Source organism: Rhinolophus ferrumequinum, chromosome 9 (assembly GCF_004115265.2).
Source record: "Rhinolophus ferrumequinum isolate MPI-CBG mRhiFer1 chromosome 9, mRhiFer1_v1.p, whole genome shotgun sequence".
In the NCBI taxonomy this organism is placed as follows: domain Eukaryota; kingdom Metazoa; phylum Chordata; class Mammalia; order Chiroptera; family Rhinolophidae; genus Rhinolophus; species Rhinolophus ferrumequinum.
Genome location: NC_046292.1, coordinates 70,685,606 through 70,829,784, shown reverse-complemented (window position 1 = coordinate 70,829,784; position 144,179 = coordinate 70,685,606). Strand labels below are relative to the sequence as shown.

Sequence of the window (144,179 nt, the reverse complement as noted above, 5' to 3'; positions counted from 1 at the left end):
TGCCTGCTTTTATAGAGGATGCTTCCTGTGTGCAGTCAAGGAGGGATTCTCAGGGGAGGGGATATTCAAGTTCGATCTTAAAGAATGTTGGGATTCTTCCAGGTAGACAAAGTGGAGATGGACTTTCTAGACAGAGGGAAGAGCCTGGGCAAAGCCCTGCTCTATTCCACCAAGCTGAGATGTTGTTCCTGAAGATTCTGAGCCGCAGGCCCTGGGCTCCAATTTGCAGGATGCGGCAGGAACTGAGTAACCATCCGCCTTCCCCTCACTGCTGGTCCCCACTGTGCTGACTTCGGAGGAGTCTTCCCTCCCCTTCCTTCCTGCCCCACCTACATGTCTATGAAATTTTTCTAGCCTGAGGCATCCATGAACTTCTAAGACATCCAGAGGTGCCAACCCAGCCACTGCCAGTGGCTGCTATCTGCCCACTGCTACCAGGGGCCAGCATCAGCTCAGCCAGCAACACCCATGCAGTTGGCTCGGGCTCATTGCAGCTGCCCAATACCCTGATGCCCCCTCGCCCCCACCGGCTGGCACATGGCAGGGCAGGCGGCACCTCGAGAGCACAGGGAAAGGCACAGAGCACGGGGGTTCCAGCGCACTTCTTCATTCTCTTCTCCTAAGGGAGAAAACAATCAAAGACAAACAAAAGGACAGACTCCCAGAACTAGTGTGTGTGGTACTGAGTGGGCTGAGTTCCTTTTGCTCCTTAGAATATCCTCTTCTACCTTTCGTTGTTGTTGTTCATGTGTTTGAATGAAAGTGGCTCTGAATCCCTCTCATTGGAAACAAACAAAAAAAAAAAACAAAAAACAAAGGAAGGTAGGAATTTTATGTTCTTTGCTCAGCCCTTGCGTGAAGCAGACAGAAGGGCAGAGGAGTTGACGCTCTCAGGTCGCCCTGCAACCAAAGAGGAAGGGAGCTGATGGACAAATCCCCCAGCTTCCTTGCCCTTGGTCGGATAATTTTAAGGTGTGTTCTACACACTCTCTGAGAGAGGCCCTGGGAGACTTTCCTACAGTGGTCACCAGCTCACGATGCACCCTTTATTGGCATGTCTCTCCTCCCTTCTCTCATGTCCCTATTGCCTTACGGTCCTCTGGGGATCACCCCCTAGAGCTATGTTGCACTGCTTGCACCCAAATCTTTATCTGTTTGGTTGTCTGTTTCTGGGGAAACCTACACTAAGGTCGGCAGGAGTCAGATCACCCATGATCTCATAAGGCCAAGCTAACATGTTTGAATTTATTCTGTAGGTGATTGAACTTCTGAGGGTTTTAAGCAGGAGAAATGTGTGTTTTAGAAACAAAATTAGTGGCAGCGTAGGAAGTAATACCCAGTTCCATGGACTTCCAGGCCAGTGCTCATAAGTCAACTCTATACTGTTTCAGGCTTTGGATGTCAGAATATGCACATTTTTTTTTATTATTTATTGTTCAATAAGTAACAAATACACATGGTACAAAATTGGAAGAACACAAAAGGTCAAATCTATTTTTATAACCGTTTTCACCACTAAAGGAGCACTTAAATAGCCATTGTTTCTAGATTGTTTTAAACCACAGCAGAGCTAGCCCTTGACTGCTAAGGCCGCTCCTGCTTCTTGCCCTTCCCACTCCTGCAGCCTGCCCTGGGATCTTACAGCCTTCACTGTCTGCAGGCCTCTCTGCTGGAGGTAAAACAATTGTCCTCTCACTGGAGAAAGATGCTGACATTCTTGGTCCAAAGGAAACTTGGCAGTGTTGGCAGATGTCAACATCCTTGGAGGATGCCATTTTCATCCCGCCACTATATGTAATTGCAAATTGGCTGAGTGCTACCCAAATGCATTAAGGTGTGCGGCTTTTTCTGACTGAAATCTAAGTAGTGAATAGTTAAGGCCAAGCCTGCAACTTTTATCTGTTAGTTGGCAAGAGGAGGAGATAATGATTCATAACACCCCAAGTCTTTAAATTTTTCCCGAAGAGCAGCCATCTGTCTATAATGTGAGAGAAGAAGTGCTGCCAGGTTAATTGCCCTGGATCAGCCAAACAAATTGCATTTATTTAAGTCAAGTCCATAAATAGTTTTTGGTTGTCTGCTATGGGCCAGCTCTGAGTTCAGCTCTCTGGGGTATTCAGGTAATAGTGAGCCACCAGCTCGGGCACTCAAAGAGGCAGACTGGTGAGGTGACAGGTCCGGCGGCTTTTGAACCAGGCAGGTTCAAAAGAGAATCCCAGCCCCATCGGCCAACTAAGAAATCTTGGGGAACTTAGTTATTTCTCCAGAGCCTGTTTCTTCACCTTTAAAATGGTCCTGCCTATTGCACAGGAGTAGGTGAAAATACCAAAGACAGTGCTTTATTTTCTTCATTTTTCCCTTGAAGAACTTACAACCTAGCCAAGGAAAGAAGACACACACATGAAAAGTAAAAAAAAATTAAAATAAAATCTGTAAGAAATCATCAACAGTTCAAAACAAAACAAAAGAAAAAGGAAAGAGAAAAAGATATACACAGCAGTGATGAATTGCCAACGGCAGCTTGGGGCCGACATAACAAAGTACTTCACATTGAGTGGCTTAAATAACAGCAATTTACTTTCCTCACAGTTCTAGAGGCTGGAAGTCCAACATCAAAGTATCAGCAAGGTTGATTTCTTCTGAGGTCTGTCCCCTTGGTTTGTACATGGCTGTCTTCCCCCTGTGTCTTTCCATGGTCTTTCCTCTGTGCCTATGTCCCGATCTCCTCTTCTTATAAGGACACCAGTCATAGTGGATTAGGACCCACCCCGATGACTTCATTTTACCTTAATTATATCTTTAAAGGCCTATCTCCAAATATAGTCACATTCTGAGGTACAGGGGGTTAGGGCTTCAACATCTGAATTTTGGGGAGACCCAGCTGAGCCCATAGCACCCAGCATAATGTTTGCTCTAGAAGTTCAACAGGGGAGGCTAGCAGGGAGGGCAGAACAAGAAGGCACTTCTGGTTTGTCATTTCATTTCGTCTTCACCCAGTACAGAATTGCAGTGCCTGGCACATAGTGGACATGCAATAAATATTTGTTGAATGAATGTTCAAAGAAATGATTGTTCTATACCGTTTTGTCACTGGACCTAGTATACAGAGATAGCAAACAGGCAGAATGGATGGCTTTCATATTCGAAAGACGTTTTTCCTTTAAGAAAACATTCTGATCTGTAAAGGTACAAGTCAAAAATGGATGTGATAGAAGTTTATAAAACTGTGAAAGTCATAAGTAAGACTATTATCATCTTTAAATCTTCACCAAATATTGCGTTACCACAAGTAGAGAACAACTGTTGGACTTGATGAGGTTTTAGAACCTATGCACAAAAAGAAGGAGAAATGAAAAAGAAATGAACTCCTATTTGTGATCAGTTCACTTAGAGAATTTCTTATCCCTTAAAACACTAGAGGCTGAAAATACAACCAAGACAGGGAGGGAGGGATTCATTGAGTTCATAGGAGGCTGATCTCAGCACAAGTTGACTCTGATTCCTTTGGGATTTTGACGCCCATGTTGGAGACAGACTAGTGGTTGGGTAGATCATGGCTCTAACCACATATCACATTTCTGTGGTTTTATGTTCCTTCAGGGAGCGTTTAACATGTACCCGCTCTGTACCAGGCAGTGTTCTAAGCAGCGAGGACACTGCAGCTGATATGATGTCCTAGGCCTCAATGACCCCCACTGTAGAGACAGAAGCAGATGTGGGCAGAGATAAGTTGCAGTTTATTGAGGTAAGTTCTGGAGCAAAAATATGATTAGAGTGCTTTATAACTTCAAAATTCTTGTGACGATAACTAAATGGACAGTCTGTGCATTGAAGGGACTTGACAATATTCGATAAATAAATAAATGGATAAAAGATAAATGGATGAAACCTACCTATTTACTTTTGAAATTAAGAGAAAGTTAAATCTATAACAGTTATTTGTCTTTCTCGTTTTTTAATCTTCCCTTTCCCCCACCTGTATTTCAGAACTTCCTATGAATTCAGAAAATGTTCGTGGGTGGATGGGTGGGTGGATGGATGGATAGTTGATGAAAAAAGAGTAAACGAATGAACGTTTTGCGTCTAGAACTGGGCAGATTTTCCAATAGAAATGTGTTAATCTTTGAAGGCTCACGATAATCAAATTCACCAAGTAACCATTTCTGAGATCTCCTGGTTCGGAAGTCCTGGAAGCTGTCTTGACTCAATAACAAAAAAAAAAGCAAACGTATTTCAGTTTCTAGAACCATTGCTTGTGAGTTTTTTAATCTGTATTTCTAGAAATTCTGTAGAATAGGAAGTACTATAGAATTGCAAACTGTAAGCCAAAGGTCATATTGACTAAATATTGATTTCAGCAGCATATACTAAAGAAGGAAATCCTACTCCGGTGACTTCTCACTCTCCATATACTGGAATAAGTACCTTTCAAGCTGCGTGTTGGTCAGGAGGGCTACCCTGCTGGAGAGCCTCAACATAATTCCTAGGGCCTGCCATTCTTGATGACTTCACCAGGAATTTCGTTATTGGAAGGCAGAGGTCCAGTAAGGAATCTTGGACCAGGAATCTGGACATCATTAAATGAATTTTCCTTATGAGAAGCTTCGTCTTAGGTTAGTGTTCACCAGAAAATAGTTCTGGGGCTCCCTCAAGTTGCCTCTCTCCCTGTCTCCCTCTTCCCATCCTGACTCCCCATTCTCCCTGCAGTAACAAACTTCCCAAAGATGAAAGCCTCGTGTCGCCTTGTCCAATAGCCCCATGTGGCATTTTATTTGTAAGTTCCTTAAAATATGATACAATTTGAAATGCAGTTTTTCAGTCATACTAACAAACTATCAAAAGTGCTCAAAAGCCACAAGGGTCTAGTATAATAGCCTCCGTAATAGACAGCACAGAGAACGTTCCTGTCATTACAGAAAGTTCTGTGGAGCTGTGCTGTCCTAGGGGAACACAAAAGTGAAGAGCCGAGGGAGAAAATGAAGGGCTGAGTGATTTTGAAAAAACACCAGTAACATCTAGACCAGCCTTATAGAGAAGAGAAAGAACATTCCAGCAGGAAGTTGCCACAAGACGGACAACTAGCTAACAAGAGGAAATGAGTTTTAAAATGGGGGAGAGGATACAAGCTTTGGGACTAGAACCCAGATTTCATCTTGGTTCTACCTTCCACCAAGTGTGCAGCCATGAGTGGGTTATGTGAACTCTCTGAGCCTGTCTTTTCATCAGGGAAATGGTGGTAGTAATAGAAGAGATGTAAGAATTAACGAGATAATTAGTGTAAAGTATTTAGCGTGCTGCCTAACATATGGAAAAGGGGCAAAAATAGTAAGATAGATTGGGGTGTGTGAGGAAGGGAGAAGGAGGTGTAAAAAAGAAAAGGGGAAGACGCAGAGATGGGACAGCTGACCTGGGAAGAACTGTCTAGAGGATTAAAAGCTGGGCCTGAGCAGTGAGTATTTTATGGTGGCTGGAGGGCAGCCAGGACAGAGCAACAGAAGGCAACTGGACCTTCAGAAAACTGAAGGGAACAAGAGGAAGATCCTCTGGCCTCAGGATTAAAGACGCTTGGCCTGGTGGTGGCAAAAACCACCTGTGATGGACAGTCTTCCTGTGGCAACAGGAATTGTACTGCTAATAGAAGCTTGGCTGTACTCACGTTTATGCCAATGGCTGTGTTCAAGAGACCCCGAGAGATGTGAGACAGATGTGGCTTTCCTGGGATGGGCAGGTGAGCCAGGGCTGGGGCTGGAAGGCCCAGATGTCGAGGTGATGCCAGGTCTTAGGGCAAAGGGAAGGGGAGGATTTCATTTAGTATCTGCCACTGTGCTCAGCACCACTGCACTGGAAGCCTACAACAGTGCTGAGGGGTAGGCACCCCCATTTTGCAGAAAAAGAAACTGGGGCTCAGCTGGGCAAAGGAACTTGCCCAAGGTTACACAGCTGGTGAACAACAGATTCAGGATCTCAACCCTGGTCTGTCGGATTGCAAAGCCTACACACATCTGCTGTGGAAACCTTTAAGCTCTGAGGAGGGCCAAGAGATAAAGAGAGCGAGTCTGAAGAGAGTTGGCGTTACATGTGTTCATTACTACTGGAGTCCAATGCCATGTCGATGTGGTGGAGTCACACACGTGAATAAGACAGGTTTCCTGTCCTCAGGGTGCTCGCATAGCAGTGAGGGAGACAAGCCCTGAGCAAAGTAAGGACCTCTAAATGTAAAACGTTCGAACTCATTCATTCAAAAAATACTCTTTTTATGGAGTGTCTGCTGTGTACCAGGCACTGTGCTAGATGCTAGGGATGCTATGGGGTGCTGTAGTAAATTGTCTACAAAAATAGCTGCAACTTGCCATTCCCATTATCCACACCCCTTTGCAGCGTGACTTTGCAGCTTTTCCCATTAAGAGGTGGTATCATCTATTTCTCTACCCTTTGAATCTAGGCTGCCTATGAAACTTGTCTTGGCCAACAGAAAGAGATGGAAGTGATGTTGTATCTCTTCCAAATCTTTCAAGAGGCCTTGCACCTTTCCAGTCATAGTCCTGAAACCCGACAGCTGCTATGCAAACACACTGTGCCTCACCTCCTGAATGATGAGAGACACATGGTCCGTTCACTTTCATTATTCAGCCAATGGCCAGCAACCTGCCAGCCAGATGAATGAGGCCATTTGAGACCCATCCCCAGCTAACCCAATAGCTGATGCCAGACACATGAGAGAACCCAGGTCAGCAGAACTCCAGCTGACTCATAGACACATGGAAAACAAATAAATGAATACTTTTTTCAGCCACTAAGTTTTCACAGCTAACACTAATTGATACATGAGCGAACAGACACTTGTTCTCAAGAAGTTTGCAGTCCAATGGAGGAGACAAACTTTAATTACAAAATCTTTCCAATATATATTCAGGAAAAGGAAGTGGTAATTAAGCCAGCCTCGCACGCTGGTCCCCAGTGACCCCCACTTCCTGCTATTCACACCATGTGTAGCCTCCTTCCTCACTATACCAGGGTTGGTCTGCCTGACCGATAGCACATGGCAGAAGGGATGTTGTGTCGCTTCTGAGATTAGGGTACAAGAGACTTGCAGCTTCTGTTTTGAGCTTCTCTCTGTCTTTCTGACCATTCAATCTGGGAGAAGCCAGCTGCCATGTCCTAAGGATGCTCAGGCAGCCCATGGGGAAACCATGTGGCAAGGAACTCAGGTCTCCACCAACAGCCCAAGAGGCATTAAGTTCTACTAGCCACCAAGTGAGTGAGCTGGGAAGGGGATCCTCAGGCTCCAGGTGACAGAAGCACAGGCTGACAGCTTGAGTGTAACCTCTTGAGAGATTCTGACCTAGAACAATTCAGCTAAGCTGCTTCCAAATTCTTGGTCCAAAGAAACTGTGAGATAACAAATTTTGTTGGTTTAAGCTGGTAGCTTTGGTGATAAGTTTTTACATAGCAGCAGATAACTAACAAAAGGATTTAATTAGATAAAGCAGGCAGAGGAGGTGGAATGTTCCAGAGAGAGGGAATAGCATGACCAAAGGTCCCAAGGTAGAAGGAAACACAGCATATTTGAGAACGGAAGGAAGAGCAATGGGCCGGAGTTCAGAGAGCAAGCCTGGAAACATGTACGGCTGAAAGGTCAGTGGGGACCAGCCCATTGGATATGCCTTGTGGGTCTTATTAAGAAATGTGCCTTTAGGAGCAACAAGAAACCACATTGTTAGGGGACCAGCACTGAGGGTCCAAGAAAGCCCAGATTCTTTGACTAGTAAGTGGATGAGGACAGCAACACAATTCTAAGGTATGTTGTCCTTTGGCCTTACTCACGAATTGTAACTGTTAGACTTGGGAAAACACTCTTAGAAACCAAGTTGGCTGTCTTCAGTGGGGTTTGCTTCTCATCTCCCTGGGACCCCCATCCAGATACCCTGGGGATCAGTAGTGTGGTGGGGATGATGGGTGAGCATCAGAGGAGGAAGAGAGTATAGAAAATGTGGAAAAGAGAAAAGCGGCAGGAAGGAAAAGGGGACAGCAGAGAAAAAGGAAGGTGGCTGGAGAGAGAGAAGTGCAGTGTCTGGGAGGCGAGGGAGGGCAAAAGGTGAAGAAGAAAGAAAGAGGGTGCAGACGCCACAGAGAAGTCTAGGGAGTTTGCAAAATGTTTGCTTACAGAAAGTTAGATGTGTAAAGAGGGGGTTTGAGGCTCTTAGAGACACTGGTGTTCAGAAAGCCTGAAAACTTTGGTCATGAAAGAGGATATGTGAAGGGTTCAAGAAATGGAATAGTGACTTCACTGGAAAATACAGATTGAGAGTAGAAGGAGCTAAGTGATTTAGGAGAGCAGCTGACCCTGGGCTAGAAAGCCATCATGGCTCGGGGATTTGAACTGACCTCCAGGTGCTGGGCTGTGGATCACAAGCCCTCATTCAGGGTTGCCCGTGGCTTCTGGAAGGGCTGCCAGCTTCAGGGAATTCTTCCCATCATAATAGCCATCCTTTAGGAAAGAGTAGTGAGATTCGCAGCTGGAATGCAGGTGATGTGTTTACCCAGGGGCCAGAGCTCAGTGGGCAAATCAGCCTCTGCACCAGCCCTGCTAGAATAAGGTCTCTCCAAACGAGTGGCTTTGGGGCTCACAAGTACACTTCCAGAGGCATAGAAAGAGGTGGCAAACATCTGGCCCACAGGGGGAAGGCTTCTCAAGCCCCAGCTGTGCCAAGCAGAGCAGAGCTATGCTTGCCCGGCTTCTAGGACTGGTCCCCCCATTGGGTGCACAGGCAGAAAAAAGGGGCACAGTGCAGGGAAGGGGGCCACCTCTTGACCAGCTTCTGGTGGTTCTCTACCTCTCACCCTTTCACCCCGTCCCACCAGGAAAGGATTTAGACTGTTTCAGAAATACTGAGACACCTGGACTCTTATTTCATTCCTTTGTGCATTTGGTCAAACTGGCCTAACCTTTTTTGTCCAGCAAAAAGAGAATTTTTAAAAAACACAACTTTCCCTCTAAATTGGCCTTCTTTTTTCTCTTTCTATCTCTAGTCCAGGGGCTATTCCGCTCCTTCCTTCTTGCTGTTCTAAGGGAGAATTAAGAGGAGGGCTGCCTGATAAGCATTCACCACTGTCAGTGCTAATCTGATGCCAACAGTTGAAGACATCTTGACACAGGGTCTCCCACACTGAGAAAGGAGGCTCTGTGTTCTGGGAGCCACTGCAAACACCTGCAGAGACGACAGCCCTGCTCCACTGAAGCGCAAGAGACCCATTTTAAGACAAAGCGTGTGACAGAATATCAGTGCCTGCTCAAAACCACTTCTCAGAGAGGCAGATTCATTGGCCTCTCTTTCCCTTAAGTGTGCTTTGAACAGACCGCAGACTGGGACGGTCAGAAGGAAGGGAAAAGAAATGTGGCTGTCACTCTTGGGGTCAGAGAGCCCGTCTTACTGAAAGGATGATGGAGACATGCCCTCCTGGGAAGGCCTGGGGCTATCGCATGTACCTGAGCACTTAGGAGTACTCCACTCCCGAAGCCCAGACACCCCTGGTTCCTTTCTCCACTGTGGCTTTGAACCAGATGCTCTTGGAAGGGAAAAAGCTCTAACTTCATCTGGGCTCCCTTCTCTAACCACAACGAGGACTATTTTCACGTCATTATGGCACTTCTTCTAGTAATTCTTTTCATTGCCTTCCAACGTGCAATCAGTTCTCCTCCTGGTACTAAATTTGCGACCCCTGTTTTTACAAGGCTGAAACTTAAAAGCTGATGCCCCACAAGCTCCAACAGAAAGCATCTGGGTGTTCTAATCACTGCCAGCTCTTGCTGAAAAGCAAAACAGCCTGCCAACCTCCTCCTGAACACTGGGCACAGCCCTGGGAGGGGCGAGGGAGCCCCATGACCCCATGGTTGTTTTTTTTAAAAGATAGAAGCATGGAAGGAGAACTGACTCTGGGTGGTAAACACACAATGTGATATATAGACGATGTATTACAGAATTGTACACCTGAAATCTATGTAACTTTACTAAACATTGTCACCCCAATAAACTTTAATAATAATAAAAAAAAAAATAGAAGCAATTCTAGCCAGTTCAGGTATGTAAGAAATTATTACAATGATTGTTACTACGTAAATATTAATGCAGTTTGTGAATAGGGTAAGTTATAAATGGTGACACTTAAAAAGATTAAAGGGGGAACTGAAACCAGTTTCTGTCAGTCAAAAGTTTCATTCAGCCAGTACAATGTCAGAATTTGCAAGTAGTATTTTGTTTTTTTCTTTCAAAGCTCTTCACACCTTCTGAGGGTAACAGGATGCTGGAGAGAGAATTTATGAATTAAAAACATGGAGATGAACAAGATCCTCACAGATTGCGAAGGACCCACTGTTGGTGGAGTTTAGGAAAGTGGTATGTGAAACTATGAGTGCTAGCAGCAAAACCGGGCAAAGCCAGGTGAGGCATCTCGGAAGTAAAGATGGTTTTTGGATTCATCATGCTGCTTGTCTTTGACACACAGAGGGTTTAATTTAACATTAGTCATATCCATCAGAGCACAGACGGGGTTTAAAAGACCCCGGAGCAGGGGAGAAGTGGCTTGGTGACAGAGTAGAGAAGTTTGTCCATTACCGAAGGCCATAGTACGGGGATAACTCTTGACTTATTCTTTTCTCCATTCACGTTCTACACAAGTGAGCAGTTTTAAAAAAGATGCTTATCTCCTTCCTTTATTTGAGCAGCCCCTGAAGTTCCGTTTCCTCCTTGAAACCTCTGACTCAATGGCTGGAGGAATGCTCCCCCCACCGCACCCCATCCTGTCTATGCATGCAGCTTTCGTGACTCCCCGTCACTCACCACCTCACAAAGCACACACACACATTGCTTTAACACACTGTCATTTGCTTCTTTGTTTATTTTACATATGTGGGTCACCTTTGGCTTAGGTAAAATTTAAATCTGGCTGAGTTGGTATGGCTAGTTTTTTCAGTATTCCCAGAAGGACAATAGTATGTTATATCCATATAAACATGTAATGTATTTTTTTCTTTTTGATAATAACATCTGGCTAATCATTAAAGTATGTGGTGTGGTCACCTCCCAGCCTCAGGTCTGAATGATCTAGGCTTGGGGACTGTCAGAACTACCACCATCATCGTCGTTTTAAAGCATGATCATTTATTCTGGATTATGCAGACCTACTGTATTTGAATGATTGTTATTGCTTCTTATTGTGAATAATTTTTATTGTTTTCTTATTATTTTTATTACTAAAGTAACACACAGAACACAGAAATTATGGAAGATAGAAAAACACCGTCTTGGTGTATATACTTTTAGCATATTTTTCAATGTATATAGATTTATTTTCTTTCAACAATAGTGGTATGTTGTAATTTGTTTTAGAGCCTATTGTTTCACTTAGTAATTGTCATGAATATCTTTCTATATTACTAGTCTTCTGTAATAGCGATTTTAATGGCTGAGTAGTATTCCATTACATAGATTTTATATAACCAATTCCCTGTTATTGAACATTTATCTATCAAACACTTATATAAGCACTTAATATGTGCCAGGCATAGCTATAAATTCTATATGGATATTAATAAACTTAACCTTTGTAATAACCCTATGAAGTAAGTACTATTATTATCCCCATTTTGCAGATGAGGCAAGGAGAGGTTAAAGAACTTGTCCAAGTTGAAAGTGATGGCGCCAGATTCAAATTTAGACAATTTGCCTCCAAGTCTGTGCTCCTAATCACCCACACTTTGCTTGCCTCCCTCTACCTCTACTGGAAAGTAAAGACCTTCCTTTACCTGGGAGAAAGGCTCCATCTACATAAGGCTGCTCTGGCCAAAAAGGGAACTGCTATCCTGTGAGTCATTGTTATTGAGAATTAAGTTGAGACAACTGGCGAAGAAGCATCTGGGTGGGATGGGCAGGGCTAACTCCACAGCCTCAGGAAGGCAATCCCAGGAGAGGCCACAGAGCCGAGTCGAACCAGGCTGAGGACCAGATTACTCACCCTCTGGCAGAACCATGGAAAGCTGCCCAAGCCTTGCCAGAGCTACTTTAACTTCCTCACACCATACTGAGAAGGCCTTTCTTTGCTGCATCTGAGCAAAGCCAGCCTCAGGAGGCTGGGGACAGGCAAGGTAGGAAGCCCCTGGCCCACAGCTGCAATGCTGAGCCCATGGAAACTGCAGCCAGGGCTGTGGGGTGATACTGATCCAGCCTATGAAGAGACTTTTGGGACTCTGGAGCTTAGGAGAATCCCCTGACTAACCTGCAGAGGCTCCAGGGTTGTTGTTTCCTGGGTGAGTCTGGATCCTTACTCATTGTAGCCTAGAGACTGGGTTTTCGATTTGGCCAAGTCCTTTCCTATTCTATCCCTCCCAGTAATAATCATGTGATGTCCTACCTACCGATGATTGCCGTTCTCTTTTAATTATTTAATTCTCATGACAGCACTGAGGTATGATGATAGTTAACAATATTTATCCTCATTCTAGTGATGAAGAAAGGGAGCCATGGAGAGGGTAGGTAACGTGACATAGGGGAAAGGGTGTCTGGTGTGGGCAACACCACAGGGCTGTGACCTTGACTTGAAACTGTACCTTAGCACAAGCTACCACACTCTGGCCCTGAGAAGGTAGCTGTGGCTGGAACGGAAACACTAGTTGAGCCATCTTGCTCCCCTTATCCCATCACTTCTGAGAAGAGAAGTTCTGAAGAAACAATAGGAATTTGATGAGGGAGAGTGTTAAGGAATTTGATGACGGAAGCGGTAACAAGTTGTATTTTATATAAGCACCTTAGGCAACTGTTTGCAGGAGCTCAGAGGAGATTTATATGAAATAACATTCATGCTTCCCTCCCTGGGAGGTCTGTCAGTTTGCCTTTATTCTGTCTTTTACAAAAAAACCCCAGAACGCACAGACACCACAACCAAAGTCAAGGTCACAGCATAAACGGCCCTGGGGAGCCATGATTATCACTACAGCCCTAATACCTGCCCCTCTAAATGCTCATAATCACAACGCTTAGATACTGTACAGTTCAGGAAGTTCTCTCCACACGTAAACCCCACACCGTGACTTGCCACCCAAGTCAAGACCCTTCTCCTAGCTGGAAACAACCCTGGGTGGAGCCGGAGCCAACTTCCCAGTCTAGGAAGATTAATTTGATAACAGTCTGAAGAATACAGAAAAGATGCTTTAACTAAAAAGACGGGCAAAAACTGGCTTTCCTATCACTAAATGGCTCTTGGAGTGTGTCTATGGAGTTTGGGTTTTTTTTGTTTTGTTTTTAGAAATGATGCATTGTTTTATCTGCTAAAGTCCTTAAAGATTGATTAAGTGAGTCATGAAATATAAAAGTGCAACGTCCAATACGCTTTAAAAAATGAAAACAAAGAGTTGCTGCTATCCTAGTCTGAGCAACCGTAATGTTACTGCCTGGATTAATGCGGTAGCTTCCTCTCCAATCTATTTTCCCCATTATGAGTCACTTAGAAGTGCACTAGATCAGGTCACGCTCCTGCCTAAAGACTTGCGATGACTTCCTATCACACCCAGAGAGTGTCCCAGCTCCTCACAGGGCGTTCACGACGCAGCTCCTGTCTCTGAGAGGCAGTGCAGCACAAAGGCTGAGCGCTCCACAGGCACACCACCCAGCTGAAACCCCGGCTCCTCCCCTCAGCAGCTGTGTGCTTTTGGCTAAGTGTGCCTACCTCTCTGTGCCTCAGTGTTCTCGGCTGCGAAAGGTGGATGGATAACAGTATCCACCTCATCGATGTCTGGCACTTAGGAAGCGCTCAGTAGCCACCAGCTGTTTTTATTACGACTTTTGACCTCACCATTCTCCATTTCCCACACCCTCCAGCTCGTTACACTCCCGTCACACCAACCTCTTCTCAACTTTGCCCATCTCATGCCTACATTGGGACCTTTGCTCTAGAGAGCCTGGAACTCTCTGCCTCCTTCCCCCCAACCCCACCCAAGCCTGTGAGCTGTTGGTTTCTTCTCATTTGGGGGTTTCAACTCAAGGTGCCTCCTCAGAGAGGCCTTGCCTGACCACCCAATCTAAATTAGCCCCAAGTCACTCTCCAGCTCATTGAAGAGTCTATATCTGTAGCATTAGCCGCAGGTGACTCTTCGGCACTTGAAATGTGTCTGGGATGAACGGGAGAATGGAATGTTTAATTTTATGTAATTTGAAAATTAATTTAGACTTAACTTTATATCACTATGTGTGGCTCATGGCTGCCATCGTGGACAGCGTACCTCTCACCCCTCACCTGACTTTATCAACTTCAAAGCACTATTGCTCCCTGAACTTATCTTACTGATTCATTGGCTGCTATTTTTGGTCTGTCTTCCCGGCCAGAGTGTGAACTTAATGGAAAGAGGGGGATCTTACCTGCCTTATTCACCACTGTCTCCGCGTGCCTAGGAAAGTGTCTGGATCTTTGCAGGGGCTCATGAGGATTTGTTGAATGAATGAATGAGCATGTGAAAGTACTTTGTAAACCATAATGCGTTTATATAAATGTAATATATATTATCACTATGGACATACATAATTAGAAAGCCTGCTTGGGTGTTTCCCTTTTTACAAATCCCGACAGCACACACACATGCGCGTGCGTGAACACACACACACACACACACACACACACACATACAGCTGATCTCTAAAAACGAATAGTTTTAAAAAGCACTTTTCCAGGTGGCCGGTTAGCTCAGTTGATTGGAGTGTGGTGCTAATGACACCAAGGTCGCTGGTTCAGTCCCCGCATGGGCCACTGTGAGCTGCACCCTCCTTAAAAAAATTTTTTAAAAAGTAGTTTTCCTATTTTATAAATGTATTCTTCATTTCTCCAAATAAGATCCCTCATCACACAGACTGTATGTATAATCAGCGTCCACTCTGGCCACTAAAGGAGGGCTTGGCCTGACCAAAATCCCATTTCCTGTAACTTCTGAGCAGCTCTGTCTCCTCTATGGCACACCTGGGAGCGCTTCTGTCTGGCGCCAGCCTCCGCAGCCAGCCCTGGACCACAGGGAACAGGATCCCTGCACAGGTCTCCAGCTCTGCTCGTCTGCTTCCCAGAGATCACAGCTCTGAGCTTAACAGGGATCAGGTCTAAAGCCTCTGAAGTGCGTGGGTAGCCGCCACTCTGACTGTCATGAAAACATGAGTATTCCTAAGGGGAATTGCAGTATTCTTGAAATTAAAAACAAGGTGGGAGCAAGCCCTCTCCTTCCTGTGGGAGTAGCTGAAGCAGAAGTGTGCTGAAATCTGATGCCCAGGGCTCCTGGGAGGGCTGCGACCTGGTGGGTTCAGTGCCACTGGCCGGTGTCCGGTTTCCAAAGAGGGCTGGGGCTGTTATCTGACCTCCAGTCTTAATGAAGTGTTTTGGCTTCCAATCTGCCTCCGAGAGAGCTCTGTGATTGGAGCCACAGAGTCAAATCAGGGACAGGGCACATTGTTGTCCCCACCGTGCCTAAGCCCAGGGACTCCAGGGGCATGGTGGCCAATGCCAGGTGCTTGGTCTGGGAACCAGGTCAGCTCACTGTACAAAGCTGGCCACGGTCCTCTCCTGACCCTGAGCCCAAGCTGATAAATTGGGTGCACAGGGAGGAGACAGTTGGTCTGCAATTGTTTTTTGAAGACTTCTTTCTGGTCCATGTGCTTGGATTGCTTGTCAATATCCTCCCTCCTTACATGCATACCTACACATCTACACCTAGACACGCATTTTCTTCCTGGAACCTCAGACAGAATTCTTGGGCCAAGTAAAGGAAGTGTTAGCAGGGGCTGCGGCTTCAGGAAGGGATCCATTGCAGTGTGTGGCTGGGCATGGTGGGTTTCACGTGTCTTGGCCCCAAAACTTTCCACCATGAGAATTTCTCTCCTAAATTACAGGTGGGACGGGCCGTACCTTTAGGAAGGGTTAAAGCAGTGTGTCTCCTTTGTGGATAAAGCAGTGTGTCTACTCCTCACCCTACCCCAAACCACAGGTTCGTGTATGGCCTAGGTTCTTTAGCAACATTCACCAGCCTCTTCTCTGGGCCAGGACCCCCCTGTCCCTGAGGACGACTCAAGTGCTCTCGGTGGGGAAGGCATCTATCAGTTGGATGACTGGTGGCTCTGGGACACAGGAAGTGGCTCTTCTGAGTAAGGTACCCACTACCTGACTGGTGAGTTACCAGGAGAGTATTGGGCCCCAGAGTAATCCTCTGTGTCCTGTGGGCCTGTAGACACTGAAAATAGAAACAATTCTTCTGAAAGAGGCCCTGGGGTGGTGGGGGGCGGGACCAGGAAGTGGGCAAAGAAGGCCACCATGCCAAACAGGCTGCCAGCCACACTCCACTCTGTACTGCTCTGTCTGTACCACGTCTCTGTTGTCCTGATGGCTTAATATTGTTTCGCTTTTTGTAAACATTCGCTAATTTTGATTTATCTTTTTCAAAATATTATGCCTTTGCGAAGAAATGCCCCAGGCGAGGAATCTGTGGAGCTTTTCTCACTGCCCAGCCAACCCGACACTTGTGGGGAAATGGGTGTCCTTGGGGATGGCCCGTTGACTTCCATTCCAGCACTGGGAGTTTGTAACCATGGGGCATCCCATCACTTAGGGCTCTCCCTCCTCTCCCAAAGTCGCATTTTGCATCAGGTGAAGGGCCTTGGACCCCCTAAGAGAAGTTTAATAAAGGAGACAAATGACAGTGGAGAATGCACCTCATGAGTTCATTTCAAGGAGAGCGAAGGATCTCACAATGATAATTGTGTCTATGGTTTTTGAGCACCTGCATGGGCCAGGCCCCGTGCTCAGTGCTTCCCTGCCACTATTGTGTTTAAGTCTCAAAGGCCAGTCCAAGAGGTGACTACTCTTTTTATCCCTGTTTTACAGTGGGGAAGCTGAGGACCAGAGAGAGGTGAAGGAATTTGCCCAAGGTCACACAGCCTCAAGCGGCAGAGCCAGTCCTCAAGCCCATGTTTGGCTGACTCAGAAGGCTGTGCTTTTCCCCAGCACCCCATCTATCTCCCACTGAGGGCTCCTCACAGCCCTGCTCCACGCCCGCCCGGGGCCAGGGACACAGCAGACATCTAGGCAGCCCCTGCTTCAAGATCTGCTTTCCTTCCCAAAAGGTCTGAGAATCAAAATCCTCTCCACCAATGTAATGTTTCTTCCTGTGGAATCTGCTGGAAGATCACTCTTGTGTCCATTTGTTCTCTACAGGAGACTTCTGTAAGGCAAAGATTATGAAAATATTTGCCGACCTAGGAGGGAGTACTTAGAGTCGTGCCACGCACTGCTGGATGTGTGAGGTGCCATGTTCTTCTGGCTTCCGTTTGGATCTGTCTCCTGAGTAGGGGAAAGATGAAGAATGTAACGGAAGTCATAGTTAGCTTTCCATGAGCCCATCAGGGATGCTCAAGCACAGTAGAGTCAGACAGATAAATAGATATTTCAGAATTTCGTAGTTCAGAGCATTAAGTGGGATCTGGAGTCTGAGTCAAGTGCCACTAGCACGTCCTGGAGTCTCGGGTGTACTCAGCCCCTGGGGTGGAGCAAGGGCTCCAGGTGCCAGTGAGAAAACCTGACATGGGGCCCGGCTCTGCCCTTGGCAGGCAGGCAGGCAGGTCCCCTGTCCCCCTGGGCTTGTTTCCTTCCCTGTAAAATGGGCCGGGGCAGCAAGGCGAGACGATCTTCGAGAAGCAGGGCAGCATCCAGGAGCCAGGCTGTGTGAGTTTGATTCCAAGTCCCCTTCCTAAGAGAGAGAAGACTTGGGCAAGTTCTGTCACGTCACCTTCCTGGGTCTCGGTTTCCTCGTTTGTACTTTGTGTGTGTGTGTGTGAGAGGATTAACCGGGTCTCTACATAACGTCCCTGGAGCAGTGCGTGGCTATTACGTAACAAGCACTCAATAAACATGGCTGTTATTGTTTACAGCCCCTTACTGCTCTCACATTTTATTAGTTCAACTGTGAGTCTTGGCAATTTTCCCTGAGAGATGATGCTTTGGTGGAGCAGTGGGTTGAGAAGCTGGCTGGAGGGAAAGAAGGTTCTTCCTGGCTGGCTCATATACAATCACCTCAAGAGTTCCACTACCCACCTCTCCCCGCCCCTCCCAGCATAGCCCCGGCCCCCCTATCATAAGGTGCAGCTTTAATGCAATGATTCCACCTGTTTAAAAATCCCTGGGAGAGACAGGGGGTGTAATTTTCCCAAGAATGTCCTGGAAGTCTGAACAAGAAGGGAGAAGATTGTATGGAGATTTGCTTCAGTTGCTAAAGCAAAACTCCTCAAGCTTTTTCTGTTCCTTTTCACTATTTTAAGTTTCTCTCCCCCTGAGGGAGATGCTTTGCAGGTGACACATTTGGGTTAAAAATCCCCATGTGTCAGAGCCAGAGATAGATGGGGAAATTCAATTCAGAGCCCTAGCTTACCAGCTGGCCAGGGTTATTTCTTGTCTCTGAGGTTCAGTTTCTTCATCTGTAAAATGGAAATAATGATATTTACCATCAAGTATCAAGGGTTGTTGGAGAACTAAATATGATCATGTACATACAGCACAAAATAGGGGCTCGGAAGAGCTAGTTCCCCCTGCCCTGGCCTCCGTCCGTATCTATGCCTAAGAGAGTCCTCCACTTGCCTGCCCACCTTCTGTCTCCAGCCGAAAGGGCAGGAGGCGATCCCCAGGTTCCCTTAGATTGGGTGTGATTAGCTTTCAGAACAAGGCTATAATCGTCCTAGAAGTTCCCTTGCAGGTTAGAACCTGTGGGCTGTCACAGGAGTGGATGCTGTTTAGGTGAAGCTATAAATAGGAAAGGAACAAAGAGGGAAAACTCAACACACAGCTCCTTTTCACCTGGCATTCAGCCACGGACTGGTGGCCTGGCTCTCCAGCCAAGGTCTGTGCTACCAGTTGAGCACAGTAGTGGTCACAGGCGGGCTTGGGAGACTTCCTCTCTTTATCAGGGGTCCTCCACTCTATTCAGGAATGGGTCAGTAGGGATTAGGTGGCGGGGGCCACAATCCTAAGTATACTAGCCTTCTTTTCTCTGGCGATGGAGGCCTTGGATGGCTAGGGGAGACAGGGAGGAGTAGGACACAATTGTGAACCTGGGCAGTCACTCTAGAGGCTGAAATGCTGAGCCCAAACTTAGTAGGTGCCCTGGGGCTCCCAAAACACTTGTCATCCTCTGTCAGACCCTGGGTTTCTTTTGCATTCTCCTGAGCCTTGTCATTGCTGCTGCCACCTTCTCTAGCAGGGTCACGACAATCCCAACTGGTGCCTTTTTGCAGATTAGAAACAGTCACTTTTTTCCCCAGCAAATACAGTTCTGCGCCAGGACATATAGCTTAGCAAGTAGATGCACAGGCTGGATTTCAGCCCCCATTCTCTCCTTCAGCTGAGCAACCTTGTGTAGTGAACAACCTGTACAACGGTATGCGGTGGCCCTCTTTTCCATTCTCTGCTTTAATGATCTGGATTGGCCACGCTGCTCTTGTGGCTGTGTCCTCTGAACTTGCTGTTCCTGCCTCCACTATAGCCTTTCCCATAGCAAAGCTGGCTTTTAATAGGTTACAAAAGATAGCCTGGCACTATCAGTGTTTCCAGCCCTCCTTTGAAGGAGTCTGTAACCCATTCCCACCAGGGCTGGGTCCGAGGACATTTGAAGGGCTGCACAGAGTCCAATTCAACAGTATTCTTTCTGATGTTATTCAGCACTCCAGGCCTAGTCTCATCACCTATAATAGTACGAATCCCCTGCAGATCTAAGGAGCTCCTACAGAGACCGAGGGCAGTGTCCCCTCTATTAGCTATTCAAGAGGGTACACCTAGAGTCCTGGGGGTTCTGGCAGTAGTCTGGGCCTCTTCACTTTTCCTCCCAGAAGGGCTGGCCTGTTGGCTTGTAAACAGCCCTCCTGAAGGCCTGCTCCGGTCCCTCAGGATTCCTGAGGGGTGCAGGAATGTGGATTTGTGGCCTCCCTCTCACCTGGACACCCATAAGTACAGTATTCCCTCACCAGTGACCTGGCCTTTCGGGGTCAGGGTGGTCCGAAAACATGACATTTTATGATTCTAGCTCTCTCCCTCTCTAAACCCACGGTCTCTGCCAGAATAGCTGGACCACCTGTTAGACGTGAATGGTTTGAAGCCAAGTTTCTGGTAGCTTTGCCAATTACCAGGAGAGGCCACTCCTTCTGAGATAGAGACGGAGGTGGGCTGATCCCTGGGTGGTCCTCATGCTTCACCCTGAGAGGCAGAGGGAGGGGAAAGCGGGCTTCCGACAGAGTCATAGGTGCAAGGAAGAGCCAACTCTTGGTCACTGTGGTAACAACTAGGAGTGGAGAGAAGCTGTAAACCAGTAAAATAATCCTCAGGCTTTCTCTCTTTCCACAGTTAATAGCTGAATTTGCCACTGTAATCTGGTAAGTGTAGGGTGTCATAAAAACACTTTTAAGATCAGTGAAAGGGTGTTACAGGAGCACTTTTGAGGGGCAGTAACCCATCTGTATAGAGCCAAGAAAAAAGTTGTGGGGGCATGATACCTAGGCTAAGGGAGGAGAGAGGGGTGGGCGTTGTTTAGAGAAAAGTGGGAAGAAACTGGGAGCAGTGACATGGAAGCATGGAATAAAGTGATGAGTTTCGCGGAGCCATCCTGAGGAGTTTGGATTTCAACTTGTGGGTGGTAAGAAGCTCTTGAAGGGCTTTAAGTGATAGAAAGATGGGATGAAGCTTACATTTTAGAAGGATCACTCAGGTGGCTGCGTGGAAAACTGACTGGAGAAAGGCAGACTAGGAGATGGGAGACCAGCTGGGAGGCTAAGGAGGCCACGTGATGGGAGACCACGCAAGAGAGGAGGAGGACCTCTACTGGAGTGGTGGTGGGCAGACGGAGAGCAGCACGTGAATCTTGAGACTATTTAGGCATAAGGTCCCCAGGATTGGTGGATGGCTGGCTGTGTGTATAACTGTATGGGGGCAGTGAAGGAGAAACTGGGATCCAGGATGGCTCCCAGGCAACTAGCTGGATGGAGGTGCTGTCTGATATATAATACAAGAGAAGGGGGAGCTGGTGTTGGGGTGAGTTAGGTTTGGGATGTGCTAATTTGAACTGTCTGCACCAAAATTAACATTTAGCAGACCATTTGGATAGAAAAAGTAAAGCTCGGAATGCAGAGTGCATTAAAACTATGGAAACATGTATGGTGATCAGGGACAGTGAATCCAAGGACCTGGATCCATCCACTTTCAAGACGGTTGGAGAAAGAGGACCCACAGGGAAGACATACTGGAAGCTTTTGGAGAGGTAAGAGGAGAGTCAGGGGAAAATGGTGGCTCAGAGGTCAAGAGAGTAGGAAGATTCACAAAGGAGGAAGTGGTCACCTATGTCAAATATAACAGAAAAGTAATAACACGGGGTCTGAATTGTGTCCACTGGGCCAGGCGCTATGCAAGTCACAATGAACCTCAAGGAGAGCCGTATCAGTGGAGGGGCTGAGGCGGAGGCATCTGCAGAGACCTGCAGAGCTTTTGGAGACAGAAAGAAGAGAGATCAGATGGTAGAGGGTAGAGGAGAGACGGAAGTCAAGCGAGGTGTTTCAGATGAGGGACACTCAAGCAGCTTAATAGGCTGAGCTGGAACCGGCAGCTGGAGGGAGAGGTTACAGACAGAGAGAAGAGAAAGAGGGCCAGTGATAGAGTGAGTCACCCCGTCAGTGGGGAGTCCCCCTGTCAGATGCAGCCAAGAACATACCATGCGCGTTTATAGGGAGCAACAGAACTGAGACCTGATCCTCTGCGGCTGGAGGGACAGGTGGGGAGGATGATTGTGACGTCGATTCTATTGCAGAGAAAGAGGGTGGGGAGCTGAAGTCTGATGGCCTCACGGTCTCAACTTTTAGTTGAAGTTGAGCTCAGCCGAAATGGAGATTGTGGATTTGTGGTGGGGTGAGCCTGCAGGGTTGTGGGAGTTTCTCTGAAGATCTCGGATTCTAGCTCCCTGGGCGTAGCAAAGGAGAAGGTGGGTGAATCAATCTAAGGGCTGCTGAGTAAGTACAGCAGAAGGATGTGAGTTCAGACCGGCAACAAACTAGCTCATATGGTCAACCATGGTTGCAAATGGGCAGGGAAGGAAGGAAGCTCCGGAGGAGCTGATAGACCAGAAGATGAAGATGTGGGTGCATGAAAGAGCTGTGGGTGCAGGGGCCAGGAGCCATGAAACAAGAGTGTGGGAAGGTGAGGGGATGTAGGCAGAAAGGGGCTACTGCCATGTACTGTGTCAGGGGAAGCTCCATTCCCTGTGGGGCCAGAGATTAGGCAGGTGACGTGGAGCACAGATGCAGGTTTCTGGAGTTGGGAGGTCCGTGTGCTTTGAGGCTGGGACATTGGAGGTGTTGTCACAGGATAGGGGTGGGTGGCTTTGAGGATTGTGACAAGCTCCAGGGTGAATTAGGAGTGTCTGACAACAGGGGAGTACAGTCCAGGGTTTCTCAAATGTGTTTTATCAGAAGGACACATGGGATCTTGTTAAACACTGGGTTTCTGGATCTCCGGCTGGGTCTCTGCAATCCAGACATATAGGAGAGGAGCCTGGGAATCTTCATGGTCAAGTTTCTCAGGTGATTCTTATGATCAAACAAGTTTGAGAACACGGATATCAGGAAGGGGTAAGCCTCCAAGGGTGAACAAGGGGCTTTAGAAGAATGGATAAAGGAAAGTGTTGGAAGACACCCTGAGAAGGAAGCAGGGAGAGTTGTGCCAGGTAAGAAGAGAGCTATGGAGAGGAGTAAAGGGGAGAATCTATGCCCACAGGGCTAATATTTTGGATGGTGAGTAAAGATTTTACCCAGAGAGTTCTACTATGAAAGAATTGTAGCGGACTCTATCTCTGGTGTCCTCAGGGAAGACTGAATAGCACGCCCTGGAACAACTGAGCGTTGAACTAGTAGTTGTGGGTCCGGGTTTGGATCCTCTCTTCTCTGAGGAGAGTCTCACCTATAAATAGTAGGGTGGTTGAAACTTGGATCAGCTCCTCGGCCTCTCTTTCCTCTAACTGGCTTTCCTTTTCCTGTCCATCTTTCTATGCCCTCATTGTCTGGTTCTCATCCTGGCGGGGCCCAAGAGCAAATGGCGAGTACTTGTCTCAGTTTCAAACGCAGAGGTGCTTTATCAAGTTACCTCATCTCTGTTTCCAAACAGAGCCAGTAGAACTCTAACAGGTAGCAGTTGACACCATTCCCCAAACTGTATGGGCTTAGATAATCCTCCCAGGACTGCGAGGTCTCTTTTCGCCTCTTGGTGATTCGTGCAGACCATCTCCGGATCCTGGAGCTCGCACCAGGCGGACACGTAAGGAGTTGACAGCCCGCAGTGTGGTGTGACTTAGAGGCACCAAGGACACCCTGCCAACCCCTTCCCCAATCACCTGAGTACGTCCCTTACCTGAAATTCCACAAGGAGCCAGGTAAGGTTGAAACACCCAGGTGTGGAGGGAAAAACCCAGACTTTAGAATCCCTGTCAGGTCTGTATTCCAGTCCTCTGACACTTTTTAGACACGTGACCTTGGACAACTTAACGTCACAGAGCCACACCTTCTTCATCTGTATAGTAGGGAAAATAATACTTATTACCTCAAGGCCCTGCTGTGAGGATTAAACAAGCAAAGCACACAGAGTGTCAATAATAGGTGCTCAAGGGACAGGCAAGGCCAATCACTATGGGCTGCACATGGCACTGAGAGCCCAGAGCAAATGGGTGATGGACAGTAAGGAACAGGGAGGAAGAGTCCCTGGAGCTATTGTTGACTAATTTCTGTCCCCAGTAGTTAACCAATTATCAGAGTCCATGTTCGCAGAAACGTCTTACCTGTCCTGTATGTCCCCTTTGTTACCAAAGGTGGTACGTAAGTGTTTATTAACAGTGCGCTCTGAATTAAGAAACAAAAACCACAAGTCTAATCATCTGGAACATAGTCTCCAACAAAGGCCAGTATGACTCATCTCAGAATATGTGAGAATTATTCACTGATTTCCTTCCACATGGTACATTTGTCACTGCCTGGTCACACCGTGAGGAAGCACTCCTCTAATGCACACAAGTTCATAAGAGGTCACATGGGGAGCACACGGGGGTGCAAACTTCCTGGAAATGCTGACAACTGAACAGTCTGCCTCCGACTCTCCCATTAGGGTGGTCCTTCAAGTGAAGGTTAGAGCACCACATGGTTTTAGACTCCCTCAGCCTAGAAGAGGAAAAAGGAATTTCTTTGCCCCAGGCTGGCCGGGGATGATGAGGATGAGACTGGCACATTTCCCTGCGGGAGGCTTGCTGAGCCAGGGCAGGGCCTTTCCGACGAGTCACCTGGGAGGCGAGGTAGAATGTGGGTTAAAGTCAGTCGGTCTGGGGTAGAAGAGAGGAGGAGTGGCAAGCTCGCAGGGATGACAAGCCTGCCATTCCCAGACCACTCTTGGGTAGGAAGAACTCAAGGATAGGGACTTTGGGCTTCGAGGCTCCCCTCTGTGAACCTGTCTGTGTGGTTTCTGGCCATGAGGGAAATGCAAATGTATGTGGAAGCCCCGACTGTAGTCCCCAACCCACTGGAAACTCCCACCCGCCCCCACCCTGTGTCTGAAACTCCGTTCCAAAGTCCAGTTCACAAGTACCTATTGAATACCTGGCCCTGAGTTAACCCAGCTAGCTTGCTGCTTTTAAGTCATGTTGCTATTCCATGCCATGCTCAAGCAGTTTGGCCCAAACTCTCCTGCTCACTCTGAGGAACAGAGTTCATGCTGGGTCGTGACAGAGGTAGTAGAGTCAGGGAGTTCTGTCCAAGGGACTGTACATCTTAGCTATGTGAATTTGGCTGGTTACTCTGCCTCTGTTTTTTCATCTGTAAAATGGGCTTAATAACCTTCGTCTCTCTGGGTTGCTGAAAAAATGAAATGAGAGGCTATGTATAAAGCTCTTGATCCAGTGCTAGTAAACATAACTGTTATTCAAATTTACATTGTGTTTCTTCCTCTAGAATCCTTGGTGCTCTGTCCCTCATTGCATATACCTGTACCAATGCTAAGGGTGTTTGACTCTGCTCTTACTACTTGGTAACCTCGGTACTGTCAACTAGGCCATTCGAAGGAGTTCCAAATGGTTACCACCCAAAAGGAATGCCCCACACCAACCGAGTGTGTGTATGTGTGTGTGTGTGTGTGTTGGGGAAGGAGGAAAGGACCAAACTGATGGCCTCGTCTAACCCTCCTACTTGCTGTCCCAGCTGCTCTTGCACTGGGGTTTAAGGTTGTGTGTCAAGCACTTCATTACTGATAATGCAGTATCAGATTGTAAATAATTTATTTTTAACATAAACTGGCAGGCACAGACTGTCTATCATAATACCACTTTCACGCATTCCAAATGGCTGTTTAAAATTTTATTTTGACTTTTCATTATGGCATTTTTCAAGCCTATACCAAAGTAGAGATAATAGTGTAACAAATCCCAGCTTTAATAATTATCCACATTTTAGCAACCAAAGGGTGTCTGACTGAAAGGAAGTTGTGGGATCGTCCCTCCTGCCCTGGGATCACTCACCCCTGGCACTCACATGGGAGTGAGTTGTACAACGTTCATGTCTTGTTAGAAAAAAGGCTGAGAACTCTAGGTCATTCCGATCCATTTCTGGTTGTCATCTCCTCTCTCTGGAGAATAGTAATGACCCCTACCTGGCAGGGATTGACTGAGCCTGAAAAGTGGGTGGTATAGTTGGAGCCGGCCAAGTGGACAGTCCTTCCTTGGCTCCGGCCTGACCCCCAGGGCTCTTGAGTGGAAAATGAGGAAGGACCAGGCAGAGGCCGGAGGCTGCTGAGCTGGGGCCAGTGAGCAAGGCTCTGCTCTGGACCCTCCCACCACCTGCCTGCAGCCACCTGCCTGTCACCTGTCTCCTCCAGGATGGCTGTGTTCTGGTTTGCAGAATGATGACTGTTGTAAAGATAAGTACCACAAACAACTGGAGAGAAAGGGACAGGACTATGTGAATCCCACAGAGAGGGGGTCTGTCCCATTTGTCTGTGAATTAGTTTAGCTCTAAAGTATGGAGGAGGCCATTTTCCTCACTCAGAAACAGCAGTGTGTGAATTGATGGAACATTTCTCCACTGGCACTACTACTACCAGCCCCTTATCATTTCTATAGCACGTTCCTTCTGAGAGCTGCGGTCACCACTTCCCTACCACAACACCCGACCCCAACTCAGGCAGGGGAAAGAGGGTGAGATGTGGAATGAGGAGATCCAAATTTCAGTCTCTGTTATTTAATTAGCTCAGCGATCTTGGGCAAATCCCTGAACCTCAATACCCTGATTCTAAAAAAACAGGATGATGATTTTACCCTAGAATTATTTTAAAACTCATACAAATACAATTAGTTTTTTCTTAGTTGGACTGGCTTTAGGCAAAACTGTGAAAAAGGTGAAGTGTTAGTTCAGCATTTTCTATTTTCTCCGTCTAAACCAGTCCCCCTTCTCCACTAACTCTTACAGATGCTGGTACTTCACCAACCAAGAAAATAGCCAATTAAATTAATATACATTAAAGGGCTGAGCATTTCATCTCAATAGAGGAGCTAGTCCATACTTATCAAGTGCTCACTAAGTGGCTGGCACCAAACCTCGTTTGTGTAGTTCTCACAACAGCCTCGTGAGGCCTGTGGCTGTCATCCCCCGTTTTACAGATGGGGAAACTGACGTGCAAGTAAGACACTGGTTAAAAGTCACACAGCTAATCAGCAAAAACTGGGATTCAAACGCAGATGTGTCTAATTCTAAAAGTAGTGCTCTTTGTTTATTTATATGATCTTTTTGAGGCATTATAAACCTAATGATTAAGAAGAACCCTGCTGTTGAGGTGAATGAGTATTTTACACATTTTGGATATTAAACCCTTCTCAGATGTATCGTTGACAAAATCTTCTTCCATTCAGGAGGATGCCTTTTTGTTTTATGGATGGTTTCCTTTGCTGTGAAAACACTTTTTAGTTTGATGCAATCCCATATGTTTATTTTTCCTTTTACTTCCCTTGCCCGGGGGGATATATCAGTAAATATATTACTAAGGGTAATGTCTGCAAATTTGCTTCCTATTTTTTCTTCTAGGAGTTTTATGGTTTGGGATGTTACATTTAAGTCTTTAATCCATTTTGGATCTATTCTTGTATTTGGCGAAAGGTGGTGGTGAAATAAGTCAGACAGAGAAAGACAAATACCATATGATCTCAGTTACATGTGGAACCTAAAGAACAGAATAAATGAGCAAACTAAACAGAAATAGTCTTAGAGATACAGAGGAAAGACTGATGTTGCTAGATGGGAGGGGGTGGGGATGAGGGAAAAGGTGAGGGGATTAGAAAGCATAAATTGGTAGCCACAATATTGCCACGGGATATGAAAGAGAGTTTGGGGAATATAATCAATAATGTTGTAAAGATTTTGTAGAGTGTCAGATGGCTACTTGTCTTATTAGGGAGCCCACTTCATGGATGGTGTAGATGCCTGACTACTGCAGTGTACACCTGAAGCTGAAGTTGAATAATAATGAATATCACCTATAATTTTATATATATATATATATATATATATATATATATATATATATATATACACATATAGGGAATAGAGTCAATGGAATTGTAACAGCTATATACAATGTCAGAGGGGTTATTACTTTGTGAGGGGTGTAAATGTCTATTACATTGTTTTGTACACACAAATCTGTGAAGTTTTTTAGCAGCTGGATATCCTATGGACTCAGAAATAAATTGCTTTTTAAAAATAAATTTTTTTTTTATTACATCAAGTCTGAGACAGATGGCCTGGGTTCAAAGCTCAGCACCTTTACATATCACTGTGTGCCCTGGGCAGGGACCATGACCTCATCTATGACAGGGGATAAGAACAGTGCCACCTCATAGGATTATTGCTGGAATTCAATGAGTTAACATACATAAAGCTCATAGTAAGCGCTATGTAAATTATCTTTAATTACAAAAGCAATCAGTGCTCAGTGGAAAAAATTCGAACAGTTTAAAATAACATGAAAGAAAAAGCAAAATCCCCTCTTGCTCACCTGTCAATTTCACCTCTCAAACAGTTTGATGGGAGGAAATTCTTTCAGACATTTTGACATGTAGACACATAATCTCACACAAATATATAAGTTTGTTATTTTTACATTAATGGGGCAACTTGCTTTTTTCACTTAACAATATTTCACAGATGTCTTTCTGTGTCAGTACCTAGAGAATTACCTCATTCTTATCAGTTACATAGCATGTGCCATGGTATAAATGTGCTCTAATTTAGCCATCCCTCTGCTGATCAACACTTTTTCTTTAATGCAAGCAATGATACCACAACTATCTTAGTGTGTACAGGTGAGTGAACATTTTTGTAAGACAGATTCCTAGAAGCAGAGTTGCTGGGCAAAGAGCACATTCAGAGCTAGTGTTCTATGAGGTCATCCATTAAGGATTAACAAGGTTTTAGAAAAGAAGAGGACTACAGAGAGAGATCAATGCCTAGCACAAAGAAATGAGCAGCTAATGATGGAGGTTTAAGTGACAATGTTGCTAGGAAGATTTTAAGATGGTGGGTGAGTCCCACCCACATCTCACAAGCCATTCTCTAAGGCTGAGGCCTACTTGTCCGGAAGACCAACAATCTCAAAGATTGAATGAGCACATCCAAGCAAGTTAGGTTTTCCTGTCAGTCTGGCTCCTTCTGTGTAAGGGAGCTGGTAGGCTTCATGTTCCCATCATTTATTCCAACTATCCAGGTTCCTTCTTCTATACTAGCACAGTGCTAGCCTGGCTCAACTCCACCTGCCACTGGGGCGGCCTGCAGCATCTAAACGGAGCCCTTCCTGGCATCACTCAAAATGGCAGCCAGGTGACCATTGCACTAGTTTTACATACATTTGTTTCCTCTCTCTTCATTTCCATAGGAAAGCATTTTTTTTTTCTTCAAAACTCTTCTGCTCCTTTATTTTCACCAGCATTAACAGTCTGTCCCACAATACTTTTACTCTCTGCCTTTGCATTCCCATGGCACGGGACCTCTGCTGCAGCCAGTCCTCTCCCTCCTTATCTGGTATGTTCTCCACAAGGATGATGAACTTACCTTCATAGCTCCTCAGACTCGTGATGCTTTCCAGGGTAGGGCCTCAATGAATTTGTTTTTTAAGTGACATTTTTAATAATAAAAATAAGACACGCTTACTGAAAAAAGTAAATAAAAAGAACTGTGTAAATACGGAAATTAAAGTCATTTGGAATTCCATAATTATCCAGAAATATTTTGAAGTATTTTCCTCCAATTGTTGAATAAAGAAGTTACTCAATGCATAGCTGGTCATCAAATTAAGGAAGTAACCGGGGAATGAGGGTCTAGAGTTTGGTCCTGAAACGGGTGGTTCAAATGTAGACCATCAGATTGAGGTGTGCTTGGAGTAGGAAGTGAGCCTGTGGTGTCAAGAACTCCATGTCTTTGTTAGTTACTTGTTCATTCATTTGGTAAGTATTTATTGAGGATCCGTCCAGCTGTAGTCCTCCTATAATGACTTCTCTAGCTGACATGACTGAGTTTGCTGCCATCATATAGACATTTTGCAAGTTAAGTTGACTTCCCTGCATGGTAGATTGGGGATTCCCATGCCCAAGTCCATGGCTAGCTATTCACAGGCTCCCAAAAATGCTGCAAGATTTGCTGCTGTGGTCCATGTAAGAGCTGCCAGCTCTTTGTATCAGTGGCTTGTCACATATGAATTTCAGGGACTTCTCAGTCTGCAATTGTTCAAGTTCAGATTTTCTGTTTGGTCTTTTTCAATTATAACTTAAATATCTATTGTTCCTTGTTACCATTTAGGTCTGGGAACAGCTGGAATTTTTTTTTTTAAACTTTTCTTTCTTTCTTTTTTAAATGTGTTTTTCCAGGACCCATCAGCTCCAAGTCAAGTAGTTGTTTCAATCTAGTTGGGGGGCGGGGGGCAGCTCAGACTGGCCCATAAGGGGATCGAACCAGCAACCCTGGTGTTATGAGCATCGCACTCTAACCAACTGAGCTAACCGGCCACCCCGAAAGCTGGAATTTTTAAAGTTATTCTTCCTTCAAGTGCATTTTACCGTGCCCCGGCTGCCTGTTAACTAGCGATGGGGTGGGACTCAACAAATTACTTTGCATCAGGAGGGGATCGACGTGAGGTTGAATGGTCCCTGACAAAGCTTCTCGCCCTGCCCTATAGTCATCCACTCCATCTATCACTGGTTATACTGTCTTTTCATATGTTCCTTTGGCTGAAGCGGCCCAGGGTTTTGCTGTTTAAACATTAATGGGGAAGCTGACTACTGTAGACTTGAAGAAATTTGAATCCTAAAATTATTTATATCACTGCCCACATCCATGGCATTATATTTATTTAGCTGATAGGGAGCTCTATGATATAATAGAAAGATGAAAGGATGAATGATCTAAAATCCTGGAGTTTATTCATTCATTCATTCATTCATTCAATAAATGTATATTGACTACCAATGAGTGCCAGGCCTCAAACTAAGAACAAAACAAAAGCAAAACCAGACATGGATCTTAGAGTCTATAGAACAACACAAATAACAGAAATAAATGTGTAATTACGAACTGTGACAAATTTCAGGAAGAAAAAGAGGCTGTAAGGCACATACAACTCAGGTCTGTGATCTGCTCTGGGTTTCAGGGAAGGTTTCCCAGAGAACAGGACTTCTGAGCTGGGATTGGTTATTTAGTTTGGTGCCTCAGTCTTCTCATTGGTAAAATGGGGATCATACCACCCCCATAACTCACAGAGACATTGTGGGAAGAGTGATCATGAACATGAAAGGTTTAGAAAAATACTCAGTATACCTAAAAGTGAGTGTGTCGCTCTCCAGCCAGAGGCAGCTGTTCCCTACCTTCTTCATCTGTCATCAAGCCAGGCATTACTCAGGCATTTACACTGTAGACCTTTGATCATTTTCCTTTACCCTGCCAGGCAGCTGGGGTTGGATAGACCGGGGGTTAACCTTGCTTCTGCCATTTACATCTAGTGTGAATTTCGGCAAGTTCCTTAACTGCTAAAACTCACTGTTCTCATTTGTGAAGTGGGGTGCAATAATAGTGCCAGCTCATGGCTTAAAGCTTGTAAAGCACTTAGCAGATTGTGTGTGGCTGGTCGTTATTCCTAAACCAATTGTAGCTACTGTTATTATCATTGTTATCATTGCTAATTATTAACTCTTGCCAATTAGTCCTTGGTAATAACTTCGGTCATTTTAGTCCTTCCATTCCCACTGTCACCAGCTAGTCAAAGCCCTTGTCATGTGACAATTGCTAGTCTTGTAATCAGTGTCCTTCCTGCCTTGGCTCTCACATCTCTAGTTCATTCTACAAAGCTTCTAGAATGAGCTTCCTAAAATAACAGTCCTTTGCATACATCACCTCTTTTCTATGATGTTATCATTGAAAAAAATATTTACAGCTCATATCACAAAGAGCTGAGCTTCCTAATATGGAAGGAGGTCCTAGAAAATTGATACTAAAACAACTTACAAATGGATAGAAAAATGGAAGTACAAATTCCAAAAAGAAAAACACAAATGGCTATTAAACATGAAAAGATGAGCAGCCTCAGTTATTATAAGAGAAATGCAAATTTAAATTGCACTAAAATTCATATTTTACCCATTAGGTTGACAAAAACTCAAAAGTTTAATGACACATTCTTGCCAGCATGGGGAAATAGGCATTTTCTTACATTGTTGGGGAATCGAAATTGGTGCAATCCCTATAAAAGGCAATTTGGTGTTACTTAAACAAAATTACAAAAGCATGTACCCTTGACTCAGCAATTTTACCTCTGGAAATTTATCTTACAGGTATACTTGCACATATCAATGATATATGTACATGATTATTCCCTGTAATGTTGTTTGTAGTAGGAAATGATTGGAAATAATCTAAATGTCCATCAATAGGTCACTGATTGAATAAATTGTGATACATCTCTTCAAAGGAATACCATGCACCAATATGGAAAAATCTCCAGGGCATAGTAAGTGGGGAAAAAAGTAAAGTGTAGAACTGTAGGTATAGTATGTTACTTTTTGTGTAGGCATGGGGGATAACACACACACTGAAAGAAACTCTGGCAGCATATACAATATTAATAGCCGTAGATATCTATGGTGGGAGGGGCACTGGGCAAATGGGGGACAGAGTTAAGAAGAAGACTTTTCACTGTATACTATTATATTTATATTTTAATTTGTGAACCATGCAAATATTCCCTAATCAAAAGATTGTATTAAAATATTCCTATTATCCATCCATTAATGTATTGAGCACCTACTATGTGCTAGGCTCTGGGGATAAAGGTAGTTGTGGTTTGGTGGAAGTCCACTGAACTTTGGTTAAAATACCTGATTCTGCTTTGGCTAAATTTCTGACTCGGCTTCTCACTAGCTACGGATCTTGGCCCATGGTACACATGCAACGAATATTTGTTGAATGAATTTATGGTTGAAGTTACTTAACCTTTCTGAGTCTGTTTCTTCCCATATAAATGGACATAAAGATGCTTCTTATCTCCCAGATAACATTGTGATGTGATGACAAGATTGTATTGTGATGACAAGTGATAGAATAGGTCATCAATTCTAGTAATAGTTAACGATAACTACTATATGCTAGGCACTTTCACATCCCTTACTTCCTTGACTCCTCAGAATAAATCCTCAGATTTATTCACTCACTCACTTATGAGGACATGAAGGGACTAAGAGGAACAGTGACTTGCCCAAGCCCTCTCTGGGTGTTGTGTTCTGGTCTTTCTTTATTGTTACCTCCCCATGATGCACTACGCCATAGAAACTTTACATAGAGTAGGTGCTCAGGGAATTTTGAAAATCAAGAAAAACCAAAATAAGTTTTACCACTGTTCTCAGTGACACTCCAGAGCAGCAGAAAGTCGGTAAATGCATTTATGATAATTCAGTTTGGAACTATACCAGCTAGTCTGTTTGGCATTCAAAGCAGTAAACACTTTGGGAAAATCCAACAAAAATAAAAAGTTTGTGCTTCTAATTAGGTAGGGAAGATAAAAACCACCCGACAAAACACCCATAAGTAAAATGTAGAAACTCATTCTTAAGTGTGCTGCACTTAGAATCTTGCAGACTTGCCAATAGCTCTTTCTTAGGGGGATGAAAATGATATAAAATATACCCAACATGGCACAATTTTAAAACATTTTTACTGGAGTAAAATATACACACAGAGCAGTGCACAAACCAATTAATTTTTATAAGGTGAGGGACAGTTAATGTTTATAAAATAGGACATATCTATATAACCAGCACCCAAGTCAAGAAAAAGAACAGAAGCATACATTGTTTTATTGCATTTTGTTTTACAAATCGAAGACAAGAGCCTCTATCCGCAAAAAGACTGTGACTCGCTTTATTGTGATACTCACTTTATTGCGGTGGTCTGGAACTGAACTTACAATATCTCCAAAGTACACCAATAGTACCAGCACCAACAGCCCACCCCCTGTGAGCTCCCTTTCCATCACTACCCACTCCTCCACATATCACTATCTTCACCTTTAACATCAGATACTGTCTGTATCCTTTGTGTCCATCTTCTTCCCTCAACATCATATTTGTGAGAGTTATGCAACTTGTTGAGTGTAGATGTATTAATAGTTCATTCATTCTTATTACTGTATAGTTTTCCACAGTTTATTTCTCTTCCATTGATGGACGTTTGGGTTGTTTCTTTGGGGGCAGTTATAAAGAGAGGTGCTATAAATATTTTTGAACATGTCTTTGGTGAATCTGTGACACATCTCTGTTAGGCATATACCTCGGGATGGCATTGCTGGGTCCCAGGCTACCTGTTAATTTAGTAGATAATGCCAAACAAGTTTCAAAAGTTCTCTAATTTTAGCCATTCTGGTGTGTGTGAAGAGAGATCGCAACTTCAATTTGCATTTCTGGGATGATTAATAATTGAGAACTTTTTCATGTTTGTTGGCTTTTTTTGAGAAATACCTATTGAAATAATCGGCCAATTTTCCATCGGATTTTCTGCTTTTTTTCTTGCCTATTTATAAGTGTTCTTTATACAGTCTGTGTACAAGTCCTTTTTTTTTGATATATGCGTTGCAGTTATCTTTTCTCACTCTGTGGCTTGCCACATTGCTAATGGTGTCTTTTGATGAACAGGAGCTCTTAATCTTACTGTTGTCCAATGATCACTTCTTCCATTATAGTTAGTACTGTATGTGTTTAAGAAGTCTTTACGTACCTCAGGGTCATGAAGATTGTTTTCCTTTAATGTTTACTTTGGATAGTTTTATTGTTTCACCTTTTACGTGTATTCATAGATTTGAAATCCATCTGGAATTGATTTTTTGGTATGGTACGAGGTAGGGGTCAAGGTCCTTTTTTCTCCATGTTGATCCAGCATCTTTTACTGACAAGACAGACGGTCGTTGCCCAGGGGGTCACAGCCGCATCTTCGACATAAATCAAGAACCATATAACATAGATCTCCTTCTGCACTCTCTATTCTATTGGTCAGTTTGTCTGTCCTTGCTGCCAGTTACTATTTGTGCAGTTTTATAATAGGTGCTGATATCTGATAGTGTAAGTCCTCCAGTTGGCTCCCATTTTTCATCCCACCAAGCCTTCTAGTTACTGAAGTGCTACTTTTACCTCCCACTTTGCTTTCCATATGTCCAGGCAGGTGTGATGGATTTGCCTGTTTTCATGGCTTGGTTATTTGTGGTTACCTGGATCTTTGTCCCATCAAAGCCGTTTAAACTGAAAGCCAGCCAAGTGTCTGCAGTTGAGCAAAGCCGATCTGCTGGGTAATTAAATAACGCGGGGGAGGGGGAGGAACGGATTAGGTGGGGTCGTCTCTCGAGAGGAGTATAGTGAGGAAGGGGTCGATCTTTGTTTGAGGATAGTCTTTTCGGGGAGATAAGAGGAGAGCCAAACTAAAATCTGAGCAGAGAAGTGCAAAGCGAGGTCACCGCATGTAAATGTCGCGGGGGGTTCCGCCAGGCGGTGCGAATCGGCTCGCCGGGGTGGGGCCGCGAAGCCTCAAATCACCAGTTGAGGGCCAGAGTGCGCGCCTCTGGCTCAGAGCCGCGCTTGCCTCTGCCAGGGCCGGAGCCGACCGGCGCACCGGAGAGCCGCGCGCGGGCATCTCGGCGGGCGCACCCTGCAGACCATGAGCGGCCCCAGCTCCGGGAGCAGCCGCGGCGCGGGGCCCTCCGTGCGGAGCCTCTGAGCCCCAGCCGCAGAACCGAGCGCCGCGCGTGGAGGTGAGTTTCCACCCGGCGCCGCGCGTCCCGCGGGGTTGCTGAGCCTCCCGGGGCGCCTCGGCTTCTCCCTCCCCATGGAGGACGGGCTGGGAAAGTTTCTGGAGAAAGTTAGGCTACAGGAAAAGTAGAGCCGGCGCCCTCCTCCAGCCCCCGCAGCAGAGTTGCCGTTTGGGGACCGCAGTGGCTGATGTGGCTACACGGGACTTGCGCCCTTGGGGGCCTCTGAGCGGGCTGGGATTTCCCCAGACATGGCCTGCGGCGAGCATCTCTGCTCTTTGCTCTTGAGCGGCATCTTCCCTGGCCTCTGCCCGTCCAGGTTGCTCGGCCAGCCGCCCCTCTCTGTCCCGTCCCTCTCTGTCCCGAAGCCGGCGGGGTCAGGGGACGCGAGGGCCAAAGGGCTCCGCTGGAAGCCCTGGGCTTGGAGGAGGAGAGTTTCTCCACTAATCTCTTGGAAAGTTTGCAAAGAGAGCGAAGGAGCCTGCCGTGTAACTGTTGACAACATCTCCCTCCCTCTCTCCCTTTGTTGAGAAAGAATGAATAGTTGGTTGTGTCGCTCGCTCGGCTTCGGAAAGGGGAGGAAAGGGGAGGTGAAGGCAGAGAAAGGGGGGCGGTGGGGGGAGAGACAAACGGACGAACGGACGGACGGTGGGCGCGACAGGAAGGAGGTAGATCTCAGACCATCTGTCCTTACCGGCTGAGGCTGCCACCCCTTTAAAGGTTGATCAGGTGTAGACCTTCCTCCGGGAAAGATCTAGTGGGCTCCGAAGTAGTTGGCGAGGCGGTGTGTTCCGTGGGGAACACGGTGGCTCGTGGCTGGGGTTTGGGGAGCGTGGGGGTGGAAAACTCTGTTTTTGGTGTTAACTCGCTTGAAGCAGGGCGCGAAAGGGAAAGACCGATTGCCTAACTTCGTCTCTGCTTTCGCCTAAAGCCATTAGCTGAGATAGAAAATAGAGCCAGGCATTCAGAGATTCTTTTAAACCTGGACTCTTATCTCCCAAGGCTACGCACAGCTCTCCAAGGAAAATACGTTGGCGGAGGAAGGTCAGTGTGAGAGCGGATAATCTCCCTGCGTGTTGCCAAGGACTGGGGCGAGATCCGGGAAGCGGAGGGGGGCCTCGGCGCGGGGGGCGGGGCTCGGCGGAGTGGGGTCCGCAGTGGCAGGGGCTGCCGAGTTCGTAATGCGGAGGCCACAGGCCGAGCGGTTGTACGCGGGTGTGCAAGGGGACGGGCAATGCAGTATGACGTAAACAACGTGCCATGCCAGGGGCTCCCTCACTCCCACCCCACGCTAACTTTCTCTAAACCGCTGCTGACATTTCTAGGATGACTAACCAAGATCTCAATCTCCCTTATTCATATAGAAAGGACTGCTTGTCAAATGGACGCTAATCTTAAGAACCTTATCGTGTAAATCCTGTTCTGTGTTGCTTGAAATACAATCCATGGAAGAATTATTCATACTTCGATCATTTGGCTAGACTTCATAAATTTACTTCAAAAATAAAGGGATACCCTTAATTTTTAGACCCAAGTAAAACTTCATTCTAAGTTAATAAGCCAATTTGATGTGTGCCGTCTCCTCTCCCTGTCTGACGCTGCAGAGAAGATATAAAAGTACTTAACCTAAATTGCCAGTTCTCTGCTCTGGTCTTAATGGGGCAGTAGAAGCAGTTACATTTCCAGAGTTTAAAATATTATGGAAAGTTCTGAAAGCCCACAGCACATGACCATCTGAGTTTGACTTCAAAATATCTCATTTCAGCAATAAAATAGACAAAGCCAAGCCAGTGGGCTGCTTATTTCTGCCTTGACTTCCATGCGATCATCAGTTTTTTTGAGACATCCTAGTAAAGCCAGCGAGTGTACTGCTACTCACAAGCGTTTCCAAGCACAGCCACTGACCAGAGTCGAGAAGGCCGCACGTAAGTCAGGAATTTGTCAGGCTTGCTCTTGACCCTATTGAGATTTCAGCTTTTTGAATGCTCACATCGGTTTTATATTCATATCAAGATATAGAGTCTTTGACCTTTGTGCAGTCATGCACCAGTTTACCAACAGTGAGGCGTTCTGGGAAATGCATCGTTAGGTGGTTTCATCATTATGCGAACATCATAGAGGCACTTACACAAACCTGGATGGAATAGCCTAGTGCACACCTAGGCTCCATGGTACATAGCCTATTGCTCCTAGGGTACAGGCCTGTACAGCATGTTACTGTACCGAATACTGTAGGCAATTCAAATAGTAAGTATTTGTGTAGCTAAACATATCTAAACACAGAAAAGGTACAGTGAAAAATACAGTGTAAAAGATAAAAAATGGCACGCCTGTACAGAGTGCTTGCCATGAATGGAGCTTGCAGGACAGGAAGTTGCTCTAGCTGAGTCAGTGAGTGAGTGGGGAGTGAATGTGAAGGCCTAGGACATGACTGCACACTGCTGTAGACTTTATAAACACTGTATACTTAGGCTACAATAAATTTATAAAACAACTCGAGATTAAATCAAACACAAGAGAAAAATCATGCAATTAAGAGATGGGGTAAACACGAGATGTAGGAGGCTGCGGCTGATGTAAGTGGCATACGGTTTTACAGCAAATTGGTTTTGTTACAAGTAGAAAGAGTACACTCCTAGAGTAAGGATAAAAAGTATAGTAACTATACAAACCAGTGGCATAGTCGTTTATTGTCATTATTAAGTACTATGTACTGTACCTAACTGTATGCACTATACTTTTATACGACTGGCAGCACAGTGGGTTTGTTTACACCTGCATCACCACAGACACATAACACAGTGTGTTACAATGGTGATGACATCACGAGGTGATAAAATTTTTCAACTCCATTATAATCGTATGGTATCACTGTCATATATGCAGTCCATCATTGACCGAAATGTCATTATGCAGCGCATAACTATATATTTCAAGATCTGGCATGAGACTGAGTCAGGACACTATGCCTGTTTACCTGCACAGTAGAGAGAGATGAAGTCTGAAGGCCAAAGTCTCACCTGAGTTTTTTCTTTTAAAGACTGCATACGTGCTCACTTGGTGTGCCTGTGTGTGTATATCTGTGTCTACATCCTACTTGGTTTGGTGCATTTACATCTATTGCTGTAGGTTAAAACATTTCCCTTCTCCTCCTTCCTGGCTGCAGTCTTCCCCAGAAGCAGTGATTTCATTTGGGAACTCTTGTAATCGAGGTACAATGACAAGCAAGACAGACATTGTCCCTACCCTGCTATTTATTGAGTGCGTGCTATGTGTCAAGGGCTTTCCATACAATCGGATTTACTTTTCAGAACAACCTCAGGCCATAGGTATTGTCAATTCATTTTTACAAATGAGAAACTGACAGCCAGAGAGGTTGAATAACTTGTCCCAAGCCATACAGCTAGTAAGTCAATGACAGAGTAGGGATTTGAACTTCTAAGTGTTTGACTCCAAAGCCTAGGCCCTGAGGCCACGTCTAATTTTAAAACATTAAATAATACATAAAAAGTACGTGATGACTAGGCACATCAAGACAAAAACATCTGCAAGTGAAGAAAAGATGGGAGCCAGAGACTGGAGACTTGGGTTTAGTCTCCACAGTGCTCTTCTAAGCACGTATTCCCACCTAGGGACTTTGCATTTACAGAATCCCCTGCCTGGAACTCCATTCCGATCTTCTGTTGATTGATTCCATCTCTTTTTTTCCAGATCTCATGTCGTTATTACCTCTTCAGAGAGGCCTTCCCAGACCACCATAATCTAAAATAGCCCTCCATCCCCAGTCAGTATGTTCTATCATTGCCTCCCATTTTGTGTTCTTTAGTGCCCTTCCTACGGGGCTATGACCGAGTTTGTTTTCTTGTCTGTGTTGGTTGGACTCCTCCATCACAGTGTAGGCCCCCTGAGAGTAGGACCTCGTTTAGTTTATTATATCTTCAGCCCTGGCACGTTGTAAACCCTCAGAGAGTATATGTTGAATGAATGAATATTTATATTTCTTATCTGGAAAAAGGAAGGGGCTTGATTCTCTGAGATCCCATCTACATATAACATGCTGAGACTCTGCCTAGTGGTCAAATGTGTAAGTGGCTTCTCTGTCAAATGGAAAGTACTTACTTTGAACCTAGAGTCCAACTATACACCATGCACTTCCTTCCTATGGATTTTCCCTGGGCTCCTGGAGTCTAGAAAACGTAAAAGTAAATAAAGCTCAAGTAGGAAATAGAGCTGCCCAAAAGGTTGCAAATGAGTTCCTTCCACCTGTAGCACCCCTTTCATCCCCTGCCCCACCTTTATTTTATTTTATTTTATTTTATTTTATTTTATTTTATTTTATTTTATTTTATTTTATTTTAAGTTATGTCTCTGGGCTGGGCCTATGTCCCTCACCAGTGGACTGATTCAAGCTTGACACAGGGTCCAGGGTGGAGCCAGTCTTTCCAAGTCACTAGACATAGGACAAAGCTGTGTTTTAAAAGGGAAGAGTTCCAATTTAGAGACACCCAGTTGTAGAGGAGAGCCTGGCCCGCATATTTCCAATTTGTCTGCAGTTGAGAACTTTCTGGAAACTTCAACTTGCATGATCTTCTCCCTCTAGTTATAAACTCTGGTTCACTTCCTTCAGGTCTGCATCCCTTCCTCAGGGAAGCCTTTCCTGGAGACTAGATTAATCTAGACCTTGGTCCCCCCACTCTGTGTGCTCCCATAGCTATGGGAATCACCAAACTTTGGGCATTACTTACTGTCTGCTTCCTCCAGAGAGTAGTAACCTCATGAGGACAGTTATTTGACACTGTCCCTACGCCCAGCTCAGTGTCTGCCACATAGAAGGCCCTCCTTAAATGAGTGTTGAATAGAAGAATGAATGCTCTGTTGATAAATGACGCTTCCTCATTGTCATTCTCTTCCATTACCCAGGTAAACAAATCTGAGTGTAAGTTGCTCTGTACCAAAGAGACTCACTTGTCCAGTAGTTGTCAGTCCTGCCTCCAACGTTGGACAATACTGAGGCCCTTTAACCAGACTGCTGTCTGGGTCCTGCCCCCTGAGATTCTGATTTCATTGGTCTGGATGGTGGCTTGGGTGTGGGGATTTGAAAAGCTTTCCGGAGGCTTCTTCATGTTCAGCCAGGTTGAGAACCACCATTTAAAGTTTTCAGAACTCATTCCTTGCTTTAGTCCTTCTAGACTTGAAGCGGCCATGGTGAGAGAAAGTAGGGATATAATTCACGGATTTATGGTTCCTGACAGTTTAAGAGGTACTTTCACATATATTATCACATCTGATAATAACAAGCTAAAGGATCTACTCTCTGGTTTAAATATTCCCTTTATGTTGATGACTCTTAAAAATCTACATCTTATTCTGGCTCCTAACTGCACACACCAGTATCTAACCTCCTAGACCAAACTGTCCTACTGGTACCTCACATACAACAGCTCCTGTGGGAGCTTATTGCTCACCTTCCTGCAGGTGTGTCACAGCACTACAGTACGTCTTACACTACTCGGTGTGTTACAGCATCACACCATCCCGTGGCTGTGGCCTTGTCCTTTCAGCCAGAGGCCTCGAGCTCCCAGCTCTTCACTCTGTCCCTCTTCCCCCCCACCCCCCAACCACCCCTGCCCGAGGTCAAGTTCTTCATTGTTCTTTGCTGGTTTGTTGCCATCAGCCTGACTGACCTCTCTGCCTCCCTTCTCTCCCCTCCAGAAGTACCAGAGTTGCCTACCTGGGCACAGACGGGATTCTGTCCCTTCTTTCCAGATCTTCCCCAGCATGTACAGTCAGGTCCAGACACTTTGACACAGCCTTTAAGACTTTGTGATTTGATCCTATGCTGTGCTTATTCCAGAAAATGCTTCCCGACCTCTCCATTCCAGCCACATTGCACGATTTGCAGTTTCCTCAGCCTAGGGGGGCACCTCCCTGCCTTTATGCATCTGCCATTACAGCATCGTCCTGGAAGGCTTTTCCTTACAGTTTTCCACCTTTCAAAATCTCTCATCACCAGTGATGCCCTTTCTGAGATCCTTCTTGAATCCTTTGGTCAAAATTAATTGTTCTTTTCTCTAGAATGTTAAGGGCCCCTATTGATGAGTCCCTGTCGATGGTTCCTATCTCAGAGTGCATAGTCAGGGATTGGGCTTAGGACTTTTTGTTTCTTTGCTTACTTGATATGGAGTAGACACTTAAATGTTTTGAACTGAAAGTAGAGGGCAGGTGTTAACATCTCTCAATATCAGAGAAGAAATTGAGGTAACTTGCTGAAGGGCATTCTAGAACACTTAGGCTCATTCTTGAAATCTAGATAGATCTGGGATAAGCAGAGAGGAAACAGGCTGCTGGAGACACTGGGGCCAGGGTAACTTTTGCCCATCATACTAGCCTCGAGATAGAATTGATCAACCATGTGGCCCTTTGTACACAAAGAGCCTCTGTGGGGTGCTCTGGGCCTCCCTACAAGGTTCTTTGAAATGATCCAGGCCTGTCAATGGAGAAAGAAGGTGCTGATAGCTTGAACAGGTGAGAGTTCACAGCTGTGGGGGGGGGGGGTTATGTAGGGTAAGGAATCCTAGTCAGCTTACATCACTGGTGGTCAGGCAGGGAGGGCTAGGGAGTTTGGTTTCTTTTTTAATAACAATGATTAACGTTGAGCAAGTGCTGACAGTGTGCCAGGTACTGGTCAGACCCGGGAGGGGCCCCCACGGGAAGGGCCCGCACAGCCCTATTGTTCTCACCCTCTGTGAGCCAGGCCTTCTGTGTGGTCCCAGTTAGACACGGAGCAGACAAGCCCCAGAATTACCAGGTTTGACAAAGAACTGAGGACAGGGTTAGGATTATATACCTTGAATGAAGGGTCTCCTTCCACCCAGCCCCCAGCACTTGTGTGTTTCTCTCTGTTGCACGTAGAAGCAGTGCATCCAGTTGTTTTTGTTGTCAGTTGTTTGCTTTGCACACTGTGCTGTCTTTATCCTGGTTCTGCCTCTTGCACTATAAGCTTCTGGAGGGCGGTGTTCTTCTTGGGCGTCTCCAAGCCATGTCCCCCGAGTCCCCCAGTTCCTTTGTGGAACTGACTCTGCAGGGGTGCTATGAAGTGAGGGTTTTCACTCAGAGCCATTCTCTTTGCAGTGGAAAGGGTGGTCTGTGTGAAACGGGGGCTACAGGGTATGAGAGCAGACTGCAGAGCAAAGGCAAGTTCTGCTCACCAGCCTTGAGGAAGCCCAATGCACTGCACTTAGCTATGCTGCTGTGTTGTCCAGACCAGTCTGCTTCCATGACTAGTAGGATATATTCTGCATCCTTATGTCTCCAGGGATTAGCCCTCATTTTTATTCAGGCTCGTGTTTATTTTCCTCTATATATGTTGGCCTTAAAAATGTCATATAATTTGGTTTAGATCAAAACCAGAGTTTGTAATGGGGATTTTAGGGGTGCCGACTTTTCTCAGTGTGAACATTTCTACTAGTGGTCCAAGCTGGAGACAATTGTTGGGGCTACTTTTGCACACAACCTCAGGTACCATTTTCTTTTTCTTTCCATGCCCCCGCCCCTTTTGTTTTTTTCCTTCTTTCTCGTCACTTTCCACTCTCCCCTGGAAGCACCTGTATGCATTGCCTAACCCTGATGGTGACAGGCAGATTCCTGATCCCTCTGGGGGACAGTATACACGGAGCCCCCATCTCAGTGGCTTTTCTCTGCAGCTGAGCCCACTGATGTATGGAGAAGTGGCCCACCTCCTGACCCCTGACCCTAGCCTGTCTTCGTTAATTAGAGCACACTGATTTATTTAGAAGCACCAAGTCTTTGCCAGAAAAACTGCCCCGTTGCCCTGGGTTGCATAACTGAGGGGCTGGCTGGCACTGAAGGCCTTCTAGCAGCTAAGGAATTCCAATCATCCCCGCCTGTTCTTATCATTTACAGGGTGGTGGAAATCCGTGAGCTGGTTATCTAGCATATTTATAACATTTTCTCTGCACTTATTACTGAAACCTTGAGTCCCTCCTCAGTAATCCTTTTTGTTAGTCGTGCTTTTCCGTCAGCTTCAGTCACCTGAAATAATAAAACAGCTCATGTGCCTCCAAAGTCTCTGAAATGTGTTTGCCCTTTTCCATTGGTGGATCTGCTGCCAACCCAGGAGAACTCCTCTGTAATATCAGAAAAAGGAGATGAGTAAACTTCCTGTTTGTATTAGATTTCACTAGTGATGCCAATCAGTGTTTGTCTTTTAAGGCTCCATGAACATTTTCTGTTGTTAAGAGGTATATTTCCATTTCCCTTTGTAAGCAGGAATTCGCTCCTTGTGATTATCTTAGATTTATACCTTCACTGTGTTCATTCCCCTTTAGAGTTGAGAATCATGGCTGCGGGAAAATTTGCAAGCCTTCCCAGAAATATGCCAGTGAATCACCAGTTCCCCCTGGCCTCGTCCATGGACCTTCTGAGCAGCAAGTCACCTCTCGTTGATCATCACACAGATGCCTATCAGGACGTGTCTATACACGGCACCCTTCCACGGAAGAAGAAAGGGCCTCCTCCCATAAGGTCCTGTGATAACTTCAGTCACATGGGTACCCTTCCTCATTCCAAATCCCCACGGCAGCACTCACCTCTGACCCAGGACATCATCCAGGAGCACCCACTGCAAGACCAGAAAGGTGAAACCTTCACCTCCAGGTAACTTTTTTAATTTCATCAAGGAAAGTGACTTGTCTTAAAGGGCTTTTTAACGAAGTTGTTTTCTTGGGGAAAATGTCAAACATGTACAAAGTAGAGTAAATCATTTAATTAATTTCCAAGGACCCATCGCCCAGCTTCAACAGTTATCCACACATGGTCAGTTCTGCTTTGTCTATTCTCCTGCCTACTTTCCTTCCTCTAGTATTATTTTGAAGCAAATTTCAGACTTTATTTTATTTTATCTGTAAATATTTTGGTATATGTCTTTCAAAGATAAGGAGTCTTATTTAAAAATATATAACCATCATATAAAAAACTATAACACTTAAAAAAAGAATCATTTCTTAATATCATCCAATATTTGAGAGTATTTTCAAAGCCAACTTCTGATATCATTAAGTCCCTCAAAAAGATTTTGTCTTTTATCGTAACATCAGATTCTAAACTACATCCATCCAATTCTATAGCTATGCCAGGATGTCTATAAATTAGGACCTGTATCTCCTTGTATTTAGTCGCAACATGCTGAAATAAAATTTTGTATGGACACATCATCAGGTCAGCTTCAGGATATAATAGAATTGATTTCTCCTTCTAGCCACCAAGGATTTGGGTAAATAACACCTACGGTTGTAAAGGGTTCTTTTCTGGATTTGTGATCACTGGCTGTGATTAGTTTCTGCTTGTTACAGCTGGTTTAGAAACTTTGCACTCCTTTTCCTGTTGGGGAAAATCAGCAACCTGTGATGCTATCAGGCAAAGATGGGGGTGGTTTCTTCTGTTGTGTCTCCTGGTGTGTCTCTTGGTCCAACCCTGTAGCACAGAAAGCCACTTTGATCCTGGCTCATTTATTTGTTCAATATCTGTATATTGAGCACTCACATTAATTAGAGTACACTGATTTTATAAGCAGCAGGGCTTCACCTGAAAAATTCTGCTCAGTTCCTCTGAGTATCTTAACTGAAGGGCTGGTCCAACATTGAGGACATTCTAGCAGCCAAATCATTCCAGTAATCTGTTCTTGCCCTTTTACTGGGTGGAGAAATATGTGAACTAACAGGATAGCAATAGAACATCTGAAACAGTGTGCTCCCAGAGCTAATATTCTAGTGAAGGACTCGGGTAATAAATTAAAGCAGATAAACAAGATGATTACAGATTACTGTAAGTGTTATAGAGGAAATAGAGTGATATGCTGGAAATTTATTGGGGTTGTACCTTTTCTATAGGGTGGACAGGTCTCTGAGGAGATGATATTTAAGCTAAGCCCTGCATAATGAGAGAAGATAGAATGGAAGAACCAGTGGAAGGCTGTTCCAGGCATAGGGAGAGCAAGTGCAAAGAACTGGGGTGGGAACACGTTTGGCATGTTTGAAAAACCCAAAACGAAGCTGGTGTGGCCTGTGGCTGGAGTATGGCAACTTGAGAGGAGAATCATATAGATATTGGGAGAGAGCTAGACAGGCAAGAGTTCAGAATTAGTTTTAGTATTGCAGTAGTACAAGAAGAAAATAAGTGGAGGCCCAGATAGTCTCTGTAGAAAGCATTAGAGAGCTTTGAACTGTTTCTCACATCAGACCAGAAGGTTCCCCAGGGTGAACCAGGTCCATTGGAAGGCCCTGGACCTGCTCCAAAAAATGTAGGTGGGTGACCTCCCAGGTCAGAGAGCTAGCGGGTGGCCTGCTGATGAAACAGGTAAATGTGGAGGTACGTACCGTGTTTCCCTGAAAATAAGACCTAACCAGACCATCAGCTCTAATGCATCTTTTGGAGCAAAACTTAATATAAGACCCAGTATTATATTATATTATATTATATTATATTATATTATATTATATTATATTATATTATGTTATATTATACCCGGTCTTATATTAAAATAAGACCATATCTTATATTAATTTTTGCTCCAAAAGACACAGTAGATCTGGTGGTCCAGCTAGGTCTTATTGTCAGGGAAACACGGTACCTACGCACAGTATTGTTCATATTGCATCATGGGTACTTAACAGGCGGGATGCAGAAGCAGAACAGTCATTGCTCCTTGTCATGAAGGTTAGGAGGCAGCAAAGAAAAATCACTTCTGGTCAGCCAAAAATAAGCATGAATGCCAGGCTGCACGAAATGGAATCAGATCCAATTGTTACCTGGCTTCCTATGACCACTTTTTATTTTTTAATTTAAACTCTGTACTGAGCTAGATGTCTACTATGTAGCACACACAGACAATTCACAAACTCATTTGTTGACGTTCCAAGGCCCTGGCTGGGTGCCAGCTCTTCCAAGGAGAAACTCCAGGGGCCTAGGGTGGTAATGGAATCACCCTTCCTATCTTGAGGAAGTTCTTGATAAACACCCAAGGTCCAAACTGTCAACTTGCGAGAAGTTCAAAGCTTTTTGATTTGGAAACTGAGTTGGACAGAGGTCAGATCTCTGTAAAAGATCTTATCGGGGTGGGCGCAAGTCCTGAGTTTGAAGTCCATGCGGTGGAAGACTTCACAAGCACTGTCGATTTATGCTTGTTTATGATTCAGAACAATGTTCTTGCAGAGTCACGTCTTTCTTCCTTAATTTAAAATATCTTATTGTTAAGGGCGAATGCAGGAAGGAACAAATGCGTATCCTTTAAAATTATGCTGAGTGAAAAGGCGCGTGGTTTTGTGTCAAAGGATCATGAAGTCCTACCCCGCTCTTCAGTCGTCTTATTAACACATTTTATTTCTCAAACATTTTTTTAAATCTCCTGAAGTGTTCCCAATTTTGAAGAATTCAAAGTACCTTAGAGTCTTTTTTTTTAATCGTTTTAAGTAGTCCTAATAAGATTATGAGCTGTTTCAATTCCTTTTAAGAGCAAGCCGCCGTGTAAACAAAATTTATGCATGTGAAAAGCTAGAGACATGCAGAATGAATGAGAACCCGAGGTTCCTGGGAGCTGGGTTTGGCTAAGGTGCCACAAGGGAACTAACGGGAGAGAGAAGTAGCATTTCTATTCCCAACTGGTCGCTTACAGCCGACATGGAGCTGAGACACCAGCCGCCCACCTCTCCAGCTCACTCACCCTGGAAGCTGGCAGCCATGTCTGTTCTGAAGTTAGAGTTTTGGATCTTTGGATCTAAGCCTAGTTAGGTTTGCCTTTAACAAGATTATTGATATTTGGGGGGCTTTTTTCAGGTAAACATTTTTGGCCTTACTTGTTTCTTTTCATAGAGAATTCAAGGGTTAATTTCATGACTTGCCAATATGTCACCTCAGAAAACCTTCCGATTGATCACACTTGGTGTTGGCATGACGATAGTGGGGCCATCATAGAGAGGCGGGACCCGCTCTTCATATATACCCTGCCTACATGCAGAAGGAAACCTTTCTGCCAACATCTCCTTGTCCTGTGAAGTACTCTGATAAGTTGCAAGTTTGCTATTTTCCAAATAAATATGTTACCATATTAATCATTAAAAGTCACTTTTGTTGTTATGATTGAATATTAATTGAATATCTATCCTCTGGGAGGCCCTGGGCAAAGCAGAGAAAGTCTCCCCTTTGACCTAAAAATTTGCACTATTAAGCTGTCGTATCCACATGAATTATTCTCTCTTACGTTTTACAGTTTTAAAATATCTTAAAGGATATGGTCATAAATTGCCTTGTTTGAACATCGTCATCCTGTGTGAGAGACACAGCAGATTTCACCATGACCATCATCATCATCATTTCTCATTTCATTGTGAGAAAAGGTTCAGGGATGTCGAGGCACCTGAAATCAGACCATGACCGTGGTGGGTGACTGAGCTAGGACCAGAACCCAGAAAGTACGTACTATAGTGCCTTCCCCAGACACTGTGCTCACAGCCTCCCAAGAATGTGGGCGCCAGCTGTGGGCATCGTCTGAGCTATCCTCTTGCATGGAAAGCTCAGTCCATGTAGTGTGAAGGCAGCGCCTCGGACACCCGCCTTGGGGAGAATGGATCCTTCATTGCCAAGAGCCAGGCAGAAGGCAGGCCTGGAAGGGGGAGTTGGTCTCCTCATTCGGAGACTGTATCTCTTGGCTTTGTTGTTGTCTTGGCTGCCCTTGGATGTACTTGTGGTTTTGAAAAGTGGCCAAAGCGAAAAGCCAGAGCGCTCTTAAACCTGCTGCCTGATGTCACAGAAGGAGCCTTTGTTCCGCAGGCAGAACGAGGCTTCTCCGACAGGTCTGCAGACAGGATTTCCTCTTGACATTAGCGTTGTCAGGTGTCACTTTGATTCATTTATCTTCAAGGATAAATTTATTGAATCTGGGACCTTCCTTGGGCTGAGCGGAGACTGGTTCCTGTTTTTGGATGTCTGTGTTGCTAGGATGGCTGAAGGATCAACGCTTGGAGATGATCCGGGTCTTTTTCCTGTCTGTGGGTACGTGGAGGCATGCATTCCTGGGAACAGCTGCCTAGTGCCTAATTCCTTCTGCCGCTTGTGCTGGGGGAGCTTGTGGTGGGACAATGTGGTGTTTCATTCATTTGCATGAGTGGAGCTGACTGACTGGTCACAAGTGTTGTAACTGACAGGGGCCAGAAAGTCTGCAGAATTATCCCAAGTTAAAATCCAGTATACTTTCCCAGGCAGTAAGTAACCTACCATGTCACAGTGTCAGTTCTTGAAAGCTGAAGCAAAAGTGTGAGGCACAATATCCGTGCGGACTCTTCTCTAAACATCGATTTAAAGACTTCACTCTGGGCTATGTCAAGGCGCTCTTCTGAAAAATTGTTTCATTTGTTCCTCTTTAGAACCATCAAGTCGTATAACAACTGATTTCTCCTTAACAAAGCAAGGTGTTCCCACCCCACCCCCCACAAATAAATCAGTCTCTAGCTCAAAGTGAATCAGAAGGATCCAAATGTGAACGTCCACATGCAAACATCTGCATTTTATTTATATGTAGGTATGTCTGCTATCTACAGATTGGAAGCTTTTCATGCACAGGAAAAGTGGGGTTTAGAGTTGAAAAAAAATCTAATAGATTAGTAGTTTCTATGTAATAGAAGGTCATCTATTGAGTTAGCAGAATGACACTGGCTTAATGGCCAAGAATGCCTCTCCGAAGTAATCGTCCAGGCATTGATTTTTTATTTTTAAAATTTCAAGTTGAGTTTTAGTTACATATTGAAATGCCCCTGAGTGTTTGAACGCAGCTGTCGTGGACGGGTTCGAGAATTCTGAGGACTGGTGCGTGTCCATGCCCCAGGGGCCCCGGCGGTGCTGAGGCCTGGAGCAGCTGGGTCAGAGGGGAGCTCAGCCCCTGCTGGGCATCTTGCTGGCCCCAGGTTGAGGGAGCCCAGAGAACGGGACATGCCTGTAGGTCCACCAGCTGCCTGACAGTCCTAAATCCTCTACTGACAGGGATGATTTGAACCAAAGGCTGGGATCTGTGCATTCTCAGCTGTTCTTCTGGGAAAACGAAAGGATTTTTTTTTTTTTAACTGATTACAAACCGCAACCAAGAAAATGATCAGAGAATCACACAATGCAGTCCTTGTTGAGTGGAGCTGCTCAACATCTTCTCTGCCCACCCCCAACCCCCTTGGACAGACATGCTTTAAGTCATGTCTTTTCAGGCCTCCTTCGTGCTGTTCGGAGAAGGTCAGGCTTTTTTCGTCTTCTGTGAGTCAGAAACTATTAAGAGTTTTTTGCACCTCTCAGTATATGTTAAAACGTACTGTAAACAGAAGGTGCTGTGTAATTACAATTACTTGTACTCTTATCACATGTGGATTTGGGAGCCAATCCAGCCCGGCCAGAAGATGCAAGCTGGAGAAATGGTAGTCGCTACTGTTGATTGGAAGGAGACCAGCCTTGGGACCTGGACCGGAGCCACAGGACTGATAAGGCCTCGGCCACGGCCACCCTGCTCTTCACAGCTTTGTAATGCTGTCACCACCCGGTCTGTCCCTAAGAAATTAACTGTTGGATTGGGTGCAGAATTTTAAGCTCTCTCTTCTTAGAGGACCCAAAGACAAGCACTTATGGTCTTCTTGTTTTAAGGATTGTGCTCTTATTTACAAATTGTAGAAGTGTTTGAAACCTTTCATAATCAACCTAGTCTTTGCCCAGCCTGTACTGTCTGTGGTTTCAGGTTCACCTGTAAACATAGTAACCTAAGGTAAGATAACTCCTGCTGTGGAGATGAGGCGAAAAAGCGAGACATGTAACCCAGAGGTCTCAGTTCAGAACTAGAGCTAGTTCTAAACTTTAAGATGGGGGTGAAAATACCCCCTCTGAGGAACGCAGTGAAGGCTCACTCGTCACTAGATACGAAGGCCCCTCCGAATGTCAGCGCTCTGACTTTCCACACTTGAGCCTCTGGTAGTCTGAGAGGAGCCGGTCATGTCCCTGCTCTCAGCTCCCACCTGATCCATCTCCAGCAGTTTATTCTTCTCCTGCCCTGACTCTGCTGTGCGACACCTGCCCCTGAAGGTACCTGTACTGGGACATCCAAAAAAGCTGCTAGTGACCTAGACACTGATTCCAGCAACCAGACCTGGTGGCTTTGTGACCTTGCATAAGTTATGATACCTTTCTGAATCTCTGCATCCTCAAAGGGTAGCTGTAAGGTCAAATACAGTCCCACGCAAGGGCTCCTAGCACAGAGCCTGGTGTGGAGAAGGGGCTCAGATGTTGCTTCTCATCCTTCCTTCCTCCTGGAAAGCGGGAGCTAGGAGGCTCCTAATCCTCACATGTAACCTGAGATCACGTTCAATGCCTACGGCTCCAGTGGGAGAAAGTTTCCCACATGTTGACTGGCGGAAATGCTCTGTCTCTGTTTGCTCCAGGCCACCCTGCAGCCCTGAGTCTTGGCCACCACTCACAGGTTCAGGTGTAAGAGCCTTGCCCTGCACTAAGGATCAGCATACCATTGTGCTGTGACACAAAACAGAGCCTGTCTTCAGGGGACTGGCCCAGTCCTTGTGCCCTTGTCCCTGTATTTAATGCCAGTGTCTTCGCTGTTTATTCTTCAATGACTGTTTATTGAGCTTATTTTGTGTCAGGCGTTGTTCTGGGGAATGAAATAGATGTGACCCTGTTTCTTAGGGAGGGCCCAGTTTAGGGGCCACCAAGACAAAGACATCAACAAGTACAGAACTACAAAATGAGGGAGGTACGAGGAAGGTAACGTCAGAGAGCCCCGAGACGGTGGAATCAGTGGAGGGAAGGCCTCTTTGGGGGCGGGGACATTTGAAGATTTAATATAAAAAGAGAATATAAAATACTTCATTAATACTTTTTTATGTCACTATGTATTGAAATGATATTTTTGAAATATTAGGTTAAATAAAATGTTATTGAAGTTAATTTCACCTATTTCTTTTCAATTGGCTACTAGAAGATTTAAAATTACATCTGTTTTTCACATTGTATTTCTATTTGTCTAGACCTTGGCAAGAAGTTTAGGTTTTCTCCCTAGGGCGAAGGGAAACATTTAAACAGTTGTAAGTAAGGGAGTATCCTGATCTGATTGACTTTTTAGAAGATTCCTTGGTCTCTTGTGGAGGAGTGATTGATGGAAGAGGAGGGACTGGAGGAAGGGCAGGAGGTGGTTGGTTGCAAAAGTGCAGGGAGCTGGTGGGGGTGTGCTCCAGGACGGCGGTGGGGGAGATGGAAGTGGGTGGATTCAAGATCTATTTTGCAGGTAGAGAGTCTACCAGACTTACTGAGGGCCGGATGTGCTGGGGTGAGGGAGCCGGACAGGCAAGCACAGCTCAGGCAGCTGGGTGTAGGGGGGTGGGCCGGTTACTGAGATAGGGAAGACTGAGAGAGGAACATGGTTTCATTTGCTTGGGGCAGGGGTTGATGGTAGATTGTTGCAGAATCCAAGACCAGAAAGAACCCAAGCGGCACTCTGAGAATTAGGAGAGTCAGCTTTCTTACTCAGGCGGGTTCAGTGGGATGCTTCTCAAAAGACTGAGCCCCTAGCAAGGTTTTGAGCAGGTTTTTATGGGTTGGGGACTTCCTTGAGTCAGGGAAGGGGTAGGTATTGTCTGGTATTTGGCTCGGGGTGTGGCTTGGAGGGGGGTTACGCAGAAGTGGGCTGGGGCTTAGGCTGGGGACCTCTCATCTCCACTCGGGCCACCATTTTAGGTCAGCTCCACATGGCAGGAAACCATTTTAAGGTCAGTTTCCCCATCAAGATCACAGAGAATTGAGACTTCTGTTTTAGATGTGTTGAGTTTGAGATGCATGTAGGTTTCAGTGGAGGTGTTAACCGTCGAGTTGGTATTGTGTGCCTGGAGCTCTGGACGGAGGTCTGGGCTACAGGTTGTAATGTTACGAGTCTGCATAGAAATGAAATGGATGCCATCACCAAGGGTAAAGCATGTAGAGAGGGACTCTAGGACCAAGTCCGGAGGAATGCTGGGACTCTCTTTCCAGGGAGTCAGCCGAGGAGGCTGGGCCCTTGGTTTGATGGGAAGCAGAGAAATGACACAGGAGCTGCATAGGGTTGGTGTTCAAAGGAAGGTTTTTGTTTCCCTTTTTTTTCCTTCTTTTTTTTGATGAGGCAAAAATTCAATAGGAAAAGATCTAATCTTTTAAGCATGTAATAAAGCAAAGCACATGTTTTCATTACTTGATTTTTTTTATAAAACATTTTTGACTTAATGAAAGCAGACATCCCCAGGGCCACCCTCCCTGTGGGCCTGTCAGCAGCATGGTGATTACGGTCCTGCAGTTCCTTTCCTAACGGGTCCCACACATTCCTGCTGGCTCGTGGACAGAAGAGGTTTATGGACAACTGGTTGGGTTGGCGTTCAGGCTTTTGCCTGTGGGGTAACGGCTGCTTTTCCAAGGTTTAAGTGAGCGCCACCTTGAGAATGGATCCCTGCCTGGGAAGGCAGGTCTAGGGCATCTGTTTCTATAGCTGTATGGCTGGATGAAATCTGTCCTGTTAGAGGCCTTGTGGACCATTATCTCAAAACCATAGCACTTTTATTCTGCCCTGAATTTGTTGAGAAGAAGCTTTTACAAACACACGCCTTTAGAAGGAGCTGGGGAATGGTTGGGGGCAGAGTGGATGGGACTGGTGGGAGCGGAGGAAGGGTAAATAGATACCACCCAAACAAAGCATCTGCTTTTATCAAAAGGGCTGTGTTTGGGCTTCGTCAGCCTGAAGCCTGATGATTCACTGATGCCAGACCTTCTGTGCCTGCCAAAAGACATATTGGCCTTGATACGGTTTTTCTTCTTCTTACTCTATTCAGTTTGACTGACTGCTGCCAAGTTACAATTTCAACAGTGGCTTTGAGCTTAATGCTGTCACTAGAATTTTGCTGAGCACAGGTTAACCCATGACCACGTCAAGTTTTTATCAACCAGACTACTTTGTATTAGTCTTGGATTCCTATATAGACTCATCATAGCATAATATGTAGGATCTTTAAATGGCGCTGTTTTAACATGATTAGGGAATCTGCCTGAGGAGGCGGTTTAATTGCCCTTCTTTTAATATATGTCATGAACACATTAATCAGGCATTGCTGTATTTCCAGCTGAGATAGAAACTGACTCATAGACGCAGGAATTGGCTGTTGAGGTGAAAGAAGCAGGAATTCTAGAAGTAAGCAGGACTCAGAATCGCTGACAACCAGGGAGGGAAATGTACAGTCTCATGTACAGTCTCCTCTGAGCTATAGGAAGAAAAACTCCCTAAGTTGAAGGAAATGATAGAAACCGTCTCATGGCCTGAGGCTCTGAGAGGGAAACACAGTTTAGGTCACAGGAAAACAACAGGCTGACCACAGTTCGAAGGAGGGAAAGGTATGTGACCATCCAGGTAGCCCGTGTGTTTCAGGATGTGTATGAAGGACTCTCTCCAGCCTGGCTTACCTGTGTGCAGGATTCTCCAGGCTGTGTGTGATGAATTCGAGCCAGTCTAATGAATTTGTTCACAAGTATGTTAAACCTCTACTGTGTGCCAGGCTTTGTGCAAGATGCTAGAGATTCAGACAGGCCTGGGGCTTTGTCCGCTGGAGGAGTTCATGGCCCTAGGAGAAGGGGATGCCCGTTTTGAAACATCCAACCTCACTAGTAGCTATTCTCTCCATCTTTACTACTGACCCAACTTCACATCTGTGGTGTAGCTCTATGTATCACTGCACTCGTTTGATAAGAATTCTGCTTTTTTTTGACCTCTGACCTTAACATCTTTCCCGGTGTCATGTTACTTTTTCTCATTGACCAGGTGACTGCATGTTGTACTTTCTAGATAACCCTTCCCTCAGGGCCTGCCTGGTCTGTACGACCACTTCCTCTGTGCTATGCTGGCCTTAGACCCAGACCCAGACCAGGTCAGGCCATGCAACCAAGGGGCCTATCAGAGGGTGGCACTGGCTGTAAAAGAAACAGAGTGCAGAGTGAGCAGAGGATTGTGAAAAATGCTAAGGGTAACAAAAAGGGCTTTCAGAAGTTATGTTTGGAACAATAAGACCAATGGGTGGGGGTGGTGGGGGTGAGAGAAACCAAACTACTGAGCTTCTGTTCAGCTTCCATTTTCTTTTCCTTTTTTTTTTTTTTTTTTTTTTGGCCAAGGAAATGGATTTTCTGATTGGAAAGGGTAGGATAAAGGTAAAGGAAGAGAATGAGGCCATGGCAACAGATTGCGAGCCTGAGACCATCAAACCAGCGCTGTGACATTAGAGAAATGTTGGCATAACCAAGAGCTACAGGAAAGACGCAGGTAGTTAGCTGTGTCAGTTTTCAAAACAGGAACTAGGGAGATGCAATTAATCTATACAACAATAAGATTGACATCGAACTCAGAAAATCATCTAAGAAGAATTATTAGGACAATGATTTTTTGAATACTTGGTAAAGGAAAGCAACCCTAGAAAATAGCAAGGTTTTGGGAAAAGCAAGTCATACCAGATTAACTTTCCATCCTGGGGTTACTTTGATGGTAGATTAAAGGAATGTTGAGAAGGTGTATATGCAGATGTCAGTCATTGGTGATGTCCTTGGGGTGAGAGAGATTCCAGCTAGATGATAGTACATGAAGCGTGCTCCAGGCTATGTCCTCAGCCCCATTCGAGCCAATTAAAAAAATCATTTAGGCACATTGGTGGATCACATCAATCTTGGAAGAATAACTAATATGTCAAAATGACAGATATGAGATCAGAAAGATCTTGGCATTTTGAAACAACAGACCAGATCTAACTACGTAGGACAACTGTAAGGTGAGAAAAAGACTTTATCTAGAGTCCAAAAACAAAGTAAAAGTATGGGGTTTGGCTTAATAGCCACATGTGAAAAATATCCCAGAATTTGATCACTGCAGCCTCAGAATGAGTCAGCAGTATGCTATGGTTTGTCAAAAAAACTAATGTGATTTTAGGAGCATTAACTGAAGTTTAATAATGAGACCAAGGGAAGTGGTCACACTTGCTGCCCAGATCCCATCTGGTGAATTGTTTCTAGCTCTGGACACCAGAAATGGAAGATGAATTCCCCCACTGTAGTGCAGTGAGCTTCTGTCTATACCATTCCTCTGCTCTATAACAGATTTGTTGGTTTAATCATTAAGAAATATCCCTAAGGTTCTTTGTATTAGTGAAAAGGAACCTCTCATGGCATGTGTTAATCCTGGGAGGGGAATATAAAATAAGGACCAGCCTTAATCCTGTCAACTACTAGTGAAGCCCGCTTTAACAAATAAGGTCAATAAATACTTTGTGAGATGTGGGAGAGTGAATCTCTTCGCATTTATTTTGCAGGTGATGAAACAAAATACATTTTCTTAAGTGTACATCTAGAAGTGTTATAGTTCTGTTTTTAAAGCTGCATCCCCTTTTAAATTAGCAAAGGCTATATACAAATGCCCCCACCTAGAATAAGAATTATCTCTTTATTGGGACTTTAATGTGAAGCCCAGTATCTATAAAGAACCTGTCCATCTAATCACACACTAGCTGATACTTTTCCAAGAGACATCCTCTCTCTACTTACCAGGCCAGCTCTGTTTTAAGCATCTACTTCTCATCTTGCCATAAAAGCATGAAAATGGCCCTGTGGTAAACTCTCCCTGTCCTCCTGGTTATCTCCCTAATTAAACTCCCTGGCCTGTCAAATATGTCCAGAGAGATTCATTATCAGCAGAAGCAGCCAGCCTCTCAGTGCCACTTTGAAAACATCTGGTCTCACTAGTGCTGGGAAGCCAGGCACTGACAAGCAGAGACGTTCAATTGCTGTGGGAGTTCTGTCTGAAGACATCGCAGGTCATTCACAGGCCTGTGACTAAATTATCTCCATAGTAAAGAATCTCATAATTCCAAGAACTATATTTCTCTCTTGTTCCCTCTCTCCCTCCAAAGTTATTCTACCTTTGGTGAACCCATGGAATGTGGTGGGAGAGAAGGGTTTGAGTCTAGGTCTTCTGCACAGTGGAGAGGGCACACAAATACACACACACATACACACCAACACACACATTCATTCATTCATTCATTCATTCAAATCAACATTTATTGAGCAACGGTGCCCTAGGGATACAAAGGTGAATAAAATAAAATATGGTCCCTGTTCTCAGGGAGCTCATAACCCAGTAAAGGAGATAGACAAGCGTATACACATTGTATTGAATTATAATTATTTGTTAACATGAAGTTTTATAATGCATAGAAAAGAAGTGCTGAGGAGATGTTACTTCATTAATTCTGTGCATTGTGGGTGGGGGTGCAGAGGAAATTGTGGTCAGATAAGGTGGAAATGAATGGGGTGACAGGGATTCCAGGTCATTGGGTTCAGGGAATTTCACATAGTTTGGATTTCCTGGAGTGTAAGGAGCAAGGTGAGGAGATGAGGCTGGTGAGATGGACAAGGCCTTAGAACCATGAATATCTTCTAATCAAACATAAAATGAGAATGCTGGACTGTCCATATATTGATCTTACCTAAAAGGAATCTTAGCAAGGAATATTGTCCGGTGAACACAAAGTGCTAGTAGATGTAAAGCCTACTGCTATCTTTTCCTTCCCCCATCCTTCCATCTCTACTTTTCCCCAACTAAGATTTTGAGATGTTGTTGGAGCTTTGTGCTGGAGAAAAAGGATGAGGCTCTGGGTTCCGAGGCCATATTCACATGCGGAGGGGCTGCAGCCACACACGTGCTTGTGGAGAGCCAACTTTCTCCTGTTTGTTGGGTTCTGCTTTCCAGATGGTGTGACGTGCCCTGTGGCATGGGTTGGTTAAGAATGATAAACCAGTAGACAGACCCTGAGGCTGTATGTTTTCCTCCTTGGCCCCACCACTTTGGGTAAACAAATGGCCTACCGGTCAAGCTCACCTTGCCTTTTTATCTTATATTTCAGTTAAGTGTTATAGGAATGGCATTCACTTATGATGAATGAACACCCACAGAGCAAGAACTCCATCCTTCTAGTCCCTGCCCTCAGTAAGTTTTAAATCTAAGATTTTTGCATAGTGCTTCGGATCTAGGAACCTTGCTCTGCTTCCTTATAAGGCCCGTATAGATTCTTTGTGTGTTCTATGTAGACAGTAGTCATTTGTGAATCAGGGCAATTTTGTTCTTCCTTTTCTAGTTCCTATACCTTTTCTTTCTTTTGCTTATTTAATGGTACTTGCTAGGCCCTCCAAGACGGTGATGCACAGAAGCAGTAATACTAGCAGGCATCCTTGTTTTGTTTCTGATTGATTTTGATAATGATTCTGATACTTCACCATTAAGATTGATGCTTGCTGAGGTTTTTGGTATATACCCTATGTCAGGTTAAGAAGTTCATTTCTATTTCTAGTTTGTGAAGTGTTAAATTTTTCCTCACCAAGATCATGAAAAGATGATTTGAAAAAAAAAATGTTTTCCCCCCTCAATTACATGGCCCAAATGATTTGTCTCTTTTAATATGTTAATGTGATTAATTGTGTTAATAGATTTGCTCATGTTAAACTGATCCTATATTCCTGAAGTCAACCTAATTTGATTTTTACACATTCTTGGATTTGGTTTGTCAATATTTTGTTTAGGATTTTTTTCACATCTTTTCATGTGTGAGATTAGCCTATACTTTTCCTTTCTTTTATTGACCTCGTCTGCTTTTGGTATCAAAGTTATCCTCATTTTCAAGTCTTTTGAAGAGTTTATATAATTTTCAAATAACAAATAATTCCAAAGCTTGACAGAACTTGCTAGATAGTAAAACCATCTAGACCTGTGGGAAGATATTGAAATACTGATTTAATTTTGTAATGGTTATAGAGTTAGTCTGATTTTCTGTTTGATTTTGAGTCTTAGTTTTAGTGTTATTTTTCTTGGAATGTGTTCATTTTTGCTAAGCTTTCAAATTTCTTGGCATACAGATATTCATAGTATTCTCTTACTCCACTCTCTTGTATCTGTGATTATGCCCCCTTTTCATTTCTGAGGCCCTGGGGAAGAATCTGCTTCCACGCTCGTTCAGCTTATTGGGAGCATTGAGTTCCTTGTGGTTGTAGGACTGAGGTCCTCATGTACTGGCCCTCTCGTAACATCACACAGCGCAGAATCCCGTATGTCGAATCCCCCTCACTCTTCACATCAGGTCCACTGGATAATTGCCATATCTTAATGTCAACTGACTTGGGACTTTAATTACATCTGCAAAATCCCCTCACAGCAGTACCTACTGGATTAGTGTTTGATTGACTCACCAGGGCATAGGAGTCTTGGAAGGGCGGGTCTGTCACAGGGAGCTTGGAGAGATGGCTGGGGTCACACCCACAGGGCCTCGAAAGCCATGGTGAGGACTTCAGGGTTTTGTTCTGAGTGGATGGGAGCTGTTAGAGCATTTTGAGTGGTGGGGATTGGGGGGAGGGGAAGCTCAGTAAGGATCACTCTGGCTGTTGTGTGGAGATTGTGAAGCTGAAGTGGAGCTGGGGAGGGTATTGCCGGGGTCCAGGTGAGAGATGATGGTGGCCTGGACTAAAGTGGAGTTAACTCCTAAACATTTGGGGAGTTAACTCCCCAAATGTACGAACTGTCTCATGCCCTCATGTGTTTGCACACTTCTCTCCTTGCCTCGGTATTTATCATCACCAGCTACCCCAAGCTTCTTCACCAGGACAATTCACTACTCAGCCCACCAAACTTAGCTCAGATGTTACAGAAAAGTCTCTCCATGGAGTTTCCCTCCCACTGACACTCTCTCAGCAACCTGAGTTGTTTAGATCTTTTGCTCTGTCTTCCCCACTTGCCTGAGACCTTTTTGGGTCACAAGCAGGGCTCTTGTCTTGGGTTCCTGTGTTTCCATTGTCTGGCTTCATGCACGGCGTATTGTAGATGCTTGATGATGTTTGGGGATGAATGTAAGAAGTATGGAAGGTACTGGGCATGAAGTAGACACACCAGTACTCAGGGAGTTCACCTTGTAGAGGGAGAAACCATATATAAATAAATATACAATGTACGGGAATGCAGACACCATGCCGCATACACAAAGGAGGTGTACCAACTCTGCAAATTCCTAGTGTGAGTGGATTTTAGGGGGAGCCTTTATCCTACTCAGTCTGGAGTAGTTGAATCTCGTTTCTCACATTCCTTCATTGTATGAAATAATCATCTCATTACCAGTGATTCCTTTTTATGTTATATTAAAAAGGATAGTTGTTTGGCAACACTGTTAGCCATTAATGTATTCTATAATATTTAAAGGAGTAAACATTCATTCTTTCTCATCCGTATTCCAACCACTTGGAAAAGAAGATCTGTGTTAGTGAAATTTGGCTTGTGTATTCAAGATGGAGAACCTCTTAGCTCAAAACAGCAAACACTTATAGATCAAGTGTTCTTTTAAGAGGGAGGAAATTATTAACCTGATTACTGATGAAAAACAAACTAGGACAGTAAATATATCATTTCTGTGACTTCCCACTAGATATCCCTCAGTATGAACTTAAGAAAGTGGGATACTGGAAAGAATGATTTAACTGGAGTAAACACAATGATGTTATTTACAACTTAATAAACTTAAGAACAAAATAACAGGGGAGTCCGGTTTCACCCTGCTGCTTTCCTGTGGTCTGTGCACTGAGGGGCAGCAGGCCTGACAGAGGGGCTGCCAGACTCCAGTTGGAAAGAGAGGCACATAGTATCATGGGTTCACATGGGTGGAGTTCATTAAAAAAAAAAAAAATTAAAAAAACACTTCATTTTTATTGCCAAGTTCCTTTGTTTGTTTTCTAGTGATCTCTGTTGGAGAATATAAATGTGTGGTTCAAGGAGTATTTGCTTCACAGTCTTGTATGAATAATTGGATATTCTATTTCAAATTAGAGGCTGGTTCTATAGGGCCAGCTGCTTTGTTTTCTAGTTCATGTCTTTCTGGTTAGCTGAGATCGGGTGGCTGGCTGAGAAAGGAGACCCAGCACTTCTGCATTTAAATATAATTTTAATTTGGTTCAAGGCAATGCTTTTTCAAGCTTTTGGATTTGTAACATACTCACGCGGTTTTATTTACTCTCCTTATATTCCCTCCCTTGTCTCTAAAAAGGATAAGGAGAACAATACCAGAGTCCCCTAGGGCCCCTTTGGAGCCCTGAACCAGAACTTTAGAACACTTGGATTCCCCTCTGCGCCCATAACAGAATGAACAAGGCTCCCTTAGCAGAATTCATCTGGGGTGGGGTCAGAAGGGGATTTCGGTTTTATCCCTAACCAGCGTCTCCTGGTTTCCTTCTTTTCTGCCAAGAGAAGTGTGTGTGGTGGAGGATCAAACAGGATCGTGGGAGTTCATCCAAGGGATGGGGAACATTTGGGAGAACACCCAGGCTCCTGGGTGAGCTGGGATCTCTGGGCTGGAGAGCAGGGCAGTGGAGACAGCACAGCCCACCCTGCCTTGAGGTGATCCCATCTCTGAGTGGGGACCCTGCTACCAGCAGCCCACACTGCCTCCGGGACCACCCACACAGCACCTGGTCTGGTCCAGGTGGGTTATCCCACCCCCTTCCCAAGAGAATTTGAGGGGTTTGGGTTGAGGATACTAGCTCAGAGAGTTTTCAGGTACATCTCTAGAGCTTTCAAATGTGAAAGGAAAAGGATTGTACAGTTAAATCTGGTGAGAAGAACAGATCCTGGACAAAATTCTATTAATAAAACGAATTTACTGAAAGAATGACTTTGGAGCACCTAAGAAAAGAAAGCTAAAATTGCAAATCTTGACTATATGATCTTGGTAGTTGACAGATATGTTCCCCAAAATGACTGAAATGAAGCTCAAGGCAAATATTTGACAGTGTTAGATGCCAAGGAGAACACTCAAGCTTTCAAATGAAAATCAGAATTTTGGAAAACTTATATCCTCCATCACGAGCTCGACACTTCCCAATACTTACTTACTTCTGATGAGATCAATGATGATCTTAACAAAGGTGATTTTTAAAAAATATTATAATGAAATGGGTCAAAATTTGGAAGATCTGCATAACTCAGTGAATCAGTGTTTGCTAGAATAGTGGTTACAGAATCGGACATGGAGAAAAGGTCCATTTAAAGTGCGAAACAGATGCAAAAGAGTAAGAGATACGGTTTCAGATTCCACATTACAACTAACCTTAAGAAACGACTACTTGTACTGTTTTGGTATGGTATCAAAAAAGAATATCCATAATTATATGAAAAGTCTACTATAATACTCCTCCCTTTTTCAATTACATATCTGTGTGAGGATGGATTTTCTTCATTTATTTCATCCAAAACATATCAACATATTGGATGTAGAAGTAGATATGAGAATTCAGCTGTCATCTCTCCTAAGCCAGACATTAAAATGATTTGCAAAAATGTAAGACAATGTCACTCTTCTCATCACTGAATTTCTGTTATGAAAAACATATCTATTATTTTTATAAAAATGTTATTTATGTAAGCATTTAATATTAAATAATGGGTTTATTTTTCAAATATGAATGAATAAATAAATAATTGAAAATTTCTGTTTTAATTTTTATTAGCAATAACCAGTAGATATAATCCACCTGAACAAAAGCTCTTTGGGGTCCTCAGTAATTTAGAATTTAAAGAGATCCTGAGACCAAACACACCTGAGAGCGATTGATGTAAACAGCACCCACCTATACTGTTCCTCCATGCATTAAGACATGTATGGATGAATGTATATACTATCCATGTACATTTTTAAATGTATGTAGGAATTTGAAGATGAGAAGCAGCGTTTCAGTGGTTCTGATGTCTTTCTGCACTCACAGGAACAGACCACTGGGCCAGGTCATTCGCATAAGACTGAATGTCTGTAAGCCTGAAATGCTAATTCAGTGGAAAAGCAGGGGTTCAAGAACTTAAAAGGAAGCACCATGGCCAACGTGCTACTGACTGAGTTTTTAGTCACTTGCTGTGTGGTGTCACAGATGCAAGGCCCGATGACATCAACATGTGGTCCATAGTATATGGCAGGAAAGGTGGTGGCCTGGCGCAGCACACAGACTCAGCTGCTTTGGGAAAAGATGCCTGATGAAGGAACACAAGCTTGAAGGCAGAATGTGCCTGGTTTTAAAGCTTTGAAAGGCTGATCTGTACCCCTCCATCGATAGGAATGTACCCAGGGACTGTGAGCTAAGCTCATCTCAGATCCTTTGGTTCTACAAAGGGACTCATTTTAGAACCGAATCCATTTGCAAGGAGAGGAGTATCTCGATGCAGCCTGCCTCTGTGCACGTGCCCTGTGTGCAGTCCTAACGGGACAGTCAGACCAGGCACAGAATGGCTTTGGGGGTTGGATCCACTTCCACCAAAAGGTGGTCGTGTCCCTGAGCTGTGGCTTTGCTGCTCCTGTTCAAGGAGGTAGTGCTGCAGTCTCCCTGGGTCTCTGCATAGCCCGGGAGGCATCCCAAACCCCCGGGTTTGGGGGTTGAGCTCATCCTTCAGCAGGTGGCTGCTTATCGGTGGGGGTCCCTGCCTTCTGATGGACACTTTCTTCTTGTAGATAGGCTAAGACTCGCCTTGGAGAATACTAGTCTCACAGGCGTCAGACCCAGTCTGTCCTTTCAAAATGGTCATGTCTGGGCACACATAAGTTGGTCTTTTTTTTGAAGTTTAAGTCTCTGAAGGCAGCAGACTTTTCACATCCTCTTCTGAGGAAGCCACCTGGCTATAACTGCAAGCACAGAAAACACTAACTCTCATGTCTCCCCCACCCCGCCTTGGCCTTAGTCAGCTCCTCTTCCACTTTCTGTAATAAGTCAGCATCCTCAATGCCACTGCCACTGTTTACTTTTAATTGTTTGGTTAATCCTAGCGTATTATTATGATAGACATGAGCAGCCATTCGATAGGGAGAGAAACAGTATCAGGCACCAAAGAAAATTTGGGTGAATTGCTCAGCTTGGCACCAGGAGTGGGTGGGTAATCGAGTCAGTAATAAAAAAGAGAAAGATGAGGAGCTGGGCACAAGACTCCTTTCTCTCACTCCACTGGGGACTGGGTGACTTTGGGCAACTGCTCCACACACCTGAGCCTCCATTTACTTCCGTCAAAGTGGATGTGGCACAGCTGCCTGGTCCAAAGCACTGCAAGTTTGGGCATCTACCGTGCTTCCCCGAAAATAAGACCGGGTCTTGTACTCGTTTTTGCTCCAAAAGATGCATTAGGGCTTATGTTCAGGGGATGTCATCCGGGAAAATCATGCTAGGGCTTATTTTCCGATTAGGTCTTATTTTTGGGGAAACACAATAGTCCTGCTTTACTCCTACCTGTTTCCTCACAGCTCTTTGCTTCAGACTTTTAGACTAATTTTTATGTTCGAGTGAATCTAGAATTACCACAGATAAATAATCTAACGTTTGGAGCCTGAATGTGACAGGAAAGAGTAAGGTCATGGTCGTACCCTCCTCCCGTCCCCCCACCGCCCGCCCCAAAATGCACCATGAAAGGCATCTGTGTCTGTTCTAACTTCCTTATTTGTCTTCTGTGAATATTGTCTGGGAGCTGGGCCCATCTTAATAATTTGAATGAATAGGGTGAAATAATGTTGGATACAATTTACTCGATGCAAGAATGTTCTCACCATTGTATTTTCTCTTTTCAGGGATCAGCATTTTCTGGACCCAACTCTGGAATATGTGAAGGTAGGAAAGCAGGATTTAACATGTAATCAGGGCCCTATGTAATGGATTTCCCATTTTAAACACAATGTTGCCAAATAATGCTACAGTCTGGCTTGTGTAGGAAGCTGGTCAAATTGAAACATCCAGGAGATAATTTGACTGTTTTAGGCCTTTGGTAAACTTTGTAGGCGTTTTACCTTATCCTCCCTTGTCTATAGTCTTTTCTCCCTTACCTGAAGCCCTTGTGGCCAAATGCATTTTAAAATTCAGATTTTTTTTAAAAAAAGGGAATATAATATAAGGGATGTAGAAAAGGTGTGTCTACATCCCTCCCAGATGTATCACATATGTTTTTGTGCAGCTTGTGCACTGCAAAGCATTAGGGGACGCTATTCACATAGACTATGATTTGACTTGACCATAACGTAAAAAATGTGCCCTAGGATTATGCAGAGTGCAAATCACAGCAGCCCTTTAAAACTCATTCCCTGCCATGTTTCAGAAACTGGCTGTCTCCTACTGCAGGCTCACTCCGGATGTGCTCAGCTAGCACACCCTCTCCCTTCACTCCACTAATTCAGTTTTTTCTTTGACAAAAATCCAAACCTTTCGCATCATCTGATGATGAATTCTGAAGCTAAACATAGACTTTTTATAATGACCCGTTTCAGTGTTATGTAAGCGATTGTATCTCACTCCTGTGTGTCCAGCCCTTGCGAGTTGAGCCATGCTGACTAAGGAGACAGTGGCTTCTGTCGAGCTGGGCTCTCCTCACCTTTCCCAGCAGTGAGTTGTGATGGAACTGCTTTTTGGTGGCTCAAGTGGTCTCCTTTCCAAGGACTTGCTGAGGTGATCTGAAGGTTATTCTTAACCGTGCCTGAGTCTGGTCAGATGAAGTCTCTGTGTCCCTCCTGGATGCAGCACAGATTTCTTTCTTTCTAACTTGCCCTTGGTTTGGAGGGGTGGCTTGGGGATTTATTGGGTGAATGGGCGGTATTTCCATTTGCCTGAATGGGCATTAAAGCTCTGAGAGACATGCATAGAGGCCTTTGACCTCAAGGATCCAGCACACGCCCACCCTACCGTTTCTCAGGCTTAGCTGCCCTCTGGAGCCTGGCGGGTGGGAATCTATGCCACGAAGGCTTCATACATTGGTGCTACCTGGTGCCTAGCAATGGGAGGGTGGCTGAAGGTGACTGAGCGCCGTGAAAGAGTTGTAGATAAAGTGGGATGCAGTCTGGCTTCGGACTTCGAGCTGTGTCTTCCCTACCATCCCTTTGTGCACTTAATGCCTCTTGGGCATGGAGAGCAGTAGAGATTCCATGTAAAATACGTTACATCATGTAGGGCCCATCTGGTAGAGTCAGATTTGTCAGCCTAACAAACCAGCGTCAAGATACCAAATGTTTAGGGACTCATTGTGACCTCAGAATAGTGGATGGATGGTCTGATCGCCAAGTTTTGTCTCTGCGGTGAAAGTGCCCAGGTGTGGTCAACAGACAGCCGTTCTCATTCCGTTGGGAGCTCCAGGTTCAGGTTTCGCTCTCTGGGTCTTCAAATGTCTCTCTCCTTTCCATCGGAGAGTTGCTAACCATCTAGTGCCCAGAAGAAAGAGAGAGAGAGAGAGAGAGAGAGAGAGAGAGAGAGAGAGAGAGAGAGCTAGAGAGCTAGAGAGCTGGGATTGCCTCCACTTCCTTGGGTCTAGGAGAGAAGAGGCACTAACCCTGAAGTGTAACACATGGCGTGCTGGGGCTGCAGGTTGTGGTAGGCGAAAACTGAGTAGAGAGTGAATCCAAAATCCGATTTTGTGCGGTCTGTACTCTGTGTCCTCCGAACACTCCACGCAGTTTGTATTGCAGCACAAACCACGTGAAAGGTCCGGTTCCCGGTTGCTAGGCTACGAGCTAGACTTTGAGTGGCTCCTCTGTGTGTGGAATGGAGGGAAATGTGCATGGCTTGAAAGCCCCAGGGCTGTGTGGAGGTGCTTTCACCTCTGCCGGCAGGCTCACTTCCTGCTGGGGCCTCAGCACAGCACCTAGACCCTGCCGTGTTTGGATAGGATAAGAAAATTAGAGCAGATCCACTGTAGCTAGGGAGTTAGGAATCTCATTCTCTACTGTTTCTATCTCTTCATTCTGACTGAGAGGGAGTTTTGGGTGTTCTTTTCTTGTTTTTCTACATTTTCCTTGTTTTCCTAGCTCTCTCCTCACCCACATTTTTTTTTTCCTCACAGGAGTTCAAAACATGATCATCTTGAAAGTCTGATTTTTAAGTTTTGTATAATCCTGAGGTCCCTCTCTGTAACCAATATAATTGATTCTCTTTTACTGTACCTGAAAGAAACCACTTCTTCCAGGTTGGAAAACAGAAATCTCCACAGTGACTCCACCTTCCTCCCGCTCTTTCATTGTTAGTGACTTTGGTTCGTGTTGCACAGCTCTGGAATTTTCCTCTGCGTACCTAGCATACCTTCCCGTAGATAAAACTAACCTTTTTTTTTTTTTTTTTTTTTTTTTTTTTTTTAACAGAGGAAATAGCTGTAGGCACGATTGTGTAGTAGAGGAGTTTATCTTCTGGGCTACTTTACCTGCTCACTGCCCCTCTCCACCCCCCCTGTTTTTGTCATATTTTTACCCCCATGAAAATGTATTTACTCAGTGTCTAGTTTCTTAGACCTGTGTCAGGTTAACTTCCTAGAACACTGGCTAAAATAATTGTACTAAAATGTGAATAAATAGTAATAGTTCAGTGTGTTGACCTTCCCAGATAGCAGTCCAGTAGGAGACGCCACATCACACCACCCCAAACAATCCCCAGAGAGGGCAGCCCAGTCCACACTCTGTTCTAAAAGCAGACTTACCTTGGACTTACCACCTCCTCTCTATGGGTTCCATCTTCCCCACAACTAGGAACCAGAGGGTGGGCCGCTGTCCCTGCTAGTTTAACATGTTTAGGATCCTCTCTGCCTGTGGTCGGCTGGAGAGGAAGGTTTTTCAGCGAAGTGGGAAGGGGTTCCTAATTAGTCTGTTACTCTTGATCATACAATTGCCATATTGAGGGGCACAAGGGTGGCATTTCGTGTTGTGTCTCAGACATTAAGACCAAGGATGTGACAGATAATTGCCCACCCGTCCTATTACCTGGAAAGACCGGAGACTTACCCCAACATGCGTACATTTGCTATTGTGATCATTAGGCTTTCACTTTTCTAACCCCTTCTTGAACTTACGAAAGCTACTTCCACTTTCACTCTTTATCGTTCTTTTCATCTTTTTCCTGGGGCTACTTCTTTAAGCTTCGGGAATTGCGCTCCCACTCCACCCCCACACTAAATTTAAAAAATTCTTATCATTTCCTATCTCCTTCCCCTGTATACCAATCTTCCTTTTAAACTGAAGACTCTAATTCTTTCTAGCTTCTTCATACACAAGCCTTACAGTCATATTAATCGTCCGTTTTCTGGGAGTGGTTTAAAATACGTGTTTTCTGGGAGGAGGTGATTGACTAGGGCAAATCTGGGTGATTTTTCTTTTAGGAGAAATGTTTAGTATATAGATTTTTTTTTCATTGTAAAATAAATTGTCCTTAAGAAAGATAAATTGGAAAATGTAGTGAACTAGAAAAGGAAACGGGAATGCCTCTTTTCTTCCAAATGAGCCAAGATGTAGGCAAGCCCATTTTCAGGGTCAGGCTGTAAGCAGCACACAATGCCCGCCCGCGGACAAAGGCCTGCTCTCCAGGCGACCGCAGTTAGCAAGTGTGAGACGGAATGCAGCCTTTTGTTCCTGGCAAGCTTCCTAGTGCACGAATATCCTTTCTTTTGTAGTCAGCCGTGGTGGATTCTTGCTACAACCACTTATGAGCTTTTATAAACTGATTTGCAGTTTCTGAGCTCCTTTTCAGATGAGCAGGGACAGGACCGGAGGAGCCTTTACCCTGAGTGGGGACCCACACCCTGCACTCTTCCACATCGTCTTCCTCCCGAGTATGCGTGAGCAGCTCAGAAGCCCAGAGCCCCTGAGAAATCAGTGCTTTATGGGGTTAACACTCCGCAAATGTTCTTTCCAAGAGGGTCTTATAGACATGACAGACTGCCCAAGGCTCAGATCTCAGCAAGGCCGTTTCCTGCCGTCGGCTGGGGCTGCATGAGGTCACCCAGCAGATTAAAAGAGGAGTAATTATGCGAATTCCAGCGCCAAGAATAAGTGCTCTGGTTGTGGGAGACCTTGGTGGGAGAGGGGGCGGCATGACTTCAGCTCCCCCTTTGTGCTCAAGATGGCCGCAGCCATGGTCACGGTTAAATAGCTGTCTTTGAGGAAAATCTTTTCTTCCAGCAGGGAAAACAGGCCAGTCTGCTCTGAATTAGCCAGCGAACAAAGTCATGAAAGGGACTTACAAAAACAATAGTACGCAGTACATTCCGTGAGATTTTAACGAGTTATATGAACCAAATAATGGCCCGGTTGGCTGGCTCTGCAGGTTTTTGCCTGAGTGTGCACATCCACAGCGCCAGCAGCGTCGTCCCCGTGGGACCAGAGATCACACGCCGCCAGCGGTGAATGTGAAACAGTCCCGGCTCGCTGTGGGGCTTGCATTTGGAGGAATGAACTTCCAGCTTCTCCCACTGCACCCCAAAAACATTCTCCGCAAATATTCTTGTTAGGTTTAATGTTACTCCAACTTTAACACAATTGCTGAGGCCGTGTGGGAAGACAGAAGAATAGGGATGGAGGACATTCATTGAATGAGTCCCTCGTCCAGGTCTGTGAAAATGTGCCAATTTATAAAAAGTCAAACCTTACCATGAAAACATAGGTCCATTTAAAAATCTGTATGTGAATGTTTATAGTGACATTATTTCTAATGCACAAAAACTGGAAACAACTCAAATGTCCTTCAGCTGGTGAATGGATAACCTGTAGAACAGCCAGACTCTGGCATGCTATTCAGTCACAAAAGGGGATGGATTGTTGGATACGTATAAAAAGTATAGTGACAGAAAACAGATCAGTGGTTAAGAAGAGGTCAGGGGAAATGTCAGCTGCAAAAGGGAATAGGGAGCTTTGCGGGGGGAAGTGATAGAAATACCTTGATTGTGGTTATTTCAAAGCTCAGAGAACTGTGCTAATAAAAAGAGGGACTTTTACTGTGCGCAAATGATACCTTAGTGAGCCTGACTTTTAAAAAGCAAGCTAAAACCCTATCATATTTTAGCCCTTAAGCGTGGCCACCTCAGTAACGGGAAATTTCTGATTTTGAGATGGGCCGCATCAGACTGCTGAGCAGACAACTAAAGTGCTGATCTTGTGGGTAATTTGCTGTACGGGCTCATTTAACAGAGGCTTGGGTATTCACCCTGTGTTAGCAGTCGTTCCGTGGTCAGGCAGGTAGGAAAGCGTTATCAGGAGCCGAGCCTAAGATACTGGCAGTAGGAATGGCGGTCGGTATAGGTGCTGGAGGCCTTTTAGAGATAAAATTAAGAGCCATTTTATTGGGTGAGTTGACAGTTCCTGGTGGGACTCATTCACAAACTGCCTGGCATGTTGCCAGGAGCCAGTAGATGATTTCGGGGGAGGAAAGGAGATTTCCAATTGGAGACCTTCTTACCACAATGACATTAAGTTAATTCATGAGCATTTGGGGATAGGATTAGACCTGGGCCCGCAAATTCCAGCCCAACACCCAATCTGGCCTGCTGCGTATTATCGTACAAGCCGCAGGCTAAAAATGGATTTTATATTTTTAAATGGTGTCTTAAAAAAAAATCAAAAGAAGATTGTGAAAATGATGAAATTCAAATTTCAATGGGCATAAAGTTTGATTGAAACACAGTCCTACCCGTTCATTCATTTACATGCTACCTCTCTCATGGTGGTGGTGTGTAGTTGCAACAGAAGGAGTGGCAAAGCCTGAAATATTTACTATCTGGACCTTTACTGGAAAGATTTGCTGACCTCTGCTCTAGACTTCACGCACATGCACCGTCCCTGTTTTGCCTCCCAACAATGTGTAGTGGTAGGTGTTCGACAAAAATTCCATCTTTTCATGCTAACTCTCCATGATATAACCTCGCATCACTGACATCACCTGTATGTTGTCTGATAACGCAGCAGCAAGTCTGTGGGCAAGCCGTGTCATCCGGCACAATTACAGAGATAATGCTGTTGCAACACTGTACTATTTGGACGCACTTCGTGGAGCAGATCTGTCTGCTCGGAGCAGCATCTCTCAGCTGAGCCCGTCACATCTAGCATCTTCAGCTCTGCTGGTTGAACAAGTGTGGGGACAGCACAGGTACTTGGGTCCTGACTGTTCTTACCTGGGGCTTGTCTGAATAATTCCTCAGGCCAGATACTGCTTTACCTGTGCAGCCTGAGATGAGTTTTCTCGGTGTCCCAAGTCAGAAATGAATTTTCCCTGGGCCTCTTGAACTTGGTGGTTTGAATCAAGGTCAAATCCTTGAGCTGCCGCTGGAGGTGCTCAAAGGATTCCTCTCTGGCCTGTGAGTGGAATGAGGTCAGATTCACATTCATATTCTGTGCGGCAGCCTTCATCCTTGGCTGAAGGAAGAGGACTCTTCTGAGGTCCCAAACAGTATGAGTGGTGTGGCCAAGAGACTAGAAAACCACATGCAAGCAAAAATTGAAGATATGGCGTCTGACCAGCTTCAGCTTTATAATTGCACTTCAAAGCCCTCCCCATATGGCCTGCCTACCTCTTACCTCGTGTCCTGCCATCTACCTTGTTCACTATACTCCTCTATGCTGACTTTTCCTACTGCCCCTGGGCCTTTGCTTTTCCCTCGGCCTGGAAGCTTCTTTTGAGGTAGAACAGCTGAGTGGTTTGAAGTGGGTGCTAAGATGGTGTTGTAGGTTGACTCGTGTCCACCCCAAAAAGATATGTGGAAGTTCTAACCCCCACCCCAGTACCTGTGAATGTGACCTTATTTGGAAATAAGGTCTTTGCAGGTATGATCAAATTAAGATGAGATCATACTGGAGTATCCTTATAAGAGACACAGACACACAGACAGCATGCCATGTAACAACAGAGGCAGAGACTGGGGTTGATGCATGCACAAGCCAAGGAATACTGAGTACTGAGGTTTGCCAGCAACCATCACAAGCTGGGAAGAGGCAAGGAAGGACCCTCCCCTAGAGCCTCCAGAGAGAGCACGGCCCTGCTGACACCTTGATTTTGGACTCCTGACCTTTAGAACTGTGGGAGAATACATTTCCATTTTAAAGCCACCAAGTTTGTGGTAATTTGTTACAGCAGCCCTTGGAAACTAATAGAGATGCAAAGCCCCATCTTAGCCGTTTCTTGGGTGTGTGACCTGAAGCAAGTTTCTTCTGAAATCCTCTGGAGCTCAATTTCCTGAACAGTGAACAGGACGATGTGGGGATTAAAGGACGTAGTTCCCATCAGGTTGTTAGCACAGCATGCAGGTAGCACTCAGTGATACGAGTTTAGTAACTGTCACCCTAGTTCTCTATGTGGCTGGTCCATCTTGACTCAGATTTCACTGCCTTAGGGAGACCTTCCCAGGCCCCCTGCTAAAAGCAGCCTCCCAAGTCACTATCTCATTACTCTGTATATTATCCTCACGGCATTTGTCCCAAATTCTATTTGTTTACTTAAAACACACAAAAACAAAAAAACAGTAAAACCCCCTTCTCATTAGAATGTGAGTTCTGAATGCAAGGACCTTTTCTTGCCCTCTTAATATTTAGCTGACGGATGACCACCTACAACCCGATGTAAAGGGCGTTTAAATTGAGAGAAGAAATGAGGTTGTTTCCCAAAGCAAGTAACACTTACATCTCTAAAAGTTTTCCAGAAAATCTTCAGTGATTTTATTTCATGAGAGCAAGGAGGTTCCCACACCTAAACCTCAGTCTACTTTCTTCCAGGACTTTTTTTTTTTTCCCCAAGTCAAGTTGTTGTCCTTTCAATCTTAGTTGTGGAGGGTGCCATTCAGCTTCAAGTTGGCCTTTCAGTCTTAGTTGTGGAGGGCGCAGCTCAGCTCCAGGTCCAGTTGCCGTTGCTAGTTGCTAGTTGCAGGGGGCGCAGCCCACCATCCCATGTGGGAGTCGAACTGGCAAACTTGTGGTTGAGAGGACGCGCTCCAGCCATCTGGGAGGCAGCTCAGCGGCAGCTCAAGGTGCCGTGTTCAATCTTAGTTGTAGGGGGCAGAGCCCACCATCCCTTGAGGGACTCGAAGAGTTGAACTGGCAACTTTGTGGTTGAGAGCCCACTGGCCCATGTGGGAATCGAACTGGCAGCCTTCGGAGTTAGGAGCATGGAGCTCTAACCGCCTGAGCCACCAGGCCAGCCCCCAGTCTACCTTCTTTAGCCAACCTGGTATGGGATAAAAATTGCGAGGGGAGGGAGAATCACTGTTGTCACCTTAAGTACACACAGATTTAGGCAGAGAGATACACTTTTAAAAAGTGTGGTTATGGCAACCTCTATAGCTCAGACCTATCAATTCCTTTGGAGATCTTGGTATTGTCTCATTACCGGGTCCCAGTAACTCTTCAGCCACCAAATGGGAAGCCAGGCTTTTTAGCATTGGAATCATTTGCTGTTAAGCTCTGCTCTCTAGTGGTAACCGAGTGTCACAACAGTAGTATTTGACTACAATTCACCTAAATATTTTGGGAGCTTTTAATATAAAATGTAATAGTGTGCCATAACATTATATTCACAACTTCAGAAGAAGGGCTGTGTTTAAAGTATTTAAAAAGGCAAGTGGTATTCATTGGCTTCATATAAGACAGAGAAAAATTGTGAAAGCATTTTATTATTTGAATTAATTTTCTAACATTCTTGGACAAAAAGCTCTAAGATGTTCAGTACTGTGTATAGATTTTGTAGGGAGGTTGGCATTGATCAGAAGCTTTACCTGTGGTAACCATGAAATTTCCTTGGAAAAACATTGCATTTAAATTGTGATTTGACAGTTGGGAAAAAAAATGGCAACTTGGCAGGAAGGAAACTGGGATTAGATCAGGCAGGAAACAGATATCAGCATGTTAGAGATTGATGGGGAAGACCCCATGTCTGTGGGATGGTGTGTGTCCAGGCTGATTGGAGCAGGAGGGATCCTACAGGAAGGTACGTACTCTTATTTCTTGAACGGAAAAAGAATGAGGAAGCTTCCCATGTTCTTGGAAAATCTGAGATGGTCAAACTGTTAAGGGATCAAGAAGGCTGAGTTGGGGAACAATTGTATTGAATGATGGATGCAAAAAATAATGTACAGCTACTTTGTATATAAATACATGCTACTTTAAAACTTGCTTTTTTCATTGGACATCATTCCATGTTAAATAAATGGGTTGGCCTCCTTCTTTTGAATGGCTTTCCAGTATTCCATTGTATAAAATACAATTATATTTAACTAATTGCCTACTAACATATGTGTTCTTTTTCATATTTTCTTATTATAAACAGCTTTGCAGTCATTTAGCAAATATAGTCGTATTTGTTTTAAGTGTCATAGTAATTTAACAAATATTTATTGAGCATCTGCCATCTGCTGGTCACTGTTCGAGGGGCTGAGCTTACAATAGTGAACGAAACAATGTCCCTGCCCCTGTGGAGCTTATATTTAAGGGAGGAGGAGTGAGAAGACCCGGAAGACAGCCGATTCAACCATGTTAGGCAGTGGTGAGTGCTAAGCAGGAAAGCGTCATCAGGGAAAGGAACTACGAAATGCTGGGGTCAGGGAGCATTCAAATTTTCAGTAGGGTAGCCAGGAAAGGCCTCACCCAGAAGGTGAATTTTGAGGAGAGAAGCAAGTCAAGTGTGGTTTCTAAAGATAAGAGAATATAGCAAGGGGAAGGCCGTGAAGCCAGAGCTCACCTCTCCCACTGAGGAACAACTTTGAGGCCAGAGGGGGCCTGAAGGAGGTGACCCAAGAGACAGTGCTAGAAGCTGATATAAGAGAGTGATGCAGGGGGACGAGATTGTATGAGGCCTGTATGTGTGAAATAAAGACGTTAACTTTTACCAAGTGAGATGGGGATCCATCTCAGGATCATTTTGGCTTCCATGTTGCTAGCAGACTGCACGGGGCAAGGGTAGGAAGGAGCAAGGAGATCCACAGGGAGGTCATTGTGACTGTCCAGATGAGAGACGACGATAGTTTAGACCTGTGATAGCAGAAGAAGTGGTGAAGAAAGGGGGTTCTGGATATACACTATGAAGGCAGAGTCATCAGGAATTCTTGATGCGTTGGATGTGGGGTGGGAGAAAAGAGGAGCGAAGCACAATACTGGAAAGACAGCATTGCTTTTACCTGAAATGGCATGGTGTTCATGTGTGCGGGAATTTTTATCAGATGAAAACCTATGAGTAGAGTGATTTGAGTACTGGGCGATGGGTCAAAATGAACTTCCTGGCAACTAAGGAGCTTCTGTTTTGTTTTTCACATTTCTCTCAGTTTCCGTATTTTCTCTAATAAAAATTGGTACTTTTATGATAGAGAGTTATAAAAATAAAATGGCCCCTTATTTATATACCTTAGGCTGCTCTATAGATATGATGCTAAGAACTGTAGCTTGATCAAAATTATGTGAAACAAGTAGCTTAGATGTATAGGAGCAGAAGTTCTCAAACTCTTTGATCTCAAGATCCCTTTTCACTCTTAAAAATTATTGAGGGCCTCAAAGAGCTTTTGTTGTGTGAATTGTAGCTACTGGTTTATTGTATTAGAAATTGAAATATAGGAATTTTTAATGTTTACTTAATTCACTTAAAAATAATAAATATATGAATATAATATGTGGATAATATATATAATAGCAATAATGTGTAAATAACATATTTTTATGAAAAATAATAATTTTACAAAATGTAGTGAGAACAATGGCATTGTTTTACATTTTTGCAAATCTCTTTAGTGTCCGGTGTGATAGAACATAGCTTGATTCTCCTATCTGCTTCAGCTTTCAATCTGTTGTTACGTTGTTTTGTTTGAAATCTAAAGAAAATCTGGCCTTGCACATGTATGTAGTTCACAAAGGAAGGAATTTTTTTTATTGAGGTATAATTGACATAACGTGATATTAGTTTCAAGTGTATAATGTAGTGATTCGATATTTGATACATAACAAATGATCGCCACAATAAGTCCAGTTAACATCTGTCACCATACATAGTTGCAAAACATTTTTTTCTTATGATGAGAACTTTCAAGATCCATTTTCCTAGCTATTTTCAAATATGTACACAATACAGTATTATTAACTATTGTCACCATGCTGTACATTACATCCCCATCACTTACTCATTTTATAACTGGAAATTTATACCTTTTGAACCCCTTCACCCATTTCACCCACTACCCACCCACCAGGAGGAGTATTTTAATAGCCTTTTCAGATAATTAGGAATACTCTTCTTCGATGTTATGCTAAAAAGTGGTAGTTTCATAAATGTTAATTGCCATGTGGAATCTGAAACCATATCAATGAACTTTTTAAAAAAAATCCTATTTCTTGAGGCGGCCGGATAGTTCAGTTGGTTAGAGTGTGAGCTTTTAACAAGGTTGCCGGTTCAATTCCTGCAGGGGATGGTGGGCTGCACCCCCTGCAACTAAGATTGAGGACGGCAACTGGACTTAGAGCTGGGCTGCACCCTCCACAACTAGATTGAAGGACAACAACTTGGAGCTGATGGGCCCTGGAGAGAAACACACTGTTCACTAATATCCCCCCCAAAAAAATTCCTAGCTCCCCAATATTTTTCAATTAAAAAAAAAAATCCTATTTCTTTAAAATCCATTGGGTCTCTCTGGCGATTGGAAAGGATCTTTTACCCATGTGTGATTTTGTATCATTGTGCATTGGTCATTTGAAAAATACTGGTTTACTGAGTGATCCAAATCTTTCAAATGGTAACATTTCACTTTACAACATCAAAAACTCACATTTGTTAATATCACCACTCATCAGGAAAATCATTAAAGTACTGGGAAGCTGTCAGACTCATGGTGGTGAATACAAGTTTTGCAAAATTCTGATTTTCAGTTTTAAGCTCAGGTTTTATCATTGGCAACAAATACTGTCCGTTGTTGTCCTTGAAGTGACAGGCTCACTTTGTTCATTTGAAAGGAAACGTCTGCCAAATGAATATCCATGCCTGCATAGCCATAGTTTGTCAGCCTTTGTTTGAAGTAAAAAACGGTGTTCCGTGAAAAGGCAGCTAGTTGAGCTCACAATTTAATCTCACAGTTGCTTTCCCTCAAGACAGCCGTGTGCTTGGCTATGCAGGAGCAGAGCTGTGTGCGCTTCCTGTCTCGTCACACAGAATGTTAAAGACTCAGGGACTCAGGGGCCGTGATGCAACGAAGTGAGCAATTCTTACTGCTTCATCGAGAGCTTCTCAAGTGAAACTGGCTATTTTTTTAAAGAACTGTATTTTTAAATTTTTAAAAATATTTTTCAAATACATTTTAAAAATACGGTGGTCAAGAAATGCAATGACTGCTTCTCCATGGTGACTCTCCCTAGCTTGGTGCTAAGATGCCAGCAGTTTTACCCATCATGGCTTTTGCTCTATCAGCATAAATGCCAACCCAGTGAAGAAGACAGAAGATGTCTCAGTATTATTATGAAAGTGGTTCGCCCTCACGGACTTTCTGAAAGGTCCCTGTGCTGGCCACACTTGGAGCACTGCCATCCTAGAGGGTCTCCTGCTATTTGGGAACTGTTATAAAGGTACAGAGGTGCTGAAACATGGATCATCACCTCCTGTTTATCTAAGGCCATATTTGTTTTTTCTCTAGCTAAGCTTTTTTTATTTTATTTTATTTTTTTAACCCAGTTTGCTCCATAATTGCATTTACATCTAAAGAGAGGGTTGGAGCTAGGGCTCCTCACTGGGGTAAACAGAGTAATACCGTTTCCCCAAAAATAAGACCTAATCAGAAAATAAGCCCTAGCATGATTTTTCAGGAGGACATCCCCTGAGCATAAGCCCTCATGTGTCTTTTGGAGCAAAAATTAATATAAGACCCGGTCTTATATTCAGGGACTCATGGTACCAGTGGGTGAAGGAAGACCCAGCGGGCCACACAGACTGAGAATCAGGGCTCTGAGGATACCTTCAGGCCATGCCTACCTAAACATACTGATTATTAATAGAGAAGAGACATTACATTTTTGTTTAAAAAAAGATTGAGAATTTCTTCTAGAAATAAGGGTCCTCAGTTGCGGGCCTGCTCTTTACAATTGAATGGATTGTAAAACCTCAGGAAATACTAACTCGATTTCATACGATCGAGTCATTGCTCATTATATACTGCAAAGAGCGGGGCCGGGACCAGTGGCTGTTCTGCTCTAATTGCTTTATATGAAAACCGTGAAAACCCAAAGCTTGGTGAAGCCAAAGCCTGGTTTATGGCAAGGATGCTCAGCTTGGATGGGAAAGTGCAGTTGAGGGATAAATTTACTTGGGGCAGGCTGAAAATGAACATTCTCCTGACCCGTAAGCTTTTATTAATTGCCGCTGCGTTTGCCCATTCGTGCTCCCAGTGCGGATTAGTTGGCTGAGCTATCACCCGCCCTTTATGTCAATGAAGATAAGGATTCGTCAGACCCTGGGAACGAGAACATGCCGTTTGGCCCTTAGAGGCAATTTCCTTTCGAGTCCGAACCCTCTCCAGATGGCATCTAATTGTTTCTTGAATGACCTCAGTGTCCAGGCCACAGGAACCTGGTCTGAAAGTCCATTTCACATATTAGTCTGTGGATGAGAACTTACTACATAAAGCCCCCATTCACACTCTCAAAAGGGCTTTTTGTACAGCAGAAATGATGGAGCTGGAGGACTGTTTCCTGTGACCACCAGTCTCCAGTTGGGTTCTTATTCTTCCCAGGCCCAGGTGGGGGTGTTTCTAAGGGTCTGAGCGGTCCAGCTGAGTCCGTTATGGCCCAGTTCTCCTCCCCTCTGTCTTCTCATGGTCTTTACTGGAAGGAGCCTCCTCATATCTCCCTGGTTTGACGCGTATTCAAGGATTGCTCATGCAGAGCGCAGGTGGTGGGAGTTGGGAATCACTGTGTTCTGGGGGCCTCCTCCCATCTGGGAACCCAGGTAGTTCACAGATGAGAGAGTGAGGTGCTTCTGAGGGCTAATCCAGCCGCAGCGAGGGCAAGGCTGGTTCACCCAGTGGGGACCATGCCCCTCGTGTGGCACGTCAGGTCTCATGTCTCCCTCCGTGGTTCTTAACCGTTTTGGGGGAAGGGCCCCTGTCTTTTTGCAAATCTGATGCATGAGAACCTTTCGTCTGGAAATATGCAAGCACACTCACTGTGCATTTTACTACCAAGCGTTTGTTGAGAATCCCTGTGCTATCTCCAAACATTCACTGGCTCCTATCCTGTTCAGGCATCGTTCTGGGCACTAGAGTGATGATGATGAGTAAGACATGGGTCCTGAGGCCAACAGACAAGGACAGAGCTCATTGTGATGAGTGCTTCAATAGCCAGATGCTGGAAGGCAGGCTTGGAGCTAGGGCTTCTCACGGCTAAATACAGCAATAACAATGGGCAAAGGAAGCCCCATCGGCCCACACTGACTGAGAATCAGGGCTCTGAGGCTACTTCCAGGCCATGTCCACCCACAGGAGAAGCAAATTTGGGAAGATCCGAATGTAATTTAGGAATGATGCAAACTTCTTTTGACCTAGAAAGAAGTCATGAGAGTTGCCCTCCCAGGTTATCAGTTGTACCTGATAAAGTCCACCTGGCCTTAGTAAGGGGCTGTCTCAACCAGGACTTCTGAATCAGGTCTTCTGTCTTCCCACAAAACAGAATAGCTTTGGAAACCCCCTCCAGGAACTTACGATGATGCTATGCTGTTGTCTGCACGAGCAGGGTTGAGTGGGCCATTCGTTAGTGGCTTCCCATAGCCTGGGAGGAGTGCTGGGTGTGGGAGCAAAACTCACACCTACATTCAGTGGCACAGAACATTCCAACTCCATGAATCCCTCTCCCTCTTCCTAGAGGCACATTCATGTCTGCTTTATCCTTGAAAACGTAAGACAATGCAGTTCTTTAATGGAATGTCCTTGGAATAGCCTGTGAAACACCATTAATTTCCACCCATCACTGGAACATGAATGTACAACCCTGTTATTAATGGGCGTGTATTATACGTGTTTTCATGTAACGTCCGTTTAGGTTGGCTCCTCTTTAGCTTTTCTCAGATACAGGGATCATATCTTATACATGTGAACCCCAGGAGAGCCCAACACAATGTATTATATCTTGATCTCAAGTTTTACCTAATCTCACACTGATAAGGTGAGCCTATAAACTCTCGAACTGACATGTGAGCTAGGGGATTTACGACTGGGAAGGGCAGGGGTGGAGTGGCCTGGGCCCATGACTGTTCTGAGGAAGGAAAACACTCTGGTCTTTCAGTCTTTGCTTCTCTCAGCATATGTCTGCGTTCTCTCAGATCAGCTTTTCCGTGTACTGCGAACACATGGCTGCAGGCTGCTCTAGCTTCTAATCTTAAGGCTTATGGTCCAAGGAGAAAGGGAGATCTCTCTCTCATCGTGGTTTGAAAAATCCCAGGGAAGGACTCTGATTGATCTAAGTTAGGTCCCTTGTGTACTCCTGGACCATTCAGTGTTTGGTATTCTGATTAGCTCACACATCCATTACAAGTGTGACTACTCATGCCGTGGGATAAAGCTTTTAAATTTAATAACTACTATTTGCTGTTTACATCATTCTCCGCACCCCTCCCTCCCGAATTTTCAGGATCAGAAGTATATTAGGCTATATTTTCTAATTGTCTTTGTCTACTCAAGGTACATATGTAAAATGTTGGCATATGAATACTAGGTTTGGCAGAGATATTTTCTTTTTGATCTTTTTAAGTCCTAGACTCATTTTTCTCTAGTTTTTCTCCCTCTTGATTTATTTATGTGTGCTGGATACCCACTGGCTCCCAATTTAATTGTCAGATCCACATTGTTAGAGAGAAGTTGTAGGGATGAAGGTGGCAGTGCAGGGGGGCTGTGGGTTCCCCTTATAGTTTGGCCTTGGAAACAGTCCCACATTTGATGTCACAAGTAGCCCAACCGTGAGGCTGGTGCAGTGTACCTGGAGATTGGTCCAGGTGAGTGCCTGCTGCTCTGCCTGGTAACTCTCCCTGCCCTCCCTCTCCTCTGGGTACACACTGCAAGGCCAGAGATTGCATTGTCCTTTGAACCACTGACAAAAGGAACCTATTGTCTGCACCTTGGGCACCAGGAGTGTTGATCATCTGGATGTCACTTGTGTAGCTGGCATTGTACTAGGCAGTTGATTGCCTTAGGAACTGAAGAAACTGGCTGGTAATCAATCTGGTCCTTCCCATGCAACACACCCTCTGCATTTTCCTGTAGAGAAATGGGCCCAGTTGACGTCTCCATATATGACAAAGGCGGTCCCTTAGCCCTTCAGCCATCACCTTTGCTATAGGCTTTGCTGCCTCCTGGCTCTCCTCAGATTCTGGCCTCGCCGTCCATCTGTGCATGTCCTGCTCTTTCCCATAAGTAATCAGTGGACTAGGATCTCTGACTGGGGATATTTCAGATGAGACCTGCTGTCTGTGTTGCCAAGAATATCTGTCATTCAGTTGGAGGGAGGGCATTGTTGCAGCAGCCACAATTCTGCCTTTTGCATTTGCACAAGATAAGGTATTCCAGGCAACTGGGTGGAACCCATGCTTACATTAGCACATCCGAGAGATTCAGCCATTCTGATTCATAGTTGTTTTAATTATTAACTCTAAGAACTGTTTGATCTCCTATATGAAATGGAGATAATAATATGTGTCGCCTAGTGTGAGTATGAAATAAGACACTGTGATAAAAGCTCTCTGTACAAATGCTGGCTCATGGGGGCCTTTCTCGTGGGGTAAGTGAGTGAGGGCTCCTGTGAGGAGCCCCAGCGGAAAGGTAGAAAGGTTTCTGTGATTGCTGTGGCGTTCTCGGAAGGCATCCCTGAAGTCTGTGGTTGGGGAGCAGTTGCTGAGAATCAAATTTGTAGCTGTTCTGCATTTAGTGGTAATATTACGTATTGTATGCAAACAAGGCCCTTCTCCCAGTTGGGTGAAGGAGTTCCCCTCCTTTTACAGGTCTTTAAAGCTATTCCATAGCAGGAAGGAAAGTGGCACTGCTTGCCTCAGCGTCTGTTTCTCTATCTCCTCTTCCTACCAACCACAGCCCTGCCAAGGCCTGACTGTGACAAGGCAGCCAGGAGACTTTATCTGTCTTTGCTCATGTCCTTGGTGGCCAGGGGTATTCTCCTCACTTTTCTCTCTACTAGAAAGAAGATCAAGCAAGAAGCCACATCTTTAAGAGCCACTGAAAGTCTTTCTGGATCAGTGCTGATATTTAGGTCACTTGACTCTTTGAGAACACGGCAAAACCCATGAACCCTTCAGCCAAAAGTTTGTACACAATTTCCAGTGGCTCATGGAAGCCCCGCCCCACCCCCAGGTTCAAAACTCCTGGTCTGGAATGGTTCTCATAGCTTTTTGGACAGGATGCAGAATGAACCAGTATGTCACTTAGATGACAATGCTTGTGATCAGTTTATGGCCAGGAAAGAAGGATATTTTCCTACTGAAATCTTTCTTTCAGGTGGTTGGAGTTTGCTTGAAAACAGAGAAGAGGTGATTAACAAGATCATTTTCTGTTTTACCTAGGCAAGCTTTCAAGGCTGAAATGAGTGGGTTAGTCCTGACTCCACCTCTCCCCTGCTGCCAACCCTGCCCTGTGCCCCAGGATTCCTGCCTCTCTTGGGCATTCCTTGGTGCCTGCTTCATCCACTCAGACATTTGGTAACCTTTCTAGGTGGCTGGTAGGTGTGGTGTGGCATTGGAAGAATGCACTGTAACTGGTAATTTCTTCCACTGGGGACTAGAGAGGACGAGGTGCAGGCAGAAGGCAGAGTATGGGAGGACACAGTCTAGAGAGGTAGCTGGGCAGAGCCAGCATGGCATCCAAGGGGCTATACCAGGCATGGTTCTAATTTTAGAAATGGTTGGTATCAGTATCCAGTAACAAGGGCCAATGAAGTATGAAGGAATCAGGCACATGGGAGGTGGTCCTCTGGGAAATCTAGATTTACATGGAAGACCTAGTCTTGGAGTAAGAACCTGAAGGGCTAGGCAGGGGGCGGGGGCCAGTGGCAGGAGCATCAGGCAGGGCATCCAGGCAGCACATAGGCTGAAGCCCAACTCTGCAGCCAACTTGGTGTGGGGGCGACCCAGATCCTGGGATGGGACACAGGATCCCCAGTCAGACTGTCTGAGACAGGGGTGGGACATCAAGAGCTTGGTGTTTGTGGATGGACCCAGGAGACCCCTGGGTGAGGGCCGAGTTGGCAGATGCCGAGGACACACATGCTGCCCGTTAAAACAGACAGTTCCCCAAATGACAAAACTCTGGAGGAGAAAATCACCTGAGACATCTGAGGAAGTGGGATTAAAACCATATGTGCAATTTTAATATGTAATTTAAAAATCTAAAGGCTAAAACATATTTTAAGGCTTAAAGAAAAACCCTCTTAAACTCTTTTTGTTCCCTGGCTTTCAAGGTTCAAGAGTCACCGTATAACTCGGTGGGGCTGGTCAGCAGATCAGGATGGCACTGTCCACACTCCTTAGGGGTGTGGCTCCTGTAGCTCAATGTTTGGGTGAGAGAGATTTAGGGTGCAGTTGGTCATGTTCCCTGCAGATGGAACAAACAGGGGAGAAGAGGCTTGTTCCTTCCTTTGAAGGGGAAGGAAAGTTCTCATTGTGTGTTGGGTGCCAGGTTCTTTCTGTGTTATCTCACCTGATCCTCACAAAAACCTAGTAAGTTAGAGGAGGAAACTGAGGCTCAGAGAGGTTAACAAATTTCCCAAGGTCACCCAGCTTGCTAGTAGTGCAGTGAAGACTTGAACCCATCCTGGCTCTCCCTCTATCCTGCTATCTCCCAGCGTCACTTTTGAGACATGCAAATATGTGTCTCACAGCTCAGTTTTGGAAGATGCCACTTTGCAGAAGTGCTTGTGAAATGGGAGAGCTACTGGCAGTGGAGATGGGAGACAGTGCAGCTGGTCCCGGCTGGTGAGCCTTCGCCATTCTTGCTTTGCTGCTGCCCCTCAGCCTGTCCCTACAGCACTCAGCATGGGAGGGGCCTCTGAGGGGCTTTTGTGGTCACTTATCAGTTGCTCATATAGCTCACACTTACCAAAGTGCGAAGAAGGTGAAAGAGAAACGTTTACAGCAAGGAGAACCTAGGAGCTATGATGACAAGAGAAACAAATGACTGATCTGGGTGTGATGCCTGCATAGTGAGTGTGGAATAGAAGGGAGCTTGGGAGGTGGGTGGCAGATCGTCTTGGGTGGGTGAGACTCCCAGGGGTGTATGGTGGGCTTCAGGGGAACAGGAATCCCTGAAATTATATGTAAAAAGCATTACAAGTGTGTGCCTTTTGTTCTGGGAGGAGGGTCCATGGTTTTCATAGACTGTCAAAGAAGGCTGAGACTGCCAGAGGTCTGAGAGTGCTGTATGAGAGGTTGTAATTACTCCCTGTGCATCTTCTTTTAATCTTGTCTTCATGCCAAAAAAAAAAAAAAAAATCAAGCTTGTATGATACAGGACGTCTGGAGTGAGGGCAGGAAATGGTGGGGGAGGGACGAATGGGGTGGAATTGTATGTGGTAGCACAGGAAAGCAGAGCCAGGGCCAGGTGCTCACCTAATTTTGCTTCACATTAGCAGTTATATGATTTTAATTGCCAGTGAGAGAAACAGAAATTTGTGGGAAGACATAAGGCCCAGTAGAGAGAAATCTGTTTGTGAACACTGTCCTGTCTCTTTGTCTGTGTGCTAGGCAGATCAATACCGCTTCCGGACGGAGACCATTTAACAGCCATACTCTTTCATCCCCTTGAGGAATCTGGGGGGGTCGCGGGGGGTGGGGTTGGGACTGTCAGACTGACATGTATACAGCAAAGACTCGTAAATGCACCCTCTGTGTTTGCCAGTGCAAGCAAGCATCTTGTCCACAGTGATACACACAGTGGCCCAGAGAGCTGGGCTGGTGTTTCCCGCCCTCCTCCCTTCACGTCCAGTTTGCATTCTTTTCTGGAGCAAGAAATAAATCACATTTGCATGTAGGGAAATGGGTTGAGCTGTCTTTGACAGCTTGTAGAGCGAGCTGCCAAGCCTGGCATGAGGAGGTGACCTCTTCCCTGACGGCCTCTCCTCCAGCCCTGTTGCTCGTTACGTGACGGTGTGTGCTGTAAGACACACGAGCTCCTCCGCTCCCACCTCACCTCCTGGTTTACTGTGTGCAGAAGCACGTAGGCCAGGTGCCGGGGAAACTCTGAGAAGCAGGGGTGCTGACAAACAGTCCCCTTGTCTAGCCAGGGCCTCCCAGGTAGGTGTTGAGCCTGTAGAGGGTGTCCTCCGAGATTCAGGATTGGGCCCGTCCGGGTTTATCTCCCCTGCTTCCTAAGACACCAGGAAAAAGAGTTGGTAGCATCGGCCTCACTCCCTATCTCATTAAAGCTGTCTTTGTTCCCTGAGAACCCGATCACTGGGGTTTAGTGAAGACAGAAAGCCAGCAAGGATCGATCTTTCTGGAGAGTTGCAGAGTCTCAGTAGTTGCCACGAGAGGTTGAGTTGTTTTGACCAGGGTGAGTGGTGGTCACCCCTTGCCCGACGTTCCAGGTGAGTCTCTGTGGACAACGAGCCAGGCCTTGCAGACTTGGAGCAGGCCCCCCGGTGCTTGACCCCCCCAGTGCATGTCGAGTTGAATGCCTTCATTCCGGGCTGGCTTCGGGAAGGGAAACAGGGTGCATGGGCCACATTGTTTTCCTGATTGCCCTGAAACGGGAAAAGCAGATACCTGAAGGGCACATCTTTCTTTCCACAGACCTCTCCCCTCATGCCACATCAGAAAGCAGGTCTCCCTCACTGGTAGCTTGACCTTCTCGTGGGGACTGTGGCACTTTGAGAAAGGGACTCTGTACTTGCTTTCAGCCCCTCTCAGCCCAAGGACTGTTGCCGATAGGAAGTATGCATCTGTGAAATATGGCTAGCAGGCAGTTCCTGTTTCCATGGTTACTAAATAGGGCAGGCTAGGATTAGGGCTACCCAAGGAAACAATGGCATTGAGGGCAATGCTTGTGCAGAGGCCTTCCTCTGGCCTGCTTTTGTCCTCTTCCCAGATGGCATGGGCAACATTTGACCTGAAGTAATCGGGATTTTCTTCAAGGGTCCACCTAGCTGCCCAACCCTGACTATTTTCACAGGTGTTTCCCTTGGTGCAGAGAAGAGAGCCTCCAAGGTGGCCAGAGGGGGTCGCTAGAGAGTACAGAGCTTTCCCAGCGTTCTGCTGCCTGCTCAGCCCCTGTCCATCAGTCTCCAGGAGTTGCCTTAGCGACCGTGAACCCTGTCCCAAGAAGGGCCTGGTGTTTAAAAAACCCTGAATCCATATTTGATTGGTCCTAAATCATATGTACCAAATTATCAGAGTGACCCGCTGCCCCGGTGTACTAAATCACAGCCTTCTCATGGGGCTACGTGAGTAACAGTTTTAATTATAAGACATTTGAAAAATCTTTCTTGTGTTTCCATGTGATCAGATACCAGGTTCTGCAATCATAGGCTGGAGTCCCTGGTCCTTTGTCTGTCCTCTGCTCAGTGACGGGCTGCTCTGGTCCTGTGTTTCTTTGTAACGAGAATAGAATAATCATTGTGGGGAGAATGTGGGAGAATTGATCAGTGTGGACGGAAGACATTCAAAAGCATAACAAGTCAGTGAAGGGCACTTTGCAAATTCATGCAATTATCATCTTTAGTTGCAATAACAACATGTTATTTTAGTCTCTTTCCTTGGCCATTTTGGGAGAAAATTGATTAAAACCTTTGAGCGCTGCTTCAGAGATTATTTTTGATGTGCAACAAAAAAAATAAAAAGTGCTTAGGAAACAGCTACCTAATAAGATTAGCCCATTTTTTAATCCTGACAGAACCAACTTTGGGGGCATTTGGGAGACATTTCTTAGAGTAAACAGGGAAAGCCTCAGACGACAACAGCTGTGATTCTGCTGTGACCTGGGCATCTTTTGTTTGGCTTTTACCCTGGCCCTGGAGCACTCAACTACATAATTCTATGAAATTTACATGTCTGAGTTATTTGCATATTTTCTTTCAGGAATGCACTTCATTCACGCTTTCTGGGGGTAGGGTAAAGAATTCAGAGGCTTTGGCTGACTAAGCTCAGTGAATTTCTGTGCAGGAGTTAAGGAGCTGCTTCTCTCCCTTTTCAGAGGCTGGGGATGGTTCTTTTTTAGCCTCTCAGGGAGTTTCTTAGCCTGAGGGGAAGAGGAATAGCCAGTGAAAACTGAGCCCCTTACCTGTTGGCTGTTGGCCTGATTAATGAGTCATCCCCGTGAAATTGCTAGGGCTGTGGATCCTGGCTGCTCGTGTGGATTTACCCTTTGAACCCCATCTAATAGAAATGAGAGCAAACAGAACACTGCTTCCTCGTGGATACAATACATGGACCTTGGAGGACAGTATTGACCCATCGACTGGACCATCTCCAGGGGCCCCTTCAGTTTAAAACAAATCCCCAAACCCATGAGTTCTACCACCCTTGGTGCTTGCTTCTCGGTTCTCAGCTGGGCAGGCTCCCCAAGACCCAGAAGTTCCCAGGACTGCACATCTGACCTCCAGAACCATGAAGGAGAAGGAGGGAGGGAGGGAGCCAAAGAGGGAGCAGAAAGGAAGTCAGCCCCCCTCGTTGTTCCTGGGGTGACAGAGCCTTTGCCGGTCTAGCCCCACATTGGACATGGCTATTAGGCTGAGCTCTGCCCCTGTCTCTCTCCATAGCAGTCATTCACACAGAAGCTACTCACCGGGCATTGAATCAACAGTTCCCCATTTTTACAGGCCAACTTGACCTAGTCCAAAGGCCAAAGCCTCCTGAGGAGTTGACACTTACCCCATGGATATTTCTCATACCTCCCTCATGCCTCATCTGGTGTCGTTCCTTTCTGGACTGAATAGATTCTGTTCTCCCTCATTGCAAGTTTCTGCCTGTGTGAAGTTATCGAAAGCTTCAGGACACATTCCATTTTTGGGTGGCCAGAGCCACAGAAAGTTAATATTTGGAATAGCAGGAGAGGAAGAGCTACAGGGAAAAAACCTGGGTTTGATATATTAAAAAAAAAAACAAAAGAAGGAAAAAACCCAGAATCGTTACGGAAGGAAGGAAAGAAGAAAGGCAATTATTTTCCCCTAAAGGCATTAGGATGTTCTTGGTAAAGGGTGAAGTCCTCTTTGCGCAGAAGAATCCGTTGGTCTCGTCGGACCTGAGGCTCATGCGCTGGATCTGGGTTAGGCAGAGTGGGCCATTAAAGTGAAGATGGGTAATTACAGTGAAGTATTTAACATGGAGGGAGTGAGACAGACAGTTAAGTCAGAAGAGACTGCAGCCTATCCCGCCTCCCGGCAGACTACACGGCCAGGTGGGGAGGGCACAGGGTACTCAGGGTGTTTGCTGACAGACTCGCTAATTAAACCCCCAAAGGCAATATTGCTTTCCCAGTAGTGATGGCCGTGCCAACGTTATCAGCTGTAAGCTGGCTGCCAGGAGCATCCTAATTAAAAATAAACAGTTCCAGGGTGGGCTGGGAGGGTGGAGACAGGGATCCTACCTGGCTTCCTTAGGACCTCTAGGATTGTTCCGAGGGGAAAGTCACACACACCCTGGTCACCTTTAGGTCCTTTTCTCAAGGGAGCCTCTGTCTCGTCACAAGGTGGTGTGATGTGTGCTTCCTTACCCCTGAGGTGTTAGGGTAACAAGCAAACAGTGCCTCTAGGAGCAGATTGCCTGGTGCCTTCAGCCCTGGGAGGGAAAGGCTGCCTTAGGGGATAATGATTTCTGCTGGGTCTCTAAATTGAGGGGACAGCCTAAGCCCAAAGCCTCTTCTAAAAGAGGTTAGAATTTCATCAGAAAGCAAGTCTGGTCACATGAGAATTTCTGGCACTGTGTGCATGGCAGGCTGGACAGCAGCCTGCCAGAATTGAGCGAGTGGATCGTATTGGCTTCAGCGAAGGGGAAAAGTCCCAGCCTGGCCTGAGAGAAGGAGCTGGCTCACTCCCCCAGCCTCCGGACTGCGGGCAGGAGCAGCACAGCTGCTGCGGAGGGATTGGGGCTCTAATGCCCCAAGCCCCCTTTCTTTTAACCCTAAAGAAAGTGTATGGTCCAGGGACTGAAGACTGAAAGATGCCTAAGGAATGCAATGCTTTCCACGCCCTCTCGGCAGCTCTGTGCTGCTTCTACCACCGCAAGTCTTTCCTTGGAGTCAAGGTAGGTGTGGTTTTGAGATAAGGTGCATCTAAAATTCTTTTGGGGGCCTTGAAAGCATTAGTTTTCTAAAAAGCACTAGAGAAAGTTTGCAGCCTGCTGGCTCTAAAAACAGAGGTGCTTCTTTGATAGATCTTCATAAGCCCCTAGTGGGTGTACCTCCCCTGGAGGCAGAATTCAGCCCCACAGAAGGGGGCTCCTTATCTGTGTTTTGGGGTGAAGCTCTAGTTTTCAGGACATGTTCAGTCTCCCTGGGCTGAAATTTTATACCAAAGTAGCTCAATAAAACAGAGCTATCTTTCTTCTTTCTCTTTGTCTCTATCTCTCTTCCCTCATTCATAATGAATGGGAGGTGGCTGAGCCCCTCTCTGCCCTTAACCTGCTGGTCCATTATGTCAACAACATATATAATGGACAGAAACCACCAAATAGCTCCTTTCAAATTGCAGCCAGGTTCCAAACATTTCAGTATTCAGAACTGTCTTTTTCTTTCCGCTCCCATTTTTAACCTTTGTTACAAGACCAAGGCCAAAGGTTTTGAGTAATATGTCAATACACTATTTCGATGAAAATATTCAAAGAACCTCATCTGACTAACTCTAGATGTGGCCTGTGTTCTATGGTGCCTGCCTGTGACAACACTAAGAATTAAGATTAATATAAGCTCTCATTGACCTGGGGTTTGTCTGCCTTGGAAAAATCCTGTCAGCCCCAGTGTAACTGGGGACCTCATTTATTCATGGGAAATAAGAGTCGGAAAGCTCTCCAGGAATTCTTCCCACCCTGACAGCAGAGCTCCTTCTCCCGAGGGATGGACTGACTCAGTGCCATTGGAAAAGCTACAACAGGGTTATGATGTTCTGCTTCTTTCTTCCTAATAATGCTTTTTAAAAAATCTCTGAGGGAAATTTAACAGGAAAACTTATTAAGGGGAGAAAGACCCCTTTGTAGAAAAACTCTATACACTGAATGAGAAGAAGATAGGCTTCTGATTTTACTGTCTGTTGCAGTGTTCAGAGTAGCTTTCTAACCATTCAGCAAAGTTCATTTTTGTCTCTTTGTCAAGGAATTGGGAGGAGGGGGAGAAATTAATCATTGGTTAAATGTGTTTTCTCCCTGATTTAAGAGTCCCTTTCTATCCTGGAGCCCAGTGGGGTGATACGAGGACCATGTGGCTTCTGGCCTAAATATGGATTGTTCTAGTGTGGGGCCGATGAAGTCATGCCATTAGCAGTATTTTAAAGCTGTCAAAGATAACCCAGGAGGTCCCAAAGGGAAGCGTGTACTTCAGGGATTGGCAGTAGGTTTTTCACTCAAATAGAAGTCCTTTCATAAGCCAACTTCTGCTAATTCAGAAAAGTGTGACTCAGCATCTGGTATGTGGGGAAAGAGCCCATAAATATCTGGCTCTGAGTGATGAGATCCTGTTTGGATCCCCCTGGTTCTCTGCAATTATGCCCTCGAAGGCCTGCACAGAAAGGTGCACTCACGTACGGGGTTGGTCTGGACCCGCCTCCCTCAGCGACCCCTTCCTGCCCTCCCCACCACGGCCGGCCGCTCTGAGTGGTTGACTATTGATTGAAACACCCTCCTTTCTGCCCAGAGGTCCTACCCCATCCCCAGTCTGCTGCATCTTCGTAGCATAGAGAGAGGGCCTGGCCTGCTCCTCACCAGAAACTGGAGCCTTCAGACCCAACTTGGGGTTTCCCACTGACCCTCAAGATATGTTTCCCTGTCTTGTTTTGCTGAGTTACCTGGGAAAGAAAGTCCACCTGTGCTTAAACCCCTCATCCTGCCAGTGTTGCCCCAACGATAATGCTGCGTCGCTTTATTGACTCCCACTTAAATTAGGGGTTTCAGGTCTTGCTGCTCATCATTAGTTTCCATTGCAATTAGAGTTTCAAAATTAAATTGGGATTGATTGCCTGATAGCAAAGCGGAAATAAAGCTTCAGTTCTTGACCATGTATGCTGCTTCCCTTGGCATGAATTTCTCATACCAAAAATAACACTGCGGTAGCCATGGTAACTTTCCATTTGGTCTAATCCATATCATCTCTGGAGAAAGTCGAAAGTTATTAATAGTGTTTGTTGTATGGGAAGAAAACTAAAAATATAAAAACTCCTTTGCTACATAGCAGACCAATCACAGTGGCGCTTTCAGGGAATAAGAGCTTATTTACAGAGATTGCAGAATTTAGGATGTACTTGGGGCCTCATCTGGACATGTATACAAAGGCCCTGGAAAGGAATTAAGAGGGAGACCAAGAATGGGGAGGAGGATCAAGCATATGCAATTGTTGCTGGCCCTCATGGACTTGAGCCAGAGATGGATGTTCCAGCCACCCTGAGGGACACGACTTGAGCCTCTCAAAGAGGTTCACAGCAGGCAGCCATTTCACAAAGCCCACTTGATCTTGGGTGAGAAAAGGAAAGGATGTTTTGCTTATGCCCAATGGAAAAGAATTTGGAACGGAGATATTCAACATCCATAACATTAGTGGAGTACATTCAAGTTCAAAAGTCCCTGAAGGTCCAATATAGTAGCCCCTTCAGCACGTAAGCACTCTGTTGGGCGTGTGTGTATGGTGGGGAGGCGGGGGGAGGAGCTGATAAATGACAGTTGAGCATGGTTCCTGCCTCTGAAGGACTTACCACAAGATCATTAGGTCCTGGTGTCATTTCGTTACATTTGCAAAAGGTCTTGCTCCAATGTCTGAGTTCTTTCACAGGTTTTCTCACTGGAGTCTCAAAACACGGTCTCTGGGTTGGTCAGGGCAATTGTTTACCCCTTTCCACAGAAGAGAAACTGAGACTCGGAGGAACTACCTGGACGGAATCATTTAGGGGGGGAACCAGGAGTAGAAATCAGCTTTTCTGACCTTAAGCCCAGTATCCTTCCTACGATTCCATATTAAGACCTGAAACATACAAACCTAAAACAAGATAACATGAGGTCTGACAAGTAAGTTCGCAAACTCATCCTAGAAAAGTGCTACGTACCTCATTGCTGAATATCACTATGGTTACCTTTGAAGTACTCCCTTTTGGAAGCTGTGCACCAACACCAGTGCCTAGTCCACCCTTCAAGCAATTTTGGAACTCTTTTTCTGAAATGGCCTTCAGAGCTGTCATCGTATTACCCTTGATGTCCTGAATGTCATCAAAATTCTTCCTTCCAATATTTCCTTTATCTTCGAGTAAAGAAAGAAGTCATTGGGGGCTAGATCAGGTGAGTAGGGAGGGTGTTCCAATACAGTTATTTGTTTCCTGGCTAAAGACTCCCTCACAGACAGTGCCATGTGAGCTGGTGCATTGTCGTGATGCAAGAGCCATGAATTGTCGGTGAAAGTTCAGGTCGTCTAACTTTTTCAAGCAGTCTTTTCAGCACTTCCAAATAGTAAACTTGGTTAAACGTTTGTCCAGTGGGTACAAATTCATAATGAATAATCCTTCTGCTATCAAAAGAGGTTAGCGACATCATTGCAACACCTTTGCGAACTTAATTGTCAGACTTCGTATATTAACACTTTAGTTTGCAATTCAGTTGGGAAAGAATAGTGTGAACCTCAGTTTTCAGGTGAGGCTGCAGGATTCTGTAGGCTAGGTAATCCTCCTTCAGGCAGTGCAGGACCACCTTTATAGCTCCCGAGTGAACTACAGAAGGAATTTGGTAAGTAGCACAATAGATGACATTTCTGCATTTGGCAATAAGAACAAACCCCACTTCTGGTCCCTCGTGTCTGATTTTTCTTGTGTGTCGGCGGGGGAACAAAGCTGAAATTTGCCTCCTTATCAATGGCTACTCCTGAGAAAGGTTTGTGTGGTTGTGTTGGAAAACTTGAGGGGAACCTCGGAGACAGGAATTACCTTGTAAGTGCAGAATAGCAAGTTTTCTGAACGAGCATAAGCAGACAGGTCGGGGTATGGGGTCGATGGATAAATGAATCAGTAAGTCTCGACTAACCAAAAGTCATCAACTCCAGTGGCCGTGGTCTTGTCAATAAGAAGTCATGGTTAGAAGGCGATGGATTTTAAACATCCACTTTCCCATCCATAGATTGGACTATCTTTTGCAGCCATAAGTGCTGTGTAAAGGGGAAGAGCTTACTTAAATCATGCCGTTGCTGTTGTTATATTTTGTTTAGCTTTAAATCATTTCCCTTGTCCCCCTAAAAATATTTGGAGACTCTGAATATACATTACAGCTTGAGGTGTCCCATCTGCCCATCTCTAGAGGGTTGGGTCCCTGGAGCTTGTTTTTATTAGAAACTGCCTTTTTATGTTGGCGTGTGTGGTGGAGCAAAGGTCCCACTCGTCTTCCCTGTGCCTGGTCCCTTGGTCTGTCTCCTATTATGACAGCTTGGATTCTAATGGCACATCCTGGTGTCGACAATGGCCTAAGTTGCCTTTGTCAGTGGGAATGATGCACCATCAACCTGTGCAAGGTAGAAAAAGCCTCTCGGGAAAGAGCTTTCCAAGTGACTCAGCCCCTCCTCTTGCTGGCTGCGGCTAGTTGCTCATTTATAATCCTGCCCTACAAACAAAAGCCCAGCACAGCCTTTTTAAAAGAGACCTAAATGCATTCCATTGGCATCTGGGAGCTTCAGGGATCTGGTTTCAGCATCAGGGGAAGGACAGGGGCTGTGTCCCAGCGCCCCCTCCCCACAGACCCCGGAGCTTGGATCCTGGCCGAGGCCATGTTTTTGTTGGACAGATGTAGGTGGGAAGCAGAGACGAGACTGGGGTCCTGGGAAAGTTCTGTGAGCGGATTCAGCACCTCTGGGGCTGCAGAGAGGTGGGCCCGTGCCAGACATCAGGGAGGACGTGGGAGGGTCGGTGCTCAGGGCGCAGACGTCTTCCTGGCCCGCCGGGTGGGAGGTCAGCAGTGCACAGAGGACCAGGCCTGTGTTGCTGGGTTTAAGATGCTGTCAAGGACAGCTCCGGGGCCTTTGAGCTGAGACACCTTTCGGATGTCCTCAGGACAGCAAAGGATACTCCGGCTGTCCTGGCTGTGGAGAGGGGAGAGGAGTGCCGGGGGGGTGGACACCGCTGAGGCATCTCTGTCCTCATCTGGATTTCCAGTACGTGTCCACAGCCCCTGGAGCTACCGTTGGAGCTACTCTTGTGGCACTGACCATGAGAACGTCACTGCTGATTTTTCTGGCTTATGAAAGAGATGATCCATCTTTTAGTTTGTATAGAGAACACCTCTCCCCAGTGTCCGCTGTAAAATGTGTGCTTTTACAAAAGCAGGTGTGCACAAAGAATCCTAGCTTCCAAATAAGGCAGCATTGGAGGGATCACTGAGCCAGCCTCCCACTCACCATTCATCTGCTCATTCCCCACCCTCACCCCTTCGTCCAGCATGGGTGTTGAGGGCCTACTGGGTGCTGGGGAGACAGTGAAAACCCCTGCCCTGAAGGAGCAATTCTGTGTCCAGTGGGGAATATGGACATGCAAGCAGTTCTCTCCAAGATACATGGTAGGTGCAAAGGCAGAAAGAATACACAGCCTACTGTGAGACCCCGGGCAGAGGTATTTAACCCAATCCTGGGCCAGGGAACTTCCTGGAGGAGGTCACACTGCGTGGCAACTAAAAGAGGAATAGATGAAAGAGGCCTGGGAGAGAGAAAGGGCATCGGGCTGGAGGAGAGGAGTGGAAGGAGATGAGACCCGAGAGGCAGCTGGGGAACAGGTCATAGGGCTGTGTGCTAGGCAGAGAACAGTGTGGATGAGGTTTGGGGGTTGGTCCTTTTGTGAGTAGGATGAGACTGAGGTGCATAAACAGCGTGTCACCTGACTTAACGCCTGTGTCCTTGAAGCCTCCTGTCAGCTCTGCTTATATTTGCCCAGTTCACTCCTGTTTCCCTAACTCCGCCTTCTCTTTAAGAGTCTTTTTTAACACTCATGATAAGATCTTGTTTCTTACTTCACAGCAGCAGTTAAGACAATCAGGCGTGATGTTTTTCTGTCCCCACCCCTGCCCCCACAAGCTGCAGCTCTACCTACGCCCATGTCCCTGGTCCTCACGTCCTTCCTCCAGCCCCCGAGGATAAAGTGTCCCTTTCCCTTACCAAGGCCCCTCCTGCCACCTGTGCCCACGAACCCACCCCTCCTCAGACTCCTCAGGAATCTTCAGTCTGTCCTTCTCTGCCAACACTTTCCTCTTAGCTTATAACCATGCTCCAGGCTTTCCCTTTCTGGAATGAATCCTCATTTCCATGTCTTCCTTCCTGGTCCCTATCTGCCTCCACGCAAAGCTGGTTAACACGACCTCTGCTCAGTTCCCATAGACCACTCAACCCCTTTCCCCCAAACCCCCCACCCCCCCACAGCCTTGCCAAGTCCAGTGGATTCTGTCCAATTCTGATCGCATTGGAACTCTCTTTTCACTTGACAGTGTTGGCGATTCCTTCCTGAAAGTCTGCTCTCTCAGCCTCTAGGACACCACACTTGGTTCTCCTGACTCCTCCCTGACCAGTCCTGCCCTGTTGTTGTGGACTGAATGTTTGTGTCCCCCCTCAACAAATTCATATGTTGAAATCCTAGCATCCAATGTGATGGTATTAGGAGAGGGGCCCTTTGGGAGGTGATCAGGTCATGAGGGTGGTGCCCTCATGAATGGGATTAGTGCCCTTATAAAAGAGACCCCAGAATGCTCTCTTGCCTCTTCTGCTATGTAAGGATAGAGCAAGAAGAGGTCTATCTATGAACCACGAAGCAGGTTCTCACCTGACACTGAATGTGCCACCACACTGATCTTAAACGTTCCAGCTTCCAGAACTGTGAGAAATAAATGTTTATTGTTTACCCACCCAGTCTATGGTATTTTGTTGAGGTAGCCCGAACAGAATAACATGCCTGTCTTCTTCAGTGTCTCTTTCTAGCCTACCTCTGAAGGGCCAGCATCCCCTAGCCCTCTTCTCCTATGCCCTCTGTACCCACCTCCTACGTGACTGTTGACATGGGATGCCCCCTCTACACTGAGGATTCCCAAACTGTGTGTCCTGTCCAGCGCTTCTCCACGGCTCCTGGATCCCGCAGCCTGGTGAGCCACTGCGTCCAGATGGCCCACAAGCCTCTTAGCCTCTACATCATCTTCCACAAACCTGCTTCCCTCTTGTGACGCTGTGTCAGGATCGGTGGCTCAGCCATCTTCCAGGACTGCCACGCCTGTTCACCTTATTCATCATCCACGTCTAATCAGTTACTTAGTCCTCATGATTCTACTCCTAAACATTTCTCTCATCTGCCTCTTCCTCCCTCTCTCTACCCCAGTACGGTACTAATTCAGGCCTCCCCTTCTCTTGCTAGGAATTCTTTAGTAGCTTCCTAATTGGTTATCCTGCCCTAATTCTTCATAGGAGGTCATTTCATTACTTTTCTATTTCTAGAGATGGAGAATGTACGGTGCCCTAATGGCAATACATTCCTACATTTGAACAACTCTAATTGCTAGAAGGTCCTTCCTTGTATTGAGTCAAAATCTATGCACCTGCAATATCCACCGCATTCTGCAGTTAAATATGTGTAACAGCCCTTCAGGTGCGTATGTTTTCCCCTCTCTGTTGTGAGCATATCTATTTTGAACATGCTGAATTAGTTGGTGTGAGTTCAAGTGGCATCTAGAAATAAGACAGGAGGGACTCTGGATTTGTTTCCCTAGGACACTTGACTGGTCAGCTGTGACAATAACAGCCCAAGCCTTCAGATATCGCAACACTGCCCTCATCTTCCCCTCAAGTCTTTTCCATGTAGAGTAAACATTTCCAGTTCTTCATATACTTTGGGAGACGGATTCTAGATTTCAATCCCGAACTCCATAAGTCTGAGCAAATCATAAAAATTCAGGGCCTTAGTCATGTTTTCTCTTGTGAGATATAAATATCCTTGCTGCCTATTTAACTCCAGGTACGGTGTACGTATTCATGAGACGTGAGTTGTACAGTATAGTGTTGGGTGTCTTGCCCAATAGCTGTTTCTGTGTTTTTGCCCATGACATCTAGCATGGTGTTTGTGGTTTTAAAGAAGCTTATTAAATGAGGCATGTGGGTGCAAAAGCTTTGAACTCCTCTGGGAGAAATATACCTTTAAAGTGACGTGTGAGTTGTATATTGGAAGCAGTGGGGTTGATGCTTGCCACCAACCTGTCTTGTGATGAATCGTTTCTTTTACTGAGAACCTACTATGTACGTAGCCCTGACATAGGATGCACTTTGTCCCAAAGCCAATTTCTGAGACAGTTGTTAGTCATAGTAGTATTTTGGAGAGAGAATTTGGAAAGTCATTTATTCCACACCCTACACTGGAAGGCTTTCTGAATCTTTGCATTTTCCTCTCTGTGTTTGGCATATCTCGTTTTTCCTTCCAATTACATCTTCTCCTGTCTTTCAACCACATGCATTTTGTTTATTCAGGAGTGCCTCATTCATTCAAGGTGAATTAAGAAAAAGATCAATTAAGTTGATTTTGATTTTCTGATATTCTTATTGAAGAGCAAATAGGGCATCTATTCTAGTGAATAGCTCAAATCACTCATAATTTGAGTTAAAATGTTGAATTAACATGATTAAATTACTGGTGGTAAAGACTTCTGGTTTGGATCTCCGTGCATTGTGAACTTTGGTCGGCTGGTCTTCAGACCCGTCTTGGGGTCTGCCTGAGGGATGGCAGTCTCTGTTTTTTCATTCTCCATTGATGTTAACAAAGCACTACTATTACTGAATGGAATCTTACTGCCAGATCCAGCGATTAATATTTCACTTGCATTGTCTCATTTAGCCTGTGTGCCAACCCTGTGAGAGAGAGAGAGGTATTATTGGAAGTCACTTGAGGACATGGCAAAACAGTTTAGAAGGGGTTTTCATAGGTCAAGCTTGTACTTAGCTTTTATTTGAAGCCCTTTGTTTCACCGGCCCAATAAACCTTTAAGAGCAGCTGGTGACCTTCAGCCTTCATCTTAAGTGTGGCACATCCGATTTCTCACTGGGAGGAATCAGAATACAGGGCTGCCTCCTGGGGGTAATTTGGATGTCTGGTCCTCTGTGGGCTGCTCCAGGAAGTCATCATCTAAATGTGATCTAGAGGGGAAGGTACCCGCCTCAGCTTTCAGCATGGCAAGATGTTAACAAATGGCCTATTGAAAATATCATCATGTTTCAGTTTATCTGTTACCAGGGAAAGATGAGACCCCCCTTGGAGCTGAGCACCGAGTGATCCCATGGGTAAATAATGCTTTGTCAAGAGGGTAAGAAACATGATGGGCAAACCCACTGGGGCCAGGTAGAAGGGGGAGGAGACCTGATGTAATGAGTGCACTGAGCAAGTTCTCCCACAGGTAGGCAAGCTTTGTGAAGGAAAGAAGCGATCTTTGGGGTTGGGTGTGCTGCATCCTGTCACACTTAGAATAAATTCCTCCTGCAGTTTTTCAAACCGAAATCAGTTTCCTTCGGTGAAAAATAATTTTCAGTCCCTTGGTGGGTGTTCCATCAAAATAAAACTGAGCTTCAAAAGCAATAGCATCATGATCCTACAGGATGGGGAAGTGTGGAGGAGACCTTGCCCAGAGAATGTCTGGGGATAAAAGGCAACAGGAGTTTAACATCAAAGGGAGCCATGGGTACCGATCAGAGTGATTCTAATGTAATTAGTTTGGCATGGAGAATTAAGTTACTGCTGCCTGCTTAGAGGATGTGTTGCTTTCAGACTCCAGTCTGCACAAATTAAAATTAAATTAGTCTTTTTCATTTACACACACGGAAAGCAGAATTTTAATGGGAATTTCTTAGCAAGGTGTTCCACAGATATCCTCTTCATATTTCCGATCCATGGTTTCTGAGTCTCTTTTGATAAGCCTTTGATAAGGTTTGATAATGAATAAAATGAAATTTCTTGGATTTGGGCTCGCGGGGATTTTGATGGCATTTTCCTGTCTGTGCCAGGATGTGATGGCCCCTGTATCATCATTTGTCTGGAAAAGAAAAATCACATGTAGTAGGAAAATGAAGCATCTTAATTTAACAGCAAATTGCAAATCAGTTTTTATTGGCACTGGAGTGAGAATCTGGAGTAAAGTGTGATAAATTACACAGGTTTAATTATAATATGGTAAAATGGCTTCAAAACCCATCGGCAGAATCTTTGCTGAAGATAAGATTCTTTCTAGGATTTGGAAAAGAGACATTTATATTGTTAAGATACTTAAACATTAACATCAAATTAATCAAAGTGTTTCAGAGAGCTAAAAGTGTTTGAAATTTTATGAAATCTTTTTGCTATTGATTTCTTTCTTTGAAGGGGCCAGAAACTCTTGATGAGCGCCGATAACGTAGAGAAAGAGCACTGAGGACATCAGCAAAACTGCTTGTGGTTGATTGCTTTCCATTCTCTTCAGAGGTCATTCTCCTCAAAGAGGCTGTCACCTTGTCACGCCACGGAGTCTCTCTTACCCACGTCTGCATCTCCCCTCAGATCTAGCCCAGGAGGCCGAATGGCACAGTGGGCTCTCAGGAAGTCCTTGTGTTTAATGGGAGGCACAGTGTTCCAGTGACTGTCAAGCTCTTGATTAAAATTGACCTCCTAATGGTTTCTGTAGCACTTTGGCCAACCGGGTGCAGTATGTATGGATTAGGAAGCTGCCTACAGAGGCTGCTTCACTGAGCTTTAATGTAAGGATTGAAAGGAGGAGGCTCGGGGTCAAGAGGCCCAAGTGAGTCCACAGGTCCACATTCGTCAAGAGCCCAACAGCTAAAAGGCACAGAGACCCCGGGGACACCCTCAGGGCCTCTCCCTGCCAGCCCAGACAGTAAGTGTCTTTGTGCAAATTCGAATTAGGCGCTCTTTCCTCAAGACAATCCATTGCCATCTGCCAGGCAACTGTTGTAACCAATGTACAGATTTCTCATGATGTGTATGAGATGTGCCACTGTGCTGTACGCGTCCTGAATCAATGGCCAGGCCATTGTGTGCCCACCCACTAGGTGGGGCCAGGCTGAAATGCCCAATTGCTCATGCCACCGTTTGCCTTTGTCTACCAAATAGGAGATAGAAAGTTTAAATTTGACGTTTTTTTCTCTTTGGACTTTTATGTACGAAGTTAATTGTTTAATTAAGTGAAGGTTTTGGCTTTAATCACAGTTATTAGCATGAGAAACTGTATTTGTCTAGCCTAGCACCCCAGTGGGAAAAGGTGGGTTAGTAAATTCAAACCTTTCTTCATTTATCTTTGGATTATAATAAAATGCTTTTAGACAAGCTGTAAAGCCAGAGTGTCGGTAAATGGTGACAGAGAACCCAATATATGAATTATTTCATTGCAAAGCCTTATGGTTGCCAAAAATGCCATCCCCTTTCTTTTCATGCTACCTCAGATTAAAACATTCGAGGACTTGTGTGAAAAGTTGCTGGATTTGAAACGCATGGAGAACTGGATTTTTGTTTTTCAGCCTGTGGGCAGGGTTAAGAGTGGCAGCAGCAGTTGAGATTTACTCATTCTGCGGGTTCCTGATCAATTTATGCAGGTTTTCAAGGGTAAAAATACCAGTTGGATCTCTCAAAGCCTTTGATATACTTTGGAATGTGGTTATAAACTTGTCCACTGCTTGAGATTCAGCACAAGGCAGGACTTCAAAGGGGCTGGGTTTCTGAAATCTCCAAAGAATCTCATTTTTTAGGCAGATTTGCTTGCAAGACAGCCCTAGATGTGGCAACCTTAGCGCGGCTTCAGAATGCTTTGTGTAATGGTTATCGAAAGAGCTTTTTTCAGAGGGGGGAGCTCAATCTCTTCATGTGTTTACAACAGTTATTAGGAACTGTGAGGACACAGGCTTCGTGTCATCACGGGTCTTGCCGGAGTTTAGTGGATTGAGTCTGTCTGGACTCTTGCATTGCCCCCGCTTGGGCCACCTGGTGGCAGTTCACAGCACGACCCAGAGGGGTTTCCTACCAGCTCGGGGGAGGACAGAAGCTTCCCTCTGAAATTAGACCCGTTTTACATGATGGTGCAGAATGCCAGTCAGACTTATAACTTTGTTTGTGATCATAATTTCTGGATGAGATTTCTAGAAAAACGTGACCTGTGGAGTTGTTTGGTCCAACTCGATGAGAGCACTGGGCTGTTGTTGACCTCTCCCTCATTTGATAAGCTGGTCCAGGGCAGAAGAAAGAAGCTTTTGTTTGAGAGCTGGTGGCATTCAGGGTGTTGTGACCCGACACTCCTAAGTAGGATAGAATAGCCCAGAAGCTTGCTCCCTCCCTCTTCATTCTCTCTCTTCTCCTCTGGCCTTCCCTTACCTCTTCCTCTATTTATTCACATTCCCTTCCTCCTTTTTTTTTTTATGTCAAGCAAGTTAACTGCCATCCTTGACCATAGACTGAATGACTAGAAAAATCATTTTGAAAATTCAACAAGAAAAAAACTTACCAACGAAGCGTCCAAGGCCCTGAAGGACACATCATCTCTTACCAGGATCTGCCAGCCTTGTGCAAAATATGCATCTTTCTTGCACTCTCATGCTGCCACTTGGTCACCTGTGTCCTGTGGACCTGTGAGCCAGCTGTAACTAACTGTAACCACGTGTACTGCTTAATATTGAGATGTACGCATGCAAAGTGCTTGCCACCAAGGGAAAGTGCCTTCTTACAGGTGGTCAGCGTCACTCTACACAGATGGAACCATTTAGCACTACTCAAAACCCCAAGAACTATTGACTTTGAACTGAAATAAACAGAATAAACAAACCTATGCCTAAGTAGACATTGATTGTTCCAACTTCTAGCTTTTTTATTCCAACAGAGCTAAATTTTCAAGGGCCAGATATCTCTAAAACCTTCTGATGGATTTTATAACCTTAAAAAAAAAATTCTTTAGGGAAGGAATTTTTGTGGCTAGGAGTCATCTTTGAAAGGGGGTTCAAATTCCCCGTTGTTTCAAGTGAGCACCTACTGTGTGCCAAGCACAATGCCAGGGGCTTTTTGTGCATTAGGTCATGTAGTCCTGTGACGTGGGAACTGCTACTCTAGGTATATAAAGAAACAAGAGAAGTCTAGAAAGGTGGCCAAGGTTACCTATTGCAAACTCTCTCCTTTTCTCCCCATCGAATGACAAGGAAGCTGCAATATAGAGAGCAAAAAGACAAGCTTAGTCCTGGTTAATAAGTGTTTACTGGGTACCTGCTGTGTGCCAGGCACTGGGCTAGCCTCTGGCAGCCAAAGGCAAATAAGGCATGGCCTCTGATCTCAAATAGCTTGTGCCCAGCAGACCACATGGCCACACGGTGTAGAGTCCACTGGTAGATTCCCTACCCGCTTAGATAATATGAAACTAATTTAGAGTGGCCTTTAAGGCTCCCACCTGCCTCATCCTCCCCTCTGTCTTCTCCCCATTTCCTAGCCTGGGCTCCAGCCAGGCTGCACAGTTGGTACCTCTACAGGTGTGTATCTCTGTCTGCTGGGCCGTGTGACGGAGGCATGGAGGAGGGACATAAGGGACAGTGTATTCAGGTGTCCCTGCCACCAGGGCCCTGGGTCAGTGCATATTAGGAAGAGAGCTCAGGACCAGTTGGAGAAAGGGTATCACCTGCCGTTTGAAGGCTTCGGGTTTTATTTGTAGGTGACTGTGAGCCCTTTGGAACATAACCAGTATTTCCCCAGGCCTCAGCAACCCATAGACCCAAATAAAGTCCGAAAAACTTTAATGCCCCAAATCTGCTGACTCATGGACCCCACTGAATAATGGCAGTACTCTTGCCCATCTTCCCTACCAATCAAACACCTGCCAGTCATTTCCGGGGTCCAGAAGGATGCCTCACTTAGGTGTCCACAGCCCTCTCAGGATCTGGGCCTCCTAGCAAATTCAGACCTGCATCCCTGTATGTGGTGTCAGTATGTGGCAAGGATGGTTCAGCTCACTGGGCTGCAAGGAATGTGTTCGAAGCTCAGGGAACTGGGAGGGTAGGGCAGGATGGGGGTCTGTGTCCCCCATGGACCAGGTCTGAGCTCTAGGAAAGTGGAAACTAGGCCTGAGAAGCCCATCCATTTGTTTGTTGGGGTGCTGGACGAGACTCTGGCTCTCCTCCTGTCAGTCCTAGCTTGGGCACCCCTTGACTAAAGTCTCTGAGCCAGGAGTGATAGGGTAGTCTGTGGCATTGTAGATGGGTTACAGGACCAGAGACGGGGGTGCAGAAGTTCATGGAGAACAGCACAGAGTAACCTCAGTGCAGATTAGAATGGGCATTAGTAAAAAGTAGACTCAGGAATTTCTGGATCAATGGAAGCCAGTTCTGAGGGTTCTCTAATAGTTTAGGTAATGCGGGCAGAGGTGGTGCCAATGACCAGTGAAAGGGGAAGGAGCTGGCTTTGCCGAGATGAGTTCCATTCATCCATATTGTCGTCTGGCCAAATAATTCTCCCGATAATCCACCAAAAAGAAAAGTTTATTTGGGGGAAAGAAAAAAGAAACAGAACCACCAAAGAGTGCAAGCACACTCGTGCCTGGAGAGCAGTCCTGCGTGGCAAAAAAGGGGTCCGACCCAACATGACTTGCCCCTATATTCCCACCCCTCTTCCCCGAAGGTTACCATAGAGTTCAACCGGAAGTCAAGACTAGAGAGTTAACAAGGGGCCTAGCTCCACCCGTAGTCCTCCCAGCTCTATGGTTAAGTGTCCTAAGATATCAGTTTACTTTCAACAATATTGACTTCTGAGCTCTGAAGTGGATTCTGGTAAATATTCCTACCTCGGCACCAACCCTAAGGTCTGGAGATTGAGATTTCATTATCAGCACATTTCAAAAGACTCTGAACTAGCTTTGTGCCTCCAGCATGGTCTGTTCCGTTCTGCTCACTGCAGCCAGGTTGATCTGTCCAGAAGCATCTTTTTTGTACCTGTTGCCTTCCTGGACAGAAATTTTCTTTCTTTTTTTAAATTTATTTAATTTTTTTATTATTTTTATTTTTTTCAATTACAATTGACATACAATATTATATTAGTTGAGGGGTACAACATAGTGATTAGATATTTATATAACTTATGAAGTGATCACCTCGATAACTGGGCATAAATTTTCAATACTCTTAGTATCTGAGTGTCTGCAGCGTGAATGTCTAACCCCTCAGCCTGCAATGCCAGGCTCTCCTCCATCCAACCCCTGCATTCCTGGATCAGGACTTCTTTGATCACAAGTGACAGGAGTCCAGTGCAAACCAGCTCAGATCACGAGGGGAATGTACTGGTTGATATAATCAGCTGGAGCTCATCTCTTGTTCCTCCTCTCTTTGCATGCTGATTTCATTCTCAGTGCACTCTGATCCACCTGGCAGGAAACATGAGGTGACGCAACCTCCATACTTGAAGTATCATGACATTGTCAGGAGAGCGGGTAGAATGCCTTCTTTACTGGGTTCCACTTAGAAAAATCCCAGAAAGAACTCTGATTGGGCCAGGGTGGGTCAGGGACCCTTACTCGGATCAACCAGCGAGGGTCAAAAAGGTAGGATCTGAACCACAGGCTTGGAGAAAAGAAGGAGCTCTTCTGGGGGAAGGAAGAGTGATATATTTATATTTATGACATATGTATCACACACACACACACACACACACACAGACACACACACACAGACACACACACACACACACACTCCCCTGCTGTTGTATCTCTGCATGCTTTAACCCTCTCCTTCCCAACCAGAACTGCCATCCAACCAAGCCCAACTACTCTTAGCACAAATGCCTCAAATACCCTTCCTGTTCTCAGGTTTTACCCTCAAGGACCAATCCTTATTTCCCATCCTCTCCTTCCTCCTCCGCACTCCACATGGGACCACAGTGACTTTCCTCATTCTGACCCAGGAGAAAACAAAAAGACAAAGAGGTGGAGTAACTTGCTCAGGCTACATACAGAGCTGAAATCCAGGGATGAAATCCAGGCTGTGTGTGTCCAGAGCTCAGGGACTGTTAAACGATTGCTCTGTGTATGGTCTTCCCATACCGTGCCCTCTGGAGGGACCAGGGCTGTCATCCTCTGCTGGCAGCTGGATGGTTGGCAGATTGCTTAGTCATGATTGTTGATGGCCCTGAAATGGAGCCTCCGCAGTCTTTCTCTTTCTGGGCCTGGGGAAAGGGTCTTTGCTAGTGATTTGCATAATTTAAAATTCTGTGGGAACTGGGAAGCTTTTCTTACTGGAGAGACAGAGTAAAATCAATATTAATTATAATGCAGATGCCATCTTTTTCTAATCCTCTCAGCTGCCTCCTACATGCAAATGAATGTCCGAAGCCTCCTCTGAGGCTTTCCCACAGATCACCCTCCCTCATCCGAGGACTTAGGAACACAAACCTCGGGTCCCATTGTTGTGCCTGATTTGAAATGCAGGCTCTAATGTCATGCAGCCTTTGCAAGATGAGACCTCATTCCATTCCTTCTGGGCTGGAATAGCTTTTCTTCCTCGGAAAACTGTTGAAATGTGGGTTTCCGTGTTAATCGAGGTTCCCAGCACGTTTGTGGAGCTGGCTCTGAGCCTCCAGAATGTATTTCCCAACCATCTCCTGGGCTCTGGCTATTCCGGTCTGTCAAGACTAGACTTGCCAGGGGGCCGCGTGGGGCTGCTGAGATGTTCATTCCAGATTCAGAGTGATATGCATGTTTTTTGGAGCCAGCCTCAGCAAGCTAGGACCAGTTCTGGCCGTGTAACCGGACCAGAGGTGCTGGGGCTGGCAGGCAGCAAGGTTTCTTGAGAGGATTGAAGAAACCTGTGGGAGGCAACCAGTGGGCACTGATACAAGTGCCGGGCTTCTTTCCTCAACTGCTTGCCCCCCAAACAGACCCCTCTATACCTCCATGCATCAGACCGAAAACACCTCAAATATGAACTGTTTATTTATATAACCAGATGAGTAGCAGTCTGATATGTCTATAATAACAGTTAACAGTGCTGACCATGTGCCAGGGTATGGTCTAAAGTGCTGACTGTGTGCCAGGGTGTGGTCTAAGTGTTTTACAGATAATCGATCCATTTCATCCTTATTGACACCTCATCACATATTATATCCCCATTTTGCACACCAGGAGACTGATACTCTACAGAGAGGTAAAGTCACTTATGCAAAGTCACTCAGCCAGTCAGTGGCGCAGTGCCCGTGGATGGAGGGGCCAGGCTGGCCATGCTCTTAAACACTGTGCTGTTAAATCTGTTGCCAGGATTATTAAAATGCTGGTGATAGGAAAGATGTAGCTAGACTCAGATCTCCACGAAAAGCAACAATTATAGTAACTTATGAATTTCCTAACTAACCTTCACTTTGGTGTGACACTACCTCCCTTTCATCTCAGACCCCAAAGCTGATGGGAGCCATGAGAGTGGGTAACCATGATACAGTAATTACCTACCAGCCCTTCTTCTCTCCCTCCCTTCCTCCCTTTCTTTTTTTCTTTCCTGCTCAAGGTATGCTTATTACTTAATAATTTACATGGCACCTTTTCTTATTCCCTACCCCAAAAGAACCACTCCCAAATTTCTGGCAGATAAAACTCAGGCAAACCTGAGTTTTAGACATGGGTCTAAAGACATGGGTCTTGCATACATCTTTCTCTCATGGTGGCTGTGGGTGGATTTGGTTTCTGGAGTGAACCTAGCAGGACCTGTGGGCAGAACATCCAGCGCCCAGCAACGTCTCTTCCTCCGGAGGTTGTGCCCCAGCTGCTGTGTGGGTTGGAACTCAGGATGGCCAGAGCCCAGGCTGGTGCAGCAAAACCTACTTCTGTCTCCGGCCTCCCTTCACTGCCACCTTCTCCCTTCAAGATAAGAAGCTCTGAAACAAGGAACCAAACTTGCCTTCTAGGAATGATGTTCAAATTCAGGGGGCGAATAGTTAGAGAATTTGAACTTGGAGAAAAGGTTATCTTACTATAGTATGGTCATTAGTAACATTTATAACATGCGTGTGAAAGATGAATTATTCACTTTTCTTGCTGTCTGTCTCTGTCTGGCAGTTGAAGAAAATAAAATGCAAAGGGCCAGTGAGTGTTGCATGTCCACTCAGTGTAAGTTTTCTGGTGGAGCACAGCTGTATTGTACTGGCTCTGGGGTATCACGATGCCCTCTGTCCCAGAGGCCCAATGTCCCATGCCAATAGAGGAATCAAGAATGACTTGGGTCTAGCCAGTCTTAGAGGCACGTTGAATTCAGAAGATGTCTGCAGAAACCAATGTGATAGAGTGGGAAAATACGAGCTGGGAGTAGAGGCTATAGGAGCTGGACGTGATTTGCATGATGTGCTTCTGTCCTCGTTATGTCCCCAAGATTGGAAGCTGTTGGAGCACAGGGACCTGCCCCTTTATTCTGTCCCTTCTCATGCTTAATTCTGGGCTATGCACAAAATAGCAATGCATGTGAATATTGTGTGAGTAAAAACTCTCTTCTAGCCTTTCCTCAGAGTGTAGTCTAAGGAAGGGCAGGAGGATTCTTAGGGCATGAGTAGAATCAGAATTTCAGAGGACGCTGATGATAACACAGATGCAATGAAACCATTGCCTACGGGCAGAGGTACTGTTATGTTACCTTAAATTGCTCAAATTTACTTTGTGACTCGAAAGACCCCAAAACTAGCCTAAGCCAAGACTGAAATGGCTGCATCTCAGAGAAAAATTCAAATTCTTCCCAGAGGGCAGCAGGTAAGTGGAAGAAGCACTGTTAGCAAAAGTTGGGTTGTTTGGGGGAAGCTAACAGAATTCTGCCACATGTCACAAATGTGTGTGACGAGCCCCATGAAGCAGGAATCTCATTCCTGGTCCCCAAGGAGCACAAGTATCAATCACAATGCTCTCAAAGACACAAACGGGTACATTTTGTCAAATTTTCTTATATGGTGACCCCCTCACAACCATGTGATTGACAGCCCATCAGAGTACTTATCTATAGTGGCAAAATCATGGTTGGCAAGGTCAGGGTCTCATAAAATATAGGCACTTGGGAAAAGTAATCAAAGTTGCATTCATATATGTGATTAAAACAGTAAGTGAAAGTTCTAGAAGACATCCATCCCCCAAATAAGCACTATTTAATGATGAGGGCGACCATAGGTAGGTGACTTTTGAATAGCCTTCTTCAGTTGTTTGAGAGACATTGCCCACATATCTACTGAGGAAGAAGCTCCCAGCTGTCAACCTGCTGGCTTCAACGTAGCAGAACCAGCCCTCAGTGGCTTGAAACTAAGCTCTTTGCAATGGCTCGCTTGACCTGCATCTGCCTCCCTCCCTTCTTACCAATATCTCCTCTATCACCTCTCCCTCTTTTTCTCCATCCCTGTCTCATCCCTTCGTCCCCCTTTAAAATACAAGTTTAGGCAATTGTGTAACCTCCTGACTTTTCACAATTTATGCAAGAGCTGAAGGGCGTATTTTTTGAAGTTTGGTCTTCCCTCCCAAATATTTGGAAAGGTCAGTCTTACTAATCTCCTTTTCTCTCCTCTCTAAGTACTTCCCTTTCGTGATCCATCTCCAGAGTCCACAGGGGGAGAATATATTGTGAATTTTCCTCCAAGGAGTTAGGACAGAAGTAACAAGATAGCTGATTTTATATTTTTGGTAACAAGTATAAAACAGTATTGTCTCAAAATCTGGAGTGAAAGATTGTTGCATATAAAATGCTTAAAAATCTGATGTTTGTGAGAGATACTGAGAAAGAGAGAGTGGGTGGAGGTGGGGGGAAGTCGGCTGGGTGTTGGGCATCAGGGAGAAAGGAGAATACAGAAATAACGGGAGAGTACATTTTCAGTGGAGGGTTACACAGAAGACAATTCCCCTGATCTCTACATTTTCAGAGCTCAGACCAAGGATAGATGGGCCCAGGGCGCAGCATGAGTGACTTAGGCTGGGCATACAGACTGTCAGGGTGGCTAAATAAGGGCCAGGGTCACAGTATCCGTGGGGTTTAGTTCAGCTGCCACTGACAGGAACACCCAAAATAACAGGCTTAACCAAGACAGACGGTCACATGGAGGACCTGGAGGTGGCCAATTCGGGGCTGGTGTGCTGAGCCCACAGTTGTAAGGGACCGGGCTGGTTCTTGCCTTCTGCTCCCCCATTCCTAGGGTGTGGCTTCCTCCTAATGGTCCAGGGTGGTGTTGCAGCCTCATCCATCACATCTCAGCTGAGAAGTCCCACCAACACTGCTGTGTACCCTTTTCTACCAGAACTTAATCATGTGGCCACATCTCCCTGTGAGAGAGGGAGGTCACACTTGAGCTGTGTGGCAACAGGCCCAGATGAAATAGGGCTTCAAATAATTTGAGAGAGAAGAGGTGGAATCTCCATAACTGAGAAAAGTCATAGAGGTTCCTCCTCTTAGGGTATTTGTTGATTCAGTGAATGCGGACTGCCTAATATATTCAGGCATTGCTTGAGGGCTGCCGGGAAGAAGGCAGATGGGTTTCTGATGTTGTGAAATTTATAATCTAGTGGGAGGCAAGACAGACAATAAACTAGCAGTAAATGTGGCCTGGTTGACAGTCTACATCCTACACTCAACTCTTTCCAGTGAGCTGTCTTCAGAAGCACCTGTACATAATTAATGATGGGAGCGGGTAGTGTCAAACAGCCCTGCTAATGCCGGCGGGCATCTGGGGAAGACAACATCAGCTGCTCTGATACGGCTTCAGCTTATCAGATACCCTGAGAGCCTGCACTGTGAGAAGAACAATGGTGGGGAAGGGCAGGAGGGAGAAGTAAACAACTCGTAAGCCAGAGCCCCACCTTCAAAGTGGTCCCTGAGTCATTCTGCGGCCAGCGCCTTCTTGGGCCAACCTGCGCAGAAAGACTCAGGGATAAGAATCCAGCTGTACAATCGCAAGTCTGTTTTTTTTTCTCTGGTGGAGCACGATTTGGGGCTCTTTTCCCGCTTAGGTGCAGAGCAGTGTAATGAGAATAGTTTTGTGGTTCATAAGGTCTTTTGAGGCCAGGCTGGGGAACTTGGGAAAACACAAGGCCACGGCCTTTTCCTGCTTCCGTGACCTTCAGCCAGCGGTCCCTGAGCCTGGTTTTGCTGGGAACCGGGCAGGTGTCCAAGTTCAGTTCACATGTTGTCAGTGGGCGTGGGTTCTAAATTAAACCGGGAGCCAGTGTTGCCCACCCAGACCTCCTGCCCTGGCCGCTGTGCAATGACCTAGATCAGTGATTCTCAAACTGTCTCAGGTCAAGGACCCGCTGTTTGTTATGATTTAAAGTTTCAATTTCCAATCTGTCACAAAAACGAAATATTAGAAACATGAAATTAAAAAGACATACAAAATATAAACTTAGCCTTCTATTATTAGATTCAAGAGGCATAAAATTACTCTGTCCCATTGCTCTAAAAGTTTCTAAAGTCCAAATCCGTTCCTGACCTGGAGTTGGCCGGTAGCAAGGAATGCAGGGCCATCACTACCAGCCCAGGGCTGCACTTTGGGCAACACTGTCCGGCAGGCCAGGCCCAGGGGCCAGCTGGGGACCGTTCCCAGGACAGTTCTGAAGGACAATGAGGAAGCTCCCCTACAGCCTCGCTGTGCCTCCTGCCCGCACATCTCTCTCTGGCACCCCTGCCCAGCTCCCCGCGTTTTTAACTGCTACCTGAGTAGACCGATAAAAGGAACAGCTTGGCCGGCTCTCCTCACAGTCCCCATGTGCAGGTGAACATTTTACTGCACACTGACAGCTAGAGAAATGAAAGGTCACAGCTAATTGTAATCATTATCCAGCCTTCCCTACCTGAATGGGGCTTTGGGCATATACTGGTGTGATTAGCAAAACAGCCAAGTACAAGGCGGGCCGTCGTCTCCAGCTGGCCTGGCCTGGCCTGGCCTGGTCTGGGCAGGGTGAGAGATCACTGTTGACACTGTGTTGCAGTTCTCCAAGGAGAGGCACGTCATGGACAGAACCCCCGAGAAGCTGAAGAAGGAGCTGGAGGAGGAGCTGCTGCTGAGCAGCGAGGACCTACGCAGCCACGCCTGGTACCACGGCCGCATCCCCCGACAGGTACCTGCCTCGTCCCCGCCAGCGCATTCCCGGCTGTTCTCAGACAGCTCCCAGATCCACAACCCTGCAGGGTCACACACCAAGGCCACGTAGGAGGAAGCCCCACGTTAGCCAAAACCAATACTGTCAAGTGGCCTGTAATGACTTAACTGAGGCCTGTCCCTAAGGGCACCTTGGGAAGAGCTCTAAGGTCAGAAAACCAAAGTACGTTTCCACATGCCCAGGAAGTGGATGAAGGAAAAGCAGGTGTTCTGTGGTCTGTAAACACGGAGCGGGCAGGAGGCAGCCGCCGCAGGGTGGTACCTAAGACGTACGAGGCCGGGCTATGGTTCAGATGATTGAACTCTTGGCCGGCTGCCCTTTGGAGCGTGCGTGGCTTCTAAGGCAGTGGCTTAATAGCAGGGGAAAAGAAGGGTATCGTCAGGGCCAGTGGTGCAGAGCTTACAAGGCCTCCTGGGCCCTAGTGGGGCCGGCAGTTCTTCACTCTCCATTCCTTCCCTTCCCCACCCTCGGGCCCGGAGATGGGAAAGAAGAGGCATTATACCAGTGGCCACAGACTCATGGCCTAGAATGCACTTTGTGTGATTGTTGTTTGGGTGATTGGCATGAGTAATGTTACTGTGTTTAATAGTATAGAAATTGAAAAATAAAATAAGTACAGAATTGATGTGCAGAATTTGCTCGGATTTTTATAGTAACTTGATCTGGCCAGTCATTCACCCAGGACAACATGACAGGAAGGGAGGGGGAGTGAAGCGGGGAGATAGGGCATCACGTTGTGAATTATTTTTTTCATGTAGCAAATTTCTCAGCACTATCAGAGAAATCATCCTTATTCTACCTTGTTCTCTTTTTTTTTTCAGTTTAAAATTAACTGTAGAAAATACAGGGAGGAAAAAAAAAGAGAAGAAAATTAAACTCTCCCCCATAATTCTCCCTCCGAGAGATAACCACTGTGAACAGTTTTGATATAAATCCTCCCAGACTTTTCGCAGTCAAGTATGACATCATGCGGCATCTAGTTTTTGGTAGCCCACTTTCTCCACTTAATGATATAGACGGGGGATTTTCTCCAGCTGTAAAATATTCTTCATACCATTCTACATTGCATGTATGTCCATTGCACACATGCACCATTATTTATTGGGCATTCTGACCAACATCCTTTAAGATAACTGCTATGTTCACAACTATAAGTATTTCCTCAGGTTCAATTCCAAGAAATGGAGTTTCTGTGTGAAAAAGTATTTTTAAGGCAAAGATGCAATTTTAAAGTAACCATGGTAGCGTACTATTCTAAGCTAACTGATCAAATGTTGGAATGTTCTGGGGAAAAAAAATGACTATCACCACCATCCTTGTCCTTATCATGACCATAAAATTTGTTTGCCACTTGCCATGAGTGTAAGTTTTCAGCTATACATCATTCCAGATTGTTACTGGGCATGGTAACGATAGTATTGATAATTATAGCTGAGCCACAGAGAGATTAGGTAACTTGTCCACAGTCACACAGCAGAGCCAGAATGCGACCCCAGGCAGTCTGGCTACAGGAATAGCCATGCTACACCACAGTAGAAACTCTTCTTCTGCTATAAACATCAGCATGCTCATAGTTAAAGAGTGTTGAGCAACTGCTGTGTTCCAGGCACTGTGCTTTGCATATATGATGTATGCAAATATATAATCCTCCCAGAACTTTGTGAGATGAGGGACCAGGCCCAACTTCTCTCCAGGCCCTCCAGGGAGGAATCAGTGTGCTCTGAGTGGTTGGTAGTGGGGATCAGACCAGCCAGACACAAATTTTCTTATTTCTTATTTTCTGTCGCTTTACATCCCTCAGGTATGTATAAATGTCATCTTCTTATGACACCCTCCTGATCAACCTATTAAAAGGACAGCTCTCATCCCCTCCCAAGTACTTCTGTTTCTCCCTTCCCACTTTTTCCTTAACTTTACAACATCCGACGTACCATACCTGTTGCTTATTTATCGTCACTAAAGTAGCTTTTCACTGCTCCATGACACTGGGGACTCTAGTCTGCTTCATTCACTGCTATCAACCAGTGCCTACAATAGTATTTGGCACATAGTAGGTGGTCAGCAAGTAGTTGTTAAATGAATGAATGGGTCTTCTAAGAATTTGACATTTGAAAAAAATCAAGAGCCAACTGAGGAAGAAGAGACAAAATGGCATTGTCTTCTGTTGGCCCAAAGAAGTAGGGGAGAAATGCAGCTTTTGAAAGGAATGCCTGCTTGCCTTTCCCACTCCTCACTCACCATTTTGTCCCCCAGGTATCAGAAAACCTCGTGCAGCGAGATGGCGATTTCTTGGTTCGAGATTCTCTGTCAAGCCCTGGAAACTTTGTCCTGACCTGTCAGTGGAAGAACCTTGCTCAGCACTTTAAGATCCACCGGACAGTCCGGCGGCTCAGCGAGGCCTACAGCCGCGTGCAGTACCAATTTGAGATGGAGAGCTTCGACTCCATCCCGGGCCTGGTACGCTACTACGTGGGCAACCGCCGGCCCATCTCCCAGCAGAGTGGAGCCATCATCTTTCAGCCCATCAACAGGACGGTGCCGCTGCGGTGTCTAGAGGAGCGCTACGGCACCTCCCCAGGCCGGGCCCGGGAGGGCAGCCTCGCTGAGGGAAGGCCAGACGCCGCCAAGCGGCTGAGCCTCACCGTGGGCAGCGTCCAGGCCCGAGAGCCAAGCTTGCCCAGAGGAAACCTCCTCAGGTGGGTCAGGGCCTCCTCAGGTGTTGTCGGGACCACGAGGGGCATTGTTGACATGCCCAGGCTTAGTTAGGCAGACAAGGAGCTCACCTAGAGCAGAGGCACAATAAAAGATGTTAATAACATGCCAAGTGTTACCGGAATAGCTGTCACGAGGCAGTGCATGATTAGTTCCCAATTGAGTTGATGCCAAAAATAAATGACGCAGTTGCTGAGGAAGGTGGGGTTAGCCAGGAGATATTTTATGAGGGAGGTAGGATTCCAGCTGGTCTGGAGGCTAGGGGAAATTTGGATAGATGCTGCAAAGGGGAGGGCTCAGCATGAGCATAAGGGTAGAGAAAGAAAAGGAGAAGAGTTGCTTGGAGTGAGTAAATGGTGGGCCTGGGGCAGAGGGTTCACAGTAGGGACCGGCAGGGGTAGGCTTAGATGGTGGAAGCCTTAATGCCGGGCCAAGGGCTTTGAGGGAGCCTCAAAGACTCGACACGGTAAATGGGGTGTCCTCAGAATAGAACAGTGAGGGTGAGGAGAGAGAGGAGCTGGAAGACCAGACTCATGAGCCGTGGGGGGGGTCAGACTATGTGGCCGAGAGGGAGTATCGGGAACCAGGCTGCCCAGGGCTCTTCCCAGGTGGAGAAGGGCAGCAGACACCACCAGAGGCACCAGAGCAGGGGACTCTGGAGGAAAAACCAGTTGCTCCCTCTGAGATGTGATTGTATGCTGGCTGAGTGCCAGTGTTCAGCAACAGTTTCGGGGTTTAGGAAGGGACTTAGCCCTGAAGGCTTAGATTAGGGCTTGGTGCACATGGAAAGGTTAGTTGACTCAGTGAGAAGAGATGAGATTCTGAAGACAGGAGATGTCAAGAGCCTGGGGCCGCAGTCTGAACCTCGGGGAATGGGGAAGCAGAGAGTTTGGAGAACTGGGTGCCAAAGCCAGATACCCTACCGTGAACTATCAGTGACGTGCCTATGTATGTTTATATAGGACCTGTCTCTCATGGAGCTAAGAGTCCTTATGCATATCGTGTATATTATCTACACTGTTCCGGGAAAGGAAAGCAGAGAAGAGACAGGCGTGGTAGGCGAAGACCAGCCCCGTTCTCTCAGTTACACAGCTTCCTTCTGTCACTCCCTGATATCTAAGCTTACACACTGGAGCCAACGTGTTTTATTTCTCTTACTGGTTTTCTTTCTGGACCAGGAGGAAATGTCATAAACTATCATTTCTAGACTGCAAAAACTCAGAAGCAAAATACAGGACTCTGAGTCATACAAAGTTCGGCTGTGCTACTAGGAAACTCCTGTAGATATTAGTCGGCATCTGGCTGTGGACCCCGCCTGCCTGGGCACAAAGGCTGGTCTGCCGCTTCCCTGGGCTTCTCTGGGTGAGCTCCTTGCCGGCTCTGGGCCTCACTTTCTTTATCTGGGAATTCGAGCTTGTGAGGGTTCAATGATTTACAATATGCAAAGTGCTTAGAACAGTGTCGACACATAATAAGTGCTAGGTAAGTGTCACTAATCATACTGATTGTTGTTTTCTGGAGGGCGGTAGAATGGAAGACGGAGGGAAGGAGGAAAACCTTTTATCTAATATGGTTAGGTATTCTTTACATAGTAATAAGACTGGACTTGAGATCCCTTCAAATATTAAAGGGGTACCCTTGTCTTCTCTTTCTCTGGGGAGTTGGGGTTGGCTGCTCAACTGATAAACAGGGAGTTAATGTCATGAACAGAGCCTGGGTATATTTGTCAACACAGGAAACCCCTGCCATGGTGCTGGGAGGAAGACCTCCAGGTCGGCTCTCAGAGACCCGGATTTAAAATATAATTATTTTTTTAAAGATAAGAAATGAAAGAAAGACTGAGAAAGTCTCTAAGTTAACAACACAGGCCTAACAGAGCCACTCTTCTGACTGCCCCCTTGAAAGCAGAGCCCCCTAAGCTTTCTCACCTCTGGGCAAAGGCAGCAGGCCCAGAAATGTCTAAACGTGGGGGTGGGGTGGGCTCAACCTGAGAAGTGGCCTGATGCCCTGCCCCCACCCCTTCAGTGGCTCCTGCACCTTTCCTGACGTCTGGCCTGCTGGTTGGCTGGCGGGCAACCGCCTGGGCAAGGGTTGAGCTTTCCGCCAGGTTGCATTCCAGGTGTGCGTTCTGGCCGGTGGAGTCTGACCACTCCTGGTGATCACTGCTTCAATATCGTTTTGCAGAAGCCGTTGCCTTTTGGAATTTGCCCGCTGCCCCACCTTATCTCTGGGGGGGTTGCTGGAATTCCTCTGTTGTTGGGAGTTTAGGGTTTTTTATTGTTGTTTTGTGAGGTTTTTTTTTCCCTTTGGTGCTTGCAAAGGTAGGAAAGAACTTTGCGATTTCTGTAACATAAGCTTGTGGGAGGGCCGATTAAAGTTCATTACAACTTGGCTGGTGCAGTGCTTTCTCTTGTAGCAGAAGAGAGATTCTTGTGTTTGTTGGTGCTAATTAGAGAAATTCCCAGCCTGAACTGGCAAGGGACAGAGGAATGCTAGCTAATTGTGTTGAAGGTTACGTTCCACCTTTCCCGGTGTGGCTGTGCTCTGTGCCTCCCAGCTGCCTCTCCTGGGAAACGACAGGTGACCACGCTCCTCCCTTTCCCAATTCAGCAGGAGTGAGGCTGGCTGTGGGGTCCCCCATGCACCCAGGAGGATGGGTAGGACAGCCTCCCCAGGCAATCATGTGGATTATTTCCGGCACCCGAGATTTGCACTGAAATGGAAACTGTCCCCCAGCTTCTTCCCAACTGTGACAGTGTTATGTCATTTAAGGTGGAATCACACAGTTTGCCATGGTGGAATCGCATCTTAGTTAAACAAGTCATTTCTCCTGGGTCTGTAAGTAATTTTGGGCTCTGTTAAAAGTACACATTCCAGTTCATCAGATTTTCCCGAGAGTATTATGAAACCTTTACCCTGCTCTGCTCAATGGGATGGAAAGGCTCAGAGGAGGCGTCCTAGGACCTAACTGGATTGGCCATAGGGACGTGGGGATGGCGCCCACGGCACCAACGCGTATTAATCGCCCCCATCAGTAATTTTGTCCTTTAGCAGACATTCCTGGACTGTTAGGGTATGCTGTAGCACTCTCGTTCTGAGCAATCTTTTTTTTAAAAGAAACTTTCCATGACGCTGCCTAAAGGTTTTATGATTTAATGACACATTTCTGCCCCACTTGTCTTTTGCTTCAGAAATAAAGAGAAGAGCGGCAGCCAGCCTGCCTGCCTGGATCACATGCAGGACAGAAGAGCCTTATCCCTGAAAGCCCACCAGTCGGAGAGCTACCTGCCGATTGGTAGGTCGTTGGGAGTTTTGGGGGAGGGGGGTGACTGTGTGACCCTGATTTCCTTCAGGCTGTTTTTCCTGCTCCATCTGCTCACATAACTTGGGAACGACATAAGACTATGCGTGCAGGTTTGTGGGACTGTATCCAGATGTGAATCACTGAGCTGGGTACTTTATGGACGGAGTTTTTAAGCCTCATAACAAGCTTTCAAGGTGGGCATGATTATTCTTTTTGAGGTTGAGAAAACTGAGGCACAGAGGTTAAGTGACTTGTCCAGAGTTGTTTGTCAGGTAAGCGGCTAAGCCACCGTTTGAACTCAGGTTTTCTGATTCCAAGCCCATTTGCTAACTGGCTGGTGGTCTTCGTGACAAATGAGCCCACCTCTGTAGTCCACTCCCAGGGCACAGGGTGAGCGGCTCCTGCTGGAGCAGCTGTCCAGAGAGCCCCTCTGTCTCTCCACTATCACAGCCAGAAGAATGAGAAGGGGTGGGACGTGGGGAAACCAAGTAAACAATAATTATGTTAGTAGCCGTGGGATTGTTTTTCATTAATTTTATAACTGACCTCCCTAGAGGCCACAGGGTGCTTTTCCTAATGCCCCTTAAAATACTTCTATGTGGGTTATCTCAACGTCTTTCTCTCCCTTCCCAGTGTGTCTCTAGCTCTCCCTTAAAGCTGGCTGGGATCCACCCCGGCTTGTAGAGTGACTCAGGGCCCTTTATACTATGTGGCTAAAGATTTCTGTTTCTTAGGGCAAGATGAGATTACTCACTGCCCTCCAGACTTAATGTATTTACCTGTTCTGACTGTCCTAACCTTCTGTGACCGTAAAATGACATTGCAGTCCGGCTGTTGGCAGTCACTGGGATTTAAATTCCCCCAGAACTGTGGGGTGGGGCCAACTTAGCCCTCAAAATGGTCTAAACTGCTCTAGACTGAGGCATGAGGTGGTCATACTGAGTCATTTTTTGAGGGTGAAAATCGAAACCCTGAATGGAGGGCTGGGGTGCTGTCACCGTAGTTTTGTTTGTTTTGTGTTCTCCACACAGCGGAGCTTTTTCTCACCCTCTCTTATCCTCCGTAGGCTGTAAGCTGCCGCCTCAACCCCCCGGTGTGGACACAGGCCCCGGCCCAAACTCTCCCGTTTTCAGGACGGGCAGCGAACCCACCCTGAGCCCAGCAGTGGTTCGGAGGGTGTCCTCGGACGCTAGGGCAGGGGAAGCGCTGAGGGGCTCAGACAGCCAGCTGTGCCCGAAGCCCCCCCCCAAGCCCTGCAAGGCCCCCCTCCTCAAGGCTCCCTCCTCTCCACCCACCTGGCCCAACTCAGAGGCCAACTACTGTGAACTGAACCCAGCCTTTGCCACAGGCTGTGACAGGGGAGCAAGGCCGCCCTTCTGTGCCCAGGACAGCTATGTGGAGCTGCTGAAAGCCAAGCAGAACGGGACGCCGGGTCCCCGGAACTCTGGCACCAACTACTTGATTCTCGATGAAGATGACAAGGCAAAGCCTTGGGAGCCGCTGGCAGCGGTGCAGATGGACAAGGGGCAGGAGGAGGGTGAGTTTGTGATGCCCCTCCTGGAGACTGCCTCCTCCTTCAGGCCCAACGACTTTGAGTCGAAGCTTCTTCCTCCTGAGAACAAGCCCCTGGAGACAGCAATGCTGAAGCGTGCGAAGGAGCTGTTCACCAGCAACGACCCCAGAGTCATTGCCCAGCACATGCTGAGTATGGACTGCAAGGTAAGTGCCTGTGGGCAGCGTTTAGTTCTGGCTTTCGGAAGTTTGGAAGGGGCGGGGCGGGGGGGGGGAATCTGTCTGCACCTCACTCCATCTGACTCTGTAGTGCTTTGCTCATAGCAAAAGTCCGAAGAGAAACCCGAGTGTGGGGATTTATTTAATGGGTGGGACCACAGGCTGGGGCAACCTTTGCCCAGGCAGGAAGCGTGCAAAATTCACCTTGGACAGGAATGGCAGGCTGCCTGCAAGGGCCATGCCTCCTCCCCCACCCCTGCCTGTGTCTGGAGCTGCTACTACAGAATTCTTCTCCCAGCTGGGGCTGATTTACAAATTCTCCCCTGGCCTCAACTCTGTCAGAACTGGTAAAGTCAAGTACCAACGAAAGTAGATTATAGGTGAAAATGGAGTTTTTGGAGGAGCAGAGCCTTGGTTATTTTGATTTCGTTATACATACACACACACACACACACACACACACTCAAATATTTTATTGTTACTGAAATGGTCTTTAGGATAAACACTTTTAAAATCACCTCAATTTTTTTTAACAAGTAATACTCAATTTAGAAAAATTATAAAATATAATTGATTTTTAAATTACAATTATAAAATGTAATTTAGAAAAATTATAAAATACAGATTAAGAGGAAAGAAAAAAATTTTAAATCACACAAAATCCAGTTTCCTGGTGATCACCAGTGCTAACACTTACTCTGCAAATAGAAACATGTAAATAATTGCGTGCAGATCTGTTTGTTTACCACAGAAATGGCACCATCTATACATACTATTCCAAACCCTGAGTTTTTCATCAAATAACATAACTGTCTTTCCATGTGACTAAATGAATATGTGTTTATATCATCATAATTTTTAATAGGAAACATTTCTTTTAGTTATGGGTGGCTTTTGTTCATAGGTGGCCCCTAGGCAACCTCATTCTTCAGAGAGATAGTTCTAGAAAGCAGGTGTCTCAGGCTGGAGTGAGCTCAGCTCGCTCCTCAGTAAAGAGACAGATCCCTGCATTTGAATGACAGGTAAGGCCTTTGTGAGACATAAAGCCCTTTTTCATTTGTAGCTCATTGAAATCAGTTAGCTTCAAAGGTCAGGGCTGATTTAGGAACTAGGTTTTCCTAAATAAATTTCCTGGGTCATGAATCATGGTAGATTTCAAAATCTAGTCTCTGAGCATCCCCAGGGAGTTCCCCAGTTGATTGAGGGCTCACCTGGGGGGCACGGGCCCTCTCTAAAAGCCTTGAGGGACATTAGGCAGCTAGTTGTTAGCTTTTCTGGGGAGAAAGAAAAAGCTTCCTGAAAACAGGACTGAGGAATCCCTCAGTTGCCCTCATTGCCAGGCCCAGGAGGTGGTCCGTAGGCGTGTGTGTGTGTGTGTGTGTGTGTGTGTGTGTGTGTGTGTGTATTTTGGGGTGGAGTGGGGGGGAGGGGTTGCCCCACAGGCCCTGAGAACAGAGCCGGGAACCGGGCTGCTCCAGAACAGGGCTGTTCACGTGACTGGCTGAGTGTCCTTGGGCAATGCTCACAAAGGGTCAGATAATTTGCCCTGTTAAATTCTTACTTGAACGCAAGGTAAACCTGTTTGGGCAGTGAGAGGATTTAGGATTCCTGTTCTAGTAAGTAACTCGTACTGGGCCCTGGATCTGAGAGCAGAACCACACCAACAGGCCGGGAGCCTGGCATGAACCTGTCTGAGTTCTCCATAGAGGAATCTCCTTGTGGAAACGTGAGGCTGCGTTCACAGGACAGCCTAATTCCTGAGAGCAAATGAATCCTTCTACCTTGTGGCCCCAGCCAGGGCTTGGTAGTAGTGCAGGAGGTGAGGTGACTGAGCACTCTTTGTAGGAAGGTCTGGAACCTTCCTACCACCGTGGCAGCTGTGAAACTAGCACCCGAGTCTGTTCTCAACAGAAGGAACATACAGCCTGCACTCTTTTCCGTTGCTTCTCTCTGCATTTTGTCTTCCTGATGGGGCCCCACTCCCCTGTCTGCCTTCAGGCACCCCTGGAAGAGGGCTAGATGGAGGCCCCAAGGCAAAGACTGGAACTGGAACCTGCCAGCCACCAAGGGCAGGGCTGTTTAGTCTTCCTTCTTCCCTCCTGAGTCCACCCCCATTTCCTTATCCTCTCCTGGAACCACTGACTTCAGGGCTTTGCCAACAAAGCAGGTACAAGCAGTGACTCTGAGAGGGAAATAAAACAAGGGCTGCTGTTACCCACTCTGAATGCGGCAGCGGCCAGACGGGGCCACCCTGAATCTGAGAACAGGCACTGGACAGCATCTGGGGCCCGAGTACTGGCTCCCACCCCGTGCACAGAGCTCAGGGCTGATGCCCAGAGAGGCCATCAGTGCAGTGGGTGGTGCTGAGCCCCTCCAGGCTGCCTGCCCAGCAGTGTCCAGCTCCACGACTCGGACTGGGGTTGGCGTGGGCTTCTACTGAGACCCTCCCCACCTCATGGGCACTGTCTCAGTCTCACTTACAAGAGATGCAGCACTCTCCCACCCAGTGTCTTCACAGTGGCTAGAAGTAAGGGCCAGTAGTTAAGAGCTTGGTCTCGGGGGATGAACTGCCTGAGTCTAACCCCACCTCTCCTGGCCTCTCCGATAAAGGAGGAGAATAATACCAGCTCCCCTTCATGCCATGCCTGGCCCTAGGTGAGGCTAAATGTTTGTTAGTGTTAGGTGTTCGGCCTTGATTGAGCACCTGCTCTTGGCCAGGCATCGTGGGGAGGTGGGGAGGAACAGCGTACAGGTGGGAAACGCTCCGCAGGGGAAGATATAGGAGCTGTGGGGCCTCTGAAGCATGGTCTTGCACATGGGGCAGCTAAGTGATCAGGGTGGGGATGTCTGAGATGAGTGTTGAGGCTGAATAGGAGGTAGCCATTTGAAGAACGCAAAAAGCATCTTCCAGGCAGCAGACGACACATATGCGTAGACTCAGATGTCAAAAACCATGGAGGGGAGGGGTTGGCTTATGGAAGATTTACTCCGTGGGGGCTGTGAAGGTGGAGTGGGGGAGGGCCTGGCAGGTCTTCCGTGTGTTTAAGTCTCTACTTCTGGGCTGGTGCCAGGTTGCTGCCTTCAGAGCACTTAGCAGTTCAGGGAGGGAGACAGGCCCGTAAGGACAGAGTGCAGATCAGAAGCCTTTGCCGAGGACAACAGAGAGCCAGGTGATCTCACTGCAGTTTAGAAGGTCCCTTGGCAGCTAGAGGAGGGAGGGCCAGGGCCCCCGTCAAGGCTCCCCCCTGGGTCATTGCAGCAGCTCCGGAAACTGGGGGAGGAGGAGCAGGCAGAGTTCAGAGATCCTGCAGAGCTAGGATAGCTAAGATTAGAAGAGCAGAGGGAAGCTGGAATGCCTCATCACGGAGCACTGGCGTCGCCTTGCACTGCGGGCCCAGCTCATAGTAAATGCTCTAGAAATGCTCGTCTCTCCTCTGTGTCTGTGAGCTGCACAGCCCTGCACGTTCCCCAGGCCTTGCAGTGTGAGCTCAGGGCCACCTTGTCCCGTAGCTCAGATGTGGCATTTTCCGGTAAAAGCCCAGGAAAGTGACCAGGGATTGAATATTTAAACTGAAGGAAACAGACTGGAGGCTTCTCTCTCAGAGCAGGGATCACTCTGGATGCTAGTGCTTCCAGAGCAAAACGGAATCCATGACAAGCCTTTGAGTCTGGTTACACAGAGTGTGTGTGGATTAGACGACGTCCCACAAGTGTGCTGGGTTTGGAGCCTCTGACAAGGCAGCTGTCTCAACAAGCAAAGTGTATGTGACCGCAGATGGCTGGGGTGCACACCTGGGCTGCCTTGCCATGGTGAGGGTATAAATCTCTTTCTAGAGATCGGGCCAGAATTGTTCCCCCTTGTACACAGCCAGTGATTCACAACTTGTATTTTCAAATAGCTTTTTGGAGTTTTAAGATCATTTGATCCTTTGCAAAATCCCAGAGAAAGATGAACTTAGCAGTTGTATTAGAGAACAGGAAACTGAGGCCCGGAGAACGCAGTATGAATTCTGCATCCTATTCTGGTTGTCTGCCCCGACAGCTGATTCCCACAGGCTCGTTTCCCCAGGGCTGACACAGGGCCTTTGTTCAACCACAGAAGTTAAGGGTCAGGGCTAATAATATCAGCTAAACTTCCAGATGTTTTGGGAGGGCCTATTATGAAGACATCTGGATATTCGTATGCCCCGGATAATTTAGTCCAGGACAACTCTACAGATGGAAGAGAGGAATTGTCTGTCCCGTGCCTGCCTGCCGTGTGTCCAGGCTTGGGGAGACCCGTTGTATCTGCTGTTTGTACTGAGTGCACCAGGGTACCGGGAGACGTCATTAACCTCGTTTTAGAGACACACTGACTCTACTGCAACATCTTGAGGTGACATGTAATCATTATAAATGGTCAACGAATACCCTGTCAACTCATACCCGATAAACTGTGATTATACGCTAGAATTGAGATGGGCAAAACTGGTTGGGACAAACAAACAAAGATGTTCTTTAAGGAAAACCCCTTAAGGGTACAAGAGGGTGTGTTTGAGGCCTTGGGTTTCAAATTGCTATACACGTTTCTAATCGTTTCCAGACGTATGGTGCATTTACTGAGCCCTGGAGAGGCATAAGTAGCAATAATAGCAGCCAGCCCCACCGTTAAGTGAGAACATGACGCAAAGCACACATCAGAGCAATGCTTGGATGCAGTTCTGCTTTTCCACTGCAGGGGGTCAGCCCTGCTGTCTGCAGCAGAATGTCCCAGCAGGATCCAGCCTGTTAGACAAAAGTTCGAGGAACTGCACCATTCCCTGGCTGGGCAGAGACACCAAATCTGCAGATTCTGCAGACCAATTTAGCTGCTTTCCACCTAGGTTTTATATTCTAGCATATGTATTAAAATCCTCCAGATAGCATACAAAAACTATTTTTGGATGCTGCTGCTCAAAAAGAACTTCAACAGGTAAAGTTCATCCACACTGTCTCAGTTCAGTGTATTTCCTTCCACATGCTAAATTCGTGTTTGCAGCAAGCCCACTTCCAGATCCAATGTATTTCAACTTGTGTCCTTGACAGGTTGCTAGGATACTTGAAGTCTCTGAAGAGATGAAGAAGAACATGGGCGTGAGCTCAGGGCTGGAACTCATTACCTTGCCTTATGGCCACCAGCTGCGCCTGGACATAATTGAAAGGTGAGTAGTGCTGTCCTTTGCATTTCCAGCCCTTTCAACTCCTCCCAGGCTATCAGATCAGCAGGATTCAGAGCAGAGAGAGGCACAGCACCAGCTGCCCCAGAGCCATCTCCCTCAAGTGTGTGGGCCCCAGGCCAACTTTCCCCAGAAGACTTAGCCAGAGAATTCCTGGAGATGCACAAAGAGACAGCACAGAGGCAGTCAGGGAACAAAAACTGATCCAGGACATGGGTGGAGGAGAGAACAGATAATTGGCCCCTGTGTGAGCAGAAGTCACCACTCCTGCCAGCCTGGGGCGGAGCCGGGGGGTGCAGGCAGGCAGAACTCTCGGTCGGCCATCTTGCCATCTTGCCACCGAGAGTCCCACCTCATTGAGCTATGCCTTCTTTGTCTCTTTTGGAGTTCAAGATTGCTTTAGGAATTAAGTGGGAACTTGTGGGAAAGGTTGTAAAGAACCAAGTCCGAATGTTTTCTTTGAGGGGTGGACAAATAGGGGATCAGAGGTCAGAGAATGATGGCACTTGCCTTGTCTGTCCATTAAAACCCACACGCATGAATGTTAGATGTTTAGAAATTAGAACGACAGAAGTAGCTAGATTTGAATTCTCTTATCTAGCTAGAAGCGCTAGATTTGAAAAGAAGCGCTAGATTTGATTCTCTTATTACCATAGAAGTTGGCCTTTGTGACACATACAAAAAAGACAGTTGATTTGGGCAAGACTATCTTGTTAAATTTTCTCTTTTTCCAACCAATTTCCCCGTTACCATGACACACATGTGGGTTTTCATGGACAGCCTGGGCCCTAGCTTTTCATGAGAAGAGGGCAGTGATGCTTCAAAGGCCAGGCGTTCCGAATGCTGTCATTTCCTGCCCATGGCTTTCCACGACCTTCTAGCACCAGACAGTACAACTTTCTGTGGTTGTGGAAATGTTCTGATTACAGTCGCCACGAGCCACACATAGCTGTGGAGAGATGAAATGTTTTACTTTGCTGTTTATTAAATGTGGATAGCCACAGGTGGGCAGTGGCCAGTGCAGTCCTAGGATGCCGGCCCCTAGAGAGTAAGCATTGTCTGTCAAGTAGCCTGCAAGATTGACACTGCTGCTTTCAAGGTTACCTGGCTATAAAGTAGATAAAACAGCTCCAATGTCACTGTGGCTTTGGCTTCACAGTCACAGATGCATCCCATATAAAATGCCAGAATGCCTGATGGAAGACTTCTGAGGGTCAGGAGATGAGGAAATGGTCTGTACTGCCTTTGTTCCGGCATCCTTGTTGTTTAATGCCTTTGGGCCGTTATAGGTCCGTCTTCAGAATTGGCCTATTTTTCCTGATCAGGCTTCTCTGGATTCTAGCCTCCTCTCCAGGTGTCATCTTCCCGTCCTAAGCCCCAGGGGCCTGGCTTCTCAGTTCCACTGACTTCCACTCTGTTGTTGCCTTACTCATTTCTCATGTGATACATTTCAGCCTGAAAACTCCCCAAGTTCCAGTTCTTATTTTATCAGTGTCATTAGGTGTGTTGGACATACGACCCAAGCTGAGGGCGTCTCTCTAGGCTGGTTTCTGACTTTCGCTCTTATTTACATCCATTTCCTCTTTCTCCTGTTTGCCACTTGCTTGGGGTCTCACTCCTTGTGTTGCTTCCTGTCCAGGACTGACTGTGGGTCTACCTGCTAGAGCCTGGGCAGCACTTTTGTCATTACAATGCATTTAAATAAAGGCCTTAAATAAATATACCTTAAATAAAGGTATAGTGGTCGTGAAGAGCCAAACGACACCATCTTCCTGTGTTTAAGAATCAAATACAAAACCACCCTTTACTTTTCAATGTACCACCTCACCCATTCCAGGCCTACACTGAGCTGTCCTTCATGTAACATTTATTGCCTCCTGCTGCCAACCATTGGAGCTTCTGCTACACACGTGCCAGGCTGAGGTCTTTCCCACGGTGGTGTACACAGGAGGTTTTAGGCAAATGTTGGCTGAATGAATGGATAGGATTACCTAATTAACCACTGATATAATGCCAGGTTTTAAAGAAGGAGAAAATGTGTTTTTTATTAAGGGCCATTGAATCATAGGGAAAAAACTCTGATTAAAAAAAAGATTGAATACAACATGGGAAGTTAGTTTACTATTAGCTAAAGAAACATCTAAAATGTTCAGCTCAACCTTAACCCTTAGCAAATGGGCAACCAAACTCTTCAATAAACAGGTGATAAAAATAGACTTTCAGTCTATGTTAGGGTCCACTAATTAAGAAAGGCAAGAAATCAGGAAAAGAAGATAAATAAAGGAAAAGGCAAAGAGACAAACAAGTACAATGGACCAAGATACAGAGGGAAAGATATGCACGTAGAGACAATTGTAGTAACAACTACTATTTGCTAGGTGCCTGCCAGTGCCCACCAGTTTAATTATTTTTATACCCACACACAGTTTCTATTCCTCACAACTACCCTTGTTCCCATTTTACAGATGAAGAAGTCGAGGAGAGCAGTCAGGTAAACAGCCTAAGATTACACTGCGTGTAAGCAGCATACGTGCATATATGTACAAACACACTCAGACAGCAGAGCTCATTACTTACTTAACAAACATTAGAGTGTGAACAAAACAGGAGGCACACACTAAACCTGACAAGCTCAGGGAGGCCCGCATGGCGGGCCTTACAAACCCAGAGACCAAAGTAACCACACAGGGTGGTCTGCACGTAAAAATTCCTAACTAAAAGCGGGTCATGGTGGGTAGTCACCCCCTGGGCCTGTAGCTTCCTCGACAAGGTCCGTCATTACCTTTGAAATTGTCTATTGTCTTGGTGCATCTAAGATAACATACCTTTGAAATGTCAGAGTTAATTTTCTTTTCCAGACCCCTCAAAGGCACAACCGCCGGCACCAGAGCACGAGACCACGTTGTTGTCTTGTTGCCCACGTACCCTCTCTATGTGCTGTAAAGGTTAACTGTCCTGTACCCACCAATGTATGAGAAGTATGTGTCTCTCCATTTTGCTTTTTATCCAATCTCGGAGATTTCCCGACTTTGCCTTCTCCCACCTCCCTAATCTACCACCAATGGAGTTCATGTAACCCTCCTTACGTGTCGTCCTTTGATTCTAACGTATGAAAAAGCTCCAAAACTGCCATTCTCTAGAGCATTTTCTCAATCCATTGAGATTTTGTTTCCCAGCAATGGTCATCACTTGGCTCAAATAAACTCTTATAAGACTTTTTCTCAGGCTGGACGTTCTTTCGCTGACAAGAGTAACTAGTAATGCTAGGTACTAGATGAATCGTGCCACCCTTTGCTCACGGAGAGTGAAACCAACATGTGGGCACAGACAGAAGCATAGCCATGGAGTAATATCCTTTGCTGTGAACTTCAGGACACGGTGGCCCCAGAGTTTCAAAGACATACATTTCAGTAACCACAGCTATGGATTGCGGCTTCACCTCCAGCGTTTCTACCGCAGCCTAGACGAACTGTAATTGAGGCCATTCTGGCCCAGTGCTGTCAACTTCCAGTCCTGATTTTCAGAGGGAAGGAAGGAAAGGGATTGCAGCCTGGGCTGCCCGCCTGCCTCCGACGAAGGAGACTGCTCTGTGACCCCATGCATATCAGTCCCATTGTCATGTAGAGAAGAGATCACTCTGCTTCCTATTCTGGGTCTATTACGCTGACCCTGGGAGGTGAGAAAAGGGAGCATTGTTGGCAGATACACGATTTCCTTTTTGTTCGAGTCTGACCTTACAGGGACGTCCTGCCAGTGTGCTATTTAGTCTTTGTCCACGGCTCCATTCACGTTCTGGCCCCTTGACCCGAGCAGCAGACACTCCATTCTTAGCTCTTCATTCCTTCCTTTGTTCTGATACCTTTGTTGTCTTCCTGAATCGAGCACGTTCTCTCATTTTTCTGTCCCTTTCATTCCCCAGTGCAGAGGGCTCAGTGGAGATGGCCCCGGGCTTCCCGGAGGAAGGGATTCCCCAGTGTGTTGGGGAGACCTGGTATCTCCTTGGACCTCTTATGGTGGAAGGTTCAAGGAGCCACGCACTTCCCCTGAGGTGGGCCCTCTTCATGCCCCCAGGTCCAGGGATGAGCAAGGCCCTGCCCTGTGCCATCTGTCCTATTTGACTCTGCATAGTGCTCTCCCTGAGGCCCCTTCTGGGTTCTGCTGCATTCAGCCTGGTAGGGGTGGTCTCTCTGTGGGAATCGGCAACCAAACTGTCTGAGTACCAGCACATCTCAGGGCAAGAGCAGCAAGTGGGGCAAAGCCAGTCCTTTTCCTGGCCAGTTTGGTTCCATTTCCTCCTAGTCCTGTTGGCCCTGGGCCTGACCACTGATCTCTTCCCTGTCAGACACAGCACGATGGCCATCGGCATCGCAGTGGACATTCTGGGCTGCACAGGCACTTTGGAGGACCGAGCAGCCACCCTCAATAGGATCATCCAGGTGGCAGTGGAACTGAAAGACGCCATGGGGGACCTCTATTCATTCTCGGCCATCATGAAAGCCCTGGAAATGCCACAGGTAGGTTTCCACTTGCTTTGTGCGGCCCTGTGGGACTGTGTGCACTTCCTATTCTGCAAAGTGGTCTGCACGTCCGTGCTTAGCAAATCACAGGTGTAGTCGGTCTCGAAAGGTAAACTGAATCTTAGTAAAAGCTACTTCGATTGGGGGCAAGCACGATTAGTGTCCTAAGTATCTTGGCTCTGTTTTTAAAAATAGTGGAAAATTCCTCATAGCCCGCACTTTCTCTTTGATGTACAATAAGAAGAGTCATTCTCAAGAACAGTGTTCCCGAAGAATAAATTAGGATGATATGTATGTTGTATGCAAGACCGCTTCCACCTGAGTCACCGGGCATGCAGGCAGTTTGGGGTAATGGCTGGGAAACCGAGCCATAGGGGAGCCTATATCTGAGAATCCCTGGAGTGGTTTATCTCAAAAAATGTTCCTCAGGGCACCTAAAACAAGCTCTCCGATTAAAAAATTCAGATTCCGACTCTGGGTGGTGAACACACAATTAATTTATAGATGATGTGATACAGAATTGTACACCTGAAATCTATGTAATTTTACTAACAATTGTCACCCCAATAAATTAAAAAAAAATTCAGATTCCTGGACCATCTGCCATATACCCCCCAAATGAGAATTTCTGAAATCGGGCACCTTGAATATATCTGCTTTGACAGGCTGTTTTTAGGATGAGTGTCAAAACTGAAAACGTGTATTTGAAATCAGATGGACCTCATAGTGGAAAGTGGTCCTGTTGTCTTGATTGCGTGGATTCAGCTTTCCCATTTCTGTTCTGCTGAGCTATAGGTGCTTGGAGGACTTTCATTTACAATCCTTGCATGCCCAATCTGCCACCGGCAACACCAAAACCGCTCATCACTTAGCTTGGCTGTTTCATAGCCACAGATTGTCTCGGAAATCCTGTGGTGCTCCCTGAAAACCCAGCGTTGCCACTGGGGAAGACAGCTACAGTCACATGTCCTGCAAGTCAGGGCATGTTAGCAACCTAATATCCTTGCATTAAAGCGAGGTCCCCTTAAAAACACGAAGCTGAACAACTTAGTTCTTTCACCCGGAGAATTTGGGGTGTCAATTCCAATTATGATATAACATCCTAAGAGTTTTCAAAATTCTTTAGATGCACTGGAATTTAGTATGGTAGATATTTGAAATAAGCAAATTCAGCCATGTTTTCATGATATACTGACTTGTATAATGTCAGGGGTTATAATTTTTCATTCAGGTGTTTTTGATTTGCATCAGATTTATTTCTTATCTAAAACTACCTATAATTTTGAAGGCTGAGCCAACAAGCGAAGCTGTGTGGACAGCCCTCCAGCCCAGAGTTTCCTCTGAGAGCAGTAAAGGGGATGTTTTATATTAGGTGGTTGCCTGCCGTCCATGACGTCACACTTGGCGGTTAGGGACTCCGGCAGTTAACATGCCTTTGTAGGCGGCTCCGTCCCCTCCAGCAGCATCAGACTGTTACCTTCTGGAGCACCTCTGCAGTGAGGGACATAGTTCTAAGGGTATTCAGAGCCCTGGGTGAGGCAGCGCACTGCTTGGGGAGGGAAGCGGCAGAGCCAGGGAAAAACCCAGGGGAGTCACGTCCTTTTTGTGTGTCACCATCCAAACCTGCTCCTATACTACAGCCACATGTGCTTCTCAGCTTCTCATAGGAAGAGAGAGCACCCAGGAAATGGGCCTAGCCAGAGGCCAGGGCTTCGTTCAGAAAGGCGGATGCTTCAGGGAGGGGGAAGAACAGAAGGGGAATGTGAGAAGGGCGGGCAGCACGGTGGGTGGCCAGAGGAAGAGCTGCCCACATCCTTTCCTTACCAGCAAATCAGCGGCTGCTGACCCCTCTCACCTTTCATTTGGAATACACAGGGAGCTCTTAGAGACCAATGAAATGAATCTCAGGTCTGCCATTTACCAGCTGTGAAACCTTGAGCAAGTTATCTAATCGCTCCTGTTTTTTGATCTGTAAAGTGAGGCCAAAGTACCTGCTTTTTTGGGCATTGTGAGGATCAAATGAAATTTCTCAAATACCTGACTCAGAGTTGGCTCTCCTTCCCTAAACGTTAGTGCCCTTCCTCCCGTCCTGGTTTCACGCAGAAAACTTCAGACACGTTGGCTTGCTGATCTGATGGTGTGAGTGGGGGACCATTTGTCTTAGGCCAGTAAGAGTCAGTGTTGGTGTTGACTAAATCATTCCGAAAGAAGCGTAAAGGAATGAGGAGTGGCATCGTATGGCCGAGGCAGTACGATGTCTCAGACATTACTACTTATGAGGAACATTAAAATGCGGTACCTTATTCCTGCATCCTCTCATCAATATGACCTCTGTGGAGGCAGCTGGCAACTCCTCTCAAAATTTAAAATACATGTACTCTTTTAATAGTTCCACTTCCGGAAATTTGTCCTCCAAATGTTTTCACACAGATACACGTTTGCGAAATCTTTACAAGGTAATTTTGTTACAGAAAAATATGTTTAACCCTCTTATCTGTAGGAGACGGGTTAAACTACAGTTTATCCATAAAGTGGAACATGATGCAGAAGTTTAACAAAATAAGGCTGTTCTATGTTATTTTATGTGTTACTTACATGGAATGATTTCCATGCAAAGAACAGAAAAATATGTGTAGTAAAACATGCACTTATTTATTTTTAAGGAGTGTTGTGTGTGCGTGTGTCTGTCTGTACACACACACATACACACACACACAAAGTAACTGATGAGAGGAGTTGTTCCTGAGATGGGCCATTACAGCACCGCAGAGTAAGGTGGGGGTGGGGGATTAACTTTTCTCTGTACACTCCTTTCAACTGCTTTCACTTTTTTTTTTTTTTACCATGTGCATTTATCATCTATTCCAAAACATAAGTACAAAGGTAATTTTAAAAAGAGCCTTTTCCAAAACGATAACAACTTTCTTTCTTCAGATTACAAGGTTAGAAAAAACGTGGACTGCCCTGAGGCACCAGTACACCCAAACCGCCATCCTCTACGAAAAACAGCTGAAGCCATTCAGCAAAATCCTGCACGAAGGCCGAGGTGAGTGCAGGCTCAGTGAAGCTGGCCTGGGGCTGCCCTGCTGGTGTCTGTAAGGCCAACAGATTGTATCTGTTCTGGTTTGATCAAAGCATGTATGCAGAACGGCATATTACGAGGCCCTGAGTTATCTGCAGGATGGTTGACCGGTAAATGAAGGTTTTTATCAGAGGACAGCATTCCTTGTAGGAGGTCTGAAGTTGCTAAAAAAACAGACACGGGCTACCAGTCACCTCATTCTGTGCTTAGCCTTTCAAAACTATGCAACCAAGTAATATTAATTATAGTCACCATGCTGTATGTTACATCCCATGATTTATCCATTTTATAACTGGAAATTTGTACCTTTTGATCCCTTTCACCCATTTCACCCACCCCCCACCTCAGGCAACCACCAAGCTGTTCTCTGTCTGTATGAGCTCAGTTTTTGTTTGTTTTTCTGGATTCCACATATAAGTGAGAGCATATGTGACTGACTTATTTCACTTAGCATAGTGCCCTCAGCTTTTGTGGCTCCATACACATTTTAGGACTGTTGGTTTTTAAAGGTAGATGTTTTGGAGGCTTGTCTGTCAGACACAGGTCTAAGAACTTGAGGTGCCCAATGTGGGTTTCAAACTCTTTGTTCCTCAGGAAGAAGCTCCAGGTTTTGAGTTCCCTCTAGACTGTGGGTCGTTGCACCAGGCTTGGGGTTTATGGGGAGACTGTGTTCCAGCCTCTCATACCCGCTTCAGTGGGCCTTCTCTCATTGGCCCAATGCATAGGAGCTGCTCAGACAGCTTTTAGTTTTTCTCAGCGGAAGTTGTTCCATATTTAACTCCAGATTCAGTGTGCCCGTGGGAAGAGCTGAGCCTAGGATCCTCCTACATTGCCCATCTTGAGCTGGAACTCTCTATGCTTAACTTTGAAAACTAAGATGATATAGAAAACTTTACCCCTTGTTTTTCAGAGTCCACGTGTGTCCCCCCAAACAATATATCTGTGCCACTGCTGATGCCTCTTGTAACCTTAATGGAACGCCAGGCTGTCACTTATGAAGGAACTGACATGTGGGAAAAAAATGAAGAAAGTTGTGAGATTGTGATGAATCACTTGGCAACAGCCCGACTCATGGCACAGGCTGCAGACAGTTACCGGATGAATGCCGAGAGGATCCTGGAAGGTGAGAGCTGTTTTTTATTTGCTGCTGTCTATTCTGCGTAGTAACTGGACTGAAGGAATATAAGAGCATGGATGTTCTCAATTAGAAAAAGACCAAGCAGGAAACGTTAAGGCATGGGAATTCCATTTCCTATATGATTGATCATAACTTCCTCTTAATTCCTAAATGACTTAAGGATCCTGTTTCTCCCTTCCTTGTAGGTATCCTGTGGTGTCCTTGGTATAGAATAAACAGAGAGAAAGGGTCAAGAATCGGTCAGCTTGCCTACCATTAGTACCTCTAATAATTTCTATTAGAAAACATGATGGGCCAACATGAGTTCTATTTGACTTCATTGATCGGCATTCCTATTTTTCCCCAGTCACACTGGGACGTGAGCTCCCCTGCTCTGAGCATCCGAGGGTCTAACACAAGCAAAGGCACTGAGAGAACTTGGGGAAAAGACCAAACCACAAGTATTTTGATTTGGACAAGTGTAAAGTGTGTCTTAAGGAATGGCCAACTAGGCTGAAGAAGTAGGTAGACACAGGTGGGAGGGCCTTCCACGTAGGTTGTGGCTGAGGAAGTGCCAGTGAAGGGTTTTAAACATGGTTGGATTTATGTTTTAAACCTGGCATCTGCACGGAGGGAGGGTGGAGGGCTGACAGCTTGTAGGCAGAAAGGCCATTCAGGAAGCAAGGGCAAGAATGAGACCTTGAGCAAGGCAGTTACCAGGGATGACTATTTTTAATTCCTCACTATGCCATTTTTAATATTCTTCAAGGGCCCAGTGGGATCCGCAAGGTTAAGAACTGTATGGGGCAGGAGAGGCCAATTATGACATCCTAAAACAAAGCTGTTGTTTCAGAACCCGAATTTAGGACTAAACAATTTGCACTGTCTGCTGTAGATATATAAGCATCACATACCTCTTTCATTTTATTTTCCTAAAAGTTCTCCAAGGTTAGCAGTGAAGAACTCAAACAATAAAAGCACATAATTCAATTTACCAGATATCAGAGTGTCTGCTTCTACAAAGCCAACAAATACGTTACACTGGATGTTGCTCAAGCCTATGAGTGTGTAATAGGATGGGTTTTGGAAAAAACTGTTGTAAGCTGTTCTACAGCAAATCATTTTCAAGGTGTCTGATGGTATCTCTCAGCTGATCCTGCTACAGGTTCATATAGCAAGTTCCCACCTGCTAGAAGTGACTATGAACCCAGTAAGGGTAGAGTTTTGCTCACCATCGTATCCCCAGCACCCCGCCCAGGGTAGGCACTCAAAGCATATTAACTGGATGAATAGAAATTGTCATCTGGTCACTGGTTGGTTATCTGTCAAAGATATTCTGGCATCACATGGAAGGATGGACTGAAAGCCTTCTATTACCCTCTCCACCACCAAGATCCTATGATCTAGAAGGTGGAAATATATTTCATGACAGAGCAGGCTACTCCAGCAATAATCAAGGATGAGAACCATATGCCTCTATGACCCTTTGGCCAAAGGTTTCCTGCTCTGATAGAGTTGACTGAGCATCCTTGGCCTTAAGTAGAGCAGATGTTCTCTCTTATAGAAGAGAGGATTGAGAAATACGGCTATCAATTTTTTGACAAAACTGACGAGGCAATTCATTGGTTAAAGTACAGTCTTTCAGCAAATGATGCTGAACTACTGAGTATTATATGCAAAAAAACCTTGATCTTTACTTCGTACCATACACAATAATTAATCCAAAATGGATCACAAAGCCATAATATAAGAGTAAATAAAAGTACGTATAAAGCTCCTATAAGAAATCATAGACGTTTGTTGTGCCTGTGGATTAGGCAAAGATTTCTTAGGACAAAAAGCTTGAACCATAACAGAAAACACTGATAAATCAAAATTTAAAATTTTGCTCTTCAAGACACCGTTAAGAAAGTGAAAAGGCAAGCCAAAGACTAGAACATATTTGGCAAACATATATCTGATGAAGAACTTTTATCTAGAATATATAAAGGATTCTTAGAACTCAATGAGAAGACAAACAAGATTTGGACAAATGATCTGAATAGACACCACACCAATGAAGATATAGGAATGACAAGTAACTACATGGGAAGACGTTCAAAACATTAGTCATTAGGGAAATGGAAATTTAAGCCACAATGAGACACCCCACACACTATCTAGAATGACAATACTGAGTCAGCAGCATGTGGAGAAAATCTTCGTATGTTGCTGATGAGAATACAAAATGGTAGAGCCGTTTTAGAAAGAGTTTGACAGTTTCTTTAAAACTAAATGTATATTTATATGTCCCAGTAATTCCACTCCTAGAGAAATGAAAACGCATGTCCACACGAAACTTATACACAAATGTCCACATTATTCATAATAGCCAGAAACCGGAAACAATCCAAATGCCCACCAGTTGGTGAATAAATAAAATGTGGTATGGCCGTATAACTGAATGCTACTCAGCAATAAAAAGGAATTAATTATTGATAACATGCAACAATATGGAATAAGCTGAAATACATCATACTAAGCCAGATGCAAAAAGTCCATATTATATCATTTTATTTATATCAAGTTTCTAGAAAAGGGAAAACAATAGCAACAGAAAGCAGATTAGTAGTTGGCTGGGGTCTGGGGTAAGAGCAGGGATTGACTGCAAAGTGGTACTAGGGAGCTTTCTAGGGGATAGAAGTGTAGCTATAAATTTACTGTTATAAACCAAACTGTGAAGCTAAAATGGGTGAATCATGGTATGTCAATCATCCATCAATAAAATTGTTAAAAAACAACAACAAGGTACTTTGAATACCCCTTACAGCACTACGACCCAGAGTGGCGTGTGCACACCAAGTTTATTCTATCATGTTTTAGTGAAGTTGTTTGTGATTCTTTCTCTGGAGGTGCTCAGGTCCTTGTGTGGGCCTCTGCCCTCCCTTATAGAGAGCAGGTCCTACACTTTTCTTTCGGATCATTGTTTAAAGTCCTGAGAGATGTTCATTTTGATCTTACTTGAAACAAGCAAGTTTTCAGTCTATTTTCAAAACTGTATTTTAGGCAGAACTAATAAAATAACTTTTTTGTTTTGTTTTATTTATATTAGGTTTTCAACCAGATGAAGAAATGAGTGAAATCTTCAAGACTGAATTTCAAATGCGATTGCTTTGGGGCAGCAAAGGTGCACAAGTCAATCAGACAGAGAGATACGAGAAATTCAACCAGATTTTAACTGCCCTGTCACGTAAACTGGAACCTCCTCCTGTAAAGCAGGCAGAGCTTTGATAAATCTCCAGAAAACTTAGGATGTTATTTCAAGGTTCCCCAATTTCTTCTTTGGGAAAGCTTATTTGATAAAGTAATAATGTGCAAACCTGACAATATACAAGATTTTAGTATCCACAGGATATTAAACATGTAAATTGTACAGAGCACACTTATTTATGAATTGTTTAAAATTACTACTGATTTTTAAATGAATGATAATTTATTATTAAGGTAACTATTGCTAATGTTGATCAGCAAATTTAAGAGAAGACCTAGCTATGCTGACTGGTGGCTTTCTATTACTGAGGTATTTGACCATTTTAGTTTTAATTCCATGTCAGAAATTGTAAATAGAAAAGTTTAAAAGCATGAAACATTTCAAAAGGTATCAGTTATATGATATTCTTCAACTAAATATTAAAAATGTAAATAGTCATATGAAAATATATCTTTTTGTGAAACAATTGTATCCAGTCTCTTTAATATTAAACCACCATAGAATAACAATTATACTTCTTTCCATCCTGGGGCACTCTCTCCCCTAGTCTTGATGCGATCCCAATTGCAACCCAAGGGGATTTTTCAAGCTAACTTGATAAACTTTTCCTAAATCTTACATAGCTAGGAATAGTCAAGATCATCCTAGGAAAGCAAGATGGGGAGAGGGGGAATCTGATCTCCCAGATAATAGAAATTCATTATTAAACTATGGTAATTAAGAAACTGTCATTAGAAGTTTGATATATGACAGAAGTAACATTGCCAATCAATAGGGGAAAGGATGACCTTTTAAACAAATAATTCTCGAACAACTGGTTAAGCAAATGAAAGGGGGAGAAATGGTTCCTTACCTCATCATACACCAAAATCTAGATGAATTAAGACCCTGCATGTGAAAGGCAAAAGCGTAACACTTTCAGAAGAAAATACAGAGTATCGTTTTTACTTTGAATGAAGGAAGAATTTCTTAAACTAGACAGAAAAAGCATTAAATATGAGACTGATCAATCTCCATGAAAATGAACTGATATTCATTAAACCATTATCATAGATAAATTGAAAGAACGGACGGATGACATTAGCAACGCACAAAGCTGACAAGAGAGGAGTGTGGTAGGCAAGGCGGCCTCCAAGATGGGCCCCGAAGTTCCCTGCCACCTGGTGGTAACACCCCGGGGTTCTCCCACATCACCAAGTGCATAGAGCAGCAGTAATGGCATGTCACATCTGAGAGGTTGTATGATATTGTATAAAAGATGGTTGTATAAAAGATGACAGCTTCCGTCTTAGTTTTTACTCTCTTGGATCACTCACTGGAGGAAGCAAGATGCCACGTCATGAGCACCCCCATGAAGAGGCACACATGGCAAGAAACAGGCCTGCCAACAATCACATGAATCATCTTGGAAGGGACTCTCCAGCCCCAGTAGAGCCTTGAGATGATTGCAATCTTGGCCAACATCTTGACTAAAACCTCCTGAGACACTCTGAGCCGGCTCCGTTACATTGCAAGAGATATGAATACAATAACATCCTCAGTACATAAAGAACTCTCACGAGTGACTATGGCAAGACAACCAACCAAAGAAAAAAATGGGCAAAAGCCATAAAGAGGCTTTTCAAAGAAGAGGAAACAAAAATGGTACATGTGAAAAGATGTTCAACTTCATTAATAATCAGGGAAAAGCAACTTAAGACCACAGTGAAATGCTATTTTACATCTATTGGATGGACAAAACCTGAAAAGTCTGACTCCTTAGTGTTGGCCAAGATATGGAGCATAAGAAACCCGCATCCACAACTCTTAGGTGTGTGAAAATGAGGGGAAAATGTGATACTACCTTTTTAAACTGAAGATAAATATAACCCACAACCTAGCAATTCCACTCCTAGGCACAGATCTTAGAGAAATGCTTGTGTCTGTAAACATGCACGTGGGTGAGCACTGTTTATAAAGCTGAGCCTTGAACAACATGGGGTTAGGAGACCAAGCTCCTCCCCACCACAGTCAAAAACCTGAGTATAACTTTTGACTCCCCACAAACTTAACTACTAAGCTGCTGTTGACCGGAAGCCTTACCAGTAACATAAAGAGTCAATTAACACATATTTTGTATGTTCTATGTATTATATACTGTACTATTATAATAAAATAAGCTAGAGAAGAAAATGTTATTATGAAAATCGTAAAATACATTTACAGTACTGTACTGTATCGGTAACTGTTAAGTTTACGTCATGTTTACAAGATGAATCATCTGTCAGTGCCGACCAATAGTCTTATACGATACAAAACACTGTAGATGTGATACATATTACTAATTCTAGACCTGAAAAATAAAAACAATGTAAAAAAGAAATTCATATTTATTTAGATATAATGATCCATGCATTAATAAAGCAGCAGCAATATGCTTGTTTTATGGTAGCCTAGTGTAATCAATATTATTGCATCACAGTAAACTAGCCTATACACTAATGAATAAATCATTATAAAATTTTTATAGTATACAGTATTACAGTCAATTCATAATATGGTATTGGAAACATTACTTTTTAAAAAACCACTTACCTGTTATGATAGGCTGATATGCAGTATCTCCAATTACAAGTCACACTGTCCTGTAATTCTTTACAAGCAAACTCATGAAACAGTAAGAAATCTAACACATTATTAACTCTATATTACATATGACTCACCTTATGCTTACGCAAGGATAGGCTTTCTACTTCCATACACATATTGCACATGACGTTCCACACGATGAATACTTAGGTGATGACCCAAAAACGTTTTCATACAGTTCTTGCTGTAGTTATTAGATTTTCACACAAAGACACATACACAACATATTTATTAACTGTACAGCACGATGATTATTGAGTTCATTACGTGAAACTGGATCATCACCAAGGTTCATCCTCATTGTCTTCACACTGAGGAGGCTGAGAAGGCAGAGTGGTTGGTCTTGCTGTCCCAGGGACGCAGAGGAAGAGATGGAGGACGTGGCAGGGGAGGAGGCTGGCACACTTGATGTAATTTTATGGAAATACATCATAATTTCTGATTTTTTTGTTTTCTCGTTTCTCTCAAAATGTTTCTGTATGGTACCAATCCCTTTTCTACCATTTACTTTAGTTTCAGTGGCCTTATCATTGAAGGGTCCATGTTGTAAGAGAAGTCAGAAGTAGTCTTGGATACTTGGAACCCTTCTGCCAGATTGTCTAACGTCAATTTGTTTTCTGGCACTGCTTCTTCTACGTCTTCTTTATCGTCTGCCACTGACTGGATTAGAAGCACTCATCTCCATCAAGTCTTCTGTTCGTTCCTGTGGTGTGGTGTCTATTAGCTCCTGACTTTCAAGATCCTTATCCTGAAACCCTTCACACACACACACACACACACACACACACACACACATTTTTTTTTTTTTTTTAGCTATATCCACAATCTCTTGCATGATTTCCTTAATTGGCTGTCGTAAATCCTGTTAAGTCATGCACAACATCTGGACAGCTTTATCCAGCAGGGATTTATTGTTTGGGGCTTGATGCCTTTCACAGCTTTTCCTGTAACAATGGTGGCATCTTCAATGGTGTAATCCCTCCCGACTTTCATGATGTCCTGTCAGGGTTCTCTTCCATAGTGTTGACAATCTTTTCCATAGAGTACCATGTATGACGAACCTGAAAGGGCCTTATGACTTCCTGATCTAGAGGCTAAATAGAGACGTGCTTGAGGGCAAGTAGACCACTTTGACACGTTCTGTGTGGAACTCATGGAGTTGAGTGGCCAGGAGCACTGTCCAATATCAAAAGAACTTTCAAAGGCCGTCCCTTACTTGGACGGTACTTCCTGACTTCAGGGACAAAGCATTGATGGAACCAATCCGTTAGGGTTCTCGTTGTCCAGGCCTTGTACAACCAAAAGACCGTCTCCTGGTGTTTATCTTTCCCCTTCAAGACTCTGGGTTTACCAGCTTTAGAGATAAGGGCAGTCTTGAACATAAACCCAGCTGTATTTGCACAAAAAGGTAGTTAGCCTAACCCTTCCTGCCCTTAAATCCTGGTGCTTCTCTTACTTACTAACAAATGTCTTTGCGGCTCTCCTCGTCCCCCACCTCCCCCCCACACACACACACCTCACACACACTTTCATCTGCATTAAAAACCTGTTCAGACAGCTAGCCTTTCTCCTTAATGATTTTCTTAAAGGCGTACAAGAATTCTGCTGCCTCTTTGTCAACAAATGTTGCTTCTCCTATTATCTTGACATTTTTAAAGGCAACCTCTTTCCAAAGTGATCAAACCATCCTTTGCTGGCATTCAATTCTTCAGCCTTAGATCCATCACTTTCCTTTTGCCTCGTCATAAAATGACCACTTTTCTCAAATCATATTAGTGTCTATAGATATGCATAGCAATCTTGTGGCAATCTTGTACCCACACAAAAGCTGCATTTTTAATACCAGATAAAAAGGTATTTCGTAAACAGTGCAAGGTTTTCATGCCTGCTGGTGTAGCTCCAGCAATGGCTTCACGAATTTCCTTTTTTTGACAATGGTCCTCACGCTGGACTCATTTATCTTGATATGGCAGGTAACCATAGCTGCAGACCTCAATCTATAGTACATATTAAGCAATTCAACTTTGTCTTGTAATGTCATGACTTTTCCCTGCTTTTTGAGAGCACTTCCAGTATCATTAGTGGCACTCAGTATGGGTCCCCTGGTGTATGTTATTGCACTAAACACAATTAAAAAAATACACAAGAACTGTGAGATCACTTATAACTGAGAAACAAAATTTCCTGGGGAGTTGAACAGCTCATGTGGAGACGATTAGCGTCACATGGTGTTTTAAGCAGATGCAACACTTGAGCTCATCGCAAAAGCAACAGGAGGTGGCTACATTATTACAGTAGTACAGTATTACTGCAGTTAATTTTCTGCAGTCATGATTTAATACTGCATCTTTACATTTCTCTCAACTATGAATGGTGGCACACAGTCTGTATTTGCATGCGTAAGTTGTAATAAATCTAAACTTTTTATAATGAATCTGTGTATATATTTTATGGTAGTAAATGATAGAGTAGTAACTTCATATACTTTAGGCATTCATGACTTACCTTTTTCTTAATTTTTAAAAATATTCTTAGGCTATGCAATTTAGCTGAAGTTTTCTTTTTCATATTGCAGCTTATCTCCAAAAAAATTTCCAATACAGTTATTGAAAAAACATCCACTTGTAAGTGGACCCAGGCAGTTGAAGTCCATGTTGCTCAAGGGTCAACTGTACTAGCAGAATTCAGGAAATCGCCCAAATGTCCATCAACAGGAGGACGGGTGAACTGTATGTATATATATAATGGAACACTATACACAGTAAAATGAACTATGCATTAACATGGATAAATCTTAAAACAATGTTGAGTGAAAAAACAAGTCTCAGAAGATACCATGCAATATTCAAATTATTTAACCAGTGGAATGTTAGTAAGTTGATATATAAATCAGACGAATAAATTAGTAGGTAAATCAATGTGCAAATCAAGTAAATAATCCCTTTTACATAAACTACATAATAAAACTGTTTATCAAGTGATGAAAGTAGCACAAGTAATTCATCAATCACTAGTAATTTTCAAATCATTTGTTTAAAGAGTTAGCTTGGCATAGTTTTTTGTTTGATATGGCTGTCACCAGGTAAACGACGGCCCCATGATTTGACATAGGGCTGCAAAACCTTCCAATGACTTCCCCTTTCGATTGAGTCATTAATTTACTAACGTGCTGTCTGGCACCTGAAGAGATGAGACACGCAGCTGATCCGCAACTCACCTCACCGAGCAGCATGGTACCCTCTGGGTGCCGGCTCTGTGCCAGGAGCCAGTGGTAGGAGCTCTCAGCGAGCATGGAGAAAAGGGGTGTGGGTGGGTGGGGGAGCAAGCTGCGTGTTTGGATGACCAGGGTTGCCAGAGCTGGGAGCTTGTGTTTTCTGTCTCGTTCCACATCCAGGACTGTGTCCCCCACATTGGCCAACCAGGAAACAATTAAGGACCAGTTGGATGCTAGTTATGATGCAGGACAAAGACAGAAGGGGCAAGTGGGGAGAATAAAAACAAATGGGGCAAGTCTGCCAAAGGCTTCTGCTGGCCCTAAGACCAAGCAGCATGGTCTGTCCAGGCAAGTGAGGGGAAATGCAGACTTGTAGAGGTGAAGAGGACAAATGTGGAGACCAGCCAAGGGAAGAGGGGGGAGAACAAGGCAGGAGTTGTGCCATCACTTGCTCGAGAGCACACACTTCTGGGTATTAAACAAGTCCTGGGAGAGCCCCTCCCCTCACACCTCTTCAGTGCACAAGACAAGCCACCCTCCACCACAAAATTAGTTGCAAAATAAAACTTTAAAAAACCAGGGCCATTACTACACCATGAGGGACTATGGCCTCAAACACCTGTATCTACCCACACTCCTTTCCAGTTGCCCAGCTGCTACCAGAGCTTAGATGTGCCTTCTACTCTTGAGCAGGATGAGACATTTGTTTGAAGGATGAACAAAGGAGTCTTCCTCAGCTTGGTTGCCCATGTCCCTCTCTCACTCAAGAACTTACGAAACCAGAGGAGATTCCCCAACACCTGAAAAAACAGTGAATCTTCAACTCTGTCCTCAACTGTGTCCAAGTTTCTTAGATAAATCATATGTACTGGAACGTATATGATTAACCAGTTCTACAACTTTTCAGAATTACTGTTTGACAACCAGTATGGAAATATTTTAGTATTTAGCATTAACTATGGCTGTATCAGTGAGCACTGACTGCATATCAGCCCTGCTTCTACAGAGTATAACACTATCGTTACAGAGCTCAAAAACATGGGAAGTTAATCAGGTTTAGGAAAAAGTACCCGTTGTGGTAAAACTAAGGAAAGCAACAAAGATTAAAATTCAGGATAATGGTTATTCTTGAAGAAGAGGGAGATGATAATTTTCTATTTTTTAAGGTAGGTGATAGATTTATGTTTATTTTATTATGGTTCTTAATACACATATAATTTCCACAGTACGTTCTCCTCGGGGCTGACATTCCAGGTTTACTGAATTGGCTTGTTGCAAGCTCCCATTCTCTACAACAACGCTACCATCTTCCTCACAAAAATGAGTAAGAAATCTTGTCAAACACTAAAATTGTGCTGAAATCAAGACAATTGTGTCTGCAGCGTTCCCCATTTGCACCTAAAGAAAGAAAGGAGGCTAATTTGATGTGACTAAAATTCTTAGGGCCTAAGTCAGTTGCCCATTACATTTACTCCTAAATGCCAACAAAATTACCCAGTACTTTTAAGAGTTGTTGAACTTCCCAGAATTTACTCTTGAAAATTTGTATTTCCCCCATCCCCCAACCTTTGGGCACCTCTTATATTTTTTATAGTTTCTTAGATTACTGACAGTGACTATGCACAAGAATATACAATCCTGGTATCTGAGCTTATTGAAACAGGTTTGGTGTTTCTTTAGCATTTTTCACCTACACTATTACCTTCCTAGCAAAGAATTCTATCCTCAACAAGTCTGGAGACACTTTTCCTTTTGCTAATATCGTTACAGAGTGTTACCTTTCCCTATCAAGTAGGATCTGACTTCCCTGATCTTAGTTCAGTTAGTAAAAGCCCTTTTCGTAGTTTGTTGTTATTGCTGTTATCGACACTGTTTTCCTGGTATTTTGTTTCGTGTGTGTCCCTACTTCTAAGCTTGGCATGGATCTCTAAACTGTCATCTCAACAATTACAATCCCTCATTGTTTTAGGATCAACGCTCAGTTTTATTCCCTTTTGGGGTTTCTAAAAGTAACTGGTAATAGCTTCCTCTCTGCCCTTTTAAAAAGCTGAATCTTCTGCAACGAGACTTCCTAAAATGACAGCGATGACACTAATTATGGCAAACATTCTCTTTCCATGCTTTGAAATGCCAGGAAGACAAGGATGCTTTTTCTGACTGATCAGAAATGCAAACAGAAGCACAGGAAACGCTGACCGGTGTGTGGCTCAGCGAGCCGTGTGGTGTAGGGACAGTTCTTAGGGCGTGCAGAGGATGAGACAGCGCAAAAGGAAAGGCTGTGCGACACAGTTACTGGGGAGCAAAGCCCCAAAAATCCAAATGATCACACTCAACGGGAGACTCACTCTGAATACCGAACTTTTTTTTTTTTTTTTACTTTAGGAAAGCTTAAGGGAAGCTAAAACCAGAATAGAATTTCCAAAACTGCTTTGTAAAAATGGTTGCCCAACACAGATGCTTCCACTTACGCAACTTGTCATCTACTTTGTGTTATCTGGAATTTAGCACATTCAAGAACAAAATTTCCAGAGCCCGTGAATAAGTTCTTTCCCTGGCAAAAGAGCCTTGGCAGATGTGATGACATAAAGGACCTAGAGGTGCAGAGATTACCTTGGAATCTCCAGGGAGCCTCAATGTGATCACAGGGGCCTTAAAAGTGGATGAGGGAGGCCAGAGGGAGGGTCAGAGAAAGGAATGTGATGATGGGAACAGGTGGGGACAGGCAGCACGAGAAGGACTTGCCCCGCCACTGCTGGCGTGGAGATGGAGAAGGAACCTAAACTGAAGGATGTGGGTGACCTGTAGATGCTGGAAAAGGTGAGGAAATGGATGCATCCCTGGAGCCTCCGGAA

General features: G+C 45.3%; 1 protein-coding gene across 7 annotated transcripts; it reads left to right on the top strand.

The window, feature by feature from the left end:
* The first annotated feature begins 35,098 nt into the window (after positions 1-35,098).
* Positions 35,099-137,822, top strand: BCAR3 (BCAR3 adaptor protein, NSP family member). Of its 7 annotated transcripts, XM_033115268.1 has the most exons (12): positions 35,099-35,403; positions 43,749-44,076; positions 64,131-64,170; positions 110,407-110,535; positions 112,831-113,273; positions 116,481-116,584; positions 117,660-118,312; positions 123,389-123,504; positions 127,862-128,033; positions 130,971-131,082; positions 132,029-132,241; positions 135,327-135,953. In XM_033115268.1, the coding sequence occupies exons 2-12, from the start codon at positions 43,760-43,762 to the stop codon at positions 135,503-135,505; spliced, it is 2,478 nt and encodes an 825-aa protein (XP_032971159.1). In that variant the 5' UTR covers positions 35,099-35,403; positions 43,749-43,759; the 3' UTR covers positions 135,506-135,953. The 7 variants fall into 7 exon arrangements, with proteins under 7 accessions (XP_032971159.1, XP_032971160.1, XP_032971165.1 ...); XM_033115269.1 differs by lacking the exons at positions 35,099-35,403; positions 43,749-44,076; positions 64,131-64,170 and adding an exon at positions 88,290-88,533 and having other exon boundaries at positions 135,327-135,949; XM_033115274.1 differs by lacking the exons at positions 35,099-35,403; positions 43,749-44,076; positions 64,131-64,170; positions 110,407-110,535; positions 112,831-113,273 and adding an exon at positions 114,503-114,651 and having other exon boundaries at positions 135,327-137,822.
* The last annotated feature ends 6,357 nt before the right edge of the window (positions 137,823-144,179 follow it).

What these genes read in the sequence shown, in the direction of transcription:
- BCAR3 (XM_033115268.1), top strand. Translation starts at nt 43,760, where the DNA reads ATGGCTGCGGGAAAATTTGCAAGCCTTCCCAGAAATATGCCAGTGAAT. An exon ending in AATCCTGCACGAAGGCCGAG is followed by an intron (nt 131,083 to 132,028) that starts GTGAGTGCAGGC and finishes CTTGTTTTTCAG; the next exon opens with AGTCCACGTGTGTCCCCCCA. An exon ending in TGCCGAGAGGATCCTGGAAG is followed by an intron (nt 132,242 to 135,326) that starts GTGAGAGCTGTT and finishes TATTTATATTAG; the next exon opens with GTTTTCAACCAGATGAAGAA.